The 144,179-nt window shown below is 46.2% G+C and overlaps 2 protein-coding genes across 2 annotated transcripts; both read right to left on the minus strand.

Moving 5' to 3' along the window:
• Positions 1-8,639: 8,639 nt before the first annotated feature.
• Positions 8,640-54,776, minus strand: LOC146339516 (tyrosine 3-monooxygenase-like). Its single transcript, XM_084811881.1, has 14 exons — positions 54,559-54,776; positions 46,705-46,717; positions 45,832-46,311; positions 42,019-42,193; positions 40,284-40,372; positions 36,408-36,475; positions 35,291-35,341; positions 31,664-31,809; positions 27,056-27,191; positions 22,781-22,850; positions 18,790-18,846; positions 17,329-17,424; positions 13,298-13,431; positions 8,640-9,845 (listed from the first exon to the last, which is right to left on the minus strand). Exons 1-14 carry the CDS (start codon positions 54,774-54,776, stop codon positions 9,686-9,688), a joined length of 1,893 nt encoding a protein of 630 aa, XP_084668007.1. The 3' UTR covers positions 8,640-9,685.
• Positions 53,636-115,991, minus strand: PAH (phenylalanine hydroxylase). The gene is made up of 13 exons (XM_084809609.1): positions 115,874-115,991; positions 110,150-110,257; positions 96,297-96,480; positions 87,654-87,742; positions 84,336-84,403; positions 73,549-73,745; positions 72,362-72,497; positions 66,497-66,566; positions 64,673-64,729; positions 62,127-62,222; positions 58,620-58,753; positions 58,012-58,127; positions 53,636-55,990 (listed from the first exon to the last, which is right to left on the minus strand). The coding sequence occupies exons 1-13, from the start codon at positions 115,913-115,915 to the stop codon at positions 55,947-55,949; spliced, it is 1,341 nt and encodes a 446-aa protein (XP_084665735.1). The 5' UTR covers positions 115,916-115,991; the 3' UTR covers positions 53,636-55,946.
• Between the last annotated feature and the right edge of the window lie 28,188 nt (positions 115,992-144,179).

Consider the following 144,179-nt stretch of genomic DNA (forward strand, 5'->3'; position numbering starts at 1 on the left):
TTCACAGTGTGTGGTTAGCACATTTATAAAATTTAGCTCAGCCTTTGTCCAACCTGGCTTCCTCCAGACATGTCTCACTACAACTCTCATCATCCCTGGCCAGCATGATGGGAATTGTAGTCTCCCATTTCAGGACGGTGCCCGGTTGGGCAAGGCTGCTTTCTATTTTCAAGTAATCACAAGTGCCAAAAAGTAGGTAATTTTGTTCTGAACGAACAGTGTTAACTTCTTTAGCCCCAGTGACCCAGTCCTATGGAAGTCCTATGAATTGAGCTCTCTCTCCTCTTTTTATCAAACTCCACCCCAAACCCTGCTGGCTAGCTCTAAATCTCACCTCCGAATGCCTTCTCACCCTGGTTGTTTTCCTCCATAAGACAGTTTGTCTTAGTTTGACCGGCTCTCCTGCTCCTTTCCCTGCTCTCAAGATGAGGGGGGGGGGAGGTGCACAGACCCCTGGCAGTGCCCGCTCCAGGCTCCTGCAGATATTTTTATTGGGATTGCTACAGACCTTGAGGAGCACGAGCTGTTCATTTTGGTCTGTTCCCATTAAACTAAAGAAGACATACCCTGCCAAAGGAATAAGGGTTCCCGTTCTCTGTCACTTGGATCCTGAGCTCGTCAAAAGCCACCCAGGCAGAGCTGGAACAGAAGCAACTGAGGTAATTTGCCACAGGAGAGAATCCAAGATTTCTCATTCTGCAGGTCAGTAACTCCCAAATCTTTCTCTCGAGCCGCTTTCCAAATTCAGTTAGTGTTCAGGATGATCGAGGCTGGAAATTCGGGCAGCCAGAAAAACAGGGCAGGGGCAATGCTACATTGAGGATTTGCAGACAGGAGTCCAGGGTCCCTCTCAGCAGAACAAACAAGACCCCCGCTCCCCAGTGCAACAGGGCTGTTTTACCACATTTGGAAGTAAGTGAAGGAATACACATTGCCATCTGAAGAGCCCCCATGCAGTGGAGGTTGGTGGCTCCGATGTTAGTTGGGCAGTGAATCCGCTCCAGGTTTCAGTCAGAACCAGTCAGAACTCTAAAAGAGCTCTACAAGGTGTTGAAGCCAACCCCCAAATAGGTTCAGCCCCTTTAGAGTTCCTCTAGAGTTAGCTCCTTTAGTGTTCTGACTGGTTCTGACTGAAATCCGGAGTGCATTCACTGCCCCCTGGCACTGGAGCCACCAACCTCCACTGCCCCCATGCCAACCCCTGTAAGAACATTACCTAGTTACTGAATTAGCTAACTGCTTCACTAGAGACGGGAAGAAAAGGCTTCCTGTAGCAATGGGTAGAGCAGCCTTCCCTAACATGGTGCCCAGCAGATGTTTTAAACTACAACTCCCATCATCTCTCACCATTGGCCATACCAGCTCAGACAGATGAATGTTGTAGTCTAAAATATCCACAGGCCACCAGGTTGGGGAAGGCTAGACTAGGGTGACATTTTCCAGTTCATTGTAAGTAGGGATGTCAGAGAAATCTGCCACAGAACCAAATGAATTCGGATTTTTATGAATCCAACCCGCGGATTCCACAGTGGACCAGCTTTTCCCTATTGGGTGGATTCCGTGGACTTGCAGACTGTTTTTTTTTTTTTTTAACTTTCTGGAATTTTATGCAAATTTTGTTGTAGAAAAATATGCACAAATAAAAAAAAAACTGGCCAAAAAATGCACATTTCCCCCACAGGCTAAAGCATGAAAATGCACATGGGAGGATTTGCACATTTGGGGGAATTTGTGCATTTTTGCATGTGCAAATTTGCACGAATTTGGAAACAAACAAACCCCCCCCATTCCATTCACGGGTGGATGACAGAATGAAAGGCTACTGACAATCCATGAAACACCGATGGAATGGATTTTACACAATCCATACATCCCTTGTTGGAAGGCATGGGAAGGGTTATGGTTATAGCAGTTTGTGCAAGGAGTTAGTTCATTTTACTCAATTTCCTCAATGCCTTTCCTGACAGTGTTGCTCTTGGGAGCCCGACACAAACCTGCCATGCTGGATCTTTGACTGCTACTATAGAATCACTACCATAGGTTGAAGTTTTTAAGGGGAACTGCAAAATGTGATGAGTGATGCCTCAATATCATTGGTTCTTGCTGAAGGTGTTCCTTGTGAATCCCCCATTTACGGCATTATTTAAATCAGGGATGGGCAGACCTCAAGCTTATGGGATCTATTTTGTTTTCTCCTGGAACTTGAGATGCACTACCTGGAGTCATGTCGAAAATAGTGGTTCAGAAAAAGGGGTGGACATGGACTTAGAATTAAGGAATATGAAAACCTCTGAGTGCATCTGAGCCCAGGAATTGGTTTTTACTACCAGAACTGAGCTCACAGTCATTTCACACAAGAATCCATTCCTAGATTCAGAGAAGGCGAATTTGGGGTAGAGGGAAACCGCTGTTGCTATAGTTAATGGCTTTGAGAGTCAGAAAACCTTAGGGATCTACTGCAAATCAGCCAGAGATTTTCCAGTAGATCCCAATTGACCTCCTGCCCATCCTTGATTTGGAGAGCCAGTGTGGTGTAGTGGCAAGAGTGTTGGACTAGGAGCTGGGAGATCCGGGTTCTAGTCCCCACTCGGCCATGGAAGCTCACTGGGTGACTTTGGGCCAGTCACAGACTCTCAGCCCAGCCTACCTCACATGGTTGTTGTTGTGAAGATAAAATGGAGAGGAGGAGGATAATGTAAGCCGCCTTGGGTTCCTTGCAAGAGGAAAAAAGGCGGGGTATAAATGCAATAAATAAATAAATAAATAAATAAATAAATAAATAAATAAAATGATAGAAAACCTCCAGGCTTGAATTCTCTTTTCAGTTTTCCCAGCCAGTAATGGCAGATGTTGATTTCTTCAGTTTGTGGGTGGTTGCATTTGAGTTGCCATTTCTTCAGTAGCGTATTACATTGCTCACTTGAATGATGGAGTCTCTGGGTTTTTTTACACCTCTGTGTTTCACAGGGCTGTCCTATCCCTGTCTACTTAGAAGTAAGCACTGTTGAGCTGAATGGAACTTACTCCCAGGTAAGCGTAATCACAATCACACTGGCACAGAGGTTTTGTATTTTAAGAGTATGTTTGTTCTATTGCAGGCATCTGTTGCTCAAAAAGAATGAACTCGGTTTGCCACAAAAAGGTTAAAATACCACAAGAATTCCCAGGCTTGGCATCAGAAGATCAAAATGTTAATTTCCATATGTTCTTCTAAGCCAGGGATGAGCAATAGCTTTGGCTATTGGGTGGTATATAAACTTAATAAATAAATAAATAAATAAACAAATAAACAAATAAACAAACAAACTTATGTCCTCCAGATGTTTTGGCCTACAACTACCATCAGCCCTAGGCAGGTCATAGCCAATGGTGAGGGATCATGGGAGCAGTACACCAAAACATCTGCAGGGTTACAAGTTAGCCACCTCTGTCTTAAACGGATTCATCTAGAGCCTGCCAGATTTTGGAATGGCTACCAGCACGGTCAGATTGGCCACCAGAACTTTATGTAAGAACATTCAACTTAAATTCTTTTAAAAAAATGTTGATGGCAGCAGTTTCTCTCTCTCTCTCTCTCTCTCTCTCTCTCTCTCTCTCTCTCATCTCTCATTTAATTATTATAGTATTCATTTATATTGCTCCCTTTTCCTCTGACCCACCTCTTTCTTACCCTGACCATTAAAAAACACACCCGTGAACATTATCCTGAATATGTCCACTCACATTTATGGTGGAAAAGCCTCAGACAAAACACTCAGTAATATCTTTACCATGTTTTGACATTCCCCCCACCCCTGGGTTTTTATTAGCATGGAACTGCTCTCATATGGGTTAGCTAGCTCCAGGATATTTTTATCTAGTTGAATAATGGATAGTGATGATTAACAACTTGAATGGCTGCAAGCATTGCAAAGTCTTATGGGCAGTTTACCACTTTCCAATATCTATATATCTACATCTATCAACTACCAACTACCAGCTACCAGCTACCATCTGGCAACTATCAACTACCTATCCTACCAAATTATAAGTTCAGAAAAAGCAAGTGGGAAGGTCCTCTCAGGATGCAGGATCTTCAGTGAACCATGTGATTGAATGCTCCCCCATGGCACAACCCTCTGCTGTGAAAACCTAGCATGTCAAGGGGAAGTGGTCTAACCCAGGCTCCCTGATGGGCTATGCTTTCTATGTGAGGGACTGTTAATGTGGAGGAGCATTCCAACATGCAACTCCCTACCTCAGGGGTGGGCAACTGGTGGCCCTCCAAGATGTTGTTGGACACCAACTCCCATCAGCCCCAGACAGCATGGTCCATGGTCAGGAGGAGGACTCCAACAACATATAGAGGGCCACTGGTTGCCCACCCCTGCACCCAATGCAAAACACAAGTCCCCCTTCCTTTCACTGAACTGTCAAGCAGTGGAAGTGGTGGTGGGGAGAGGAGACGAGGAGAACGGAGGCAGGCATGTAACTTTCCTCCCTTTGCTTTTGTCTCCCCAATAGTCTGGGGAATAGCATGCTGGGGCACAACCCAAGGGATCATGGGAGATATAGGGTTGTATCCAATGGTGTCATTCCACTAGCACAAACCACTTTCAGAAACCCCATTTTGCACAAGTGTGAAATCCAGTACTTTGATTCTACTTGTACATGTTGCTTCACAATGCATTCCACAATGCATCATACAAGCTGTTCCTCAAATCGTTGAGGAAGGCATTCCACAAGCACTTTGGCAAAACGTTACACAGGGCATTCCACAAGCTGTTCCTCAAATCGTCGCAGAAGGTGTTGCACAACTCATACAACATTAGACTAGGTGTTGCTTGCAGTTGCCATAGTTCTGATAGCAGTTGTGCAGTCACTGGCAGAACATAACCTATTTGTGTTTTTTCTGCTAGTGTAACACCAGATATAATCCACAGTTCTATCAAGGTCTCCTACAATGGCTCCTATACAGCATCTCAGGGTGACAGACAAGGAGCAAAAGAAGGTAAATCACTCTTTCCTCTCCCTTGTTACTGCTGCTTTCCCCACCACTGGTCCTTGACAGGTAAGTGAAGGGAAGGAGTTGTGTTTGCTCTTCTTCCAGTATTTCCAAAAGGAACCTTTATTGAGACTTGAGTAATATGCAAACATTAATTAAACGTAATAAAATGAAGGCAGATGAATCAACTAGTTTTAAAACCTCCTGCAGTTGTAAAAAGGTCTGTAACAGATATTGGGGTCAAATAGAACCCAAACTAGAGATAATTAAGACAAATGAGGAGTATTTGACAATGGCTTCAATTTAATATATAAATATGATATTGTTTTAGGGATTTTTTTAATATACTACAGGGTATCCACTATAAAAAGATGATAATATTAATTTCTATGGGGCCTAATAAGCCCCTGATGGGTGGCCTCTCACACACTTTCAGTGCAAAAACTCCTGACTGGGAGTTTTAATCATGTTGTGAATCAAGAGTTTTCACCATGTTGGAGTCATTTAGCATATCTAATACCTTGAGTGTGTAGAGTTTAAATCCCTCTTCTCTTTAACTGGGGTTTAACTGACCCCATTGCCATTTTAATGAAAAACCCTCACATTAAAAACAAACAAAAAAAACATTGGTTGGGGAGTGTGGGGCAAAAATCTGTTCCCCAATTTCCCGGAAGTTTGTTTACCTCACAAAAGAGCCTTCCATTTTTCTGCCTCATTGTTAGGACATTTTAGAATTTATTTTAGTGGTGTTCTTGGGCTTACCTAATTGTTGTGAGGTGGCTGAATGGACTGTGTGTGTGTTTTCTGGATTTTTTTTGCTACATAATTCTACATTGCCCTGCAGCCTCCCCTGCTGCATACACTTCTGGATCTGGAAAAGCTTCATGGGAGGAGAAGTTACCTCATGGGTTTTGACTGAAGCATGAGAAACCAGGGAGGCTGCAGAATACTGGAGAGATGATTGTATAGTGAAAGACTCAGGCCCTTTGACCACCTTGTAAATAAAGTAAGCAGAAGAACTTTACACCTCACCTGCAAACTTTTTGGTGAAATTTTCTTCTGCTTGAATTAAAAACAAAACAAAACAAGAAACCAACAATCTCTTTTTCTATCAAATTGAACATGAATGTTCAGAAAAGATGTGGAAGAAATTGTACACCACTTTGGGGGTGGTGTGTGTGTGTGTGTGGCGGGGGCTTATGACCACAGAGCACTGGAGGGTCAAATTTGATGATGAAATTCTCCACGATTTGTGACTCTGTCTCACCAATCAATCTTCTCTAGCTGAAACCAAGTGGATTAATTTTGGTTTCAAGTCACTTCAGACCACACAGCACTTTTCCAGCATGCCATCAATGGGTAGAGTACGGTGGCAGAGTTTATAATGGGGCCAGACTTACAGACAATAATTAGGGAGAACTGTTTTGGCTCTCATTTTTGGAATGATGCAGAAAAGTAAAACAAACAAATGCCCCCCCATACACACACATACACACCTTTCCTTCAATAATTAAAACAGAACTTTTCCTATTTATAACTGGAAAGAAAGAAGGAAAAGAGTATCTTTTTATTCCAGTTTATTTTTTGGACCGTGGAAATGACTAATGTTAATGTTACGCTGCCATCCTGTGGATGAGGCAGAAATATCATGAGGACACTGAAATAATCACACAATTGCAGCATACATTCACTCAGGGGCTGCCTATGCCTGTGGCCAGAATAAGGCATACTCTCACACAAGACAGTGTTGTGAACCTGAAATGCTGTGACCAGAGTGATCTGGGTTTCATAGAAGAAAAAGCCAATAACAAGGTATATTACTCTCCAGGTTTTGAGGGAGGGTGCTGCAAAGAGCCCATCTGATGTGCCTGCTCCAACATCATGGCTTCTCTGGCACCACTGGGCCCTCTTAGTGGGCTTACCTGAAGCAGCAGACAGCAGGTATGAGCAGCAGCTGTAGCACAAATTGCGGAAGGTAGTTGTGAGCCTTTTGCAGTAGTGCAGAAAAGGGCAACCAAAATGATCAAGAAGAGGGTATAATGTTTGGGGCTGTTTAGCTTAGAAAAGAGGTGAGTCAGGGGAGGCATGATAGAGGTGTCTAATATTATGCATGGCGTGGACATAGGGAGATGTTTTTCTCCCTCCCCCATAATACGATAACCCAGGGTTATCCCACGAAGTGGAATGGTGGGAGAGTCCGGACAGATAAAAGGAAGCACTTCTCTGCACAGGGCATAATCAAATGGTGGAATTTGCTACCACGAGATGGAGTGATGGTCACCAACTTGGAGGGCTCTAAAAGGGGATTAGACAAATTCATGGAGGAGAAGGCTATCAATGGCTACTAGTCATGATGGCTGTTTATTGCCTTCAGTATGCCTCTGTATGCCAGTTACATGAGTACATGAGCAGGATGGTGCTGTTGTACTCATGTGCTACTTGTGGGCTTTCTCTTTGCAACATCAGATGTAGGTCCCCCCCCATTTTCATAGTCTTTTGGACTGTGAACCTTTGATGCAACTGAGGGGTTTTTAAAGATTTGCTGTATGTCTTCTGGTGATGTTGTGCAATTTTTTAAATGCTGTTTTATAGGGCTGTGCAGGGAGGCCCCGATCTGCCTTAGAGGCTGCTTCGCGGCTTCTGAAGCAGGCCCAACCTGCATCAGGTCCAACCCAACCGGCTTCAGGCTCTGGGGCTGAAACGGAATTGGGATGACCGAAGTGGGCTCTCCCCCACCCCCTGCTGCATGAGCCCCCTGCCCCTTACCTGGATCCTTGGGACACGTGCCTTTGGCTCTTCAAGTGAGTCACCAGTTTGACGACTTCCTGTTTCCAGAAATTGAATCCTGCACAAATGGAGGCCTTGTGGCCATCATGGACACAACATTACAGGTGTTTACGCCTGTAATGTTGCATACATGATGGCCACAGCACTGCCATTTGCAAAGGATTCAATTTCTGGAAACAGAGGATGTCACCAAAGTGGCAACTTGCTTGAAGAGGCCGACGGCTGCTGGCGTGCTTCTCAAGGGTCCAGGTATAGAGCAGGGGGCTCATGTGACAGGTGACTGCATGGTGGGGGGTGGGCAGCTGGGCGACTGGGCTTCCAGCTGGGCTTCCAGAACACACTGAAGCGCACCGAAATGCTTTGAAATGAGAGGAAGGCCAGGATCTCTTCTCGATCATCCCAGAGTGTAGGACACGGAATAATGGGCTCAAGTTACAGGAAGCCAGATTCCGGATGAACATTAGGAAAAACTTCCTGACTGTTAGAGCAAGACGACAGTGGAACCAATTCCCTAGGGAGGTAGGGGGCAATCTCACACTGGAGGCATTCAAGAGGAGGCTGGACAGCCATCTGTCAGGGAAGCTCTGACTTGAATTCCTGCATTGAGCAGGGGGTTGGACTCAGTAGTCTTCTAGGCCCCTTCTAACCCTGCTATTCTATGATTCTATGAAATGACCCAACCCGCTTTAGGTTGCTTAGGGCTGATCCCAACCTGCTTGAGGTATGGCCTGAAGCACCCCACTTCGGCTCAGAATTTGACTCTGGAGCTAAAGTGGTGCACACCCCTACTGTTTTAGTCTCTGCAGCTAATGTTTTTTTCTACTGAATGTTTATGTTGGAAGCTGAATGCTGTTTTAATTGTTTTATTAGTTAATACAGATTAGTGCTATTGTGCATTAGTTAATGCGGATTAGTGCATTTGTGCATTTGCAAATTGGTGCAAGTAGAATAAAATTCTCCTACAAAAAATCTGATTCCACCGATGAGCAGATGATGGAATGAAAGATGCCCAGCAATCCATGAAACACAGATGGAACAAAATCCATACATCCCTAATCCTCTCCCTCTACAAGCGATGGCAATCTCAAAAACTCAGGTGACTCCCCCCCACACCCTTGCTTGTCACTTTCACAAACTATCTACATTCTTGACTACCAAGAACAGGCAAGCTGGTCAATTTTGTCCTGGATTGAGGAACTCTCAGCACCAACAAATGTAAGATTCGCCACTGCAAATGACATTTCTCTAAACATCATCTAATACTGTTGATAGATTGAGCCAGTGTTCGTCAACCTGATGTTCTCCAGATGTCAGAGTAGAAGTCCCATCATCACCAGCCAGCATGGCCAATGGCTTCAGAGAAACGGACTGGGCAGGTATATCCAGCTGAGCAGAAAGCTGGCATCATGGCATGGGATGTAGGAGAACTTTGTTCTTGGTTGCAAAACATGTGACCATGCCCCATTAGAAGCGCCGACTATGTGTGCAGGTGCAAGCATGTGTCCACCAATAACATTTGTAAATTCTGGAACACAGGCTCACATTTGTCTCATTCCTGATTCCCAGTTCAATTTCTGCAAATTTCCTAATTTGTGAAAATTTCCTCTGTAGGCTGAATCAGCCCAGCTTTAGTCTATGAAGGAAAGTTGTGCAAATTAGGGGAAATTTATGCAAATTTCCCATTTGATGGCTGCCCAATTTGCACAAGTTTCCCATTTGCGCAGAGCGAGTAGAAATCGTGAATGAGAATTGGGTATGAGATGAGTGGCGAGAGGATGTTTGGAAAATCCTGGTGATCTTGAATGTTGCTCATTTGCCCATCCTGAATCATGGCCACAGGGATGATGATGGAAGTTGGAGTCACACACATCTGAAGGGCACCAGGTTGGGGAAGGCTGGATTAGGCCAACCATTTCAAGAGAATTTTTCAAAGGCATGGCAGAGGGTTTTCAGGTCATCTTTCACATCAGTGATTATTTCTTTCACTTTCCGTGGAGAATCAAGGACCTCTATGCTGCAGGTGAAGGGATCGTAATGAAGAGTAAATGGCTTCTTGATCGTAAGAGCATATTTCCTGTTGAGGAAAAGAATAATAAAAAGAAATGGGTTTCCATTTTTTGAAATCTCTCCCATTCATAGAGAAAAGCATGTTCTTTCCCAATCAGTGCTGGCTCCAGAGTTTGGAGGCCCTTGGGTAAGACCCCCTCAATGTGTCCCCTCCCATCTCATTTTTTGATCAAGTCACCTCCCTTGTTGACTGTGGGAATGCTGTGGACATAATATACCTCGACTTCAGCAAAGCTTTCGACAAAGCGCTCCATGATATCCTGATGAGCAAACTAGCTCAAAGTGGGCTAGATGAAACAATGATCCAGTGGATCCACAGTTGGCTACAGAATCGGACTCAAAAGAGTGCTTATCAATGGGACCTTCTCAAACTGGGGAGTGGTAATGAGTGGGGTACCTCAGGGCTCAGTCCTGGGCCCAGTGCTCTTCAACATTTTTATTAATGACTTGGATGAGGAGGGTCAGGGAATGCTGATCAAATTTGCAGATGACACAAAATTGGACGGGATAGCTAATACCTTGGAAGGCAGAAACAAAATTCAAAATGATCTGGATAGACTGGAGCGCTGAGCAGAAAACAACAGAATGGCATTTAATAGGGATAAATGCCAAGTTCTGCACCTAGGAAAAAGAAACCAAATGCACAGTTACAAGATGGGGGATACGTGGCTCAACAACACTACAAGCGAGAAGGATCTTGGAATTGTTGTCGATCACAAGCTGAATATGAGCCAACAATGTGATGTGGCTGCAAAAAAGGCCAATGCTCTTTTGTGCTGCATTAATAGAAGCATAGCTTCCAAATCCCGGGAAGTACTAGTTCCCCTCTACCCAGCACTGGTTAGGCCTCATCTGGAGTACTGTGTCCAGTTCTGGGCACCACACTTTAAGAAGGATGCAGACAAACTGGAGATGGTTCAGAGGAGGGCAACAAAGATGATCGGGGGACTGGAAACAAAGCCCTATGAAGAGAGACTGAAAGAACTGGGCATGTTTAGCCTTGATAAGAGAAGACTGAGGGGAGATATGATAGCACTCTTCAAGTCCTTGAAAGGTTGTCACAGAGAAGAAGGCCAGGGTCTCTTCTCAATCATCCCAGAGTGCAGGACATGGAATAATGGGCTCAAGTTCCAGGAAGCCAGATTCTGGCTGAACATCAGAGAAAACTTGCTGACTGTTAGCGCAATACGACAATGGAACCAATTATCTAGGGAGGTAGTGGGCTGTGCCACACTGGAGGCATTCATGATAAGGCTGGACAGCCATCTATCAGGGATGTCTGACTTGGATTCCTGCATTGAGCAGAGGGTTGGACTCGATGGCCTTGTAGGCCCCTTCCAGTCCTACTATTCTACGATTCTATGATTCTATGATCCCTTGGTGAGTCTCCCTTCTCACCACCATCGTCACCAGCTGCTGTTGCTCCTCATCCTCTTTCTCATCACTGCGGCAGCTTGCTTGCTTGATAAGGCAGGGAGCCAGTGAGCAATGGCACCTACTGCTCCTCCTCACCAGGCCAGAGAGAGACACAGGAGAACAAACAATGGTGAAGGGAGCGGTAAGTTGTTAGAGGCCCCTCTTGGGATGTGAGCCCTTGGAAGATGCCTAACCATGCCTACCTTTGATGCCAGCCATGTTCCCAACGTTATAACACCATAATAGAAAAAGTAAAATGCAGCACTGTTTCAGACACACGGGGTCCTTAACAATTTGCCACATAAAAATTTGTTAAAGGGTTGAATGATCCAGGCAGGGGTAGAATTCTAACTCAAGAAGAAAGTGGTCTCCCACAGTTGAGATGATATAACATTCCTCCAGCACCATCAAACAACATAGGAACACAGGAGCTTAGGAAGCTGCCTTATGTGGAGTCAGACCATTGTTTCATCTAGCCCAGTATTGTCAACATTGACTGGCAGTGACTCTCTAGGGCTTCAGGCAGGAGGTTTTTCTCCAGCCCTACCTGCAGATGCTGGGGATTGAGACTGGGACCTTCTATATGCAAAGCATGTGCTCTACCACTGAGCTACAGCCCCTTCTACTTGAACTCTCAACCTGCAGCAATATAGTCAAAACCATTACCTGTATACCACTAGACTCTTCCACAATACAGGCTGTAATATCTTATTCTAGAAGTAGTTACAGGGTGAGACTTTGATTAGTAATATTTTTGGCTGGTTAAATTGTTAAGCTTTACTATTATAGGTTAACTGAAGGGCAATATATGGTTACTGGAAATGAATTGTAGGCCTGCTCCCTTGCTCTAAGACTGATGATATGTTATTGAAATGTAAGGTTGATTATCTATGCTGTACTGAATTGTAATATTGGCAATGTTATAGGTATAACTTTTAAGTAGAATGATATTTGGAGTTTGTGTGTTGTTGTTTAAATTTAATCCTTTTAAGTAACTTTTTAAATATATTTTCTTTTTCTTTCTTGCTTTCTTCTTTCTTCTTCCTTTTCCTTCTTCTGTTTTCCCCCTTTTTCGTAATTGCTGTGTCCTCCTAAGAATACTGTGATGTTGGAAACTGTAGATATTGACTAGGTTGTTGGTACTGTTTATTTCATTTATAATGATAAAAAATATAATAAAAAGTATTTTTTTTATAAAATATAGAAGTAGTTACAGGGTCACAACCCCCCCCCCCGCATATTTCTGCTGGTGCTCATTTCAGTTGTTGCACTAGACAACTTGCTTGCCCTACTCTTTATTTGAGTGAACTTGACAGCCAGTGCAGAAATGTAACCCAACAAATAAAATCAAATTGATCGGAGTGTGTGTGTGTGTTATCTTTTCATTAATGTAAAATAAAAAATAAACTGAAATTAAATTTTCTAAATATTTGTACTGCAAAAGGTTAAATAAGGAGACCTCAAGCAGTAGTGGCTGGTGACTCTGGTTCCAGAGGGCCAGTGATTCCATTCAGGGTTTTAGTTACAACCATCTAATACTCTAAAAGTGGTATCCAAGGTGATGAACCCATTTTTGGCATAAATTTCAGAACCCTGGATAGAAGCTTTCAAGTTTTGACTGGTGGTAACTAAAACCCAGAATGCAATCATTGCCCCTCCTGAACTGGAGTCACCAGCCGCCACTGAGCACAAGCTAATACTAATTAAGTAGGCTGGGCCCAGAGTTTAAGTATTAAGATAGCCCTGGCCCCCGAAATTCCACCCCTGGCACTTTCTACTGTGGATGCAGAATCTGTGAATCTCCATAGAGCTCAACCTCCCCATAGAGCTCAACAGAGCTCTGCCCTGCATTTTGCCTCCCTCCATTGATGCATATACAGAAGTAAGAACACAGATGGCACACCCAGGAATTATGAGGAATGGGAGCTCTGCTCATACCTCCATGTTCCCATTCAGCTATTTGTAATATTTTTCATTGAAGGCCGGACCATCCTTGTTTGGATGACGTGCCTGCTTGGATGGGTTCCACTTTGTCATACTTACTGGAGCTGAGCCTTGGCATCCTCAAAATGTTCTGCTATGAAATAGACGGGCTGGAAGGTCTGGTCTTGGTAAGGCTGGACCACCATCACGTTTGGGTCAAAAGCTTTGTATTCTGGCTTCTTTGACAAAGCGTACTTTTAATAAAGAACAGGAATGCTGTTTAGAATTGGTTCGCAGAGATGTCAGAGATGTATTCTTAAGCATTGGTTTGTTCTACAGCAAGTTGGTAGACCCTGATGCTGGGAAAGACCGAAGGCAAAAGGAGAAGGGGACAGCAGAGGATGAGATGGCTAGATAGCATCACTGATGCAATGAATATGGACTTGAGCACGCTGCGGGAGAGAGTGCAGGACAGGAAGGCCTGGCGTGCTATGGTCCATGGGGTCACGAAGAGTCGGACATGACTGAATGACTGAACAACAACAATAGTACTGATTCAAATGGATGTGGGAAGGTAGAGGGGAATCTGTGCCCATACAATCTATGGGGCTCCAAAGGGTATCCAATTTTAAATTTAGTAGTGAAGGGAGGCTTCCCCACTCCATCAAATGGGCATTTCTCTCACCTTTAATCACATGAGCTGCAGACATGCATTTATTTCGGCTTTCTCTGAAGTCAGTTCCACTTGACTTGTCTATAGCTTTGCATATTTCTACTGATGGGTGAACGCCCTCTTGCTTGATTTGGAACTGGGTTCAGCAAAACCTATTCCCCCCACCCTCAATTGTAAAATGTGGGGTTTGTCTCTTTGAGCCCACTTCTGAATTTGGAAACTGTGTTGCGCTACCAATGATGTCATAATGAGAGCAGCGGGATCATCTAAACAATTCCTCTCCCCAACCCCTCCATACTCTGCCTCCTTCCCCATAACTTCCCTGGTGGTGGAAGGACACCAGCAGCTGGACTCGGGTGCCCTGGGAAATTACATTTCCGAAGTGCCATGACACCTGGGACACTGTGGTTGCAGTGTTCTTAGGAGCCAGGGAGATAAGGAAGCCTCCAGAGAGAGCTTGCCACAGTTGCTGGCTGCCTTGCTACTGCCATTGCCATGTAAGTATGGAGGACAGGAAAGGGAGGTGGAGCAGGAAGGAGGGCTGCCTGGCAGTGGTGATGAGGGAAAATCCTAACATGAACCAGGAAGCTCTGGGTCAGTGTTGGCTCCAGGGTTTTGGGGGCACTTGGGGAAAACACCCAACAGAGACCAAACTCAACAGCTCCTCCTTCCTTCTCACCACCACCGCTGTCTGGGCCAGAGCAAGAGGCAACTGAACAAGCAGGTTGCAAGGGTGAAGAGGAAGAGGAACTTCAGGGGGCGCTTGTCTGTGGGCTCCTGCTGGGAGGTGGGCCCTTGGCAGAAGCCCAACCATGCCTACCCTAGAAGCTGGACCTGGTTTGAGCTCAGCTCACATTGGGGTGAAGGATTTCGAACTGGGCAGTTTGTATTAAAAAAAAAAATCTCCTTTTTTCCTAATTTGGTCTTATCACTATGGGTAGAATTGAGATTTGGTCATACTTCGAGTAGACCCAGTGAGACCAATGGGACTTAAGTTAGTCATGAATACTCTGAGTTCCATTGATTTCAATGGGTCTACTCTGCAAATGACTAAACCTGGACCCAACTGTATGTATTTCTAAGGTTGTAATTTCTCCTGAAGATTATATAAGAACTCTAGGAGAAAAAGCTGCATCTCCCTCCCTCCCTCCCTCTCTCTCTTTGGCTAAAATGGTACAAAAAGTTAAATTTTAAGCAAACTGAATACTAACTCCTGGGTTAGCAGTATTTGGAACATAGGATATCCCTCTGAGAATACTCTTTAAATCTAAACCAGATGCATTCATAATAATACATAGCTATATTACATTTCAGGCCTTGTGGATGCAAGTCGAAAGGTTTTAGATTCTCAGGGTTTTCAGGCAGAATCTTTCATTTCTCTGCTGTGGGAAGTTATGCTTCAGACTGGTCAGATAACCTGATATAACCTGCAGTAGTTAAGGGAGCCTTGTTTTTCTGCAAGCGAAGCATGCAAAGGAGTGAGGTCTGCCAGTTGTGAAATATGGGCCATTACATTTTACTATATGTAGGCTAGACTCCAGCCTGAGTGTTAACATCAAAGTCATTTTACAGAATGCCAAGCAGCTGACAGTTCAGTAAAAGTACAGTGCAAAATTAAGTGTCTTGGGTACATTGTTCCGACAGTGCAGAAAGCATAAGTTTGGCCAGCAGGCTAACACTGTCATACTAGTGATGGATTCTCAGACATCGTTGTGTAGATCTCCTGCCCTATGGGTGCTGCATGGGATTTTGTTTGGGGGTGAAAACTCAATGGATTTTTCCAGTTCTGCCTTGGCAGATTTCACTCAATTTCCCCCACTGGTATTGACTCGATCTGTAGCGAGTTGATCCAATATGTGGATTCTGATTCTTTTTTCTTTTTTTTTATGGCAGCAATTTTCATGAATTGGATTGGCGGGGGGGGGGATCTTGAATTTTGTGCAAATGGGGATGTAATTTTTTAAAAATCCCCCATGTCTTCTGCAAGTGCACACGAGTGCAGATTCAGTTGTCTGATATGTGTAGTCTTGCCTTGCCAATTTTCTTGTATGTTTCAGCTGTCAGTGGGAGCACCTACTGTAACTGAACAAGGTAACATATAAGGAAATTGACAAGGCAAGACTGCATATTGGCTAACTTGTGCACAGTTGTGAAGGACCAGGGTAAAAATAATAGCAAAACAAAGGAGGAACCCATTTGTGAATTTCTGAGGGACTGAAAACTACAACAACAACATTGGAACAAAGTAAGTGCACCAAGGGGGTGGTGCACCAATATTCCCCACTTGGCAATGTAGTCCTTTTGCTATTAAGTATAAAACTAACACACTTTTCAGTGTCCTCCCCTTTCAACAATTCCCTGAGTCTCCAACTAATCTGGAAAGGGAGGTTATTGGCTCCCTGCCTTTTTGTGGCTCCTTCTTGGAGCATTTACTGCTGTTATGCAAATTTCTCCTCCATTTGCTTCCCAGTCTCTAAATTGGTGCAAATTTCCCCTCCATTTAGTTCCCAACCTCTACATTTGTGCACACACACACACAAACACACACACAAAATCCGCTACAGTCCGCCACTGTTTACTGGAACGGAAACACTGCAGAATACTGTCGGGCTGAACCAGAACGGAATTCCGTGGTGCTAACTGTTGATGGGCAAGTTCAAGGGCCGCTACTGGCTCTCCATTCTGAGGTTCTTTATCTTTAAACTGGATTCAGACTGGAAAGTCCTTCAAATAGGGGATGCCTTCAAAGAGAGGATTATCCTCTATAAAGTCTGTCCATCCTACTGCTGAATCCTGAATCCACCAAATTCTGAAGTGCCCCATCCGCTCTGCTCAAGCTGACGCCTTGCAGTAGCTGTGCAAACATGAACATGAGTGGTGGGGGGAGATGGACAAGTGAGGCCATGGGATAACAGTCTAGGGCTGGCACAGCATCCAACAGTGACCAGTGGTGTATGCATAATAAAGGACCCCCACATTTATTGCAAGGGCTTTCCTTCTCTGTAAAAACCCATTGGGTTGCATTCAGACTTAGTCATACTTTGAGGAGGCCCATTGAAATTAATGGACTGTAAGTTAGCCATGGCTAATTTAGGGCCCATTGCTTTCAAGGGGACTATGTTATGGATTCAACTCATTCTGTTTAAATAACACCCTGGTATTAAGAAATGGAGAGAATGCTCTTTTTGATGCAAACTCTGGCCAGGTTTTACAGATGAAAAGCAGCAAGCAAGGTTTCAAATAGCATGGGGAACTATTATTTCTTTATGCTTTCCTGATGTCTAGGTGTCCTCTTCACCATTAATTAGAAACAGGATGAGCAGTTTGCCTTTAAAACAAAGGGCATGAACATCACGCTGTCCTCTAGCGACTGCAGCAGGTAAGTTTAACTAATGTGAGATGATGCTTGTGCCTCCAAACAGCTGATCTTTCTAAAGAAGTCACAGATCAGACAAAAATCAATGCCTTTTAAACTTACCATCAGCTCCCCATAGGAGGAAAGGAGACCTGCTCCATAGGCTTTGATAGATCCATTTTGTTTGCAGAGACCGAACTCAACAGTAAACCAATAGAGCTGATAAAAACAGGAAAAAAATAATGGACCAGATTATGAAAACTGCTCTGAAGAAAATGTCCCATCCCCCCTGCCCCGCATTCCCAGGTCAGTCAGCCCTTTTTTCGTATGAAGCAGTGGAGGCTGGTGGCTCCAGTTTCGGAGGGGCAGTGACTCTATTCTGGGCTTCAATTACCACCAGCCCAAACTCTAAAGGTGCTATCCAAGGTGCTGAACCATATCCCCCAAATGGGTTCAGCACTTTGGATAGCACCTTTAGAGTTCTGGCTGGTTCTCATTAAAACCCAGAATGGAACACCAGCCCTCCAGAACTGGTGCCACCAGCCTCCAGTGGTATGAAGAATAGTCACTCCAGAAATTGTATTGATTTGATTTGTACCCCACTTTTCTACCAAGAAAAATGGCACTCAAGGCAGCTGTGTTTATTTATATGGAGGTTTGTCTTGAAGGTCTTATAGGCCTCTTCCAACCCTACTATTGTTTGACTATTCTATGATTCTATCCATCTCAGAAGCCATTCTTATGCTTCTGAGAAGCAATCTCCTGTCAGCAGCCTTTTGTTTCTCCCACCATGCATCAATGTGACACAGTATCTGATGCACTGTGGGAAAAACAAAATGGCAACTGCCGGCCCAATTGTGGCCACCAAAGCTCAGTTCTCTGGGGCAGCTGTATGGGTAGAGGTTCAATAGCCACATTTTTTTTTTAATGGAATGACTGGTTGCAAAGCACTTTAATTCAGAAGACCACAGCCTATCTGATTTATCCATTATTGCCGTAGAGATGCCATCTGATCCAAGAACACTGTAAAGAAGAGAAAACTTCTTGATACAGACTTAACACCTTAATACTTCATGGCTTTAACCTGGAAGATAACACCTGACATCACTCATCCACAGCATATGCCACACTTTGGAATATTCCATCCTCAGTTCTATTACTACCACCTTCTCTTCAGGGCACTTTGATTCATATCAGAGCAGCTGAAGAAGGAAGAAACTGAAACATTTTGCTTGAAGATTTAATTTTTCTGGGTTGTTAGTCACTCATATCTATTTGTGTGTGTCTGTGCGTCTGTGTGCGATTAACTGCATCCTTCTGGGATTGAAACTTGTCTGAAATGCTCTTTGATGTTTTAAAAATCACATGTGTGTGCGTGTGTGTGTGTGTGCGTGCACACACACACACACGTTTACCATGAGAGGGTACCATTTGGGTTTTCTAGCTCAAATGCCAAATTGTCCTGGCATTTTGGAAAACATTGAGTAGTTTGCAGGGGAACATTCTATTCATAACAACAACAGCAACTTACATTTTGAGCCTTTGCTATTGTGCGTCCACTACAGAAATGATATGCATACTCACTGTTGACAGTTTTTCTATATCTGCATCAGATGCTCCAAGAGAAGCCAGTCCGATATCCTAAATCAAGCACATTTGTTTATATTAAAATTGATAAACCACTTTAATAAAATGTATATATTGCTTTTTCACCACTAAAAAAGCCACTCGAGGTGTCATGCATGGCACAGGAGGGAGAAAAAGTGGATTAAAAGGAGACAACCAAATGAAAACAACACAGTTACACATACATTATTTGAGCAGCAGAGAAAATGTGCAGGCAACTGCTTAAAATCACACCCAAACCATTCATGGGGGAAGGATTAAGCCAGCCTTTCCCAACCTGGCACCCTCCAGATGTGTTGGACTACAATGCCCATCATCCCACAGCCAGCTAATGTTTTATTCACCAGCCAATGAACGGTTAGTAAGGAAGGGGCCAGAAGATGTGAAGCTGAGCTAATGCAAGTGGATAAGAACAGAAGAGCAGCCCTACTAGTTTAAAGCAAGGGTCCATTTACCCCAGCATACTGTTTCTGGTAGTGCTCAGCCAGATGACTCTGGGAAAACCACAAGCAGGATATTGAGCCTGCCCTGCCCACACAACTGATATTCACAGGTATGGTTTATTGCCGGAAAACATGGGGGGGCTCCCTTCCTAATAGCAGACGATGGAACTGCCCCCTGTGTCTATGGCAGCCTTCCCCAATACGATGCCCTCCAGATGTTTTAGACTACAACTCCCAGACTTCCTAACCATTGGTCATGCTGGCTGGGGCTGATGGGCATTCAAATCCAAAACATTTGGCAGTCATCAGGTTCAAGAAGGCTGGCCTTTGAGAACATATGGTCTCTTTGCATGGTTTTATTCCATTCAAGGTAAGCGCCTTAGCTTAAGGATAAACATCTGTGTAGTTTTGTATGCCTGTAATTTTCTCCCAGTTAAATGTATTATATCATGGAGGGTAATAATAAAAATTAAAAATACAGACCCAATACTTCATATTTGGATTATTGTTTAGCCAAGAAAAGGGGGGTGTATGGTAGCATAACACATAATTTACTAATATGAAATAGTCTTTCCTAGTCCACACCTATGTGATTCGAACATCTGGCAACTTTGATGAAGAACTGGGAAGCAAATTGTTCACCCTTAAAGTGATTTCATGCAGCCTAACATAGAACAGCACTTGCCCTGTTGTTTACCTGTCATGAAACCTACCACCCTGCCCCAGGCAGTATCTGAGAAGGGGATATGGGAGGTGGGGGAGGATCTGTGCATTTATCAGCTTCCATGGCCATTCATGTAGATTGGCCAGGCTCCTGGTACAGGCTGCCAGGGGAACTTGGAGAAGTTGTCATGACTACACCACAAAGATTGGGCCCATTCGGTTAGCAAATCTACAGATTCTGCTCATATAAAGTAGGACTGTAAACAGATAGGATCAATGGGGAACACATTTCCTTGGAAACCCTAGGCATAAATTACAAGTTTACATAAATTACATAAATTATTCAGCCTCCAGATCATCATCATCAATAATAACTATTATTAATATTTTATGTATTCATTTATTTATTACATTTCTAATCTGCCCAATAACTAATGTTCTTTGGGCAGAGTACAAACAGTTAAAAACTGGAATGCCATATAACAGTTAAAATATAAAATACAATATAATGCTTAACACTATGGGTAAAATCCAACCTAAGTCCTACTTGGAGTAAACCCATTGAAATGAATGAGACTACTGTAAGTAGGACTTGGGTTGGATTTTACCTTATATACTCAACATTATACTTAACATTAACAACAACAACAACAGTATTATTATACTTAACATTTGTACAGCATTTTCAGGTGCTTTGCATGCATTATCTAGTTGTAATCCTTAGACAAAAAGGCCATGATGTTTTATTGCTAATGGTGGCTATCACAAAACAGCAGAGGACTTCCCAGCTTCTGCTGCTTGTGAAGGACAGGTGGAAAGTGAACAAGTACAGAAAAGGGCAGGTAAAAGGTTCAAGAGGCTGGAGCATCTCCCCTATGAGAGAAGGTTACAACAGCTGGGATTGTTTAGCTTGGAAAAAAGGAGGGTAACGGGAGACATGACAGAGGTGTACAAAATTAGGCATGGTGTGGAGAATGTGGATAGGGAGACATTTTTCTCCCTCTCTCATAAGACTATAACCCGGGGTCATCCCATGAAGCTGACTGGTGGGAGATTCAGGACAGATAAAAGGAAGGGCTTCTTCACACAGCGCATAGTTACACTATGGAATTCGCTACCACAGGATGTAGTGATGGCCATAAATCTGGATGGCTTTAAAAGGTGGTTAGATAAATTCCTGGAGGAGAAGGCTATCAATGGCTACTAGTCCTGATGGCTATGTGTTACCTCCACTACCAGAGGCAGTGAGCTTATGTACACCAGTTGCTGGGGAACATGGGCAGGAGGGTGCTCTTGCACTCGTGTCCTGCTTGTGGGTTTTTCGTGGGCAGCTGGGTGGCCACTGTGTGAACAGAATGCTGGACTAGATGGACCCTTGGTCTGATCCAGCAGAGCTTGTCTTACTTCTCATGAAGGGATAGTTCACAAACAACTTCCTATTTCAGAAGTCTGCCAACAAAGTCAGAAAGATGGAATTAAGGCTTTGCCTCCATCGTCGCTGAAAGTTATGCCTGAATTGCAAACTGTAGCTGAGTTTTATGTTGAAAAAAATGCAACTGGGAATTGATAGGAGAGAAAGTTAAACGTCACCCAGGATCTCTAAAAAATGTTCGTTTGTTTATTTAAAGCGTTTTCCCCTACTCTTCAACTGAAAGGCTGGCTTACAAAACAAAAACAAAAACAAGCCAGCCCCTGCCCAAAGGCTTGTGATATAAAAGACACAACAGAAAAGGGGGGGGGGAATGGAAGAGGAAAAAAGCAAACTCAGGCACCAATTCTTAAACCTAAAGTGTTCTTATAATGACCAATTGGAATTAAAACAGTTCAGGGAGAGAAGGATGCTGATGGAATTGGCCTTCAGTGGAGCTGATGGAATAGCCCTGCTTCCCATATCTCTCTGCTGCTGCCTGATGGAATGGCTGCTGCCTGTTGACAACTGAGGGAGGGAAGGCCCGACAGAGCTGGTCTTTTAATAGAGCTGGTCCTACTTCCTATCTCTCCTCTGCTTCATCCTGATGGGATGGGATGCTTTGGACACCAACTTCACAAATATTCTCTGCTCCATTTTCTGTTCTGAAGGAAACCTTATTTTTAAACTATCAGAGCAATATGATTAATGGGGTTATTTATGAAAACGTTTCCTGTGATCTTCAAAAGGGTCAAGGTTTGTAGTTTGAGAGTGACTTTGACATTTGCTTTCTGTGACGTTTCCAGTAAGAGGGTCCATATTGAGCTAATCTGCTGCTCTTAGTTTTGTATATGGGTATTGGTTTTATATCTTTGCTGAAGAATTGTTTCAGTTTTATTTGTATGCTTTCTTTGTCGTATTGTATGTGAGCTGCCTTGGGAGGACCTTGCCCTGAAAAGCAGCATAAAAATATTGGAATAAATAAACACATACATACATTATAACAACCCCGAGGCTGAGGGAGGGGCTTGTTTAAGGCTCCCTATAGTGAATTCAAGGCAGAGACAAGATTTGAATCAGGGACTATTAGGGAAAATGTGCAGCGTTTGGGACAAACTGAACTAAAGGCGCAATACTATGCGTGTTTAGACAGAAAAAAAAATCTATGACTCCCAGTATCCTCTTTTTTTCTGTCTAAAGGGATTGCGCCCTTAAAATTGGAAACATGGGAAACTGAAATCAACAGATTTGTCCTTCCCTAGTATTGTCTATTCTGAATGGCTCTCTGGCATTTTCAGGCAGAGATCTTTCCCTGTTTCCTAATCCCTTTAACTGGAGACACCACAGAGTGAACCTGGGACCTCCTGCATACAAAACATGGGATCGATCCCCAGGCCATGTTACCATTCCTCTGTCAAAGCGATAGCAACATTACCTGTGAGAATTGTGCAAATTCCTTGTCAGCTAACATGGGAACGTGGCCCAGCAGTTCGTGACAGCAATCACTGTGGAAAGCAAAGTCATGTTTAAAATAAAATGTGTCTCTTGCTCTTTCCTGACAGCCCTTGGGGGCCACATTACAATGGGGCTCCTTCACTTGCTCATCTCCCAATGTGATCTTTCCTATCTTCTGTCAGCAATGTCCTTCCTGCATTCTACATGGGGCAAACAGGCCAGTCTCTGTGGGAAAAGGGACACAAATCTGAGCTCAGAAATCTGACCTCAAAAACCCGTGGGAGGATAGTTCAGCTTCCCAGGACCCTCTGTCACTGTCCTTAAAGGGGCCAGTGTGGAGCAAAGAAACTTCAAAGGGAGATGACAGCGAGTGGCTGCTGAGTTAGACTTTATCAACAGATTCAATACTTTTGCCAGATAAAAGTTGGTTAAAAAAAATCACACCATATGTGTTAATTGGCTCATCAAGTGTCACAATGTTTGTGATATCAGCAGCAGATGTGCTGTGAATGACCACTGTTAACAACATGACTGTCACTGTCAGCATTTTCGGCATTTCTTTATGACCTCGCTGTTTACAATTCTCGCCCCACGCCCCAACACACACATGTGTTCTGTACATAAACCTGAAACTCTGTAAAACTCCATGCATCTGATGAAATGGGCTATGGTCCACAAAAGCTTATGCCAGAATACAGAATACATTGGTTAGCCTTTACGGTGCCACAAGACTCTCTTGTTGTTGCTGCAATAGACTAACATGGCTGCCTAGTCTAAAATGGCTACCCTTTGGACAGGGCCGGTCCTACCATTATGTGTGGTCATGTGCCCACATCAGGCGGCAGAGTGGAGAGAGCTGTGAATTGCGCCACAAGTGCCCCTGCCCCCACCCCTGCCAGGAAAGCCTGGAGCTGCATCCCTGCTGCCTTGGCCTTAGCTGCTGCCTGACCACCTGCTCGCTTGCTTGGCCTCCCTCACCTGCTCAGTCAGCCAGCAGCCTGGCTGACCTCTTCCTCCTACCTGTCTGGCTGCTCTTGCATTGTGGCCCAGCCGCAGTGCTTCTGTGAGAGATCGCTCCCCCTCCCCCTGCAACAGAAACAGGGTTGCTGCAGAAGCTCCATGACAGGGTAGCCCCGGCTCCAGGCCAGCTCCGTTCTCACCCAGTACACGAGAGAGTGGCTCAATGGAGGTTCCTGCACCAACCACCAAGGCAGGCATGCTTGGGCCAGGCAGGGTGAGGGGAGCCTGGGGGCAGTGGTGGCTGCCAGAGTGGAAGAAGAGAGGAAGCGAGGGAGGGAGGGAGGGAGGGAGGGAGGCCGGCCAAGTGAGTGAGCGCGGGCAGCAGCGCCACCTCACTGGAGGCAGCAGTATAACTTGGGCCTAGCCTGACTCTGGAATATGCTTCTTGTCCTTTCCTCCTCTTGATTGTCCCTTTCCGAGTCCTCTTATCTACTCCCATCCATCACATGTTGTGTGGCACAGCTGAAATCATGATGCCAAGGGAAGATAGAGAGGATGACAAGACTAGGAAAGGAGCAAGTGGGAGAAACCACAATTGCCTTGTCTCCTGCTATGTCGAGGACTTTAAAGGTTTATAGAGTCAAGCTAGCAACTTGATGACCCTAGAACCAGGGCCGGCACTACCATGAGGTAGAGTGAGGTGGTCACTTCAGGCAGCAGATGCTGGATTGTGGGGAGGGGGCAGTGACAGCAGCTGTGTGTTCCAGACAGCCTGCTCCACACCTGCCAAGCTCCCCTACTGCCCTCAGATGTGGCGTAGGATGCTATCCCATCACCAGTGTTAGAGTAAGATTCAGCTGCCAGTCCAGTTGGCTTCTGAAGCTGGAATGGGTAGGCACCATCTTGTGCTTTGTCTCAGGCAGCAAAGTGTCTTGGGCTGGCTTTGCTTATAACAACCTCGTCAGGCGGCCAGAGCCTGTTTACTTCCCTCCTTTTCCCAGTGTTTGCCGAGGGAATGCCCTGAACAGACCCAGTCCTAATTTGAAACAAATGTAGAACCTACAGGTCAGTTCTCCAGATTGTCCAAAAACTACTGTTACCCACTTCAGCCATATAAAGTTGTGTATCAGTTGTCGATCTGGCTAGAGTTCTTCAGTTTAGCTTCCTTCTACATGTCCTCCTGCTGTGACAAGTCTTCCCAACTCTCTCCTGCTATTCACTCCTTTGGGTCCTATTCCTTTTCTGTCTCTCAGATACATTCCCATTCCTAGATGATTAACTCTTTCTTTCCCCATATTTCCATACTTACCTTCCAGCTCAGAAAGAAACACTGTCCCTATTGACAGCACTGGGCCTGAATGCAGGAAATCAAGTTATGTCTTAAAATCTAATCCACAAATGGAATTAGGTTAATTTAAGAAAGATCAGGGAATGCTCAGGAACCCAGATACTCCAGCTACAGGCACATAAAAAGCTAGGCCTATATTTAAAATCTGGGTGTAAATTACATTGTAAATTTTAAGTGCCACATTGCAATGTAAGGTAAGGAGTTGCAATGTGTAACTCACCATTACCCTGTGGATTATTTTCAGGTGGTGCGTAGACATCTTATTCTATTTACATCCTCCCTTTTGAAAATATTTTATTGTTCAGTATGCTTAGGACTAGGGATCAATGGTTCTGACATTCTCAGTCTTGCAGAGATGGTCAGATATTCAGGATTAAGGATCCCATTCCAGGATTCTATCCCATTTCTGCATAAATTGGATTTTTTTTTTTTTAAGTCCATATGGAAATTCACAGGGTGGGTTTTTTTTTGGTGCATTTCTCCAAGAATATGCATTTCGGTGTACAGTTTTGTAATGTCCTCATTTTTTTTCAGTTACTTTTCATTCCTGTACTGCACTTTTGTGCACACTTTTGTCAAATATACGCATTTTGTGCACACTTTTCATTAATATGCACACTTCTCGTGAGGTGCAAATTGCTAAATTAGTATTAAAAACTCAGCAGACCAAATTTCTCACCCATTCCTAGTTCAGACTATGGATCTGACATGCTGATCCTAAATACACCAGAAATAAATTATAATTAGAGCTTATACTCATGTTATGCATTTAAGAGTGATATTTAGCTGTGGCAGTGGATGGCAGTGGTGGTAGGAGGTGGCACAGTTTTGTTTTGTTTTTTTAAGGGCTATTTCACAGAGAGGAAGTGAAAACATGAGAAATTCTGAGTAAGAAGCCGCTCCCCCCCCCCCATTCTTGACTCATGGACTAATTTGGGGAGGAGTGTTAGAAAGTTGATAGGCAGTAGTTTCTATCATGATGACAGCTCTTATCAGCAAAGGCCAGGGCCGGCCCATGACATTTTGCTGCCTGAGCCCTGAGGCAAAGGACAAGGAGACTCCCCACCTCCCATTCCATGCACATAAGCTAACCAGACTGGCAGTTGAATCTTACTCAGCACTGGGAAGGGACGGCACCTTCTACTGTGGTCAATGACAGGGTGGCTTTTGGGGGAAACTAGTAGAGAAGAAAGCAATGGAGGCTGGTGGCTCTGACTTTGGTGGGGCTGTGATCTGTTCTGGGTTTCAGTCAGAACCAGCCAGAACTCTAAAGGACCTATCCAAGGGGCTGAACTCTATCCCCAAGCTAGATTCAGCATGACTGAATCTAAAAGTGACTGACTGAAACCCAGAATGGAATCACAGCTCCACTGACACCAGAGCCACCAACCTCTACTGGAAGAAAGGGTTCTGATGTCCTTCCCCTCCACACTGGACCTCTGTCAGTGATGGCAGCCTGGGTGGAGAAAAAAGGAAAGAAAATAAATGTTGTGTGGTGCGGGGTTACATGTGATTGATGCCCTGTACTGTTTGAACCTCATAGAAATTTATACAACTTTTGTTTGGTATGGAATTTGGCAGTTTGAATGCTGATGTTGGATTCTAATGTCAAGATTTGAAAATAAGCAGAATGTAATAAAATCTGGACTGAAAAAGGGATGGAGCAGAGAAGTTACTGTGTGGCCAGAGAAGGGCGTTGCGTGTGAACATTTCATAAATGATTGATGCTGACAGGCAAAACTAAGCTGGTGCCAGACCTTGTGAGAATCTTGAAGACTTCGTATTACCTTTTCCTGCTCCAAGCTACTAAATGGGAAATACATTCCTCACGCCTTAGTCTTGGCAAAACTGAAATACTGTATTATATGAAGCACGGATCCAGCATACAGAGCATGACTGACCTTGCCAGCCATGGCCTGAGAACTATTACATTCGCATCCTACTCACGGTTCTGGGGAATGCATTGGGGACGATGAGTGCCGTATGTATTGTGTGCTCTGAAAGACACGGAATGCCAGACCAGCAAGGAAATCGCGAGCAGACAGAAGCCCTGCGGCTGGTCTCAACTTAAAGCCTGTTCTTTCTGCAAGAGCAAGTAACAGAAGAACAGTAAACAATTGAGGGTGTGGGAAATAGACATGATGCTAACGTAGTCTTAAATGATCTACAAGTCAAGAATAATCTTGATGCTGTTCTTGTAAGGCAGTCTCCCCCAACTTGATGTCCTCCAGATGTTTTGGGTTTCAACTCTCATCAGCCCCAGACAGCATGGCCAATGGTCAGGAATGGTGGAAGTTGTAATCCAGAACATCTGGAAGGCACCAGGTTGGGGAAAGCTGACACAAGAAGTATGCCTACAGTTAAAATAGCAAGTGCAAGAGCTAAGAAAAGAGGTTGGTTGAGGGCAGTGCCCAGAGACATCATTGTGTGAATTGGTGGTCTCCTTTTTGCCCATGGGAGGGTGAGGTGCCTCCTGTTCCATTCAGATCTACTCAGCTACAACCCTTACATATTTCCATGCCATTCCAAAGGATTCTTCAACCCTTAGGATGGCTTCTCGGGAGCCACCAGGGGTTGCAATGGGAAGGAGGTGGCATGAAAGTTCTACTGTGATCTCCATTCACAATTCTCTGGATCCCACCCAGGCATCATAGGGCAGACAATCTGCTGACTAGCAGAAGGCTGTCAATATTGGTGACAGATGACTTTATTCATGGTTGTTCATGGATATTTCCGTTTGCTGTGCTTTTACAATGTTAACAGTCTAAAACATACAACATTAAAATAATAAAACAAAGCATCAAAATGAGAAAAAATGTAGCCATGACCCAGGACAATTAAAATCAAATGCCAACTACTGGAATTAAACACCTGCAAAGGCCTGAGAGTTTCCAAGAGATGTCGAAATATCAACTGTGTTGCTGTTGCCTAGTTGAGTTCCAGGGGAAGGCCATTCGATAGGAAAGGTGCTGCCATGGAGAAGGGCCAGTTCCTGTTTAATGCCAAATGCACCTCTCCAAATTGTGGCACAACCAGGAAGGCCTCCCCAGCCGATCCAAGTGATTTAGCCAGTGGAGGCTGGTGGCTCCAATTTCAGTGGGGCTGTGCCTCCATTCTGGTTTTCAGTCAGAACCAGCTGAAACTCTAAAGGAGCTATAAAAGGTGCTGAAACTAAAGTTGGGATATATTTCAGCACCCTGGATAGCTCCTTTGGAGTTCTGGCTGGTTCTGATTGAAAACCAGAATGGAGTCACAGCCCCACCGAAATTGGAGCCACCAGCCTCTACTGGGTTTAGCTGGACATAGATTATGAACTTTGATTACATTAAATAACAACAGCTTGCACATTGCCACCTGGGACCCTTTGCTCCTGGCTGCCTGTAAGTCTCTTGCTTAAACAACTTCCCAGAACAATGTCAATGCTTCAGACAAGGTGCCAGGGCGATGCTACATGCCACCGTAGCTTGGTGCTTCTCAGTAACATGGGAAACTGCAGTTTTACAAACCCCAACCTTTTTCTATTACAGCATATGAGAAGAGGGAGTGCATGGCCAGAATGCTTGTTCTTGGTTATATCTGACCCAGGCCTGAAAGTCACCCTAAGGAAGAATGGGGTATCAGTCAACAAGTCAGGCACTATTGATAAACAAATTACTGAATGCAATCTACCAGGCACTGTTGCCTCATTCTATTCTCTCTGACTTGGATTCCTGCACTGAGCAGGGGGTTGGACTCGATGGCCTTGTAGGCCCCTTCCAACCCTACTATTCTATGATTCATGCTCATTGCTATGCCATGAAAACATCTCTCACACATGTATGCCTCTCCTTCCCTTCCAGTTGTCTCTGGGCCCTTCCATGGAGTTGTCTGTTCCCACTTATGTGCACTTTTTGCTAAATGATTCTATAACCATCTCAGGTTAACAACTCTTTACACAACAGCATGCAAAATCATATAACGCTAAAACTAAACAAACCCCCAAACCCCAAGCTCACATACTTAAACATGGATACCCCAAGGGCTTTGGATAGGGGCAGGGGTGGGAATGCTGAACAGGGTTTTGTAACGACAAGTAACCTGGAAAAATCTACTTGTGATTTATTGCTCTCCAATAAAAACAGAGCTGCAGTGAAGAACTGGAGGTGAGAAAGGGCCCACTCAGACCGAATGCTTAATGCCTTCTGGAAACCCAAAGGGAGTTGAAAGCAAAGTCATGACCAGTTACCCTAAAAGAACCTATAGGAATAAATTTCTACTCTTGGCCTCCAAATACTGTTGCTACATAAAATTGTTTTTATTCATTGGCTATATTTTTTCCTGCCTTGGAATAAAATCACTTTGGTATACAAATATATGTATTCCAGAAAACGTGATTCACTCTCTCTTTTGCTATTTAATTACTTGGGAAACCATGCTGTATTATTTTTTACCTAGGTAGTAAGTATACACTGCAACTTTCTTCATGGAAATTGGTCGACATATGTTCATGATGATGGTGATGTGATGTGTGAATTCCCCATTGCATGATTTGGAACTGGGCTTTGAAATAGCCCCTGAGCCATTTCTGAACTTTGCTTCTGTCATTTGCTGGTTGTCCCATGATGTGCAGATTGCTGTCTTGTAGCAACCCAGAAGATGGACTTCATGGTGGCCTCCTCTCCCCTGGTATTTGGAAGGCACCAACTGTGGCATGCTTTAGGCATCAATTTAAAACCCATCTCTTTACTCAAGCCTTCCCTGACTGATTGTGCTGACCAGTTTGTCTACTGATTATAGTGCTGTGTGTATTTGGAGTTAATGTTTTTACAGATGTCTTATATAAAAGTTTTTGCATTTATTATTTCATTTCCTTTATGACATTTATATACTGTCCAATAGCAAAAGGTGTCTGGACAGTTTACAAAGTTTAAAAACCATTAAAATACATTATGCATAATATAAAAACCTATTTACATCCAAACATATAAACAGACAAAACACACACACACACACACACACACACACACACACCCTAAACAATCAATAAGGAAGAACCAGAACTTGATTAAAGACTCATCATATGCTGCCAAATGCTTAAGAGAAGAGGATGGTCTTAACCTAGCACTGAAAAGATAACAATGTTGGTGCCAGGCGGGCCTCATCAGGGAGATCGTTTCATAATTGGAGGGCCACCACTGAGAAGGCCCTCTCCCTCGTTGCACATTTAAAGCACTTGCACTTTTAGAACAGGATGGCTTAATTTTTCTGCTATCATTTATATTGGACTTGCACCTTAACAGCTTGAATATTGAATTTTGGGAGTAAATTTTTGGGAGCTATGATGTATTTTGATAAATTTTAATGAATATTACGATCTATTTAATGTATTTTATTCTCACTGCGAACCACTTAGAGATACTTTTGAAATATGGTAAGTGCTATATAAAACTATTAAATAAATAAATAGAGAAGAAGAATGATAAGAGTCATGTAGCATTTTAGCCCCCAAGCTGTATCTTTAAAGAGAACTTGCTTCACAAATTCTGCCCTGCTGATGTCTGCCATTAGGGTAAATCACAGGCAGTAAAACACTATGTGCATGGTGAGTTCTACTAATCAAAATAGCCAGGGAGTGCTAAACTGGCCTTAGAGATGAATGTTACCTCTAGATGGGCACTCAGCAGGTTGCTAGTGCAATGTACACTTCAGCCATAAACTCACAAGTGTGCAATCCTATGCATGATCAGACAGAAAAAAGACCTATATGTCATATGACTTCTTTCTGTATAAATATGCATAGGATTGTACCCTAACTGGCTTCTAGCTAGGAATGGAGGAGAAATTATTTTGGATTTTGCATTTTAATATGAACCAACCTAATCTGCACTTGCAAAATAACAGAACACAGTAATATGCAAATTATCCTTTGTTATTTGAACTGTGGTGCTGGAGAAGACTCTTACGAGTCCCCTGGACTGCAAGGAGGTCAAATCAGTCCATCCTAAAGGAAATCAACCCTGAGTGCTCATTGGAAGGACAGATACTGAAGCTGAAGCTCAAATATTTTGGCCACCTAATGCGAAGGGAAAACTCCCTGGAAAGACCCTGATGCTGGGAAAGACTGAAGGCAAAAGGAGAAGGGGACGACAGAGGATGAGACGGCTAGATAGCATCACCGATGCAATGAATATGAACTTGAGCACACTCCGGGACAGGAAGGCCTGGCGTGCTGTGGTCCATGGGGTCACGAAGAGTCGGACATGAACAACAATTCATACTTCTCTGAATCTTGTGATGCAGTTCTCCAATTAAAAAAAATGCATAGATTAGTACATACATTAGGGGAAGGTTCATACAAAAGTACATTAGGGAGAATAGGGTACAAAAAGGCATATATTAGGGGAAAACCCCTGCTCTCCCTTCTTAAGATTATCTTTAAAAGAGCCTTGGCCTGGACAGCCCTTCAAATAGAGGACACCTCCAAAGAGAGGACTGTCCTCTGTAAAGTAGGACGGATGGGTACCCTACGCCTGGTGCTGATGCCAGCCGTGCAGTCACAGTGCCACGTGATCTTACCTGTTAAAAATGCAGAGACATCTTGCAGTTGAGGGATACAGTCTGCTTGGTATCTGCAGTGTTTTTCTAGCTGGTGGAAGGCATCCAGATACTGCTTACAGGCATGGGTGGGGTACAGACTGCTCAACTTCTGATAAATTTCTTTCCTGAAAACAACAATTGTTAGCTGGCAGCATCTTTTTCTAATTTCCAGAGGGGCGTGGCTGGCTGGGGAATGCTGGGAGTTGTAGGACTTTTTTCTGTCTACACGTGCCTAGGATTGCAGCCTTAGCCTGTTGCAGAACAAATAACAAAGAGTCTTATGGTGTCCACCTTAAAGACGAACACGTTTATTCTGGCAAATACTTTTATGGACAGTGTCCACTGCAGATTTCCTTCTCCCAAAGGCTACCTCCCCCCATAATATCGGGGCTGTTCTTTTCATTGGGGGAAGTCCCCCCCACCCCCAGCAGATTTAGTGATGTGCGTGTGCTTTTGTGTTTAAAGTGCTACACTTTAAACACACAGAGAGTCAGCTGCACTCCTTTTATAGACTGTTTAATGAGTGGATATGAAAATCTGAAACGTCGAGGAGGAGGAAGAGGGAGAATTGGAAAGATGCCTTTAAGAATTTCTGATAGGTGGTGGTATAAAATCGGGAGGGGGAAGGGATGCATTTGTGGGGGGGGGGAAGGAGTAGGATTGCAGGCTAAATATCACAAAATGGGAATGTTGCTGTTTGGATGTACTGAGTGTTTATATTTTGTATTTTAACATTATTCGATTTGAGGATCGTTCTCTCTTTAAACACACACACACACACACACAGAGCTGTTGAAAAGGAGCAAGTAATCATGTGATGGCAGGGAGAAAATAGGCTGCTTTTTAAATTACTATTCTGCTCTGGGGTTCTAACACATCTGTAAACATTGTTTTATGACATCTGAGATCATTCTTGGAAATGCTGACTAAGGCAAATGGCCTTTCCCGGTCTGGAGACTGCAGTTCTTCTTTCTTTTGCTGCCGAAGTGTTGCTATGACGGGTGATAGCCAGCATCCCACAATAGCTGTTTCTGTTTTCAATAAATATCAAGAGGATTCACATGGGCGTAGCTTACAAGGTTAAAGAATGAGAAACAAATATATCCGCATCCAGCAGTGGCTGTTCTAGTCCACGTGGGCTTTGGACCACTTCTATGATGTGGTCATGAAACGTGGAGGAGAAGAAGGAGTCAGACTTGTGATCATGCCATGATCTAAGAAGCATCCTATGTAGTGCTGTGGAAATCAGCAAGGATGTTAAAAGGTGCAAGGTATTTGGTCCAAAAGTCAATTTCTTCCAGTTCAGTTCAGCTGGGCAGGTAGCGTGATCCCCACACCTACCCACTCCCAGGTTTCAGAGTTCCACGAGGTGTTTTCTGGCTAACCTATTGGGAGCTTAGAAGCTATTCCATGTCCTCCAGATCGGCATGTGCTTTACTTTCCCCGGGGGAGCACCACACAGATACGTGCATGGATTTATACAGCACATAATCATCACAGCTTTGGCAGGTAGAAAGTACTGCTGCCTTGGGTTCCTTGCGAGAGGAAAAAGGGTGGGATATAAATGTAAAGGTAAAATAAAATAAAAATAAAGATTAAGGCTCAGAACAAACCAAGTTTGATATGCTGGTAATTGGGTGCACAAGGAGTGCATCGGGACTGGGGACCATCCAGCTGATTTTGAGCAACTGTGGGAAATGGGAACTATGCTGAGCCCAGCTGAAACTCCACATAGGGCTTTTGCCAGAGTAGAAGGCTCAGGCCTGAGCCCACTGTCTGAAGAATTAAAACATGGCATGGACAGCCAGGCCTGCTCCTTGGACACACTCAAGTGGTAGGAAGAATGGCCTTCTGCCCTCCCTTCTATGTTTTACTTCATTCATCATACTTACACCTTTAAACAAATAAAGCTGTGACCAAGCTATCCAAGGTGCTGAACCCTACCCCCAAAATAAGTTCAGCACCTTCAGTAGCTCCATTCAGGTTCTGCCTGAAGCCCAGAATGCATTTACAGCCGAACCACAGTCAGAGCCACCAGCCTCCACTGCTCTTTAGTCTGAAATGATACAGAGGTTATTACCCCTCTCAGAACTCTACCGCCTCATTTTGCTGAATGCATTGAGCAGGTAACGGATTGCTTACAGAAAGGACACAGATTTGCATATGCTAATTTGTATGTATAGATGCAAAGTTAGAAATAATTGCTGTAATTTAAATAGATATATAGTCCTTTTCACCATAGTGGGAAGGACTGTGACCAGGGGAGCTGTGTGCCTGCCTGCTCAGTCTGCTTTCCCAGTGCTGCTGGCTAGGGATGAGTCTAGATATGTACGAATCATACCTACAGATTCCACTGTGGACCAACATTTTCCAAGTCTTGCACACCAGTTTTTCACTTTTAGGTGGGATTTCCACTCACTCACATTAGCGCAAATGCACATTAGCACAATTGCAGAAGTGTGGATTCATGCCAATTTGCATTAACTAGTGCACATTAGTGCTAATGTGAATTAGCGCAAGTAGCATGAAATTCTGGGGGAAAATAATCGGATTCCATCAATGAGCAGATGCTGGAATGAAAGACGCCTGACAATCTGCAAAACACAGATGGAATGGATCTAACAAAATCCATACATCCCTACTGTTGACTCTCTCTTTTTATGGTTCTTTATCTTTAAAGTGGACTTGGATTTGCCATCCCTTCAAATAGAAAATCAGTCAGAAGACTGTCTCTTACAGCCCTTCAAATAGAGGACACGTGGTCACCTGAAGAGCCTCACTGCAGAAGGAAGACACCTGAGGCAGAAGAAAGGGGGCAGCAAAGCCCTAGAGACTTGCAAAGATGTTTCTGAGCCAAGTAGAGAAACATTGTTGTCCTTTTCTCTTTTGTGCCTCATACAAATTAGATCAATATTTTCCACACATGACAGTCACTAACCGTGTGTGTGTGTGTGTGTGTGTGTGTGTGTTTGTAAAGAAAGGGATTTGTGGTTTTGGCATGCATATCTAGAACACAGACGCATTGAATGATTTAGAACAATAGTCACCCAGTGTGTTGAACTACTGAGCTGGATAGAGATGATGATGCTCCAGAACAAATCCCATGGGGTTTGAGTTGGAATATGGGGTGAGGGAAGGATGATGCCCTCTCTAAATGATACCCATGGACAAAAGCCTTATTTTTTTAGTCCACATGTTTTGGCAGGCCTCCTACTGGAGTCAACAGTCCCCAATCTAGTGCCTCCAGATGTGCTGGATTCAGCTCTTAACAGCCCCATCCAGCATAGCCAATCATCCAGTCAGTGATGATGGGAGTTGTAGTCCAAAACATCTGGAGAGCACCAGCTGTTTAATGTGTTTTCTAAAACCCACTAGTTTGCTTTACACTGGATGCATACATTGCACAACCAGTGCATTGGACCTGCCATGTCATATGCCATTTTGAAATCAGATGTGCACTATTGTGTATTAGTAGAAATATAGGTATTATCTGAGTATAGGAATGGAAAAGTGAGAAGGAAACATTTCATGTCCCCATCTTCCTCTTGTGTTTAGGAACTAGTTGGCCATCATGATGCTATGCAAAAAAAAAAATCATGCGCTTACCATGTAGCAGTTTCTTGGGCAGTGTATTCAACTCTTGGTAATGGGTCACCGCTGTCAAAAGAATAAGTGAGTACATTTGATTAGAATTCATGTACATGCCTCCAATAAGATGGATACCAAGGAACGATCTTTGGGCTGTTATTGTCAGGACTAGAAATGAAGCAAACACTGACCTTTAAGATTTTTGGGCTACAATTCTTATGCTCCTTGATCATTGGCAATGCTGGCTGGGGCTTGTGGGAGTTGTAGTACAAAACATCTGGAGGGCACCAGGTTGCCTATCCCTGTCTAAAAGGGAGGGCAAGTGCTAGGGGACTGATGCTGTGTGTTGTGTGATGGCTACTTTAAACGTTACTGTAGATGGCTCTCAGCTTATAGGAACCTAGGAAGCTGCCTTACGCTGAGTCAGACCCTTGGTCCATCTAGCCCAGTATTGTTGACACTGACTGGCAGATGCCAGGGATTGAACCTGGGGCCTTCTGCATGCAAAACAGGTGTTCTGCCACAGAGCCATGGCCCCTCTCCTGCATGGCAAGCTGATTGTGAGAAGTGGCCATTTCATGGATGTAAGCTATCACAAGCCAACGTTCAGGTGGATCGGTGATGTAACACTAATCACCAATGGCTCATGGTGAGCTGGAAGTTGCCATGCAATCCAGTTTAAAGGGGCATCCAGGGTTCATGTGCATTACCCTTGAATGTCACACTTTCAACATGAAAGAGCCTTATGAAGCCAAAACATGCATCAAATTACATATAGACATTGAAGATCTTTCAGAACAGCGGTGTTGTGGCCCTCCCGATGTTGATGGACTACAGCCGCAGTCGCCCTTGACCATTGGACATGCTGTCTGGGGATAATGGGAGTTGGAATCCAATGCCATCTGGAGGACCACAGGTTCCCCACACCAGTTTTTGAAGTCCCCCTTTCCTTTGATGATTGTTCCAGTTTTCCAACAAAGGGTGACATGGATGCCTCAATCAAGGATGTGACTTCCATCAGTCTCACAACTACTTGTGCGCACAGAAAACCAGGCTACATACTGCAATAGTATGCAAAAAGTAAAACCTCTAGGTTTTTTGTTTTTGTTTGGTTTTGCAATGTTGCTGCACTTACTGTCTGAAGTTAAAGGCCAGGTCAGCAACAAATGCCCTCCGCTTTTTGTATTCTGGATCTGTGTATCCCTAAAAGGGGAAGGAAGGAAATGCTTCTTCAATACAGTTTATGGCAAAGCCAAAAACAAACAAACAAACAAACCCAAATCCAAAATCTCACTGTTTGAATGTAGTTGTGAAAACAAGAGGTGAGTTTTGAAATTCAAAACTGCACAGTGAAATTTTAATTTAAAATTTGGGATTTTTTTTTTAAGGTTTTGTGAATGGCTGTTATGATGCTCTTTGCAAAATGAGTTCAATGAAGACATGGTACATGATTTAAGGCACAATCCCATGTACATTGCATTGAGTCCGAAAAAATGCCAACAACTCCGAGCATAGCCCAGCCAGCCAAGCTGGCTGGGGCATGCTGTGAGCTGTAGGCATTTTTTTCTGACTAAACATGGATAGGATTGTGCCCTTATTTGTATGCATGCATGCATGCATGTATGTGTGTATGTATTTATTTGTATTTATTTATGTATCTGTGTTATTTTTATTAGCCTTTTAACATTAGAAGTCCTCAAGGAAGATTACAAAACAAAAATCACATGAACTGTGGATTGCTGCTGCTTTCTTCAACCATCAACAGGGATGGAAGGGGCAAACAAAAAGTGGAGTGGGCCTTGCTGACATCTCTCCCTCTAATAGGGATAAATGCCAAGTTCTGCACCTAGGAAAAAGAAACCAAATGCACAGTTACAAGATGGGGGATACGTGGCTCAACAATAATACAAGTGAGAAGGATCTTGGAACTGATGTAGATCACAAGCTGAATATGAGCCAACAATGTGATGTGGCTGCAAAAAAGGGAAATGCTATTTTGGGGTGCATTAATAGAAGCATAGCTTCCAAATCCCGGGAAGTACTAGTTCCCCTCTACTCAGCACTAGGGATGTACGAAAATCACTTACCTGTTCGCGGATTATGCTGATGGTGGGGGGGGGGAGGCGCTCCGTCCCTCCCCCTGGAATCCTGGACAGGGGGAAGGTGCTCCATCCCTCCCCCCAGAATCCGCTCCATTCCTGCCCCGCCCTGGAATCCTCCTTGGCCGGCTCAGCAGCCGGCCAGGCCCAGCCAGGACAGAGCTGTCTGCAGCCGGATTTCCGGCCGCGGAGGGCTCTGGGGGAAAAAACCCCAAAACCCGCCTACGCAAATGGCGGCGGCTATGGCCGCCGCCATTTGCGTTCCTTATTTTTGACGTCTTCATCTACGTAAATATTTTCGTAGACTAAGACAGCGAAAATGAGGGGAACGCAAATAGCGTAGTGGACGCTATTTGCGTTCCCCTTATTTTCGCCGTCTTAGTCTACGTGATTATTTACGTAGATGAAGACATCAAAAATAAGGAACACAAATGGCGGCGGCTGTAGCCGCCGCCATTTGCGTACGCCTTTTTTTTTTTACCCAGACGTTTTAGGCTACGTAAAAACTTACATAGCCTATCACGTGGGTGTAAAACCCCCCAAACAAACCTGCAAATGGTGGCAGTGGCAGCCGGTCGGAAGAAGCCACCTGCCGAAGCCACCACCGGAGCCACCACCGCCCGGAAGATCCGCCCCAGGTAAGTCTCATCCCGAGGGGATCTGTGGGGGGGGCAGGCGTTCCGCCACAGATTTTGGGGGAACCGTGGCGGAATTCTCTGCCATCCCTACTCAGCACTGGTTCAGCCTCATCTTGAGTCCAGTTCTGGGCACCACACTTTAAGAAGGATGCAGACAAACTGGAGAGGGTTCAGAGGAGGGCAACAGAGATGATCAGGGGTCTGGAAACAAAGCCCTATGAAGAGAGACTGAAAGAACTGGGCATGTTTAGCCTTGAGAAGAGAAGACTGAGGGGAGATATGATAATGCTCTTCAAGTCCTTGAAAGGTTGTCACAGAGAGGAAGGCCAGCATCTCTTCTCGATCATCCTAGAATGCAGGACACGGAATAATGGGCTCAAGTGACAGGAAGCCAGATTCCTGTCAGGAAAAATGTCTTGACTGTTAGAGCAATATGACAATGGAGCCAATTACCTAGGGAGGTGGTGGGCTCTCCCACACTGGAGGCATTCAAGATGAGGCTGGACAGCCATCTGTCAGGGATGCTCTGACTTGGATTCCTGCACTGAGCAGGGGGTTGAACTCGATGGTCTTATCAGCCCCTTCCAACCTTACTGTGTTCTATGATTCTATGATGAAGTCAGGCAGAATGGCTGTAGGAGCCAAATGGCAGCTTGTCATCTTGCTTTTCCATCTGATCATTCCATCTGGGATTCCAACAAGAGCCAGTGTGGTGTCATGGTTAGAGTGTTGGACTGGGACTTGGGAGATCTGGGTTCTAGCCCCCACTTGTCCACGAAGCTCATTGGGTGACTTTGGGTTAGTCACTAACTCTCATCCTAATCTACCTCACAGGGTTGTTGTGAGGATGAAACGGAGAGGAAGACCATGCAAGCTGCCTTGGGTTCCTTGCAAGAGGGGAAAAGGTGGGATATAAATGTAATAATAAAGAATTAATAAAAAACAACATGAAACCCAGGCTTCCATCTTGACTCTGCCTTCTGTTCATTTTTTTTCGACAGCTACAACTTACAAGCCTCTTCCTCCTCCTTTTGGCATCCACCTTCCTTGTAAGAAGAGGCTCGACCTGGGGAGAGTCCTTATCTTACCTACTGTGGAATTATTCATAAGACCAGCTGGAACCGCTAAAAGCACTGAACAAGTGCATATGTTTCTGTGTCACGTCATCGTTGTTGTTTTTATCATCATCACCATCGTCATCATTGTCAAGGATAATGGCCTGCTTTCTGCCATAAGGTTGGGTCAGGCTGTCACATTGGATGTAACCACCTGGAAATGTTTGTAGTTTAGATGCTCCTTCGCCCTTTGCCCAAGGCCAGGTGCAGTCCCTGCTAACTAGAATGTGTGCCAACAGCTGGAGTTGGTGGGGAGTTCCAGCCTGTTGGAGGTAACGGCGGTCCACCCAAGGACTGAGCCAGTGATTGGCTGAAGCAAAATCTGCCCTGGGTTGCCAGGGATGGACTTTAAAAGGGGGCTGAGGTCAAGGCATGGGGTCTCCCTTCATCCTGGTGGTCCTGGACCTGGAGATGGCTGGTTGCTATCCAGGGAGATCCATACTTAGGTATGCAAGGATCGGACAGGTAGATTTATTATTTGGCTTGGGTGTGCATTCATGAAGCTCTCTGTATATAGTTAAGTGATTTGGCTTTGTACTGTCTTGTATAACTGGTTACTTCCATTCTTCCCTTTCTCTCTACCCCTTTATTTTGATCTTTATCCAACCTTTAGTTGATGTGATCTCTCTGCATAACCTCAGTGCTAATTTCAGTGCTTCTTGGCTTAAGAGGGTGGTTACTGGGTATTTGGGGGGACTGAAAGGCCAGGTTTGGCCAGTCCTGTTTTGGGGAAGGGGACCCCAGGATCAGGTCCTGGGTGATCCTCCCTTGCAGAGAGGTTGGGACTGGTCCCGGAGGCTGGGATCCTCCTTCCCTCCTTCCTTGACAACCATCGTCATCACCATCTGCTTGATAACTGCATACAGCACCATTACCATACATGGCTTTTCCAGAGTAATACGAGCAAAAAACCAAAACAAAACTCGTATGTGCCCGCCCCAAGGAACTTCCAGGTTTACATTTTGAACCATGGGTGAGTTGATATCAGAGGAAGGAAAGCTTTATAGAAGAGGAGAAATGAAATTAGCAAATGTCTTTCACTGGACTACTAAATCACAGGGGGGAAAGCATTTATTAAAGTTGCTTATTCGTATGGTGTTTTTTAGAGGCTTAACTACCTTTAAGCCTAAATAATTTGGGAGGTGCATTCATAACTCACCGGGTGGTCAGGATCCAAATCAGGGTCATACTTGGTGATCAGGTGATGGCATTTGTCGAGGTCTCGTATTTTCTTTGGGAACCATGGGGCTGTTGGCAAGGGTATAAATGGTAGACTGTGAGCGGCACATAGATGTTCAGTGGGCACTGCAGGGGTGGATGCTGCTCAGTGTTATTGTATTGATGGACACAGGGCTATGCACTTCTTGAAAAGGTGTTGAAGGATTAGACATCTAACAGAGCAGTGCCACAGTTATGCCAGCTACGGGGTTTTAGGATGTGGCAGAGGCCTTGCTACTCTAGCAGAACATCAGAGATGCTTCCAGCACAACAGATATACTGGAGGAGCAGCTTAAATATATGGATGGAGCTGTTCTCCTGCTGAAGATGCACCAGTGGAATAGCCAAAACTGGGTGGGGTCATGGGTGGCTTCAATTACTTCAGTGAAATAGGGGTTTTGTTGCTGTTTCAAGCTGCCTTGTATGAAAGACCACCACGATCACATTGCCACAACAGAGCATAGGACATGGTGTATAACTCAGCGCTAGGGCGGCCACTTACAAACAGCACCAAAAAAAAAAAAAATGATAAAGGGGACACATATTTGCATAAAAGTTGCATACGCTAATATATATATATATATATATATATATATATATATATATATATGGAGAGAGAGAGAGAGAGAGAGAGAGAGAGAGAGAAGTAGAAATAATGAGTAGAGTTTAAATAGGAATGCTGTACATCTCACAGCATAGAGGGGAAGATTGTGACCAGGTGATCTGTGTGTACCTTGCTCAGTCTGCTGTCCAAGTGCTCACTGTGGATGGGCTACTTCAAGGGCCCACTAGAAGGACCTTCTTAGGGTCCTTTGTCCTTAAATGCAACTTGGACTGGGCAGCCCTTCAAATAGGGGACACGTTCGAAACAGAGAATGGTCCTCAGGCAGCCCTTCAAATAGAGAGCTGTCCTCTGTAAAATAGGACACATGGCCAACCTACTCAGCACCCAATCATGGCACACCACCACTGGTACATGAACTGGAATGGGGTGTGGTTGCTACTTTCAGTGTGTGATTGTGGCTGCCCTTGCCAGAGGAGCTATGTGGCTGCTATGTTATGTGTCAACAGTGTGGAAACTCAGGCCTGGTGGCCCATCTGGCCCTCCAGGGATCCCCAGATGGCCCAGCCCCCTTCCCCCCAACCACTAATCATTTGGTGGTTCCCGAGGTTTTGTGCAGTTTCCCCCTTGCCCCCCAATCTAAAAAGTTGAAATGTAGTGGAGGCTGGGGGCTCCTATATCAGTGGGGTGGTAAATCCATTCTGAGACTCAATCAGAACCAGTCAGAACTCTAAAGGAGCTACCCAAAATGCTGAAGCATATCCCCCAAATGGGTCAGCACCTTGGATAGCTCCTTTAGAGCACTGACTGGTTCTGACTGAAACCCGGAATGGATTTACCTCCACGCTGACATTGGAGCTGCCAGCCTCCGCTGCTGCAGGTGGACCAGATTTCATCTGGCACATCACCCCTGTCCTAAAGAAAGCGCTGTACAGACAAAGACTGCCCCTTTAGATCCTGGCCAATGAGATCATTAAACCAGCTTACAACCAGATCTTCTGGCTAAATCATTTTGTGTATCTCCGTTCAGTAATCCCTAATTAACATTTGACTACTGATTAAAGACTTTTGTGTGTGCATCCAGATAGGAAGGTGCTGCGGCGGCTCTACGTACCTTTTTCTTCCCTATTAGCTTTCACATCCTCTGCCACCCTCTTTAAGGAATTGATGAGGCTGCTGACCTCACAGTTCAGAACTTCACATCTCACAAAAAAATCAAGGTCATCGGCAGTGTTTTTTGGTATTCTAGCTGGTCTAGTTTCAAGGTGATTGATTTTAGCTTCAAATATCTGAAAAAGGCAATCACATATATACCATTTCCCCGAGTGCAGTGCCCAAGGCTGTTTGCAAAAGTAACAAGCAAAAGTGAAACAATAAACTGGGAGAACAGCTTCCCCTCTTCCCCAAGTTCATTAACTGTCACAAGCAATCTGGAGACAGATGGTTTTTAGCCAAGAAATGTGCAGTGCAATCCTATGGATGTTTTATTCAGATGTAAGTCCCACACTGTTCAATGGGATTTACTTCCATGTAAGTTTTCATAGGACTACAGCCTTAGACATATACTCAGAGCTGTTTATCAGTGCCAGCTCCAGGTTTTTGATGGCCCTTGGGCAAGACACCCTCAATAGGTCTGTCCTGCAGTGAGTCTCCCTTCTCACCACCATTGTCATCAGCTGCTATTGCTCCTCACCCTCTTTCTCATCATTGCTACTACTTGCTTGCTTGACAGGGAGGGAGCCAGTGAGCGAGTTGGCAGTGGCATCTTCTGCTCTTCCTTCTCACCACCGCCATTGTCTGGAGGCAGGTGAGCAAGCGGCAGGTGTGCAAGCAGGTTGCAAGGGTGAAGAGGAAGGAGGAGCAACCTGATGAGTAAAAATGCAAATGTTTTTTGCAGCATGGAGGTAAACATTATCAGCTGCAAAAGTCTATGCATGAAGCTGCTGTTATAGACACCATTACAGTGTCCAGCTGGAACACTGACAACCCTACACAGGGGTAGGCAAAAAGTAGGCCTCCAGATGTTTCAGATTTCAACTCCCAGAATTTCTGACCATTGACCATGCTGGCAGGAGCTTCTGGGAGTTGATGTCCAAAACATCTGGAGATCTACTTTCTTCCCACCCCTACCCTACACTATGGCTGAATCTACACATAGCAGTTTTACCGTTATCATACTGCAGTGATAACTATTGGTGCCCATCAGTGTCATGTACACCAATAGTTATCGTTGCAGTATGATAACAGTAAAACTGCTATGTGTAGATTCAGCCTATAGCTATTTAGTCTTTTACAAGTGGGACCTTGCACCAAAATGTTTCAGTGTGGTGTGCTGCTGTTTAGGATTCTAGGTACTCCGTTCTGCCCCTCCATTTGTCAGAATAGTCAATCAGCATTCTGTGACCACTGAGTATGCCTGCCCAGTCCTCATTGGGCTGTTTTGGGGTTTTCCCCTCCCTTACATTTTTTTTTCTGGAGACTTTTGTACTTCTGCAAACCTTGTGATTCCCCCAAGCATGTGGCTACCTCCTGCTTGCCTGTGGATGGTGCTGTTTCAGTAACATACGCAATGAAACTCACAGCCTGAACATCAGAAATAGAGGGGATGATTATAAACACTTTCCCAAATGTTGAGAAATTCCCCAGATACACAGTTCCTCATATTTACTAGATTTTGTTTGCTTGCAAGGAGCATCAAAGATGTGGCAAAGAAGGTGCCCGAGATATATAAAATCCTCTAGGAGAATGATGGTTCTTCAAAATAAATATTTCCCTTCTGTTCTGAGTTGAGATCATTATTTTCTCAACCAGGGGAACTGCTTCATTCTTAGTGGGACAGCAGTCATGCTCAAGTGCTGAACTGGGATTCACATGTAGGTCATTATTACAGTTGTGAGAGTAGATGACCAGACTTCCAAGTATGAAAATGGAGAACACTGGAATAGGTCAGCAACAGTGGATGAACAGGCTGTGTGGGCTGTGGTCAACAGACACTGATTTCTTGGTTAAAGAGTATGTGACAGACATTCATTCTGGCATGAAGATGTAGCAATGGGAAAGGCTCTGCTTCACCCTCAACTGAATTTCTGCTGGTTCAAGGCACAGGGACCCTGCACAGATACGTCCTCTCCAAGAGAAGTGAGTGGTTGGATACAAAGCTACTGGACAAAATGAAACTTGATCTAAGGCAGTAAGGTGAAACGGCAGGGAGAGGCAAGTTAGAAGAACCACCACAAAAAATGCATTTTTAGGTGTACCCTAAGATATTTCAAGCACACACCTAAGCAGTGGAGGGTGGTCAGTTTTGAAGCACAGGAGCTCAAACCAACCACTAATAAAATCTCACTGTTAAATTTATGGGGCATGAGTGCAGTCCTACCCATAGTTACCTGGGAGTAAGCTCCATTGAACTCAATGGTGCTCCCTTCTGACTGCATAGGTTCAGTTTGCAAAAGACACTGATCTTTAACAAAAGAGTTTCAGCCAGCTGAAATGCAGCCTTTAGCTTTTAATTAGAAATGCAAACGATCTTGCAAAGAAGCACAAGTATTTAAGATGCTAGCATGAGGTATGAACTCCATCACAGAATGGGAAAGGAGTTTCCAGCCTCTGCTTGGTTGTTTTCCTCATCCTCTGACTTCCTCTGTGCTCATCTCTCACAAACAATAATAAAAACTTGAAAGCCTTGTTATTACCTCATCCACTTTCCAGAGCTAGGAGAATCCATCAATTACCCTGGTGCTCTGGCAGATGACATCATCCCTTCTATTCTGAAAAAAGTCCTGGAGCTGTGCTCCTCCACTACTCCACTGTTACCTCAATGTAAAATGTGAATTTGACCTCCAAAGAGCCCTGCTGGATCAGACCAAAGGCATTTAGTGTCCAGCATCCTGTTTCCCATAGTGGCCAGCCAAATGCTTCCAATGGGCCACACTGGGATTTAGTTACCATGGCTAATAGCCATTGACAGAAATCCATGAATGTATATAATTCCCTTTTGATACTGTCTGTGCCAGGCGTGGGCAGAAAGTAGATCTCCAGATGTTGTGGACTTCAACTCCCAGCATTACTGGCCACTGGATATGCTGGCAGGGGCTTCTGAAAGTTGAAGCCCAAAATATCTGGACATCTACCTTCTGGCCACCCCTGGTCTGTGCCCATGGCCATCACCAGCCTTCCCTAACCTAAAGCCCCCCAGATTTTTTGGACTTCAGCACCCATCAGTCCGAGCTAGCATGGCCCATCGGTCAAGAATGCTGGAAGTTGTTGTTCAAAACATCTGGAGGGTACAATGTTGGGGAAGGCTATCTTGTGGCCACAAATTCCACTTTCTTTGTGTGTGTACCTGTCCTCAGTCTACTCTCAATTTATGTTGTTGGATGGCCCAGAGCTCTAGTATTAAGGGAGATGGAAGAAGTTATTTCTATCCACTTTCCCATGCCACTGGGGCTTAGGGGAGGTGTAGTCAAAATAATCTGGAGGGCACCAGGTTGCCTCTACCTTCAAGAGTCATCTCCTTTTCTTTTCTCTCCCCTACCCAGCTAAGGAGCCCCAAATGTAGGGCTTGTTCGCAGCTGCCTGTTGAGTGTACCCAAACAGTGTGGCAAACTCCAGATTTGCTAGACCGAAAAGCAGTGGAGGCTGGTGGCTCCTATGTCATAGGGCTGTGCATACACTCTGGGTTTCAGTCAGAACCAGCCAGAACCCTAAAGGAACTTTCCAAGGTGCTGAACCCCACCCCCAAATGGGTGCAGCACCTTGGATAGCTCCTTAGAGTTCTGACTGATCCTGAGGAAAACCCAGAGCATATTCAACACGCCATTGACATTGCAGCCACCAGTCTGCACTGGGGAAACATCAGAACCAGGCAGCCCCGGTAAGGCGGCAGGCAGGCAGGCTGGCTCAGGGCAGTGGCAACCAGTCCTACCTCGAAGACTTCGGCTGTCCTGGCGATGCCGGCTCTCCTGCCATTGCGGAGGGCGAAGGTCAGGCTCAGCGTGTCTCGGGCAGGCTCTGTTCCCTGGGCCGGATCCTGGTGGTCTTGTTCGTTCGACGGCTCCATCCCTGCTGGCCAGTTCCTCCTCCGGCCCGGCCCGTGGGTCTGCAAGCAACCTGTGGGGCGGTGGCGGCCTTTCACAGGCAGGCAAGGCAGTCCTGGCATCGCAGGATCCCCCTCAAAAGAGGCGGAGATTCCCCTGACGAAATACCCCCCCCCCCCGCGACGCGCCCTCGAGGAAGGCAGCGACGGGCTGCGCCGCGGCGTCAGCCTAGCGAAGAATCCCGGGGCCGGGCTGTTCGCGCAGGGGCTGGTGGTGAAGCGGAACCGCCCCGAGGGCAGGGAGTCTGGGAGTCCGGAGAGCGGGACAATGTCATCGTGAGGGGGATCACAGCTCCCATCACCCACTGACTGGGGATAATGGGAGCTGTAGTCCAAGTCACACACGCACGACATGCACACACGACGTGACTTTAGATGGCAACAAAGTTTCATGGCCTTCTGAGGAAGAAATCTGACTTGAAGATGCACACACACACACACGCACACTTTTGATTTGTGACATGTCTTGCAGCATCTATTGCCCGTGTTGGCTGGGGAGGGTGGGAGTCGTAGTCGAAGACATCTGGACTCTGGTTTATTGCATTGGTCGCTCACCCCAGCATGGAAGGTTGATCATTCCTGTGTAAAGGGTGGAGAAAGATTTGCTCCAGGGGTATCAGTTAATCAGTTAACATGGCAGAGGGAGGGAGGCAGAATTTTCCAGGGTTTCTCCTAGCACGGAATCCGACATGACAGGCTTACCTGCTGGATCACACTGGTGGCAATGCAAACGGCTTGATAGTGGTTGTACAAAAAATCCCCCTTCCCTTGGGTATCCGTGTTTGAGGAGGCTGGACGGAGTTAATGATGCGCGCTTGCTGAAGTCGACCTCGGTCTTTATTTTAAACACATTTACAGTATGCGTTTCTAAACAGAAGTAAGTCCCATTGAGTCCAATGCAGCTTACTCCCTGGTAAGCAGGTATAGGATTCAGCCTCGTGTGAAAGTCAGCCTCAAAGGAAGATTTGCAGGGCAAAATGGTCTGAAATAAATTACTTGATTTTAACTCAATGTAGGTTTGGTCAGATTGAAAAAGCAGCAGCAGCAGCAGCAGCAGCACCCTCCCTTCTTGCAGAGAGGGCTGTGTTTCTATTCTTTACTTATTTTATTTAAAAGGTATCCATCCTGTTGTTGTTTTTTCTTTTCACTTCAGTCCCCAAGGCAGGCTTACAATATAAAGAAATGGACCAAAAAACCATGTGTGTGTGTATATATGGTTTATTTAACAGCACAGCTACTGATGAGGGCAGAAACCAAAACGTTTAGCTTAAATATATTTTTTGAATACTCTGTTGTTAGTCTTTCTATCTTTCTTATATATTTTACCTTAAGACAGATGGCATCCACAGCGGATCCGGAGCCTCCTGGTTGCCTCGCTGCTGTGCCACTTTAGACCCCCACCCCGCCCCCTTCTATATCCATTTCTTTATATTGTAAGCCTGCCTTGGGGACTGAAGTGAAAAAAAACCCAAAACCCTCCAAGTGTAAAAATGGTTAACGGTAGCTACTTGTCAGCTGAATCAGAAGCTTACCTACAAATATGTCTATGTAGTTTGCTACTCTCCGGAACTCTGCTTTGTGCCCTCGGTAGTGTACTCATTCTGAACTACTCCTGGCTTTCCGATTTTAAACCATTTATATAGAAGCGGAAATGTCAACATGAAAGATGTTGTATCCCTCGAAATTTTCCTGGCAATTACATTTAAAACACACACAACCCAAACCAAACAAAGAAAAAAAAAGTTTAACACAAAAGTATCACAATTATTAAGTAGAAGTCTTGCTTACATAACTAACAGACAAACCCATAAATACAGATGGTGCATTTGGGCAATGGACTACGATCTTTGCAAAGTGTACTCACCTAGAACTTTGCGGCGCTTACTAAAGCCCTTTCCGGTTACATTTTTGTCCCACTGGGTTATTTATTGCTGGTATTATTTTACTTTTGGAATGGAGAGTGGGGCAGAAGGAATTAATCATCTAAATAATGAATGTTTATTTTATTTTATTTTATTTTAAAATACGGTTTGGAATCTCCTAGTTTGGGGCGTGTGGGAGAGATAAGGATACAAATAGACCTGTAAGGGAACGTCAACCAAATTCACATCGTTTCCAAGAAGAAATGAGAGCAATGCATTGCCCAAAGGCGCTTGTTTCACCTGAAGTCTAAACATGTTCCTTCTGATAACACTCAGCAATGTGGCTCACGACTCGAGTGTAGGCTCCATCAAAAGTCATTCGTCATTGTTTTGGTGACAGCAATTTGTCAGTGCATCCCGAAGAAAGAAGGTAGTACAAGGTAGTTATTAATATTTTCATACTAATTTTTTTAATTGATTTGACTAATTTGTTCATGTTACTGTCCTGCATTGCTTTTATAGTGGTGTGCAGTACAATCCTATACATGTTTACTTACTGGTCCCTCTATGCTTAATGGGACTTACTCCCAGGTAAAGATGTAATGAAAGTCGCGTTGTATTTTAATTTGTTAGGATGCATGGATGCATCTCTCTCTCTCTCTCTCTCTCTCTCTCTCTCTCTCTCTCTCTCTCTCAAGCTAGAAGATAGGGCATCCCAAGAAATCCAACAAACATTATTGTTGTTTTTTCCTAGTAGTAACTGTTCAGAATTACTATGATGTCTGTCCTGGAAATATATGGTGCAAAGCAGAAAGGGTGCATGTGTGCGCGCGCACACGTGTATCTTGAAAAGACTGAATGAGTGGGAAGCCATGAACCTGGTACCCTCCAGATGTTTTGGACTACAACTCCTATGATCTCTGACTATTGGTTACGCTGGCTGGGTCTGATGGAGTTGTGGTCCAAAACATCTGGAGGGCACCTGGCTGGGGAAGAATGGTAGACGTATCCTAGCAGTTGCTGTATGTTTGGGGTAGGTGGGGAGCTGTTTAGTATACTTGTGCCTCTGTCTATCTGTCTTTCTCTATCAGTGCAATCCTATGCATGTCTATTCAGATGTAAGTCCCACTAAGGTCTCTGATAGGCATGTAGAAGACTGCAGCCTAAGACATTTGTGCTTCCCCTTTCTTCCGAAAATGGTGCTCAAGCTGGCTACCATTAAATCATTAGCAGTGCATGTCTACTCAGAAGTTGTTCATTGTTGATCAGTCGTTAAGTCATGTCTGACTCTTCGTGACCCCATGGACCATAGCACACCAGGCCTTCCTGTCCTCCACTCTCTCCTGGAGCATGCTCAAGTTCATATTCATTGCATCGGTGATGCTATCTAGCCATCTCATCCTCTGCCGTCCCCTTCTCCTTTTGCCTTCAGTCTTTCCCAGTATCAGGGTCTTTTCCAGTGACTTTTCTCTTCGCATTAGGTGGCCAAAATATTTGAGCTTCAGCTTCAGTATCTGTCCTTCCAATGAGCACTCAGGGTTGATTTCCTTTAGGATGGACTGATTTGACCTCCTTGCAGTCCAGGGGACTCGTAAGAGTCTTCTCCAGCAATTGCAATGGGCCTTAGTACTCCCACATAAGTGGGTGTAAGGTTTGCAGACTAAAACAAAAGGAAAATGGAGACCAAAGTCCTCGTCTCCAGGGTCCAATAGGGATGCTCCAAAGCCAACTCCAAGTGGTGGACTGCTTTTTAACTCACTTCGTAGCTGTATAGGCCGGTGCTGTCCGAGGTGCTGAAACGTCGTCATTTTATCTGACTCCTAAACCTAGATATAGATTCAGGTCAGATTGGTGGGATCAAGCGTGACTCACTGCTTCCCCCATTAGGTCTGATTTGTGGAGAAAGAGGTTTTCCAGTCAAATTTCTTCCAGATGGACGGCTACCTTCTTAAAGCAGACCGCCAGAGACTTTCTTTGAGAAGTGCATTCTGAAGACGCTGCTAGTCTTTCTTCTTTGGCTTAATCCACCAGGATTAAGCAAGTTGAAGGCATTTGCAAACATTTTAAACACATTTTATTATATTTTAATTTGTTGTGTTTTAAAATTCTTGACACCTCTCATCAGCCCTAGCTGTGGACACACTTTACTGGGGACGTCTATGCGGGGTTTCAATCCAACACATAGACTGGAACACTTTTTGGTGTTGTCTGTTATGCTGCTAAAAAATGACCCAACTAAATACCATACATTAGAGTTAGTGATCAGTTCCTTTTTTAGTCCTTTTGAACTGGAAGACAAGAGAAATCCAAACCTGTGTTAAAAATACTTGAAAATGTTAGTTCACACCTATGGATAATGTCGGTAATAAAAGCAGATATTTAATTTAGAAATCACACACAGTTTTCCTGCTCATTTTCAAAACACACAAATGCATTAAAAGTTGAAGAGAGAATTGGTGACATTTTGCCATTTTTTTAAAAAAAAATCTGGAACCAGAGTATATCAAGAAAGAGAGCTGGAGACTGTGTGTGGGGTGGTGGTGGTGGTGGGAGATAGAGACATATCTTATTTCAGGAGTCGTGAGTTCCAAAGTATACATAAAATATATTGCTTGTTTTTTATTGCTCATTGTAATAGTTGTTTATTTTTTGTTTATATTATTAGCTGCTTTGGTGTTCCTTGACAGAAAGGTGGAATATTACTTAAATGTTTCAAGTACAAAAATGAAAATAAAATATAAACAAATCTATTAGATCTCTCCCAATATCATTTCAGTTGCTTGCAGTCTAGTAACTGAGGAATACAAACTTCATAAGAATGTTAGAGAAATAACATGTGTGTGTGTGTGTGTGTGGTTATTCTGAACTCTTACACGACTGCATTTGGAATTAAGACATGTGATTAGGTAGGCTGCAGTTTCATGGGGAAAGTTGTTCCAGACAACCTCATAATCTGGAATATCTCCACAATGAAAATGACACAGATCTTATTGGTCAAAAGCGTGGAGCAGTATCTTCTAACACAAGGTTTTAAGGTCTATGCCAATAAGCATCACTCCTGACGTCTGCTCTGCAGTGGGTTTTTTTAGGAGGTGGACAGTTTCACAAGGGACAAGAACTACATCCGGAAATCCAAGTAATAACCCCAGCTGAGCATTCTAAAGTGTAAATTAGCCAGTGTCTAATCTGTATACTGATCTAAATTCTTATTTATGTTGCTGCACTCATTCCTAGGTTAGCTAAATACTACTGCAGCAAGTTTCCCAGTTATGTCTGGTCTTTTGGGATAGCCTTGAGCTTTCACTGCAAACAACTGATGTAATTAAGGATACCTGTCTCCCTTAAAGTGCAATCCTGTGCATGTTCAGATAGAAAAAAAGTCCTTTCCCATCTAAAATGCATAAGACTGCACCCTTAATGTAATTTTGTCTTTCTTTTTTCTGTACCATTGCATGCCATGGGCATTATCCAGCCCCTGTTAAGCACCTGTCTAATGTCTAATGCATTTCCAGGAAGAGACTGAAGCACATATTTAACAGTGGGCTTACTTCCTAGTAAGTGGGTTTAGGATTGCAGCCTGACAGTGCAATCTTAAACAGGAATAGTCAGATATACAGTCAGAGCCAGAAATATTGGAACAAGGATAACTGTTTTGGCAGTTGGCCTCTGTACACCACCACACTGAAGTTGAAAGGAAACACACCCAGATGGGAGCGAAGTCAGGACTGTCAGCTGTAATTCAAGGGGTGTGACAAAAGTGGGGCACTAACCATTCAGGAAGGACAGCCAGTGGCATGCACGCACACCCATCATTGGTGGCTCATAAGTAATGGAACAAACCAACATCATTTCAAACTTAAGGATCACCTTTAATACCTGGATGAAAATCCCTTGCAGTCAATGACTGCCTGAAGTCTGGAACCCATGGACATGACCCAGTGCTGAGTTTCCTCCCTCGAGATGCTTTGCCAGGCCTTGACCACAGCTGCCTTCGCTGCTGCTTGTTTGTGGGTCTTTCTGCCTTCAGTCCTGTCTTCAGCAAGTGAAAAGCATGCTCTATTGGGTGACTGACTTGGCCATTGAAGAACATCCCACTTCTTTGCCTTCAGAAACTCTGGGGTAGCTTTTGCTGTATGTTTTGGGTCAGTATCCATCTGCAATATGAAGCGGCGTCCTCTCAGTTTGGCAGCATTCAGCTGAATCTGAGCAGAAAGTAGAGCCCTACACACTTCAGAATTCATCCTGCTGCTTTTATCAGCAGTCAGGTCATCAATAAACACCAGTGACCTGGTTCCATTGGCAGCCATACATGCCCATGCCATAACACTGCCTCCACCATGTTTGACAGATGATGTGGTATGCTTTGGATCATGAGCTGTTCCTTTCCTTCTCCATACTTTTTTCTTCCCATCATTCTGGTACAAGTGAATCTTGGTTTCATCAGTCCAAAGAATCTTATTCCAGAACTGGGCAGGCTTTTTTAGGTGTTTGCTGGCAAAGGCTAATCTGGCCTGTCTGTTCTTGAGCATTACCAGTGGTTTGCACCTTGTTGTGAAGCCTCTGTATTTACATTCATAAAGCTGTCTCTTGACTGTAGATGTTGACAATGACATGCCTACCTCCTCAAGAGTGTTCTTGAACTGGCTAGATGTTGTGAAAGGGTTCCTCTTCACCATGAGCAGAATTCTGCAGTCATCTACTTCAGTTGTCTTCTGTGGTCTTCCAGGCCTTTTGCTGTTGCTGAGCTTGCCAGTTAATTCCTTCTTTTTCAGGATGTTCCAAACTGTTATGTTGGCCACTCCCACTGTTTTTGCTATCTCTCTGATGGGTTTCGTTTGCTTCCTCAGCCTAATGGGTTTCGTTTGTTTCCTCAGCTTCCTTCACTCGCATGGACACCTCTTTGGACCTCATGTTGGGAGTTCCAGTGAACAGCTACCAAATGCAAATGTCACACTCAGAACCACCTCCAGGCCTTTTATCTGCTTGATTGGTCATGGGGTACCCAGGAAACAGGCCATACCTGGCCATGCAGCTGCTTGTCAGCCATTCGTTCCATTACTTATGAGCCTCCAACGATGGGGGTGAGGGTGTATGCCACTGGCTGTACTTCCTGAATGGCTAGTGCCCCACTTTTGTCACACCCCTTGAATTACAGCTGAAAGTCCTGACTTCACTCCCATCTGGGTGTATTTCCTTTCAACTTCAATGTGGTGGTGTACAGAGGCCAACTGCCAAAACAGTTATCCTTGTTCCAATATTTCTGGCCCTAAGTCCCCTTGGGTTCAATAGGGCTTATTATCAGGTAAATAGGTATAGGATTGCATCCTAAATCTCTTTAAAGGGCTTAAATTTGGCTGGATCATACCAAATATGATCTGAGTCATCCCCCAGTGGCTTTGTTTGACTCATCTCCATAATCAGGATTATTCATTTCAAATGTATTACGCAAATGGGAAATCATATTTTTCAACAACATCAATATGGTATTTACACTTCAAAGTGTTGTCTCCCACTCAGTTGTTGAATTGCCATATTATACTACATAGCACAGTTTTTGACTCTCAAGTGATCATTTTATACAACCTCTGGATATATGTAAGGAAGGGACTTTACCATAAGAGGTTCTTCTTCCTCACTCCACCCTTGATGGGGGAAAAATAATCTTAAAACAAGGCTTCAGAATTTCATCTTAAATGAATTCCAAGTTTAAGTCAATGGGTGTGTGTGGATTGTCTTACAGCATAACATGGATTAAAAAAAACAAAACAGGTTCCATGAAAGAATGTATTTTATTTACATAAAATGTATAAAATCATTATACACTTTTAATTTTGCTTTTTTAAAAGTGCAATGTTCAGTTTTTAAAAATTCTGTAAATTAACCTGCAATTTTTATGAAAGATATAAATGTAGGTGCATTTGCTCAAAATATTTAGCTTTACAAGTGTCCCTTTAACTTTAATGGAACTTGCTTCCAATTTAGGGCATAATCCTGTACCGAAGTACTGCTGGCTGAGGGGCTAAAGGATTGGGCAGAAGCCCTGCTATGCTGATAAAACTTGGTATATGTTGCTGGCATGATTGATGCACCAGTAAAACTGCTCAGATTCTGCCAGTGGAACTGTTCCCCCACAGAAGATACAACAGCTGAACAAGGAAAACAAGGCAGAGGAAGAGTGTGGCGTGGAAAGAAAGGAAAGAACATGGATGCCGTTCCTTACACCTCTAACACAGACTGACACTCAGGCCTAGAGATGGGCTCCTTCAAGGGACCGAGGCAGGTCTCATATAATTTTCCTTCAAGAGAGAGTTGAAATCCTCCAGAGTGATGTGCAGGTTGAGTCAGGTATTGCAAAGCCACAGGCATGTTCCTGTTTACCACATATGGGCAGTTACGTCCCTGGTGGTGGGGCTTCAACAGGCTTGGAGCTTATGGTCATATGAAGCTGCCTTATCCTGAGTCAGTCCCAGTGGAGGCTGGTGGTTCCAAGCTCGGCAGGGCTGTGATTCCACTCTGGGTTTCAGTCAGAACCAGCCAGAATTCTAACAGAGCTATCTAAGGTGCTGAATCCTATCCTCAAAATAAGAATAGGGCCCACCAAAATTGGAGCCACCAGCCTCCAATGGTCAGACCGATGGGAACTGACCTCTGCAGCATTTCAAGAAGAGGTCTTTGCCATCACTTGCTACCTCACCCTTTGACTGGAGATGCCAAGTACTGGACCTTCTTCAAGAAAAGCGTATGTTCTGCTACTGAGCCATGGTACCTTAAAGGCTCTTTCTCCTTGTTAGATGGGTTTTGCTTCCCCAGTGGACCTGTGTATTCTCTACACCAATTAATATGGATGTAAACTAGCTGAATTCGGATGCAAATTGGATGTAAAATAGCTGAAGTATATGGCACCTCCTCCATGCTGACATTGACCACCCCTTTTCTTAAACAATGCCAGCAATTGTTATTCCCACTTCCATCCCAGACAGAAATTCCATAACTTTGGTTAATACTTTTTCTTTGTGATTTTGCCTGGATTTCAAACTTCTTTATGACCTATCATTAAAAAAACTGTGGGAAAGAGAATCTACAGCATCAGGATGGTGCCATGCACTGCACTCTTTTCATGAGTAGTGCACAAACATGATAATTGGAATAGCTGCGATATACACACATGCACACGATACACACAAGGCAGAGCTAAGATAACTAATCAAACATAATTTCTCAGTGAACTTGGTCGTTCTTCCATTCCACACCCTCTCTTCCTTGTACAAAAAATTCTGGGAAGAATTCCTTATAGAAGATTCAGATCCATCTCACTGCTAATCCTTTCCCCTAACTTGCCTCCAGGACCTAGGTTGAGCCTAGAGGGAGAACTCCTACTCCTAGTGCTACCAGTCAAAATACATTGTGCAGCTATTTTATCTTTTCCTCCTTAAATGGTATGTTTTATAAAAAGAAAAAAGACAGAAGAAGTGGTGGGAAAACATGGGAAGTTACAAGTGGGAGACAATGTCTGGATCACTTGTCAGTTACTGTGAACGAGGCATGATGATTGCACAATAAAAGCGTCATCTGGAAACAGCCCTGCTGCCAACGCCACCAGTAGTAGCAATGCAGGAGTCATGGATCAGATTTATTACCTTTGTTTCACTATTGTATTTATAATAAAACATTTATATGTCAATATAATAAAATACACACACGGTTAAATCCAACGTTATGTGAGTGGACTTTCACTCATGCATTGGGAGTTTCCCTTCCCCTCCTCCCCTCTGAAACCCCCAGTATGGCCCCCAAAGCTACTCCAGGGGGTACTTTAACCCTCTGGAACAGATGGGGGGACTCACAGGAGGCTACAGGGGTGTGTTTGTGGAATTTGATCTGCCAGTGGTGTCCAGTCCACAGATGAAAATACACCATTGGATACAACCCATAATAAGCATATGAAATATCTGCTATATTCCTACATTATGTTAATTATTGGCACACTGATTTTTTTTCTTTAAAAGTCTGATATTTGTTTCATTGCATCCTTTTTGCCACGTGGCTCTCAGAACCAACGAAATGAATCTGAGAGCATCTTCCTCACTTTATCTTCTGTAGAGCATTGCAAAGAAGTCCCATTTCATCTACAAAGAAATCAAGAAAGTCAGTCCTTTGCTTTGCTCCTTGTTTATTCCATTTCTTCCCCACCCTTCCTCCAAGGAGTGCAAGGCAGTGTATATGAGGTCATTCCCATCTAATCTTCACCACAGTCCTAGGTAGGCAAGGTTTAGAACTAGTGACCCAGAGACGCTTGTGCAGGGATCTGAAACCATGGCTCACCAGTTCAAGTCCAGCACTCTCCCAGCTCACCTCTAATAAACAGAAGTGAGTCAGATGGCACAGCTGTATTGCCATGGACTGAGTGCCTGACACCCACGCGGTCTTGAAATGGGAAATGTTGACAATAGGATTGATATTGGATGAGGAACATTGCATGGCTTACTAGGAAGGAGAACAGTAAGTAAGAAGGCCAAGGATACCATGACTGTAGCCTTCTTGTCTGTAGATTCCCTAGATTAGGGCTGGGGATCCTGTGGCCGTCAAGCTGTTGTTGGACTCCAACTCCCATCAGCCCCACCCAGCTTGGCCAATGGTGAGCGGTGAGGGGGGTAGTAGTTCCTCAACATCTGGAGGGCCGCAGGTTCCCACCCCTGCCCTAGGTGATCAGGTGAAGGGGAACCAGAACGGGCTGTCTCATTGCACAGCATGTATGGATGTTGTTAAATCCATTCTGGCTGTGTTTCGCAGATTTTCAGGAGTCTTTCATTCTGTTGCCTGCTCAATGATAGAATCAGATTTTTGTATGAGAAGCTCATTCATTTGCAAATGTGCATTTGCACAAGTGTGCATTAGCACTAGTGCACCTTAGTGTGCATTACTGAATGTGCACTTGTGCAAATGACTGAAACTGCGGAAATTCCCCATCCAAAAGTTAAAAACACATACAACCAGTCTGGAAAGCTGCATGACTAGGGAAAAAAAAGACAGGTCCACTGCAGAATGCACGGGTGGGATTGATAGAAATCCAAACTCATGTGATTCCACTGTGGATTTCTCTGTTATCCTTATTCATTGCTGAAGACAAATTGGCTAGGAGCCAATCCTCAATGGAGGAATCATAGGTAGGTGGAAAGAGTGCTGCATTTGGATGCAATCCTTCCAAAGTTCACACCTCTGTATAGCCATAATGAATGGCCTTGGACTGGTCACTATCCCTCAACCTCAGAGTACTGTTGTGAGGACCATCAAGGCTGCCTGGAAAAATTAACGCTTGCAGAATATGAGAGACACCAGTGACATTTAGAGACTTTTTAGACTAACTGTTGTCCTTTCAAAATAGATTTGCATATAATTTCTCTCTCTCTTTATACAGAGAATATATTTGAATCTATTGTATTCTGTATGATGCTGGGCTTCCTTTTGGAGGGAAAAGTGGGACATATATGGACAGTGGTGGTGATGATGATGAATGGAGCTATTAAAATGTATGGAGTTATTGAAGCAAGCACATTCACTGCTCTGAACTTGGATACGGGAAGGGGAAAATCAATGTATATGTACGTATATTACATAGTTATTTCTGTCAAGAAATCAGCTGTGTTTATATTACGCCTATTTTATGAAAAATGCCAGGCTGATCAAATGAATTTTATCTTTCCAGTCTCCTTTCTGATCAGGATAAGGTGGCCAGGTTCTGTGCAGCTGCTAGTCTTTGTCATAGACTTTTGATAAAATAGTACCATTCCAACTGGGTAACTTACTTCCTGGTTTTATGTTAGTCTTTTGGAGTTTTTGTATAATTATCTACACGGAGTATGAATATTGTACATTTTATGTGCTGATCTAATAAAATCTATCTATCTCAGTGGAGACCGGTGGCTCCAATGTCATCAGAGCGATGAATCCACTCCAGGTTTCAGTCAGAACCAGTCAGAACTCTGAAGAAGCTATCCAAAGTTGGATAACTCCTTTAGAGTTCTGACTGGTTCTGACAAACCCAGAGCAGATTCACCACCCCACTGACATTGGAGCCACTAGCTCCCACGGATCTGTCTGTCTGTCTGTCTGTCTGTCTATCTAATGTATATCAAGTGCAATTACTTACTGCTGATGGCATCAGCTAAATTCTTCAGCTGCTTTATGTTGTCCAGAACCTCAATCCTTTCAGTGTATGGATTGTAACGGACTGAGAATGGACGGGAAATTGTTGAGGCATATTTCCTGAAGGACAACACAGAAACATGAATGCTTTCCAATATTTGTGCTTTTGATGAACGAGCATCCTTCACAGATGGCAAATGTAGATGTTACAACTCATGTGAAATGGAAAGGTGAAAGATAAAGCAAAGGTCTTGTGCAATAAATGACAGGGAGCAATCATGCATGTCTTGGCGATGGGCGGGGCAAAGTCCCTCCCTTGATTTGGATGGGAGATGACATTTGGGGGGGAGAGGGCTGTTCTTAGCCTTCTCTCAGTGTTCTCCCTCCCCCTTTGTGGCATTTTCTATTTAAACTTCAGCTTAGGTGAGTTTTCCTGTATTTATTTGTTAATACATTGATCTCTTCACCCTTCAAATAAACATTTCCAGGGCCAGTTGACAGGTGAGTCTCAGAAGCAGCACTGAGAAGCAGTGTGTGCCCTTCATGTATTATGGGCACACAGAAGAACCCCCCAATAATTCAACCAAACTGGAATAGAGGTTAAATTATTACCTTAACTTTTGCTTTGCATCTTTAAAACTTTCAGCAACGTAGTAAATAGGCTGGAATTCAGTAACAGGATATTTCTGAACTGCTGTCTTTTCTAAGTTGAGAGGTTCAGTGATAGGTTTACTGGATAAGCAATACTGAAAGAGAAAGGCAGAAAGGTTTTGATTTTAAACAGAAATTATTATTATTATTATTATTATTATTATTATTGCCATACCACAACATAATCTCGTCTAACTCTAAGGGCATGGTGGGTGCCAGCAGGACTGTAGCCAAAACAGGACTACTGAGAAACAGAACATATCAGCATGTTTGAGGAAACCCGAAGGTTTGTAGAAGCTGCCTTGAGTGTAATTTATACCCTGCCTTTTTTGGTAGAAAGGCAGGGTATAAATCAAATAAATAAGTAAGTAAGTAAGTAAATACATACATACATATATATATAAAATCCAATGTAAACAACAACAAATGAAGGGGCCAAAAACCAAACACAAAACAAGACAAAAAGCTGAATGAGGATTGAGCATGCCCAGTAGCCACAGAATCTAGAGTGATGGTTGGAAAAGAAAACACAAAACAAGACAAAAAGCTGAATGAGGATTGAGCATGCTCAGTAGCCACAGAATCTAGAGTGATGGCTGGAAAAGAAAACATAGCGTGGGGGCTTGGATTGAATGGCTGGCAACTAGAAACAACCCTGAACAGGAGCATTCCTTTCAGGAGGGAGGACGTGCTGCAAGACCCCCTTGTTCTTCCTATTAACAAGGATTATATTCTGGTTGTACTGATGTCCCTTTGTGATGGGAGAAGGGCTGGATCCTTATACTAGCCTTCCTCCACCTGGTGGCTTCCAGATGTGTTGGACTACAACTCCCATCATCCACAGTGAGCATGAGGCTGGGAGCTGTAGCCCAACACTTCTTTAGTCAGATTGGGGGCTGCTGACTAAAACCCAGAAATAATAATCTGGCCCCAGTCATATGCAACTAATCTTGTACAACAAGTAGTACGTTAAAAGATGCATCCATTCAGTTCAAAGGAGTCCAGAAGAGAACCACGATAGGAATGTAAATCCATATACAAGTGAACAGAGGTATTGGCTATATCTGCACAAGTCTGCTTCCGTCACACAGGGATCAATCTTGCTGGGATAGGTGACAATGTATGGAGGCAGACAACATATCCTTACCTCATTGATCTTTCCATCTAAGGAAAAGGAAATGTAAAGATGGTGACACAGTCAAAGTTACTCAGAGAAGTACAGATGGAGATGTGATTTGAAGATCAATGGGATCTTCTCAAACTGGGGAGAGGTAACGAGTGAGGTACCGCAGGGCTCAGTCCTGGGCCCAGTGCTCTTCAACATTTTTATTAATGACTTGGAGGAGGAGGTGCAGGGATTACTTATCAAATTTGCAGATGACACAAAATTGGGCAGGACAGCTAATACCTTAGAAGACAGAAACAAAATTCAAAGTGATCTTGATAGACTGGAGCACTGGGCAGAAAACAACAGAATGACATTTAATAGGGATAAATGCCAAGTGCTGTCCCTAGGAAAAAGAAACCAAATGCACAGTTACAAGATGGGGGATACATAGCTCAACAACACTGCAAGTGAGAAGGATCTTGGAACTGTTGTAGATCACAAGCTGAATATGAGTCAACAATGTGATGTGGCTGCAAAAAAGGCAAATGCTATTTTGGGCTGCATTCATAGAAATATAGCTTCCAAATCATGCAAAGTACTAGTTCCCCTCTACTCAGCACTGGTTAGGCCTCATCTGGAGTACTGTGTCCAGTTCTGGGTGCCGCACTCAAAGAAGGATGCAGACAAGCTGGGGAGGGTTCAGAGGAGGGCAACAAAGATGATCAGGGGACTGGAAACAAAGCCCTATGAAGAGAGACTGAAAGAACTGGGCATGTTTAGCCTTGAGAAGAGAAGACTGAGGGGAGATATGATAGCGCTCTTCAAGTACTTGAAAAGTTGTCACAGAGAGGAAAGCCAGCATCTCTTCTCGATCATCCCAGAATGCAGGACATGGAAGAGTGGGCTCAAGTTACAGGAAGCCAGATTCCAGCTGAACATCAGGAAAAACTTCCTGACTGTTAGAGCAATACGACAATGGAAGCAGTTACCTAGGGAGGTAGTGGGCTCTCCCACACTGGAGGCATTCAAGATGAGGCTGGACATCCACCTGCCAGGGATGGTCCAACTTGGATTCCTGCACTGAGCAGGGGGTTGGACTCGATGGCCTTGTAGGCCCCTTCCAACCCTACTATTCTATGATTCTATTACTCTATAACCCACCCAGGATTCCTTCAAGGCATATTCTAGGACACCACATCACTCTGACCCCAACATGTTTTTTTCCATGACATGAACACAGCCTCCCCTTGCTCCAGTCTTCACCCCATCTTGGGTCCAAGCTTCATTCGATGGGGTCTCAATGTTTTTTCTCAAGGTGGGAATACAGCCCACGGAATATGGTGACTTTAGGCCAGACCCACAGTGCAAGGACTTTTGAAGAAGTGCAGCCAGTGATGATAGTCAGTTCCTCCTCATGAGGAAACTCCCAGAGAACTACATTGTATCTTGCAGGACCCTACTTGGCAACGTATAATCCAGCCTGATCTCTGAGGATGAAATGCAACACAACCGCTATGGGCCAGTAACACCACCAATACCAAGTACCTCTGCTCACAGCTCTTCACATGCATTATTGCAACCATTCTTCCAACAGCCTTGAAAAGATGGCCAGTGTTATTTACCTTTTCCCCGTTGCAGATGAGGAATAGCTGAGAGAAAGTGGCTTGGTTATGGCCTCCAGAAAAGTTCATCTCATATCTCATGCTCTCACCCATTTGCAAGGCATTTGTGATCTCTTTACAGGCACACATCTTACAGAGGTGTCACAAGAATTTGAATAGAGTTGCTTGACCATGCAAACCCGCCTGCTCAAATTCTTCTGAGCAGAATCGAGGGGGCCATGTAGCCTCGATCCTGCTCACACCCCTACTCTCTGCCGCCTCCTCCTTCTCCCCCCTGTGTGTAAAATGCAGCCAGTGGCTTTTTCAGCTCATGAGGGATGAACTACAATCCCCATGATCGCCAATGTAAAATGCCAGGATCCTGGCCCCCAAGGTGAGTCCCCCCCCCCCCGACTTGGGGATAGGAATATGTGCAGCAGAGAGAATGAGCATTCCAATAGAACTCTCAAAGGGCCCCATTATTTTTCAGGGCAACCACAGGGCTGTTTGTCCAGCTCTAAAATGTTATCAGCTATAAGACTTGATGCATACAAAACAGAGCAATTTAGGGCACAACCCTATGCATGTTTAGGCAGAAATAAGTCCGACAACTCCCAGCATTCTCCAGCCAGCATGGCTGGCTGGGGCATGCTGGGAATTGTAGGACTTTTTTCTGTATAAACATGCATAGGGTTGCACTCTTAGACATCATTATTTCACTTGTTTAGTAGAAACAGGAAAACGGTCCTATATCTATACCTGCAGTTCACCAAATGACGACAGCAGTCCAGCACCATAAGCCTTAATCGCATGGCCTTCTTTACACAGCCCAAATTCCACTGTAAACCAGTAAACCTGGTATAAAGTAAGACACAAAGATTATTTGTATCAGTTGTGACTGTGAGCAAAGTCCCAGATGATGCTATGCCTGTGGTGATAAACCAAATAAAAGAGATGCATGATAGGACAGTGTAGAAATGCCCAGTGTTAGGGCTCAAGTACCTTTAACATTTTAAAGATGAAGGTGGTGTGCTTTTTTTGGCCAGGTGTTGCTTTCCAAACCTTCAACTTCCGACAACATATGAAATGCAGGTCATAATCATATTTATTTATTATTATTTCTAGGCTATCTTGTAAATAAGCCCACAAATTACCTAGGGAGGTGGTGGGCTTTCCCACACTGGAGGCCTTCAAGAGGAGGCTGGACAGCCATCTGTCAGGGATGCTCTGACTTGGATTCCTGCATTCAGCAGGGGGTTGGACTCGATGGTCTTATAGGCCCCTTCCAACCCTACTATTCTATGATGCTATGAAATTCTCCTTCTACACACTTCAGTCCTACTTTGCATACAGCCAAATGTACAAGTATCATCATCAGCTGCATACAGCACAAGCGCTAAGCCCACAAACACTGCTAGCATGGTTTAAAAACAAAACAAAAACCCTAGCCTGCTATGTGGCACATAGCCTGCATATCCATGCTGGCCATGAAAGAGAGGGAAGCCCTATCTTCTGTGGCTCACATTTAGATGTAGGGCCTTCTCTGCTGTGGCACCCCAGCTGTGTAATGCCCTCCCCTTAGAGGCCTGATTGGCTCAGACATTGGTTTCATTTCAGCACAAGTTAAAATATGGCTTTTTATCAAAGCCTTTAAGGGCTCAATACACTCCCTAAAGTGTTGTTGTTGTTGTTCAGTTGTTCAGTCGTGTCCGACTCTTCGTGACCCCATGGACCATAGCATGCCAGGCCTTCCTGTCCTGCGCTCTCTCCCGGAGCGCGCTCAAGTTCATATTCAGTAGCACACTGTTTTAACTGTTTTATTGTTTTAGATTTTAAATTGGTGTTAGCTTGCATAATGGTTTAATATGTTTCTAGCTGTTTAAATTATGTATTGTTTTATACCATCTAAATTGATTTTATCTGTATGCTGCCCTGAGATTCTAATGATATAGGTGAGAGCTGGACTGTAAGGAAGGCTGAGCGCCAAAGAATTGATGCTTTTGAACTGTGGTGCTGGAGAAGACTCTTACGAGTCCCCTGGACTACAAGGAGGTCAAATCAGTCCATCCAAAAGGAAATCAACCCTGACTGCTTATTGGAAGCTGAAGCTCAAATATTTTGGCCACCTAGTGCGAAGAGAAAACTCCCTGGAACAGACCCTGATGCTGGGAAAGATTGAAGGCAAAAGGAGAAGGGGACCGCAGAGGATGAGATGGCTCGATAGCATCACCGATGCAATGAATATGGACTTGAGCACGCTCCAGGAGAGAGCGCAGGACAGGAAGGCCTGGCGTGCTATGGTCCATGGGGTCACGAAGAGTTGGACACGACTGAATGACTAACAACAACAACAAATGTTTTAAATAAATAAATAAATTTATTTCTACATGAGGCTTTTATCTCACACCTTTACCGAGGCTTCTGCTTCCAGAGTCTTTGTGGGATTAAGCTCGGCTCCTTCACATGTGTTTTTTTCTGTGGGTTTTCTTTCTCTGCTTTTCTATATGTTTCATTATACAACCACTAGATGGTGCTGTGGTATAGCAGAATTACACAATTACCAGGCTTCATAATGTGTTTTTGAAATAATAGCAGATTTTCCTTGTTAGGAAAAAGTATGTTGCAAGGAGCGGGATAGGCCTTGGAGGAGGAGGATGTTGTATAAAGGGCCCACAAACTACTGTGAGTGAGCAATCACGAGTGCACAATAAAAGCTTTGTGCAGAAAAGCTCGTAGACTTATAGCCTCTTGGTGGGCTAGTAAAAAAAACAAACCTTCTACTAAGGGAAGGAAAGACAGTGCGCTGTGCATTTCCTTCCACCACAGCTAGTATAGAAACCAAGTGGACAGTTGGAGAAAGGAGAGGGCAACCCCTCCACCAGTCCTCTGCACAAAATTCTTGGTCATCTATAGCTACCAGACAACTTGACAAATGCCAGGCCGCCATGCGCAAAGGAGGACAGGTTCCCTGTGCCTTTAATGGAGAAGAGAATTGGGCAGAAAAGTGGCACCTCTTAATCTCTTTCTTCTACATGTTTATTAAAGCTCCTGTAGCCCTGTATGGGGCTAAATTTACAAGTGTTATCTTTAGATGCATGTTGCTATGCATGCTGCCCCAATGGTCATGATCTATTAGTGAATGGCTTAATTGTATTAACACTGTGATAGGTAATGGAATTAAATACATTACTCCCATTAACAGTATAATATACCATATCTTGCATGTAAACATGGAATTTAATCCAATGAGACCTGAATTTGGTGCTAGACCATACTGAAACTGACACCCAAAATTCTAGAGTTACCGTAGCAAGTTTCTCAATGTATTCATCTGGAGCTCCCAGGGAAGCCAATCCAATTTCCTGTAAAAATGAAAGTTTATTATTCTCTGTTTTAAAAAACATGCATCTTTTTTTGTAACTAGAGCTGAAATAATTTGAGGGAAAATTCTCATTGTTGTTGTTGCAAAATTTCAGTTTATATTCTCCTAAATGATTTCCCTGCAACATCCTTGATTATGGATGATGTTAGATATGTGGATTTTATTTTTTAAAAAATGAAGTGGAAAAGTACAGAGTTTTTAAAGTTGATAGCAGCATTATTGCCTTAAAAATTAATAATCAGGACAGTTTTTTTTTAAAAAAAGTACTGAGAAATGTGACATTTCAAAAAACCCCCTAAACATTCAAGTGTAAATTCTGCAATGCTGTTGAGTCTTAAAATCATCCAAACATTTTATTTTAGATCTAAGTGGCACCATCTAAGACGGCCTTCTCCAACCTGATGACCTCCAGATGTGCTGGACTGCAACTCCCATCATTCCCAGCCATCAGTCCAACACATCTGGAGGGCACTGGGGTCAGGAAGGCTGATCTAAGAGGACAGCTTTAAACAGCCAGGAGAAATTAGCACTTCCTAAGTACTTATTTAATAACTTGCTACCAACCTAGAGTGCAATCCTATGAATGCTTAGACAGAAAAAAGTCCTACAACTTACAGCCTACAACTTAGTACTCACTAAGTACTTATTTGGTAACTCGCTACCAACTTAGGGCATGACCCTATGAATGTTAAGACAGAAAAAGGTCCTAAAGCTCCCAGCAATCCCCAGCCATCATGCTTGGCTGGGGAATGCTGGGAGTTGTAGGACTTTTTTCTGTCTAAACATGCATAGGATTGCACCTTTAGTGAGATAACTTGTCTCCACCAAGGAACATACCAGCCACAAAAACCAGTTGTGGATGTTTTGTGGACATTCGTAAAGGCACAGAGCGCCAAAACAGCATTCCGGTGCTTGTGAAGAGGTGTCCTTAGGGATCCTAAAATCTTTAGTTATTCTTTTGTATACCATCCCCATAACTATACCCCCCCACGCACTGTGTCTCAAAGCGGAGTGCTCTCCCTTTTGCTCAAGCACCTTGCCTGAAGAAAACCCTGTATGACTCTTCCAGGACTCCGGAACATGCAGAGAAGCGAGCCCCCTTCATGCCTGACTCACACAAAGGGGCAAAGCATGGAAAGACTGAAAGAACTGGGCATGTTTAGCCTTGAGAAGAGAAGACTGAGGGGAGAGATGATAGCGCTCTTCAAGTCCTTGAAAGGTTGTCACAGAGAGGAAGGCCAGGATCTCTTCTCGATCATCCCAGAGTGCAGGACACGGAATAATGGGCTCAAGTTACAGGAAGCCGGATTCCGGCTGAACATCAGGAGAAACCTCCTGACTGTTAGAGCAATACAACAATGGAACCAATTCCCTAGGGAGGTGGTGGGTACTCCCATGCTGGAGGCATTCAAGATGAGGCTGGACAGCCATCTGTCACGTGACTTGGATTCCAGCACTGAGCAGGGGGTTGGGCTCAATGGCCTTGTAGGCCCCTTCCAGCCCTACTATTCTATGATTCTGTGATTCTATGAGAGAGGGGCTGTGGAGCCTCCGCACTTCTGGCACACGGGGCTCCTCCTGCCCTGCCTGCAGTTCCCACGTTGGTTGGGAAGTTCTCGATTGCTTGGGAAGCCTACCGCCATAGAGCTATTGGGGCTTACATAGACCCCCTGAAGGAGACTCTCCCATTGGTTCCTGCATGATCCTGCCAGTCCATTGTCATCATTAAAATATAGGCTTTACTTACTTGGGAAAACTGAGCAAAACTGGGATCAGCAAACAGGGGGACATGTCCTAGGAGTTCATGGCAAACATCACTGAAAGAGAAACAATATGAATTAATTCTGCGACGGGGGTGGAGGTGGGGAAGCCCAGAAATAAAACAAGTCGCATCACACTAAATACGGGCACAATCCTATGCAATTCTAGACAAAAAAAGTCCTACAACTCCCATGCATGGCTGGCTGGGGAGTGCTGGGAGTTGTAGGACATTGTCCCATCTAAATATGGATAGGACTGCAGTCTAACTAACTAAATAGAGATCTAGACCTGACTTGCTACATATTAAACTCTCCAAATCAAATCTGTATTGTGCTTACAGAGCCTGGGAGATGAGAGAGTTTTTTTTAAAGCCCCCTTATTTTGTAATTTTTATCACTGTTATTATATTGTATTTGCCTTTTTAATGTTATGTACACAGCCCTGGGATCCCTTGTGGACGAAGGGTGGCTCATAAATGCTGAAAAAGAATGAATAAATAAATGTGGAACAACAGAGCTAGCTCAGAGCTAGCTCAGAGCTAGCAAGACCTGGCGGCCCTGACGCAGATCACCAAGTACCGTGTAATGACAGCTCTTACTTCCTGAAAAATCCCAGCACACAACTTTCACTCCTCCAGCTATATACCGCTGTTTCAAGGGGTCCTGCTCCCACTGCTGATTTTGCCTTCTCTTTCCTGCCCTTTTTGCTTGAAACTGCCTCTCAGAATGAGGGATGGTGTGGGTGCCCATCTCGGTCTGGGATTCTGATGGGCTGGCCGCACCCGCACCCTCCAAGCCACTCCCGCCAAGCCCTCGCCCCCGCTCAGCCCCCTCCCATGCTCACCAAGCTGCCCGCAACTTACCCAGGCCCTGTCCCCCTCCATCGCGATCACCATGTTTTGAAAAATATGGTGATCGCAATACTGTACCCATTGACTTATATGCAAGCTGGCGCTATAAATCGTGTGTATATGGGCGATTCATGGTGCCATTTTACATATATGTCTGTGTGCACATGATTTTTCGCACATAAACTCATACGCAAAATGGTACTGCGAATCACCCATATACACAAGATTCATGGTGCCATTTTGCATATAAGTCTATGGTACAGTATTGCGATCACCATGTTTTTTCAAAACATGGAGATCGTGGCGGAGGTGGACGGGGCCTGGGTAAGTATGGGCAGCTCAGCGAGTGGGTGTGGGGCTTGAGCATGGGTCTGGGGACAGTGGCTGGAGGGGTGCCTGGAGAACCCGGACAGGGTGGGGGTGGGGGGTGCCCATCCATCCCTGCTCAAAACACCCTTTTCATGCCACCTCTCTCTGTCACGCTCTTCCTTCATGCCTGTATACCGGGGTGGGCAACATGTGGCTTGCAGAGTGCATGTGGCCCTCCCCAGAGGTTTTTGCGGCCCTGCCAGGTCACACAACCACTGTGGCCACTGCCACCGCTGCACAAATGGTGGCTCAGTGGTATAGCACACACTTTGCATGCAGAAGGTCTCAGGCTCAATCCCTGGCATCTCCAGGTAGGGTTGGAGAAACTCCTTCCTGAAACCCTGGAGAGCCTCGGCCAGTCAGTGTCGACAATTCTGGGCTATGATCTGTCCCAGTGTAAGGCAGCTTCCTATGTTCCTATGGAATCCCAGTGGTCCTGCTGGGAAACAAAGCATGTGCTACCTGAGCACCCTGTTTCTTAGCAGAATTGCTGTTTTGGCAGTGCTCATCGCAGCACACTAAACAGCTGTTTTGCTGGGCTGGAGGGGAGCACAATTCTACCAGGAAACAAGGCATGCACTACCCATGCACCTTGTTTCCCAGCAGAATTGCTGGGATTCCACAACCACCTTGGCCACTTTGGGCAGCTGTGGCAGGGGAGGGATGCAGCCCACAGAGGCTTCCAGGGGAGGCATTGTGGCCCCCAAACCTCCAAATTTGCCCACCTCAAGTCCTGTACCCTACTGTAACTAGGCATCAGTATCTGTAACTGGAGAGCCAGGGCCTGCAGGAGAAGCCACCACCACCACCACCACCACCGGGGAAGAGGCGTGCTCGCCGCTGCTGGGCCTGCTGCTGCCGCCGCTGCCACCACCACCAGGCCTTCCCTGTGGACTTCTGCCTGGCAGACCGCCAGTCCCTGCAGGACCAGGCCCCCAGGTACCGAGCCAGCTGTGCTGCTCCACCTGCCCCTCCCTGGAGGGGCTACATAAGCTGGCTGGCTGAGGTGGCCTGGGAGAGCCAGGGCCTGCAGGAGAAGCCACCACCACCACCACCGGGGAAGAGGCGTGCTTGCTGCTGCTGGGCCTGCCGCCGCCGCCACCACCAGGCCTTCCCTGTGGACTCCTGCCTGGCATTTTTAAGGGGATTTTAATTGTTTTGTTTGTTTGTTTTATTTTGTTGGGGGGGGATTTTGTTGTGTTTTTAGAGGTGGGTAGCCTGCCTGATAGGCGGGAGCGAGGGGGCATGTGTCCACCTGATGGAGGCAGTGGGGGGAGTGTTGGGGGCCAGAACATACCGAGGCTGGGCGGCAGGCGCTGGCGGAGCGCTAGGGGCAGGCCATGCCAGGTAAGGGGAACAAGGGAGAGATGTGTAGTATCTGTCCCCTGCTCTGGGCCTGTCCAGAGCCAAAGGATGGCTGGGGGAGGCGTGACCCCATCTTCTGGCCTTCGTTTGCTGCTCTGCAATGCCAGGTCTGTTACCCAGAAAACCTCCCTCATCCATGACATGATCCTGGATGAGGGTGCAGACCTGGCATGTATTACGGAGACCTGGCTGGCCGAGGCTGCTGCTCCAACCCTTGCAGCCATGTGTCCAGCTGGATTTTCGTATGCACAGCAGCCGAGGGCTGGGGATCGGGGAGGGGGAGTGGCTGTTATCTACTGAGAGTCCTTGGTCTTCACCAGACCCCCTCTCCGGGAGACCAAGGTTGCTGAGTGCATGTACTGGAGGTTGGGCCCGAAGGGCAGTCTGGGGATTCTGCTCATGTACCGTCCACCCCGCTGCACGACTGACTCCCTGGCCGAGGTGCTTGAGGTGGTCTCTGATGTGCGTGTACAGTCCCCTAACTTACTGGTGTTGGGGGACTTCAACGTACATTCGGAGGCCATCCTCACAGGAGCACCTCGGGACTTCATGGAGACCATGGCCTCCTGGGAGCTGCACCATATTCTAACTGGGCCCACCCATGTAGCCGGTCATGCACTAGACCTTGTGTTTGTTTCTGGAGAAGCGGGGAGTGATCTGGAAGTCGGGGGTATATCCACCACCCCCTTGTCATGGTCAGATCACTATCTGGTGATGTTGGACTTCCGCAGGGATGGAGGACCCATTAAAATGGTCCGCCCCAGGCGTCTTATGGATCCAAATGGATTCCTGAACGCGCTTGGGGATTCTCTGGGGCATGCCAACGGCCACTCGGTCGAGACCCTGGTGGGTGGCTGGAATGCTGCAATCATTGGGGCATTAGATCGGGTGGCTCCAAAACGCCCTCTCCCCCTGAACAGGGCTCGGACTGCACCATGGTTCAATCCGCGGTTACGAGCTCTGAAACAGGAGGTGAGACGGCTAGAGTGCCGGTGGCGGAAGTCTCGCTCCAAAGACGATCAGACACGGGCTAGAGCTGTATCTTCAGCCTATCACGTGGCGGTGAAGGCAGCAAAAAAGGAATATTATGCTGCCTCCATCGCGTCTGCAGAGTGCTGCCCCAGGAGGCTGTTCTAAGTGGTCCGGAGCCTGGTCGGTCCTGTGGCTCCGGAACCACTGGAGCATTCTAAGGCCTCCTGTGAGGCTTTGGCAAGGCCCTTTGCAGATAAAATTGATCAGATTAGGTGTGTTACTCTGCATGCTGTGGATACAGTTAGTGAGCAAGAGGCGGCCTGTGGCAAACCGGTTTTGTGGGATCGGTTCCAGCTTCTTCCTCCTGATGAAGTGGACAAGGCGCTTTCATCGGTAGGGCCGACCACCTGCTTACTTGATCCTTGCCCATCTTGGCTCATTATGAGCTGCAGAGAGAGACTGGGTGAGGGGATCAAGGCGGTGGTGAACGCCTCCCTTGAGGAGGAAGTGATGCCATCAGCCCTCAAGGAGGCAGTTATAAGACCGCTCTTAAAGAAGCCCTCCTTGGATCCTCAAGTTCTGAACAACTTTCGCCCAGTCTCAAATCTGCCATTTTGGGGCAAGGTGATTGAGCGGGTGGTGGCGGTGCAGTTGAAGGCACACTTGGAAGAAACTGATTATCTAGACCCATTTCAGTTGGGCTTCAGGCCTGGGCATGGGACAGAAACGGCCTTGGTCGCCTTGGTGGATGATATGAGGAGGGCTCTGGATAGGGGTGAATGCTCCTTCCTTGTTCTCCTCGACCTCTCAGCGGCTTTTGATACCGTTGGCCACGGTATCCTCCTGGACCGCCTGGAGGGGTTGGGCATTGGAGACACTGTATTGCAGTGGTTCCGGTCCTTCCTCTCCAGCAGGTACCAGAGGGTAGCACTGGAAGAGGAGGTTTCGGACCCGTGGCCACTTACTTGTGGGGTGCCACAGGGTTCCATCCTCTCCCCGATGCTATTTAACATCTATGTGAAGCCACTGGGGGCTATCATCAGGAGGTTTGGGGTGCAGTGTCATCAATAGGCGGATGACACGCAGCTCTACCTCTCATTCAAATCTTCACCAAGGTTGGCCGTAGAATCCCTGTCCAAATGTCTGGAGATGGTGAGTGGCTGGATGGGGAGGAATAAGCTGAAGCTGAACCATGACAAGACCGAGGAACTTTTGGTGGGAGACAAGAGGAGGCTGGGGGATGTTGACCTGGTGTTGAATGGGGTACGGCTACCCTTGAAAGACCAGGTCCGCAGCCTGGGGGTCATTTTGGACTCCCAGCTGTCCATGGAGGCTCAGGTGTCAGCTGTGAGCCGGACAGCACTGTATCAACTCCATCTGATACGGCAGCTGCGCCCCTTCCTTCCCGACCATCTGCTCCCATCGGTAGTACATGCCCTGGTCTCCTCTCGTTTAGACTACTGTAATGCGCTCTACGTGGGGTTACCCTTGAAGACGGTTCGGAAGCTGCAGCTGGTACAGAACGCGGCGGCTCGCCTGATTAAAGGCAGCCGCCGGCGAGATCACATCACTCCAGTGCTGAAGGAGTTGCACTGGTTACCAGTTGTTTTCCGGGCCAAATTCAAGGTGTTGGTTTTGACCTTTAAAACCCTATATGGTTCCGGCCCAGCCTATCTTAAGGAGCGCCTCCAGCAACACCAGACAGGCCGCTTAACAAGATCAGCCTCAGATGGCCTTCTCTCTGTCCCATCAGCCAGGACAGCTAGACTGGTGGGGACGAGGGAGAGGGCCTTCTCTGTGGTGGCCCCCACTCTGTACAACTCCCTCCCTAGGGAACTCCGTCATGCCCCCTCTTTAATGAGCTTCCGTCGTGCATTAAAAACGTAGTTCTTCAGGCAGGCATTTGGGGTGGGTTAGGGTATTTAAAAAAAAAAATATGGTAAAATTTTATTGTTTTAAATTGTTTTATGGTGGGTTGTACATAGCCCAGAGTGGCTGGGTGACCAGTCAGATGGGCGGTTAATAAATTAAATAAATAAATAACTGAAATGAATGCATATGTTTTCACAATTTACTGCTACCCCCACTTAAAATTCCCACCTCTTCCTCTGCTGTCTCTCTGGTGTGAAACAACTGGTTGCAGCCCTCTGGGTAGGGAACTGTCTTGTATTCTGTAAAGTGCGACTCAGATGCCTCAGGCACCAAAATGCCTCCATCCTTCTCTCTGTTGACCACATAATGTTCTGTGCTTCTGGAAGTAATACAACTACACACCTTCCAAGAACAAATACTTACGGTTCTGGTGTGTACATTGGTCTAGACGAGTGGCGAATGTACTGGGTAGAGTGAAATACTCTGAAAGCCAAGCCACCCAAAAAATCCCGAGATGACAGGAGACCAGCCACAGGACGTAGACGAAAGCCTGTGCAGCCTTTAAGGAACAGCAAAGCTCAAGGTTACAATCTGACTGAAACCTTGTTCTGATAGATTTATGTTGATCTATGGGCCATTGATGGACCGCAATCATATGCATGTCTACTCAGAAGCAGAGGTGTACAGCTTTTTAAAAAATCTGTTCCATCAGTGTTTCGCAGACAGTCAGACATCTTTCATTTCATCATTTCGAGAGAGGGCCTTCTCAGTGGTGGCCCCCCAACTGTGGAATGATTTCCCCAACGAGGTTCACCTTGGGCCAACATTGTTATCTTTTTGGCACCAGATTAAGACCTATCTCTTTTCTCAGTCATTTGGCAGCATATGATGAGTTCTTAATCAGTCCTGGATTTGTCTTTTATGGCTGATTATTCAATGTTATTTTTAGATATTTGTCTTCATGTATACTGTTTGTGTGTTTTATGTAATTTCTTTTTAACTTTTACATGGTATTGAAATGTTTTTACTGTAATTTAATGTTTAATGCTTTTAATCTTTGGAAGGTTTCTATTTTGTCAGGGATGCTCTGACTTGGATTCCTGCACTGAGCAGGGGGTTGGACTTGATGGCTTTGTAGGCCCCTTCCAACCCTACTATTCTATGATTCTATTCTGTGATTCTATGAAACTGCCCAGGGAGCCTTGGCTATGGGGCGGTATAGAAATGTTGTTGTTGTTATTGTTGATAATCTGCTCATTGTTGAAATTGGATTTCTTTTGTATGACTAGTGCTAATGCACTCTTTCGCTAATGTGCAGTTGCATTTGTGCAAATCCCCCACCAAAAGTATAAGACTGGTTTGCAAGTCTGTGGAATCTCTGTGACTTGGGAAAAGCCGGTCCGCTGTGGAATCCACAGGTTGGATTCATAGAAATCCAAACGAATTTGAATCCATTGCAGACTTCTCCAGCAGCCCTACTCAGAAGTAAGTCCCAATGAGTTCAACTGGACTTACTCACAGGGACTCAGTACTTCAGATACCAGGATCCTATTTCGAGTATTGTGCCAATGATGTCAGGCCCTGGACCTCTCTTTGCAACTTTGACTTACTTTTCAAGAAGTTGGAGACGTCTTCCAGCTGTGGAATATTGTCTTCTTGGTAGCCGCAGTATTTCTCCAGGAGAGGGAAGACATGGTTGTGTTCATAGCAAGCATGGGTGGGATACAGAGTCTTCAGCTCCCTGAAGACTGTCCCCCATGTTTGCTTCTCTTCCTCAGTGTACGGCACCCTGGGGATGGGCTGCCCGCTAGAAAGGAAAGGACAGCTTGAAGCTAGAGTGAAACAGTGATGCCCCCTCCTGCTCCCATCCCTGCCAACACCGTCACCACAAAAGCAAACTCATTCAGTTTGTTTTGACATGCAGTGGTGGAGGGATTTAAGGTCCTGGACTTAATGGTCTAAAACAGCCGTCCCCAACCTGGTGCCTTCCAGATGTTTTGGACCACAGCTCCCAACGTTCCTGACCATTGGCCTTGCTGGCTGAGGCTGATGGGAGTTGAAGTCCACAACATCTGGGGGGCACCAGGTTGGGAAAGCTTGGCGGCCTAAGGATGGATGAAAGTCCCTTACCTGGTCCCGCAGCTTGCTTCGCGGTGGGGGGGAGGCGCTTCGGTTCTCCCCCCGAAGTTCTTGGTGGGGGGGAGGCATCCCGCCCCGCCCAGCCGAAATTCAGGCTGGGGGGGAGGCGTCCCATCCCTCGCCGCCGAAATTCAGGCCGGGGGGGAGCGCCCCGTCTCCCCGGCCGCGAAATAAAAAAAGTAAAGTAAAAACAAACAAACACGTGATAGGCTACGTAACGATTTACGTAGCCTATCACGGCTAGATTTTCAAAGTCATCCGTGATAGGCTATGTAAAGATTTACGTAGCCTATCACGGGTGACTTTGAAAATCTAGCCGTGATAGGCTACGTAAATCGTTACGTAGCCTATCACGTGTTTTTTTTTTACTTTACTTTGTAATGGCGGCGGCAGCCGGTTGGAAGACCGGACGCCCCCCTGCCCCCGCCGAAACGCCGCTGGGACCCGCCGCCGAGAGGGACATTCGAAGGAGGTAAGTCCCATCCCGGGGGGGGGGTGGCAGAGAATTTCACCACCAATTTCGGGGGGCCAAATGCGTTGGCATTCGGCCTCCCGGAGATTCGTGGAGAAATTCTCCGCCATCAAATTACCTCTTTTGATAGTCAAGTGCATTATTTCACTTACTTCAAAATGTGTTTCAGCTGTGGCACCCCACTGACTCAGTGCCCTCCCCTCCAAAACTTTGCTGCTGCCGATATTGGCTTTATTTCGGCACCAATTTAAGTCCTGGCTGTTGACTCAAGCTTTGTGGTCTTATTGTTGTAGCTTGCTTTTTAAAAAATGGTTTGCATGTACTGTTCATTAATATTATAGATCAGTTTCAGGTTGAATGGTTTTTATTGTTATACCCTGGCCTGAGATCAATTGATTTAGGGTAGAGCTGTCTGCAGCTGGCCTCTTGAAATTCTCCACCTAACTAGGGGGCAGAGAAATTTGGGAGACCATTTCACCAAATTTCTCCAGGGGGAGGGGAAATTCTCAACCGTTTCTCCCTGGTAGGGCACCTCACTAGCAGGGCTTGTCCCACAGCTTCTTTCTTTTTTGGTAAGGGTTTTGGGGGTCTTCGTGCTGCAACAGCATCAACTGTCTTAGCAGGTTGGCCCCCAGTTTGCATCCACTGCAATGCAGGTGGGAGCACTGTTGTGTCTAGCTCCAGGGATGTTAGTGCTCTGCCAAAATCTGACCTCAAGTTCCTGGAAGTTTTCTTCCCCCATGAAAGAGGCTTCCATTGTCCTGCCTCATTCAGGATGTTTCATAGTTTATTTTTTTGGGTTTTTTTTTGACTGTGCTGAATCTAGGGATGGGTGGATTCCCTACCTTCCGGTCTGTGGGGGAATCCGCCCAAGGGGGAGGTGATCCATTCCTCCCTGCCGAATCCTCCAGAGCTAGCCTATCACGGGGAAAAACACAGCCACAAATGGCATAGTGGATGCCACTTGCGGCCGTAAAGCATTTAGTTTAACCTAATTGCAGCCATAAATGGCTGCATTTAGGTTAAACTAAATGCTTTACGGCCGCAAGTGGCATCCACTACGTTATTTGCAGCTGTATTCTTCAGAATGATACAGTAATGGTGGCCGCCATTACCATATCGCCAGCAGTCCGGAGCCAGAGTGCCGTTCCAGCCAGAATCCTCCTGGAGCAGAGGTAAGTGGAGCTGTCCCACCATGGACTCCAGAGGCCGTATTCCAAAGAATCTGGCCTCATTTGAGTCCGTGGCAGATTTCTCTAACATCCCTAGCTGAATCACAGCTAGCCTCCCGGGCTGCCTGCATGTCCTGATCTGAAAAAGCCCCATGGGAGGAATTACCACATGGTGCCTTAAACTGGGCTTTAATTGAAGTGTAGGAAGACGAGATATGCAATCTCAAATATGCAGATGATACCACTTTGATGGCTGAAAGTGAGGAGGAGCTGAGGAACCTTATGACGAAGGTGAAAGAAGAAAGTGCAAAAGCTGGGTTGCAGTTAAACCTCAAAAAAACCAAGTTTATGGCAACCAGCTTGATTGATAACTGGCAAATAGAGGGAGAAAACGTGGAGGCAGTGACAGACTTTGTCTTTCTAGGCGCAAAGATTACTGCAGATGCTGACTGCAGCCAGGAAATCAGAAGATGTTTACTTCTTGGGAGGACAGCAATGACCAATCTTGATAAAATAGTGAAGAGCAGAGACATCACACTGACAACAAAGGTCCGCATAGTTAAAGCAATGGTATTCCCCATAGTAACCTACGGCTGTGAGAGCTGGACCATAAGGAAGGCTGAGCGAAGGAAGATAGATGCTTTTGAACTGTGGTGCTGGAGGAAAATTCTGAGAGTGCCTTGGACTGCAAGAAGATCAAACCAGTCCATACTCCAGGAAATAAAGCCAGACTGCTCACTTGAGGGAATGACATGAAAGGCAAAACTGAAGTACTTTGGCCACATAATGAGAAGACAGGATACCCTGGAGAAGATGCTGATGCTAGGGAAAGTGGAAGGCAAAAGGAAGAGGGGCCGACCAAGGGCAAGATGGATGGATGATATTCTGGAGGTGACGGACTTGACCTTGGGGGAGCTGGGGGTGGTGATGGCTGACAGTAAGCTCTGGTGTGGGCTGGTCCATGAAGTCACGAAGACTCGGAAGCGACTGAACCAATAAACAACAACAAGAAGCCGAGGGGGCCACAGGTGGCCAGGGAGATGATTGTACAATGAAAAACAGGACACTTGTGCTCACTCCTCAGTCGCCTCCTAAGTAAGGTAAGCCCAAGAAACCCAAACCCAACCCATGAGAATTTCTCCGAAATTTCTTCACTGTTAAATTTCTTTTCGAAAGCAATTTCTCTTATATTGATTTGAATGAGAATGGTCCAAAAATGTTGGAGAAATGTTTGGTACAGCACTAATTTAGGGTGGGTTAGGGTTTGCAACCAAAAATTGGATGCCTGAGGTGGCCACCATATAGTCTGACTAATAATACAGTCAGCCTTGGATCACTGGGACAAGTTGAGCCATGAGTCAAACCTACATTTCCCAGGTGAAGGCCAACAGCAGCCATGGGATTTCTCAACATTTTCTGCGTAGCAGGTTGTCTTACTGGCAACCCTGTGAGGTCACCCTCCCTTGTAGAAAATATAGCTTACCATGAACACTGTCACTAAGGTGTTTTGCTTAGTTATTTATTAGATGTTTATACTGTCCAACTGGCAAATGCTCTCAGAGCGTTTTACAATCATAAAACAAAACAACACTGTAACAAAAATACAACAATAAAAGTATCAAATAATACAATATTAAACATTAAAAACATGTTTAAAAATTTAAAAACATCAAGGAGCCAGCAGTAAAATTGCAACAGGTTGAAGATGTGAAGGCTGCTTAAACAGGACGGTCAACCTGCAGATCTCCCTGGGAAGGGCATTCCGCAGACTGGAGCAGCACTGATCTGATATATATGATATAGATACAGAGAAGCTGACCATAGGAGAAAAGAGTTGCCTTAGATAGATAACCCCTTAGAACTCTCCTGGCCCTAAATTTCAGTGGCCCTATAAGTCATAAGAACATAAGAAGAGCCATGCTGGATCAGATCAGGAGTCCAGCATTCTGTTCACACAGTGGCCAACCAGCTGTTGATGAGGAACCCACAAGCAGGACACATGTGCAACAGCACCCTCCCATCCATGTTCCCCAGAAACTGGTGTACATAGGCTCACTGTCTCTGGTACAGGAGGTAGCACATAGCCATCAGGACTAGTAGCTATTGATAGCCTTTTCCTTGAGGGATTTGTCTAACCCCCTTGTCTAACCCCTGACCTCAATTTCCTTGAAGGATTTGTCTAAAGTCATCCAAATTGGTGGCCATCACTACGTCTTGTATCGTTTAACTATGTGCTGTGTGAAGAAGTCCTTCCTTTTGTGTGTCCTGAATCTCCCACCAATCAGCTTCATGGGATGACCCCGGGTTCTAGTATTATGAAAGATGGAGAAAAATGTCTCCCTAGCCACTAGGTAATGGCTCAGCAGGAAAAGAAAACCGGCCTCTACCCTAAATACAGTTACAGCACTGTCAGTCTGCCTTGTCCTCGAACCAGAAGGGAGTCCTTTGACCTGTTCTGCTTTGTTGCCTTGACATTAAAACTGAGGGAGGTTGTTTCCTCAGAAAATAATTCAAAAAATGGACAGGCGACTCCCCTAGGCTTTCCCTCCCCCCCGCCCCCAAATCAAAGAGTCTTTTCCAGCAATTTAATAGGGTTTGTGGCACTGCTGGGATAATACGAGGGATTTCCAAAGTGGCAGGCTCTTTGTCGAAAATACGAGCGATACCCCCCCGCATTCCCCACCCCTTTCGTTTTCACCAGAGCTCCCCAATAATTGTGCAATTTTCTGTGTCTCTGCGCCGGCTCCTCCTTGATCTCTGGAGCTTTAAACGTGATTTTGAATTAGAGGGAGGGGGAAACCTGGACTGCTGTGGTTTCTATAGCATTGACCTTTTCTAATTAATCCTTAGGCCACCTTCGTAGGCCTGGAGAAAAGAGCAGAGGCTTAAGGCACCGTCAGACACCAATTTGAAAGCAGCCGAGATCAATAGACCAGTGCTCAGGGTGGCAGGTGAGAGAGGAGAGAGGAAAATGGGGGTGCAAGTGGGGTGGGGAAGATAAAGGGTTTTAAAAAGTGGAGCTCATGGAGTGCCATCTGAAATTCTCCATCCTTTTTCTATGGATTGACCTCAAGAACGCTATAAACTCCTGTAATACGGTGATTTATTTTAACATTGTTGTTTTCTAATCTGCTGCATCTTTGTGGTTCAGGTTGATAATGGCGGGATGAAAACGTATCTAAAATATGCCGCTTAAAAACAAACCATTCATTAGCAAGGAGTACTAAACTATTATTGATTGATTGCTTATCCCACCCCTTCTCTTTCAAGGAACTCAGGATAGCATAAACAGCCCAGCCCATTCAATCCCCCCAACAACCCCATGAGAAAAGGGGGCTTTCACCAGGGTCACCCAGTAAGCTTCATTGCTGAATAGGTGTCTCCCTATTCTGTTACAATTCCAATGCCCTGGTATAATTCCCACGCCCTAACCACTACACCACACTGGCTGTGTTGCAGGGATTTGTACTGTAGGCCAACCAACCAACGAAACCCATCAGTGCGGAGCAGACCCTGATCACCTGGGACACTGATGTATTGTGTTACCTGGCTGGTACTCAGTAACATGCTTCTGGGATACAGGGAAAGCTACTTCCCTGTAGTTACTGTGGGAAGCAATAGCAATAAAAGATTTGGGAACAGAGCTTTATACATCACTGGGAGAGTTCAGATAATCTTATCTCAGTTTAATAAATCAAGGTATAGATGAGTTTTTCTCTGCACACACAGTCCCTTCACTCCTCCCTTTATGTGAATCATGATTAAACCAGAAGCCTCTGATTTTGTCCAAACCAGGAGATGAGGTTACTAGCTTCAGAACAAGTGGCTTTATATCCTGGCTTGTTCCAAAACTCATAACCCTAGTTTCCTGGTTCAGGTGAAACAAGAAACTACATTTAATTGAAGACTTCCTAGTTTCCTCACACTGTGAAGTGAGGAGAAAGGGGCTTGCTTTCATGGGCAAAGGATTGTTTGTATCTTGGCTTATTGAGATTTGAGGCTCTGAATGTGGTCACTGTTCCTCAAGCAATTCCGACAACCTCTTCCATCAAGAGTTCCAACAGAACGGAAGCTGCTGATACCATCTGCTCCCTGAGGCCTACGGAGTCAAATCAAGGTTGTTTTAGATGTTTTCACAGTTGCTCTATTTTATGTGAACTACTCTGCAAAGTTTTTGTTAAACACAGCATATTAATATTCTAGAGCAGAGGTGGGCAACATGTAGCCCTCCAGATGTTTTGTCCTACAACTCCAATCATGCCTCACCATTGGCTATATCCTGGCTATAGCTAATGGGAGTTGTAGGCTGAAACATCTGGAGGGCCACAAGTTGCCCACCCCTGTTCTGGAAATATAAATGGAAAAAAATAAAACCAGTGAGTCCTCCTAAATACTGAGGAACACAGAAGATAGACAGGGGAAGAATCACAGGAGAACTTTAACACACCCTTCCTCCAGGTTGTGGCCACTTACACATTGCCCACAAAGGGGAAATGGATTACCAAAAAGATGTCAAAAGAGGGCACAGATTTGCCTAAAATGTACATATGCTAATTTTAGGCAGTGAACAACAGGAATAGGTACATCAGCAATGGCAATAGTAAGGAAAGAGAAGGGGGAAAGGAGAGACATAAGGCAGGGCCACTTAGAGAAACAGTCCATTGAGTTGGTTACTTAACCATGGACAATGGTTCGCAGGTGAATCTGAGACTGAGCAGGGTTTTGGATGGTCACTTCTAAATTGTGAAAAAAATGAAATGTATCCCCAAAAATGGGGACGAAAGAGGTGAGTGATAGATACACATTTAGAAATAATTATTATCATTTAATCAGAAATACAATAAATCTTACCATACTGCAGAAGACTGTGATGGGGTGACCTCCTGTGTGCCTCATGATTATCTTGGAAATATGTTTTCTGGCAGCCCTTCAAACAGAGGACTGTCCTCTGTAAAAGAGGACACATGGCTGCCCTAGCAGGGCTGGCCCAAGATATTTTGCGGCCTGAGGCAAAGGGCAAGGTGGTGTACCCTCCTGTTTCCACAGACAGAAGTTGCCCAGATAGGCAGTTGAATCTCTCTTCAATGCTGGCAATGGGACAGCATCTTCTACTGCCCCCAGGGCAGCAGACAGGTCACCCTGTCCTCCTGCTCCTCACTGCCACTCTCTGCCCCCCAATATCTCCTGCATGAGATGGCCGCCTCACTCTCCCTAATGATAGAGCTGGCTATCAACAGTGGTTAACTGGTTAACAGTGCATAGTGAAACTATGGAATTCCCTACCATAAGATGTAGTGATGGCCACCCATCTGGATGGCTTTAAAAGGGAGTTGGGCAAATTCCTGGAGGAGAAGGCTATCAGTGGCTACTAGTCCTGATGGCTATATGCTACCTCCAGTATCAGAGGCAGTATGTCTATGTACACAAGTTGCTGGGGAACATGGGCAGGAGGATGCTGTTGTATTCATGTCCTGCTTGTGGGTTTCCCAGGGGCAGCTGGCTGGCCACTGTGTGAACAGAATACTGGACTAGATGGACCCTCGGTCTGATCCAGCACGGCTCTTCTTAAGGTGAGTCTTAACTATTATGAAACTTGAAAAATGGACAGTCTGGAGATGTGTAGATCAGTCTGTGGTTTCCGTAACTTGTCGACTGAGTTTCATTTCAAGTCCATTTTATGTACTTCATAGTACATAAAATCGATTCTAAATTAATGTGTCCATTCTATTCCCCCCTCCCCATGCAAAGTATTGTGTGTGTGGTGGGGTGAAAGAAACAACCCACTTACACGCACGCACATGCACAATGCAGTTGGGCCAGAAATGATAGATACAGAATATTAGATCAAGACCATAAGCGAGGCGTGATTTCAACCCTGTTTACAGCTCTTCCTTTAATGTAAATTGTGCATGCACCCCCCTCCTCTCCCCATTTAATGTGAAGCATACGAGGCACTACTTTATTTGGTGCTCGGGGCTTTGTAGTCGCCTCTGATACTGCGGCGCAATTAAATAACAAAGCTTTGTGGCGCCAAAGCGTGGTCCTCATCTGAATGTAATTTATTTCCAGTAAGCTGTAATTTTAGGATAAATGCAGTCAAAAGAGGATTTAAGCACAGAGCAGAAAGAAAGCCAGCAAGGGAAAATAAACACTTTAGCGAAGAATTGGTGGGATGAAAAGGGTGCTGGCCGGTCTCACCCACTGTCCATGAGTTCAGATTTGGTGCTATGTGAATGCTTGCACTATTCCTCTTCCTCTCCTATGCTCTAATTTGCCCTCTTGCTTCTAATTTAACAGCAAATCCTTCCTTCCTTCCTTCCTTCCTTCCTTCCTCAACTGTTTATTTAAAAATGTATAAGCTGCCTTTCTGTCCAAAGGCCTCCATGTCAGCTACCAGATAATGCTACAGATCAAACCAAGCCTTTTATCCATCAATATCCTTCATGTGATGACAGTTCACAGTGAACATGAGGGACCCCCAACCTTTTTGGACCTGGCTGTGGGCACATTTGGGAATTTGAGAAACTGCTGTGGACACCACCACAAAATGGATCCCACGGAGGATGTGGCTAGTTACATAATGACTGCTGTGGGGACCTGGCTAGTCAAGAGATGGTGGGGGAGGGGGGAAAGAAATAGCGAAGCTAGAGGCTGGGGGGGAGGGGCGTATGGAAGAGTTGCTTCCTGGCCCACCCAGTCTTCTTCCATCCACACAGACCTTTCCCCTTTCCCCTTTCCCCTTTGCGCGCTCTCTCTCTCTCTCTCCACTCCCAGTCTAGCCTCACTATTGCTTTCCCCCTACCCCTTTCCACACTATTTCCTCTGCCTTCCCCATCTCTACCATTCTTCCTTCTCTCCCTTCCTTGCCCCTAGCCTTGCTCTTTCTCCCCCATTCACCCCTTTATCTTGCTGTTTCTCTCCACTCCCACCCTCTAGCCTTGCTATTTCTTTCTCCTCAGCTCTTTACAGCACTGTTTCCCCCTCTCCTAGCCTCTAGCCTTGCTGTTCCACTCCCCTCTACCCCTTTGCCTTGCTTTCTCTTCCTGCCCACTGAACAGCTGATCAGCTGCAGGTTCACAAACAGGAAGGAGAATCTGGCACTCTAGTATTTTCAATTTTTTATTGAATTCCTTTTTGAAGGCAGCAGGGAGTGAAGAGCTTTGGGGGGCATTGGGGTACATGATGTAAACTAATAGTTATGAAACACACTTATCCAAGAGTTAAAGGACTCCAGTCCACAGATCTAGTGGGCTTTAGTTATAAGGGGATAGGTGCCAACTGAAGATTAGGAAAAATGTCTGGAAGGTAAGATCAGTTTGACAATTGGAACCAATGACTGAGAAGGGGGGTGGGCTCTCCCTCACTGGAGGCCTTCAAGTAGAGGCTGGATAACCATCTGGGGTGTAAGCTGTCACTGTGCACTTCTGCCAAGGGTGTGTGTGCAGGTTCCCTCTGCCTCTTCCTCCCTTCCATCTTCCCCTCAATACCTTGCTCTGAGGGTCCTTTTTCAGAGCGAGGCATTGTCTGGAGGTAGCCCTGGAAAGTGCCTGTGTTGCAGCAGTACAGGCCATCTCCAGGGACACCTCCCTGCCCATGCCTTGTTCTGAAAAAGGACACTTCAGAGTGAGGCATTTGGATGGGCTGGCTCTGTGGGAGCCACGCAAGGCATGTTCTTGCTGTGGCCTTTCCTGGGACAGGGGAGCAGCTGGCGTGGCTGTGCACAGTGGCCGCCCACCTATGCCTTACTCAGAGTGAGGCATAGGGTGGGTGATGGCAGTGGTGGTAGCTTCTCCAGAGAGCCACAACAGTTGCAGCCTTTGCCACAGTGGAAGAGTGGTCAGCAGGGCTCTCTGGAGCACCTGCCCACCCGCCCTCTGCCATGCCTCAGTTTGAGAGGCACAGCGTGGTGGTGGCAACACTAGGACTCCCTGTGGCGGGCATGCGGGATCCACTGCCCTTACTGATGTGCCACCTGAGGCGGGGGATTCACCCTGCCTCATGAGAGGGCTGGCCCTGCCTCCACATGTGCATGACGCTTTGCTTTTCAATTGGATGTGAGATGGGAAGCCTTAAAAATGAAAAAGATGGGAGGAGGGAGGGAGCATAAGCACATGAGCTCATTCCTGTAGTGCAAATGTAGAGCTCATTCATGTTTGGTGTTCACCTCCATCTTCTTCCCCTTCCTCTAGGTCCATATCTTGCTTCAGCCCTTTAACTTACCTTGTGGTCAGTGTCAGATGCTTGCCCTCCCCAGCCCCAGTGTAACGTCTGTACTGGTCCCAGGAGGAAGAACAGAGAAAGAACTAGCAGTGGCTTAAGAGCAACCTAGCACACTAAATAATCATTGCTATTTAAGCTAGAAGGGATTTCTACTTTACATGCCCAGGTCCTGCAATACGTCTGCTTAGGGACTGCTGTGTGGCTGAGATAGAGACCCATTGACAGCACTAGTTAAGTAGAGGCATCTGGCTTCTTGAGGCCACCTAGACAAATATCTGCATTTTCCAAAGAGTGAGCATACCCCACACACATACATACACACCCAATTTCATGACAGAGAAAGGAGTTTTTTTTTAGGATACATTTTATTCCTTACTGTCTTTTGCACACTTACTGTCTGTAGTTGTATGCTATGTCTGCAAATTCTTTTCTTCTGGCCCGGTAAATAGGATCTTTGAAACCCTGGAGAAATATAATGAAAAGTATTGCTTTACTCTGTGAGCATTTCAGAACACAAATCTGGCTTTAAGAAAAATGCAGTGTTACAAGTTCACTAAGCATGCAATCCTATGCATGTTTAGACAGAGAAAAGGGGCATACTTGGAGTTATTGGCCATTTCTGTCTAAACATGCATAAGATTGTGTCTTTAAGGATGTTCAGACATGCCATTTCAGGTTCCAGGGAGCAGTAGGAGGGCAAGAAACACAATAAGGATCAAAGCCTGCACCTAGGCATATTCAACAGATATGTATCCTTCAACAGATGTGTTGTGGCATAACCTTGAGCCAGAACCTGACAGTGTCACTTAACTCTATGGGCAGACAACTTGTCTAGTGTGAAGCTAGGAGGACCTAATCTTAGCAGACCCAAACCAAATAGAGGCATTGGGTAAGTTTCAGGTGCCCAGTTAGACAGATGAAAAGGGTCTGCTTTGGCCCACAAACCTAATGTTCTTCACTGCTGTAGTCAACAACAAAAATTATGTGTTCCTGGATGAGCTTCTTTCTCCACATCCTACATTTTATTACAAGCTCTGGTTAATTGTACTTTGGTTCCCCCTCAAAAAAAAAAAAAAAAATCCAGAGGAAAAGGACAATTATCTAATTAATACTAGCCATCGGATCTGGCGTATGTACATCTTTCATTTCAGAGCACTGAGGTTTTGTTTTGTGTTGTTGATGGTTTTGTCTTGCTTTCAACGACTGAGCCCTTTTATCCTGACAGAAGCTCTGAGAGGACTCTTTGATTCGCTCATTCTTCAGAGCAATTGGGTCTCCATTTATCCAGCTTTCTTCTAGGACTCTGCCAAATACTGTGTGCCAAATAATTGTGCAGGATACATAGTTCATTTTAGATTCAGCTAGTGAGCTAGTGAAAGGCTAATCACTCTGCCTCAATTAGTGTAATAGCAGTCTCTGTGTGTGTGTGTGTGTGTGTGTGTGTATATATATATATATATATATATATAGCTGCACTGCATGTAATTTTCTTACAAGTACTCAGCCTCAGTTAAATTAATAGCAGTAATTTCTGGCTACATTGACTGACATTAAAATGAAATAGTATTGTTTTCTTGTCCTGTGAGTGTTAAGGGATGATGTGCTCAGTGTCATACAAAAACTTTACTTGCTTCCGCACCTTGGATAGCTCCTTTAGAGTTCTGACTGGTTCTGACTGAAACCCAGAGTGGATTCACCGCCCCACTGACATCGGAGCCACCAGCCTTCACTGTCATAGGATGGATCTGCAAGCAGGGGCAGGATGACTTTTGCTACTGGCAGACCCCTATTTAGTAAGGGTCCCCCCCCCCCATGAATTACTGTTAGCCTCCAACACAGACTGAACTTTGCCTAAACACTCTAGGCTGTCCAGCTGTGTGAGGAGGAGATTCTATTATGAAGGAGCCCTCCCTTTTCCCTCTGCCTCTAGAGAAATATGAAAATTAAAGGAAGGCACTTCAGATTTTCTTGCCGAAAGCCCAGAGACACAGAATTTATCAAAGCTCTGTGAAATATCCTAAGAACACAAGGGGTAGCTTAGCAACCATGCTGTCTTTCACATGGGGAAGGTTTTAGTTAGAAATGTAGTTAGTTTTAAAACAATGTAGCCACATGTCAAGGTATAAAAAACAATTTACTTGGGAAATTGAGTTAAAAAGGAAGAAAATACTTGGGGGGGGGGAGGAAGGGACCCAATCTCTCACACACACACACGACATTTCAAATAAAAATCAATTAAACTAATCTAACTTCAGTACTTTCATGTTGCCTACTTGAGTAGAATCTTGAGTTTTCAGTGCATATGCAGAGAGGAAGGTCTGAGAGGAAGCATCTTGGCTTCCTGGCTATGTGTTTTCAGGAAGACTAAGGAGATAGAGCAAATTCTCACATATTTATGGGAATCTGAGATCAGAAAAAGCTGTTCCCTTAGTGGAGAAGGACTACTGTTTTCTCCATCGGCAGAAGAAGCTCCATTTTTGAAATCAGTGGTCTAGCTAGCCAATCAAAAAACCATATAGAGGCTAGATCCATCTCCCTAATGACTCTGAACTTACATGCCCAAGGAGTTTGCTGGTTCCAACTCGAAGCACCATGATGAAAAACAGCTCAAAATCTGGATGTTTTTCAGAGACAAAGCCCAAGATGGAGGCTTCATGGTGGGGTTCCAAAATCCACGTGCCACTCCAGATGGCACTGTTGAGCTACATCAGAATATGGGGGTTCTTCACATCTCCATTTGTTTAGAAGTCATACTTTTTGTGCAGCCTTCGAGCCCCCCCATAAACCCTTTGGGGCTGCACCATTTCAGAAGGCAAGGAGGAGATCACATTTGTATGTTCCCCAAAGGTTAAAAATAATAGGGATGTTAGAGAATACCGCCATGGATCCCAGGGAGGCCGAATTCCAGTGAATTCGGCCCCCCAGAATCCATGGCAGAACAGAGCAACCCGCCCCACCACCCTGCAAAAATCTCGTGAAACAGAGCCTACCTGGCTGCGGCTCTGGTGGCGGCAGCTACGGCGGAGGCTCCAGCGGTTCCAGCTGTTGCCGGGCTGCGGCCACAAATGGCAGCCACCATTTGCGTCCCTGGCAAGCCGTGATAGGCTACGTAAGTATCTATGTAGCCTATCACGGCTCAGGGAAGAGATGCAAATGGCGTAGCCGCCATTTGCGTCCGTGTCTTTAGCCATGATAGGCTACATATATATTTACGTAGCCTATCATGGCTAAAGACACGGACGCAAATGGTGGCGGCTATGGGGGCCACCATTTGTGTCCCTGTGCAGCCCAGCAGCCAGATGTCCGGCTGCGGGCGGCCCCGGCCAGCAGCTCCGCGGAGTCACCGCAGAGTGGAGCCAGCCGGGGAGAATTCCAGGGGGAGGGACAGAGCACCTCCCCACCACCGCAGATTGCCCGGTGCGGAGCCAGGTAAGAGTTTCGTACATCCCTAAAAAATAATAATCTCTGCATTACCTCCTATCTTTTGAAGGTAGCAATTTCAAACATATGGCCCATACACCAGTTAATCATGGGACACATCTTGAAAATCTTTCTTCAGAGCTTTTATCATCTACATTTACATTTTCAAGTTGTTCTCTGTGCCCATGAGCCTACAAACATTATTTTTAAAATTTGGAAACTGAAAGTCTAATTTGAGATAGGATGGGGTTAAAAGAGAGATGGGGGGTTGAAAGGTTTTTCTTCTTCTTACAGGGTGATCAGCATCCAGTTCTGCTCCATAGCTGAGAATCTGGTTGGCAAATCTATCCAGATCTTGAATAGTTCTTGGGAACCACGGTACTACAGGTCACAAAAGAAATAGGAATTATGTTTAGCTCTTGTTACTTCATACAAGGTAAGCAGTATGGGGTGGTATCCAATATCAGTCCTACTTACAGCAGACCCATTGAAATGAACAGGACCTAAGTTAGATTAACATTGGATACAACCCATGGAGTCCAGTTCCCACCCATTTGCTCACCAGTTGCTTAACATTTACGGTTCACCATGAAACAAAAATGGATAAGAAGACAGGGCAGAAAATAGTGTGAGAGTGACCTAAATGGTTATCTTCAAGATTTGGTCAAGGAATCTTGCCCTGGTGGCTATCAAGAGACAGGGGCTTTGCTATGCCAGGTCCTCAGTGAGGAATGTATTCTACCTACAAGTGGAGGCTGGTGACTCCAATTTTCAGGGGGCTGTCAATCCCTTCTGGGTTTTAGTCAGAACCAGCCAGAACTCTAAAGAAGCTATCCAAAGTTCTGAACCCTATCCCCAAAATAGGTTTAGCATCTTGGATAGCTCCTTTAGAGCTCTGGCTGGTTCTGACTGAAACCCCAAATGGATACACAGCCCCACTGAAATCAGAGTCACCAGCCTCCACCAATTCCACTCACATAATTGTCTCTGCGTTCACCTTTCACAAAAATCACATGTAGATCATTTTTTTAAAAATCTGCAAAACTAGAGCCACATGCCAACATAGGGGCACACTTAAATCCATCAAAGTAAATGAGTTTAAATGCACATCACTCTATACAGGATTATGGCCCAGTGGTTTTAGAGGATGCAGCGTTGATCCCCCTTCTGTTTTCCTTTAAAAAGAGAAGAAGGATAAAATAAGTTTTTTTTATGTGATTCTATAGTATCATTGCCATCTGAAATGTTCTACGGCATCAAACAACAACGTACTTTAAAAAATAAGCAACCATCTATGCAGATTAACAACACAATCCTTTACATGTCTACTCAAAAGTAAGTCTCACTGAGTTAAATTGGGCTTACTCCCAGGCAAGTGGGTATAGGACTCCAGCCTATAAGTATACATTTACCTGGAAGTAGGTTAATTGAGCTTATTGGGACTTCTGAGGAAACATGATTAAAACTGAGCTGCACAGGACATAGGCACGCTGCACTGAACTATAATCTAAGGCTTCACATTACTAATCCATAAATAGGGTTGCCACCTTTGTTCTTAATATCTCTCTGCTGTTATCAGCAACATAACAGGCAAAAAATCAACTATCAAAGCTTGACCCCTCATTCAGTCTTAATCCTGGAAAATAATAATACTGAGCATGTTTATATCTATAACAAAAAGGAGCCTTAATTCACAATCCTATGTATGTTTAGACAGGAAAAAAGTCCTACAACTCCCAGCATTCCCCAGCCTGCATTGCTGGCTGGGGAACGCTGGGAACTTGTAGAGCTTTCTTCTTGTCTAAACATGTATAGGATTGCACCCTTAAGGTGCATTAGTGTTTGTGAAGTCACAAGTTTTTGTTTCTGCTGTAACGGACTAATTCAGCCAACTTTCCCCAACCTGACTGCCTCCAGATGTGTTGGACTACAACTTCCATCATCCCCAGAAGCACAGCCATGCTGGCTGAGAATCTGGGAATTGTAGTCTAACATATCTGGAGGGCACCAGGTTGGGGAATATTGTAAGTCACTGGTGACATTTAGGTGACATTTCAGCACACGTTCAAAACACTTGGCATATATTATCTTGGCTTGGTGTGTTGAATTTCTGCCTCTTACACAGCTGTTAAGTGCCTCTGTCCATAAAAGGGTGACAGCTCATATGGCCAAAAGAACCTCTCAGATTGTACTGAATATGTGTATTTCCCCTAAAAATCTAGGAAATATCCTGAATTTCATCACTAGAGGGCAGCAGTACCAAAATATTACAGACCTGTGGCCATAAATTGTTAGGGATGTCGGAGGAATCCATTTGGGGGGTGGAGTTCAATGAGTTTTTGTCAGCTTGGCCGCCTTGATTCCATTCTGTCTTCTGCCAGCTGGCCCAACTCAGTGTGCAGTGAGTAGGGCCAGCTGGAGGAAATTCCGTAAATTATTATATTTTTTGCATTAAAACAAGTTTGCGCAAATTACTGCTGCAAATTGCAACTGCAATGTGCAGAAATGTCACTTGTGGGCACCATGCTGGGGATCCTGGGGAAATGGCGATTAAAAAAAAAAAAACCTGATGAAGTTCCTGGATTTCAGGAAAAAGCCTGTGCAATCCAAGCCAGGGGCTCCAGGGAAATTCGACAAGCCCTAAAAGGGCTGGATTTCACTGCAATGGCTATCCCTAATATTTGTGCATCTACAGCACTGTTGATTTTAGGGATATCCCCCTTGGAAGGAGAGGGGTGCATTCTTGGAAGGAGCAGCTGTGTCCTGAAGACCCATTACAACATAACAAGTAAAAGCCACCCAAAATTTCACCCATGATCCTGTTGAAATCAGAGCTGGCGAGAAACAGCAATTCAATCCCAATTTTGTGAAATAGACACAGAAATTCAAGGCGAAATGTTTTCATGAATAGGAACATAGGAAGGTGCCTTATACTGAGTTGAAACCACTGGTCCATCTAGCCCAGTATTGTCGACACTGACTGGCAGCAGCTTTTGAGGGTTTCAGGCAGGAATTTTTCCAGTCGTCTTTGAAGATGCTGAAGATTGAACTTGCGACCTTCTGCAGTCAAAGCATGTGCTCCACCACTGAGCCATGGCTCTTCCCTTAAGAACCCCATCTCTGCCATCTTGAACTCCATGATGGAAGAAAGTCGGGATATCAATTCACTAAATAAAGAGGCCCCTACTTGCATAGGCATGAACCATGGGACCAGTATACCTGTTTTTTCCAGGGTAGTCCTTGTGTGATATTTTTGTCCACATACATAAGCCACTTTGCATACATTCTAACAAACACATGGAGGCTTGATGTGCAGAGAGGGCAGGACCTGTTGCTGTTATCATAATCCCTCCCCTCCACACATAGAGTGAGTCTCGGCACGGGGCTAATGTTAGGACAGGAGGCTTGTGTACTACACAAAACTCTTCTTCAAACAAGAACACTCTGTGAAATTTGAAGACTGCTACTTTCTCCACCACCACCCTTTACCCAATGCAAGGGGTCATCTGGACTCATTTGGATCCCATCTGTCTTTTTTGGGACTAACAAAGCGATTGCCTGGTATCTTTTTTCAAGATGCCTCCCCAAAATGTGCGTACTTCCTTCATACTGTGCATGAGTGAGGGGCACCCTTTCAAAGTTGCAGACAGAAGCTGGTTTCCAAAAGGAGCATGTGGGTGTTTGAAACAACTTCAGTGTACAGTGGATCTTTTTTCCCCCTTCACCTTTCATTTCTTCATTACATCAAATGCTGCTCCCCAAATTTCCAGAGTAGGGGGACTGTATTCAGAAGAAGGAGCCTCCAAAGTTCTGCTATGGATGCTGAAGTTCCCTGCATGGCCCTCTAAATAAGAACATAGGAAAAGCGCTGCTGGAGCAACTGAAAGGCCTCTCTAATTCAGCATTCTGCTTCCCACAATAACCAACAGATGCTTCTGGGAAGCCCACAAGCAGGACATGTGTGCAATAGTACCCATCCAGCTGTGTTCCCAGCAACTGGTATTGTTAATGGAACCAACTGCCTAGGGAGGTGGTGGGCTCCTCATTGCTGGAGGTATTAAAGCCATCTGTCAGGGATGCTTTAAACCAGATTCCTGAACTGAACAGGGGGTTGGACTTGATGACCTAAATGGCCCCTTCCAACTCTATGATTCTATGATCTTTTAATAGTGGAGACAGACACTGGATGAACCTGGCGGGGACCTTCTATGCACAAAGCATGTGCTCTCCCACTCAAGCAATGACACTTCCCTGGATCTGAGTTAAGAACGGATTGAATGCATCATTCACTGTAGAATTCACCACCGCAAGGCATGATGGTGGCCAGGACACTAGCATAGGGCTTTGGGGTTTTTCAAAGTTTGGGGAAATTCATTTATAGACAACAATTCTGTGATACTATCAGTGGCTATTAGCTAAACATATATTCCTGGATGGTGTGTGTATATGTGTAAGTCTGTGTAGGAGATAGATAGATAGATAGATAGATAGATAGATAGATAGATAGATAGAATATCAGCCTTAGTCAACCTGATGACCTCCAGATGTTTCAGACCACAGCTCCCAGCATTCCTGGCAACTGGCCATGCTGGCTGGGGCTGATGGGACTTGAAGCCTGAAACATCTGGAGGGCACCAGGTTGGTGAAGGCTGGTAATTGTGTGTGTGTGTGTGTGTGTGTGTGTGTGTACACACACATATATGCACACACAATATGCACACACACATATTTATACACATATGCACACACATATTTATACACATATGCACACACACATATACTCATACATATGCACACACACATATACTCATACATATGCACACACACCATACACACACAGAGTTATATATATATATATATGTGTGTGTGTGTGTGTATATATATATACACACACACACAGATATACACACACAACATGATTCTGTACACGTCTTTTCAGATATAGAGTTCAACAGTATTTATTCCCATGTAAGTCAGAACAGGAATGTAGTCTACACAATGGAACCTCCATGTTCAGAGAGAGCTGGCCACTGGTGAGGACCAGCTACCAGGAACACGTGGGGAGGAGAGGCTGGCTGACACCTTCATGCCTCCCTTGTGAAGTTCCAGGACCATCCAGATGGCTGCTGTCAGAAACAGCATGTTGGACTAGATGGACCTTGGCCGGATGCAGCAAGGGAATCCTTACAAAGGCTCAAGTGGAGTGCATTGACCACCTTAACCCTGATCCAGTGGCAATGCCATCCGGAGCAAACATCAACAGCACTCCAGGCAAACCTTTAGAAATATGCATATATATATATATATATATATATATATATATATATATATATATATTCTAATTACCCCTTCCCTAAAATGCTGAGATACTTGGGCCCTCCAACATGCTTCCTCTTGCCCCTGTTAGCCAGACATGCTGTCTCTTCCTGATGCTGTTAATGAATGGCCAGAGCAAGCTGTCGCAACACTGACCCTCTGTGAAGCTCTGCAGGGCACATGCGGGCTGATCAGTAATAAATATTGATTTGTCAGCAGGAGGAACAGCGGCATTTTATGGCCCTGCTGGGGACACCCAAGTGGTGACCAATTCAAAATGGGGTCAGATGCTTAATAGGATGCTAATCAGCTATTTATACAAGGGGGCAACAAAACCAAAGGGCTTCCAAAGTTCTGCAGAACTCTGACCAAGTCAAAGACGGGACTTGAAAATTTATTGTCATTTCTAGGCACAGGTTGGTGCCTTTTTAAACATAGCCAACTGCTCTTGTCCGCCCCAGGGTCCCCGCAAACAAGGCTTCTACAGACCCTCAGCCTCCAGCTTGTCTCCAAATGGCAATAAATTGTCTCTATTTCCCTGCTGAAGCAGAATCATATTTAATTCTTTTATTTAGGGCTCCAGGAGGTCTCATTCTAAACTTGCTGGCCACATTTTTTAAGAAGCCTCATGAAAGAAGCGCACTGTGTTTTCATGACATATGAAAAGCCATGCCGGATCGCACCAAAGGCCTATCTAGTCCAACACCCGTGACTTTTTAGAGACAATAGCAAGATATCCCATCCATCACCGTTAATTTGTCACCACATTAAGACATTCCGGTCTATACATATATATTGCCATATGTCCTTCTATGGCCAATGCATGCAGCCAGTTGTTAACATATGACAGATCTTGGACCAGAGTTGTATTCTATAGCAAAATCATCAGGAAATTTGTGGTCAAAGTGAATAGTTTAATCCACTTTGTGGGTAGTGAATAGTTAAATTCACTTTAAATTTTGTGGGCCCAAAGTGAATAATTAAAATGATGCTCCCCTCTGGACTGGAACTCAGTTTTTTTAAAAATGCTACACACAGAGATTGAAGACAGGAAAATGGCATCCCTTCTGGAATCTGTCACCCAACTCAGTGTTTCCATACTGTTTTATGATAAGGTTGGCTCTGTTTGTAGGCACTTCACAACATACTGAATGGTTGTATAAATCAACCCCCACCCCACCCCAATATCCTTGCCCTAACCACATTTCTCTAAAAATAAGAGCTGCTGGTCTCAATGGGCCTTATGGCCAAATCAACACACATAAGGTGCTCAAAAGCGAACGGGAAGAGGAACTCTTTCTTTTTTGGTGGTGGGGGAAAAGAAATTATAACTAAGAACGAGAGATCGAGACATCCCCCTCACCCAAGAAGCAATTAAACCTTCAATTGTAGGCGGCTGTGATTCCCTGCCAAGCCATCCGATTTTGCCTGTCATGCCCCCTTTCCTGAACGAAGGAGGGGTCTGCTTCCTCCAAATATTTCCCTTTTCCCCACTGCAACGTCATGGCTAGGGCACAAAGGAGAGGGTAAGGAGATTATCAGGATTCACTTCAGGAAGATATTATTGCCCTTTCACGTTGCTCCCAGGAAGGAAGAAGAGACAGCAGACCTAAAGCATTTAAAGCCAACCTCAACTGAAATCCTATTAGGGTCACATCTGCTCTCTAAAGAGCCATGAAGGTATTCATAAGACTTGGATGGGTATACGTCTGTTTCTGAAACAGAGATGGGTGTGTGCTGAGTGTTAAACGTTGGAGCTCATGGAAGATTGCACTGGGAAGAGATAAGCTCTCCCCATAGGACTGCCCTTCCTTTGTGTGGGGTTCGCATATTTATTCTATATCATGCATAAGGAATTCATAAGCGATGAATTCTGAGCATGAAGCGATGGCCTGATGTAGCCATGCTCTGATTTAGGCCCTTCTCGGAAGTTTCTGAGTGGCCCCTCTTTGGAACAGGAAGCTGGGTTACACAGATCTTTGGTCTGGCCTTATGTTATGTTCTGATGAAATGGCACAGTCTTCATACTGTTTGGTACAGTGACGGGGGATGGCGGGGGGACTGTTGCTACCAACTGGGCCAATGGAGAAGAAAATTACTTCAATTTTGCCTCAAGCCAGGGGTGGGGAACCTCAGGCTCAGGGGCCAAATCTAGCCCTCCTGGAGTCCCAATCTGGTCCACTGGAGTGTGGCTCCCCAGAGGGCCACACCCACTTCCCCTGGTCCCACCTCCTTTCCCCCAACCACCAATCATTTGGTGACTTCCTAGCTTCTGTGCAGTTCCTGCCCCCACATTCTAAAAGGCATCAGCAAATAAAGAAGCTGGTAATGGGAGTTCACCTTACCTATTTTTGAACATATTTTTTCATTAATACACATTTTTGTATGGACTATGGAGTTTATCCTAAAATATGCATTTTTTATATATTTACCCTTAAATACAGACTTTTTTGGCATTTTAAGCTAAAATACACATTTTATTTTTTATACATGTTTTGGTACATTTATGGAGCTGAGAAGTGTATTGCAAATGACAGAGAACTGTGAAAATTGAAGGATAACTACATTCTAATCTGTGTATTAGTCTAGGAAATGCAAATCAGGTTGGCTGGCTCACTTAAAAATGAAGACCAAATGAAACCCTTGAACATCTCTGTGTGGCACAAGTGGTTTCACCTAAACAGTAACCATAGCATTAGGGATGGCAGAGAATTCCGCCACGGATCTCAGTGAGGCCGAATGCCAGTGCATTCGGACCCTGAACTCCGTGGCAGAACGGCCTGCCACCCCCCCACCCCCCCGCAGATCCCCCCGTCCCCCGCAGATTCCCCCGCCCCCCCCCACAGATCCCCCCCCCCAGGATGAGACTTACCTGGGGCGGATGTTCCAGGCGGCAGCGGCTGCGGTGGTGGCTGCGGCGGCTGGTCTTCCGACCGGCCGCCGCTGCCGCCATTTGCAGTCTTGTCTTGTAAAAAACAAAACAAAACAACGTGATAGGCTATGTAAAGGTTTACGTAACCTATCATGACTGGGTTTAAAAAAACAAACAAACCGCGTACGCAAATGACGGCGGCTATGGCCACCGCCATTTGCGTTCCTTATTTTTGGCCTTCTTAGTCTACGTAAATATTTACGTAGGCTAAAACGGTGAATCAAAAAGGGACACAAATAGCGCCCGCTATGCTATTTGCGTTCCCCTTTATTTTGGCCGACATAGTCTAAGTAAATATTTACATAGATTAAGACGGCTAAAAATAAGGAACGCAAATGGCAGCGGCCATAGCTGCCGCCATTTGCGTATGCGGTTTTTGTTTTTGTTTTTCCCAGAGCCCTCCGTGGCCGGAAATCCGGCTGCGGACAGCTCTGGCCTGGGCTGGGCCTGGCTGGCTGCTCCGTGGAGCTGCAGCGGAGCACAGCTGGCCATGGAGGATTCCGGGGGGGAGGAACGGATCACCTCCCCCCCCGTCGAGGATTCTAGGGGGAGGAACGGAACGCCTCCCCCCCACCATCAACATAATCTGCAGAAAGGTAAGTGACTTTCGTACATCCCTACATGGCACAAACTCCCTATGGTGGTGCTTGATGGGAATGTTGTTATTCTGAACAATATATGTCTTACCAGCATCCTTCCTCTTTTCACGTGAAAGCTCGTGAACATTTGCTCCAATGTCATCTCTCAAGATCCTGATGATTTCTTCAAGAGCAGGAATGTTCTTGCTTTCCAGATTGATGAAAAATTCATACTCATCTTTGTTCAGCCGGGAAGGTCTGGACTCAATGTGGGTCAAGTTTATCCCTTTTTCCTAGAAGAAAAAGTAGCGTGGCAAATATGACACTATTTTTGTGGTGGCCTAAAAAGTGGCTGAAAATTTGTAAGCTGTGTGTCATACTCTGTATTCAAATTTTCAAACCTTGAGGACAAGAACCTTTGTTTATTAAAATATATATATATTCTTGCTGTTTATCCAAAAACCTTTATATTTAAGGATATCAGAGGCATGTAAAAGAAACTGTCAGTAGATTTACAAGAAACTGTAGCCCTACACATGTCTTTCTACAAAGGGCAGAACCGACACCTATCCATTTTGGATACCCTACCTTTCCTTCCAACCTGCATCTCCGTCAGAGATTCATGACTTCTGGCTATATCTTACCTCAGAGCTTTTCTACATGAGGCATTTATTGCGTGCTTGTCATTCCTCACTCACAGTTATTTACAGCATATTTAGATGATATTGCGAGTGACCCTCCAGTTTCACTTCTGCTTTTTAAGAACACTTTCCCAGGTGGGGGTGTTAGTTCAGGGGAAATGGCATATTATTTGTGAAAGTGAAAGAAATGTTTTTCCTACTTGTGTAATAGTGATATTCCACAATCACACAGTGCCACCTAGTGGTTATATAGTGGAAAAGCAGGAAAGGAAAAGCTCTGACCCAGCAGGGCTCTTCTTATGTTATATTACTGAAGATAATTTATTCATACATTTATTTACATTTTGTATCCTACCCTTTTCCTAAGGAACTCTGCGCAGCTTTTTAGCATCAGAGACCCAGATGAGCATTTCCCCAAACAAATGTCATATCTAAATGGGTGGGTCGAGCCTCACTTTTCTTGTATCCAAATCCTCATACAACCCATTCCAGATATGAGGGTGGAAGGCCCAAGTAGCTCCGTAGCATGCCCTCGGTGGCCAAACAACCACAGTATCTTTCCTCACCTACCCAGACAGTGGTGAGATGACTTTCTGGGTTGCAAGGGGGAAGGTGCTAAGGACCAAGGGAAGGAATGGAATGGGTGGGCAGCATGGACATGGGATAGAGCTCCCTGACAGGTGCATCTGTCTGAAAACCTTGCAATGAGTTGGGCCATTTAGGAAGCAGCCTCCGGTCCTCCATGTTTCACATCACATACAATTGTTCCTCTGGAGCCTTGTCATTGGCTCTGTAGCAGCCTTCCCCAACTTGGTGCCATCCAGATGTGTTGGCCTGCAACTCTCAGAATGGGGCATGCTGAGAATTGTAGTCCAACCCATCTGGAGAGCACCAGGTTGGGGAAGCCCACTCTGTCCACCAAATCACTGTTGCTGTGAACCACTTTCAGGCTGAGGGCTGAATTCCATTTCAGAGAAGCTCGCAAAGGCCACATTCCAGGGGTGGAATGTGGGGTGGGCAGGGCCAAAGATAAAAGGGGCAGGGCCAAAACTACCAGCATATTTTAGTTTAAAGCTCTTACTGTCAGGAACTAAGTCTTAAAAGGAGGCATTTCAACCTTTTAGAATGGGGAAAAAACTGCACAAAAGCTGGGAAACCACCAAATGATTGGCTGTTGGGGTAAAGAAGGCACACACCCTGGGACCCCAGGCAGGCTGGATTTGGCCCATTGGCCTGAGGACCTGCACCCCTTCTGTAAAGAATTAAATGGGCCTAGGGATGTACGAAAATCACTTACCTTTCGGGGATTATGCTGATGGTGCAGGGGGAGGCGTTCCGTCCCTCCCCCCGGAATCCTCGCCGGTGGGGGAGGCGATCCGTTTCTCCCCCCCTGGAATCCTGGCCAGCCGGCTGTGCTCCGCAGCGATTCTGCTGAGCCGCCGGCCGGCTCCGCCAGCAGCCGGACATCCAGCCGCTGGCTAGCAGGGACGCAAATGGCAGTGGCCGTAGCCGCCGCCATTTGCGTCCCTGCAGTCAGCCGTGATAGGCTATGTAAATCTTTACGTAGCCTATCACGGCTGATTAAAAAAAAAACAAAAAAAGCGCGTACGGAAATGGCGGCGCCCATGGGCGCCACAATTTGCATTCCTTATTTTGGCACGTCTTAGTCTACGTAAACATTTACGTAGACTAAGACGGCGAAAATAAGGGGAACGCAAATAGCGTAGCATCTACGCTATTTGCGTTCCCCTTATTTTCGCCGTCTTAGTCTACGTAAATGTTTACGTAGACTAAGACGTGCCAAAATAAGGAATGCAAATGGCTGCGGCCATGGCCGCCACCATTTGCGTATGAGTGTTGTTGTTGTTGTTTTTAATCAGCCGTGATAGGCTACGTAAAGATTTACGTAGCCTATCACGGTGTTTTTTTAAAATCTAGCCATGATAGGCTATGTAAATCTTTACGTAGCCTATCACGTTTTTTTGTTTTTTTGTTTTTTTAAACCTGGAAATGGCGGCGGCGGCGGCCGGTCGGAAGACCGGCTGCGGCAGCCACCGCCACTGAACCGCCGCCGGAACCGCCGCCGGAGCCGCCACCGCCACCGCCAGGAAGATCCCTCCAGGTAAGTCCCGTCCCAGGGGGATGGTGGGGGGGTGGCGGGCCTTTCCGCCACCGGTTTCGGGGGGCCGAATGCGCTGGCATTCCGCCTCCCCAAGATCCATGGCGGAACTTTCGTACATCCCTAAATGGGCCTATGTACTTGGTTTGCATGCCAAAGGCACATATTCCACTGTTGTATTTTTAAAGGGGGTGCCAGGGTGGTCATGATGAAAAGTAGCTACCTCTAAGAGCAGCCACAGCAAATGCTGCTTTTTTGCCATTGAACCTTGAATATATTCAAGAGCAGGTTACTGAGAATCTACCCATTACACACACAGAAAGCTGAGATGATTCCCTGCCAATAAGCAATGAACATTGCTGGATGTGCAACGTTCCTACGTTCTTCACCATGGACACTATGGATGAACGTTAATTGTTTGGCCAGATACCAACACAATAAGTTGAAAAGGTCAGAAGTGCATTCAAATCCTGTGGTTCAGGAAAGATGTTCTCCTAATTGAGGCAGCCTCCATGCAAAGAATGCATTTAACTAGGCTGAGCCCCAAGGTCAAGTTGTTTTAGTTCTCTAAAGGTCTGCATCGCACACAGACAATGCTTTGTATGTGCTATTTAATTAGGTGCACACAAATCACTGGAGGACTCCAGAGTTAGGAGAAGTTAAAAATTACTCCAAACAAGATTTATTATGATGGAGACCAGAGCCAGCCAGTCACAGTCTGCTCCCAGGGAGGGGTCCTCCATGGGATCACGACTGGGATTGAGGCTTTCAATTTATATGGGAGATATATTTGCCTTCATTGCAAGAGCTATCTCAAGTATTCCATTTGGTCAGTCAGTTGAATTGCACCTTAGAACAACAGACAGAAACTTGTACAGCCCCGTTCTCATCTCCAGCAGTCTACCATTGCCATTAAGATTAGGTTGGATACAAAGAACTCTGTGCTAGTGTGATGCTGCAGTAACCTCCACCAGTAATGCCACAGCAAGGAGAGGATGTGAAATTTTCAATAACCCATTTCAGAGCATTGCAGAGGGGAATCAATGATTTGGGGACCCCAGAAAAGGACAGATGGCAGACACGTCTGTGACCATAGAGCAGGGCGTCCCCAACCTTTCTCAGTCAGTGGGCAGATTTGGGATTATGAGAGTGTTGTGGGTGCTCTCACAAAATGACTGCCACAGGAAGGCTTGCCCATTCATAAAATGGCTTCTATAGTGGGTACGGCTAGTCCCAGAGATTTGCATATGGGCATTTTATGAAAATCTCTGTCCGTTTTTGTTCTCTTTTTTGATGATGCATTTCCTCTTTTTTGGCAAGATATAGGCAGCCACAGTAAATTCTATTGAACACAGCAGGTAGACATACATAGGACTGGACTGTAAAAACTGCCTTTGGTGCTTCTTTCCTTTATTGGCCTCTTCCAAGCCAAAATTGCATTATATCTCCTGCTTATATGCATCCAAGTCTCTTTATTACTATGAAGCACATCAATCAAAAATATTTATAGGGGTTTAGAAGAACTAGAAAAGTTTGCGAATCCTAATTTCAGTACTCATCTTCCACCTGGTGTCTAATGCTAAAATTGCAACTAATTGGAAATAGAAATTAAAATATCTCTCAGTTCTTGAAATAAACTCATTCTTGTTAAAGCTGGGCAGAATCTCTAGGAAACAACAGCTCCCCAGTTTCTCATTTATTATTGCCAGTAGATTTGCTGTGTGCCTAGCTTTTGTTTATTCTCCCCCCAGTGCTGGGATAATTCCAACAAACTAACATGAACCGCCCAGAGAGCTTCGGCTATTGGGCGGTATAGAAATGAAATAAATAAATAAATAAATAAATGCAAATAAGAAATGTAAACACACCCTCAGTTCAACAGACCAGTAAAATGTGAACAACGGAGACTTGCCTCGGAGAGTTGCTGTTAAAGGACAAGTGCAAAACAAACAAACACGAAACAACACAATAAACTGTAGGTTAAATTTGTACATGTTAGGGTGCAAGGCTGGCCCTGTCATTAGGCAAGATGTATCCCTTGCTCAGGCAGCAGACTGCGGGTGGGGGCAATTGCGGGCCCCCCACCCCACTGCCTCATCCAACTGCATGCTGCTGATGCCAGCCATTGGTTGGTGCTGGCAGTTGGAGCAGCAGCTGGCCCTCCCGTCGTGCACCCCCTGCTTTCCCATACTGCAGTCACGGGTAGGGATGTACGAAATTTCCCTTACTGCAGTCACGGGTAGGGATGTACGAAACTGTCTCCACCGGGTTCCGCTGGGGGGGGAGGCGCTCCCTCCCTCCCCCCAGAATCCTGGCCGGCTGGCTCCGCTCCACAGGGATTCCACAGACCCGCCGGCCGGCTCCGCCAGCAGCCAGACATCCGGTCGCTGGCTAGCAGGGATGCAAATGGCAGCGGCCATAGCCGCCGCCGTTTGTGTCCCTGTAGTCAGCCGTGATAGGCCACATAAATCTTTACGTAGCCTATCACGGCTGATTAAAAAAACAAACAAAAAACCACGTGTACGCAAATGGCGGCGCCCATGGGTGCCACAATTTGCATTCCTTATTTTGGCCCGTCTTAGTCTACGTAAATATTTACATAGATTAAGACGGCAAAAATAAGGGGAACGCAAATAGCATCCGCTACGCTATTTGCGTTGCCCTTATTTTCGCCGTCTTAGTCTACATAAATATTTACGTAGACTAAGATGGGCCAAAATAAGGAACGCAAATGGCGGCGGCGGCCATAGCCGCCGCCATTTGCGTACACGCGGTGTTTTTTTTTAAAAAGTCAGACGTGATAGGCTACATAAAGATTTACGTAGCCTATCACGTTTTTTTTTTTTAACCTAGCCATGATAGGCTACGTAAATCTTTATGTAGCCTATCACGTCTTTTTTTTTTTTTTTTAACACTGGAAATGGCGGCAGTGGCAGCCGGTTGGAAGACCGGCCGCCGCTGCCCCGCCGCCGGAGCTGCCACTGGAGCTGCTGCCGCCCGGAAGATCCGCCCCAGGTAAGTCTCATCCCGGGGGGGATCCGCGGGGGGGGGGGGAGGCCGTTCCGACACGCAGTTCGGGGGGCCGAATGCACTGGCATTCGGCCTCACCGAGATCCGTGGCGGAATTCTCTGCCATCCCTAGTTACGGGACTGGTGAGATCATGGTTGATCCTGCAAGAGCTCAGTCGAACTCTCCTGCAAAGTGCTTGACCTCTCGCAAGACCCATCAAAGCTCTCGTGAGAGTTCAGGTGAGCTTGTGTGTGAACCCTGCAACCAGGAGGGGGCATAAGGTGGGGCATGCATGGTGGTGGGTGCCAGGCAGTGAGATACTTTGGGCTGGGGCTGTTAGGGTGGTTGTGTGTCCTACTTTACATAGGACAGCCCTCTATTTAAAGATGTCCTCTGTTTGAAGATAAAGAAGTATCAGAAGAGGCAGCAAGGGCCTTGAAGTTAACAACAACAACAACTGGTGATTGGCATTCATCATCATCATCATCATCATCTCTATACTGTCCAATAAGTTCTCTGGGCAGTTTACAAAGACTAAAAATATTAAAGAATACAGTATACAGAGGTTAAAAGCCACACGAACAGACAATATACACAAGACGACATATCTAAAAGAACTTCAAGCAAGCAACTCAAGCAAGCAAGCCTAACCATGAGACAAATCTCATGAAAAACATGGTTGTTCAGGCAGGCATTTGGGGTGGGCTAGGGTAATTTTAGAAATGTGATGTTTTTAATGTTGAATTTTATTGTGTAAACTGGTTTTATTGTTTTACATTGCCCAGAGTGGCTGGGTGACTGGCCAGATAGGCAATTAATAAATTTAATAAGTAAGTAAGTGAGCACCTGAACAGCAGGCTGAGTAGGTACACAGGTCACTTGGTCAATGTTTTCTCCATTCTGGAGAACCAAATTTCGTTTTAAATTATAGTAATTATCTCTAAATGTGCATCTACACATAAAAATGAGCCTAGGCACATTTCAAGCAGATCTGCGCCCTCTTTTCTCCTCCTTTTCATGGTGCATTTCCTCTGTTTTTTGGCAGTGCATCAGTGGCCACCTTAGTGCAACTTCGACATATAAATCAGCAGCCACATGGGCTGTGTGTGATTCTCTAACTCCCAGATTTCCACCCACACAAGCAGCATCTCAGTGCTTGGGGCTGGGCTGTAGCTCAGGGGCAGAGCAGCTGCTTTGCATGCAAAAGGCCCCAGGTTCGCTCTCTGATGCCTCCGGGAAGGGCTGGGGAAGTCCTCTATCTGAAACCCTGGAAAGCTGCCAATCCATGTAGAGAAGGCTGAGATAGGTAGATGAATTCCCTGACTCTGTACAAGGTGGCTTTCTATGTCCTGTGACTACAGTTCTGTCTATTCTATGCTATTTTTGAACATTAAAGCTGTGATCCTATACCCACTTACTTGGGAGTAAGCCCCATTGACCTCGATGGCACTTACTTCTGAGTAGACATATTATAGGATTGCATTCTTAATCAGGTTTCGCAATTGTGGTATGAACCAAGCTTGGAGCTGGGATTTCCTTCTTTATGTGCTCTGTCCAATAACTTGTCAACAAATAAAGTTCATTTTTCGCCACATTTCATTAACACCAAAATCTGTTTCCAGCAGGTTCCAAGATGCTTTGGCATGTGGGACGTTTGGGTTTCTTGAATCAACGGCTCTGTAGTTTCTCTCGTCTTGAATTTCCAGATATTGGAATAGAAGAGGCTGTTACAACACCCCCACCCTCACCCCCGCTGCCCTACTGTAGCTTATTTGCATGAACTTTGCTATTAAAAGGGCTTCTTCTGCATCTGGATATACTGTTTCATAGCTTTTTCAGGGAGTGGCAACTGAGTGCAATACAGATTGGACTGAGCAGAGCATCAACATCTTCACGTTCTTAAGGATGTTTCCATAGCGGCTGTGTTTGGATATAGGGGTGTACGAGAATTTCAGTTCATTTTCCCAGTTATCCAGACTTGCCCTGTTTGCAATCCCAAATGCAAATATGCAAATGGAAATGCGTGTTTTGAAAAATGACTGCACATTCCTGAACTTGTGATAGCATTAGAAAAATGTGCAATTTGAGGGGAAATGTGCACTTTGAAATGCAATTTAAACACACACGCACAGACACATTTTCACGCTTTAGTCCATGGGGGGTGGGGAGAGTGTACTTTTGAAAAATGTGCACAGAAATGTGCACTTTTCCCATTCAAAATGTGTATTTTTCCTGTTCTAATGAACCAAAAAATGTTGGAAATGAAAACAGGAGTGAGGTGAAGGAACTTCAAAGTGAAGTTCGGAGAATTTCAGCAAGCTCGAACATTCCTGGTTCTCCCATCCCTATTCGGATGATCATATTCCAGCTTAATAACAACATGCCTCTTGGGCATGCACACAGCTCCTATGCTCCTACCTTCACATAAGTGAGCAAACCAAGCAGGAAGTCTTCCATTAACTATAGCTTCTCATTTCCCACAAACTGCAAAGCCATGGTTAACCACTTCAGAACTGACTTGGATGCCTGCATGGAGAAGGTGGTTGGACTCGATGGTCTTGTAGGCCCCTTCCAACCCTACTATTCGATGATTCTATGAACAAGCCTGGATATTAAACCATGGCTTGAAATTGCTTTAGTGTCCAACTGCATGGAAGATGGTTTAGTATCCAAACTGCATGTTTTTTTGGTTCCCACCATGAAGGGAGGGGTGAAGGGGCTGTATGCTCATTCATATCTTCTACAGCAGGGGTGTTGAACCTCTTTCAGCCTGAAGACTGAATTCCATTTCAAAGAAGCTCTTGGGGGCTGCATTCCAGTGGTGAGTGGGGTCAAAGGCAAAAGGGGTGGGGCTAAATATACCAGCATATTTGAGCTTAAAGCTCTGACTGCCAGCAATGAAACTTTAGGAGAGGTATTTCACCCTTTTAGAATGGGGGAAAAGCTGCACAAAGACCAGCAAACCATCAAAAGATTGGTGGTCAGTGTAAAGGGGTGAAAGCCAGGGGAAAAGGGCATGGCTATCTGGGGAACCATGGAAGACCAGATTGGGACCCCAGAATCACTGGATTTTGCCCCAGGCCTGAGGTTCTGCACACGTGTTCTATAGGCCTTTGCTTGTGTCCCAATGATGGTGGAGTCATGTCTGATGAGGACAAGAAATGGGTCCTTCCCTGTGACCATAACTATGTTCTGAGAGACAAAACCATTCCATTGTTTTCTTATCAAACTGTGATGACCCATTTCATAATATAGGGGCATGTTCAGAAGAAAGTTTTGCTATGTAAAAAAAATAAAAGAAATAAAATTTACTTTATGGAATGTAAGTGCTCTTATGAAAAGGGGGGTGGGAAGCACAGTAGTTGAGCCCTTACTCCATCCAAATATATATTCCTGCTTAAAATGCCAAATCCCCATTTAAAATGTGAATGTGAGAGTATCTATCTATCTGTCTGTCTATCTATCCATCCATCCATCTGGATGGGAGATTCAGGACAGATAAAAAGAAGACCTTCTTTACACAGCACATAGGTAAACTATGGAATTTGCTACCACAGGATGTAGTGATGGCCACCAATTTGGATGGCTTTAAAGGCCTTGGGGAAAAGGCTATCAGTGGCTATTAATCCTGGTGGCTCTGTGCTACCTCCAATACCAGAGGCAGAGAGCCTATGTATGCCAGTTCCTGGGGAACATGGGCAGGAGGGTGCTGTTGCACTCATGTCCTGCTTGTGGTGGGCATCTGGTTGGCCACTGTGTGAACACAATGCTGGACCAGATGGACTCTTGGTCTGATCCAGCATGCCTATTCTTATGTTCTTATGAGGCTGGTGGCTCCAATTTCTGTGGGGCTGTAAATCCATTCGGGGTTTCAGTCAGAACCAACCAGAACTCTAAAGTAGCTACGCAAGGTGTCAAACTCTATCCTCAAAATAGTTGCAGCATCTTGGATAGCTCCTTTAGAGTTCTGGCTGGTTCTGACAGAAACCCAGAATCGATCTACAGCCTCACCAAAATTGGAGCCACCAGCCTCCATGGATAGATATGCATTTCTTACATCAGAATGGTTGATGGTTAATTTTTAGCTGGTCCAAATAGATATCCAGCAGCAAATGATTATGCCCATTGCATCAATATTCAAACACCACTCCCCTCTGGAAAGGAACAGATGTTACCACCTACTAGAAGGCTTTCACTGACTAAAGCAAACAGTGCTTGGGTAAGTGCATCCATATTACTGAAAGAGATAGTGACTGCTTTGAAGTTTGCTTAAGAGGTTTGAGGAGCAGAAGAATCTTTGTTAAAAGTCCTCTGACTTACTACAAGGCTCTATAAAAAAGAGGGGGTGGGAGAACTCTTTTTGGTGGCCTGGGCTGCATTCCTCAGGGGATAATCTATTGGAGACTGCATGCCATGTGAGTGGGGTCAAAGCCAGTGGTGTGCAGAACCAAAAGTAGGTGGGGCCAGCCCCCGGTCTTTTTCTGTCTCTCTCTGCCACCCCCTTTTCCCTCTCCCTCTTTGCCCAACAGCCTGCCAGTGGAGCGACAAATTGCTCTTGCCGGAGATATCAACTGATTGCTTACAGAGGGCTTTTGAAATTAGGCCAAGGGCTGCTACTGGAGATCTTTTACCCTAAGTGAACTGAACCAGGAAGCTTTTGCATGCAAATCCCAAGCTGTACCACTGAGCCATTGCCCTCTACACTGGACAAATTCTATTGCCTCGCTAATAGCACCACTGTGTTCTGTTGACACCTCCCCACCTTTATTCATAACTAATGGAGGGAACAATCCTATGGCCACTAGTCAGTGGCTAGACAGCCATAGGATATCTGGTTTTCCAGGAACCGACCTCAGAGCCCGTGCTCCAAGGTCGGTTCCCGGAGAACCAACCTTCCCCCACTTCCGCGCTGCCTCGCAGGCAGCATGGAAAAGCCCCGTGCTCCGCACTCGCAAGAGGAGCATGGAGTGGCCAAAATGGGGTGTTCCTGGGGGGCATTCCGGGGCGGGGAGGGTGGAAATGCTTGTACAACACATCCAATATATTATATGGCAGCCTCTACCCCCGCTCAGCCCTCCTGGTGCTAGACAGCCACATCGGCTGTATAGCTGAAAATGCAGGGCAGGAGGAGTGCAGAGCGAACGATCCTTCAGAGGCGGCCACGTATCTGCACAGGATTGTGCCCTTAGTCTGCAATCCTAGATCTGCTTGTCTGGAAGTAAGCCTCATTGAACTCAACAGCACTTACATCTGAGTAGACATGTAGAGGATTGTGCTCTAAGGGGCCATTAGGTGGAAAACAAGTCCATGCTGAAAGGTTGAAGGAACTGAGTAGGTTTAGCCTGGAAAAGAGAAGACTGCAAGAGGGAACATGATACTTCCAGCAAATCCCAGAAGGGCTGTCACACAGAAGAGGTCAAATACATGTTCTGTGCTAAGCCTGGATGAGATCGAATAGGCTTCAGTTACAACAGGCTTGGGCAACTTCCAGGAGTCAGGAGCAGCATTGCCCCCCAGGTCCCACTAGGAGCTGCACCCTTTCTCCCACGTCCCCTGCTGCCAGACCAGCAATGGGGGCAGTACAAAGAGGCTATCTTGCTTTAAAACAGCGCCCTTTTGCTGCAACATCCGCACCACCAAAACGTGGCACCAAACCACTGATTTCTTTCCTTTCAAAGGAGCTTTTCCCCCCTGCCTTGGTGCCACTGAATTTCAGTGGTGGGGCAAGTGGGGGCTTCACAAAAGGCCAGGAAGGCTGCATGTGACCTGAAGGCCATGTGTTGCCAAACCTGAGTTACAGGAAGGTAGATTTTGGTTGAACATTAAAAGAAACATCTTGATGGTAAGATAAGTTTGATAATAGAAGCAATTACCTGAAAGGGCAGGGGTTGGATTCTCCCTTACTAGAAGTCTTCAGGCTCAGACTGGACAGGCACCTGCTGGAGATACTCTAGCTCTGGATTTTGAGCTCAAAACTGGACTAGATGGGGGTAAGTAGATCTACAGGCAGGTCTCTGAGAGATTCACAGTAGATTGGTCGGGATTTCTGACTCCCAGTTGTTTTAGCAATAGCATCACTAAAATGATTCTCCTGCTATCCTAAATTATACTGCTGAAATGAAGAGAACTTGGGGTAATGAGGAATGGATTTTTGTGTGGAAGGACTGTGAACTCCATTCAGTTCGGTACTCAAAACAAGTTCTTGGGCTGGAAATTCTTTCATTATAAATGCATGTGTTTTGCACAAGACTCTGTTTGGTGGATCTCTAGGTTCTAGAAAAAAAAAAGCTAAGTAGATCCCACACTCTTGAAGTCTGCCCACCACTGGACTGGATAGCTTCCAAGGCCCCTCAGGTTCAATGAGCTGATGACTCTAAGCCACATCCGTGACTTCCCAGACCTCCACAGTGAGAACAGAACAGTGTCCACCATGGGATGCCTAGAACTCTGCAGCAGCCAATCAATATATAGATTGAGTCTAGGCTGGCAGCTCAGATCTTGGTTTGATGATACACAGTTACATTTTCTACATCTTTTCTAAGTGGTAGCAGCAGTGTGGTGGTTTTGCTGCTGCACAGAGGACCCATGATAGGAAATATAGTAAAAGCTTTGAAGAAAGGAAGGAAGGGATGCTATCAATGCATGTCATTCAAAGTAAAGTATCATGAAGTATGGATGTTGGAGAAATCCATTTGGGACACGGGTTCAATGGGTTTTCTCAGGCTCGCCCCCTGGACTTTGTTTTGGTTTCTGCTGCTGCACCTGACTTGATCTGCAGTGAGTTGGGCAAGTTTGCAGATTTTCCAGGAATTTTGTGCATGGGGGGGAGGTTCTGCAATTTGCACAGATTTCTCAGCAATTTGTGCAAATTACAGCCAAATTCGCATGAATTATGGCTGAATGTGTGTGATTTCCACAAATTCAGCTGTAATTTGTGCAAATTCAGCTGTCATTTGCACAAATTGTAGAACCTTCCCTTGCAAAATGCACAAAAAAGTTCCTGAAGTTTGTGGAACAACCCACAGCTCAGCTCACAAGTGCAAAGCAGGTCGTACATGCCGCAGAACTCAACTGAGCCAAAAAATAAGTTGATTTCCCAGTGGCGGACATCCCTATCATGAAGAGAACCCCATCCCCACCCCAACCTGAAATGTCAAGTGAATACTACAAAGGTGATAAGATAGAGATAGTGAATCTTCATGGTAGATGACCACCTAAATGACATCTGAGAACTCCAAGAGAGGCATTTTGCAAGGTTAAGTCACAAGGCAGCTCTAACTCCCATACCCAAATACACCCTATTGTGATGCTTAATGTACAGAATTAGTTTGGAGTTTGATGCATCAACTGAAAATCCAGTTCTGGAATTGTTCCATGCGTACACACACTTGTTTTTCTGGAAAGGGACTTTACCATTCTCATTCTTCTGGCTAATCATTAACTTTTCCCTGAGTTAACAAAGAGATGTCTTGGGACATACAACTTTTTCCTACCCCACCCCCCATATTTCATTTGCTAGCTAATTTAAATCCCCCCCATACAAAATATTTGGGGCACAGTTTATTACACATTTTGTTTTGTTTATAACTTTTCCTCTCTATTGTGTTGCTTTTAAGAACAGATGTTCTTAAGGGAAACAAATAAAACCACAGAGCCTGGTATTTCAAAATGAGACACTTTGCCTCAGACAAGCAGGGGCATGAGTAATTCTATTGTCATCTTCATGGCTCTTAAACAAACATATACACACACAGTATCAATGACACTTAGTGGTCCAGTGTACGTGGAATGAGGTCTCAGAGGGAAACAGTTCCTTTCTTCCCAAAGAAATATGGCTGGAACCATGCTCCAAGCAGTACATGCATGGCTGATACCAAAAATAGCACATCTCATTCCAGCCTCTGCCATCTGTAGTAGAACTTGTGACAATCCACATTTCCCCACCTCCTTCACCATTAGCAGCCAATGATATGGGGCAAGAGTGGGGAAAAGGAGAATGTTGCGATATCATAACAGAAGAGCCTTTTCCAGACACTTTTAATGTGTGCATAATGAACACACATGGGGGGGAGGCTGGGGGGGGCATGCATGGCAGTGGTATCAAAATCAACGGCCAAACATCATGAGTGACAATCCTTTTGACAGCTGGACTCCAATTCTGAAATGTCTGTGGGATTCTACATAACAAATACCTCAAATATGCGTAGGACCTTAGCCAATGCTCCAACTTCTTCTTTGAGAGAAAAAATCAAGGAGATTGCATTGCTCTGGGCAATGCTTTCTTCAATGTATCTGGATTCCTATAAAATAAATATGCAGTGAATTGTGTGTCTTCCATTCCTGGAAATTAACAGCACTGAAAGCAAGAGTTCAAATAGGGTATGAGTGGCCCAAGTCTAATAGACACTTTTTCTAAAGAAACACATCAATGACAGTTTTTGTATATATCTATTGGTTCCAAATTTCAGCATAGTAGATCTGGCCTTGGGATGGGAGAAAAAAATGGTTTACTTTGCAGTTTAGTACAAGTGTACGTAATTTGGCTCTTTCAAACCAATACGCAAACCAAAACTCAGTCATCTTTCAAAATTCAAAATTCCCCAAATTCTGCAATGGAGTCCTTCAATTAAAAATAAAATGGATGCAAGAATTCATATATTAGGGTACACACAACAGTGCATATACTCATGAAAATCATATGAAAATGCGTTAAATTAGGAAAATTGCTTGCAAATATTTTTGCATGTTAGGCAATTGTGTACAATAATGTTTATTTTTTTCTGATATGGATTTCCCAGAGAAGGATATTGCTGGTGCCAACTAAAGTAAGAAGTATTTTATAGAAGCCAAGCTTCCTAGATTCACAAAGCATGCTGCAATACCCAGGCTCTCTTACAAGGTGATTCTAATACATCTAATACATCTTTCTATAGATTTCAAAACTATTAAAAGAAAGAAGAGCTCTTGAAAGTTTTTGCCTCCTCTACAATAACCTTCACAAAATTTAAGCTGCAAAGACTTGTGGGTGGGTGGGTGGGTGGAAGAGGAGGAGAGGAGTTTGTTATAAAGCTGTAAGTGAAGCTACTCTATCTGTAAAATGTGGCACATCTTTTACATTTGACTATTTTATAGCAATGAGGACTAGCACCTTACTTTTTAAATAGTAAATATACTATTTAAAAGCACCTTACTTTTTAAATATACACATACAGTATATACACATACAAAAAGTAAATCTGGCATCTTTGAGTCTATTAAAAACACAGTCAATATTCCTGGCTGCTGATTGTTCAGTCTTCAACAATGAATGGAGCGGTACGTGTTGAGCCAGAGACAAAAAGAGACTCTTAATAAATGGCCAACATTGCTTCTAGCAAGTATCAGTTGTGTTCTGGTATTTGTGCAATTCAACCATTGTCTTGGACCATATCAGTGAAGCTGGTGAGGAGGCCTTACCAAATGTCAGGCTAACCCTTTGCCAGAACTCTTTTCCCATTAATGCTTGTTGCAAAAATAAAAAATAAAAATGGGACAAACTCAAAACATCTGGGCCAAACTCAACATTCTGACAAGTCTATTGCATGGTCACAAGATCTTAGGGTGAGGATTGGGAAATGTCTTGGCATGAGAAGCTAATAAAAACCATTCACTACAAGTAGGATGTCTGAGAATTCCGCCACGGATTTCAGTGAAGCTGAATGCCAGTGCATTCAGCCCCCGCGAAATCCGTGGCGGAACGAAGCCCCACACCCCACACCACCCCTCAAGGCGTGCAAAACGGAGCACTTACATTTCGCTTCCCTGTTTAGGCTGCGATAGGTTATGTAAATACTTACATAGCCTATCACGGCTAACGCAGGGACACCATTTGTGTCCCTGCGGAGGCCATGATAGGCCATGTAAGTATTTACGTAGCTTATCATGGCAAAAAAAGGGAACGCAAATGGTAGCCGCAGTAGCTGCCGCCATTTGCGTTCCTGGTTTTTTTTGCCATGATAGGCTATGTAAATATTTACGTAGCCTATCACGGTAAAAAAACAGGGGCGCAAATGGTGTAGCGGCCGCCATTTGCGACCCTGTCTTTCGCCGTGATAGGCTATGTAAATATTTACGTAGCCTATCATGGCCAAAAACATGAACGCAAATGGCGGCCGCTGTAGCGGCCGCCATTTGGGTCCTCAGGCTCCAGACGCCTGCGAATGCACCCGGCTGGTGGCTCCACGGAGTTGCCGCGAAGCGGAGCTGGCCAGGTTAGGATTTCGGGGGGAGGTGCGGAGCGCCTCCCCCCCACTGCGAATCACCCCTGCAAAAAGGTAAGTGACTTTCGTACATCCCTAACTACAAGTGATCTTGCTAAAGAAGAAGTTGGCTACAGAATCGGACTCAAAGAGTGCTTATCAATGGGACCTTCTCAAACTGGGGAGAGGTAACGAGTGGGGTACCGCAGGGCTCAGTCCTGGGCCCAGTGCTCTTCAACATTTGTATTAATGACTTGGAGGAGGAGGTGCAGGGAATGCTGATCAGATTTGCAGATGACACAAAATTGGGCGGGATAGCTAATACTTTGGAAGACAGAAACAAAATTCAAAGTGATCTGGATAGACTGGAGAGCTGGGCAGAAAACAACAGAATGAAATTGAATAGGGATAAATGCCAAGTTCTGCACCTAGGAAAAAGAAACCAAATACACAGTTACAAGATGGGGGATACGTGGCTCAACCACACTACAAGCGAGAAGGATCTTGGAATTGTTGTCGATCACAAGCTGAATATGAGTCAACAATGTGATGTGGCTGCAAAAAAGGCAAATGCTCTTTTGGGCTGCATTCATAGAAGCATAGCTTCCAAATCCTGGGAAGTACTAGTTCCCCTGTACTCAGCACTGGTTAGGCCTCATCTGGAGTACTGTGTCCAGTTCTGGGCACCACACTTTAAGAAGGATGCAGACAAACTGGAGAGGGTTCAGAGGATGGCAACAAAGATGATCAGGGGACTGGAAACAAAGCCCTATGAAGAGAGACTGAAAGAACGGGGCATGTTTAGCCTTGATAAGAGAAGACTGAGGGGAGATATGATAGCACTCTTCAAGTACTTGAAAGGTTGTCACAGAGAAGAAGGCCAGGATCTCTTCTTGACCATCCCAGAGTGCAGGACACGGAAGAATGGGCTCAAGTTACAGGAAGCCAGATTCTGCCTGAACATCGGGAAAAACGTCCTGACTGTAAGAGCAATATGACAATGGAACCAATTACCTGGGGAGGTGGTGGGCTCTCCCACACTGGAGGCCTTCAAGATGAGGCTGGACAGCCACCTGCCAGGGATGGTCCAACTTGGATTCCTGCACTGAGCAGGGGGTTGGACTCGATGGCCTTGTAGGCCCCTTCCAACCCTACTATTCTATGATTCTATAAGTGGCAAAGACATTGGAAACACCTGAAGACTGGTGAGAGGTTGCACAATGTTTTGAGGAACAAATCTTGAACAAGTTTGTTTGGAAATCCAGCTGTGGAGGGGATATTTTTTACACCATTCCATTCCCCCCCCCCAATGAAAGTCAGGACTCCATTATTCAGATGCCACTGTGGTAGTCTAGGGTCTTTTAACTTCAAACACATCAGTTTAGTCTACAGGAAAAAGCTGATCTTTAAAACAGGCTGTAGCCAAACAAGAGAGAAGCACACAGAAGCTGAAACAAACATTGACACTGACCTGGTTCGCACGACAGGACAACTCACCATGGCTGATCACCCGTGGTGGGTTGTTCTGTTCTGTGAGCCTTGTGTGGCTTTCCTCAGGGTACCTTATTTTTCTTGAATAAGCCACCCTGGGAACCCATGGCTCATTGCAGGGTTGTTCATACCCATGGTGGCTTCTCATGACGTCCAAGCCCAGCAGGGCGACTTTATCCTGGGTTGTTGGGAATGGCTAGAGAGCCACCCGGCAAGAGAGGCAAAAACTAATGCTGTGCAGGGACCACCCAATCAGACTTAGAAGCTGCTTCATGGCTTCAGAGGTGAGCCCAATTTGGCTCGGGCTGATTCAGGGGCCCCCCAACCCAACCCTGACCCCGAAGTGGGATTCGGCCATCTGAATCCCGCTTCAGGGGCCCCCTGACACCCCTGTGCAAATGATGACTCCCTGCAACAAGAGCTAGTGTGTGCCCAGGGCTCAGGAGCTGGGGGAGGGGCAGTGGCAATAGCAGCAGCGGTGATGGTGGCAACAGCGACTCCTGTGAGTCACCTCAAGTAAGGAGCTGGAGGCACTGGTGTGGCTGAGCTGGGCTGCCGGAGCGCCAAAGCCCACCAAGTGCTTCAGAGAGCGCTGACCTGCTCCAGGTCGCTTTGTGCCCCCTCTGCTTTGCCTCGGAAGGGGCTCCAAATGGCCCAAAGTGGCCCGCTTCTACTCAGGGTTCAGGATCAGGCCTGAGGCCGAAGCAGTGCACAGCCCTAGCAAAAACCCCTGCCGCTCCTCATGATCTCACTAGTGTCACCACCATCATTCCTCATCCCTTCTCAATGACCTACACCCTGTGCTCCTAAAAATTGAGAAGGACACCAGAGAGTGTCCCAAACACATTCACATTTTTTTTCCAGTCCTATGCAAGTGTACAGGAATGAATGGCTGCTGCTAGGAAATTTGTGTAATTTTCCCTTCAGTTTTACTGCTCTGCCATGACAGATGTTTACGTTTAGCGATTCCATGCACTGCCCATATGTATTGTGGCAGTTAGCAAAAGAGACCAATGGAGGGAAGTGACAAGCACGAAGGGGTGGGAAGCCAAAAGTGGCTGATGGGTGCAGGAGAGAAGGAGATTTAAGGGTAGTATGCTTACTGCAGTAGAACAAAGGTGTTCCTTAGCAAAGGAAGTGCCAAAATGGAGGATGAAATTGACAAGGACATTGACAAGAGGGAGATACTGGTATGCTTTGCTACATAGTGGAGAGGTGGTCTTGCACTCTTGTGCAAGAGCACAAGATCCTGAAAAGAATAAAAATAAAAAGGTTGTAAATATGTTACTGTGTTCATAAGGGCTCAGAAAATTAATTTCATTTGGCGATCTGATGGGGAGGGGGAATTCCCCTTGGGAGCTGGCAGCCCAGTGGACCAATTGCAGAAAGGGTGCACTGCTGATGTAGGGACTGAGGAAATTAGAAGTTCCGCTGCTCATGTCCTTCAGTCACATGAGAAAGACCCGAAAGGTGTCTTTCATCAGCACCACAAGAATGGGTGTATGGTATGGACTCAGGTCAGCTCCACGCATTAAGACTGCAGCAGGAAATCTTGGTATTGTACCTGTGTTTCCCAAAGCAAATATGCAACATGTGGATGTCACACACAAGTAAACAGGCATCCTTAAAAAAGTGTGTAAGCATTCCTTGAGGCAGATTTCATATATACATTTATACTTGTGTATGGGATCTACACATTACACTCTCATTGTCAGAAACAGCAGTATAATACCTGTGTTTCACTGCAATGGTCCTATCTGTGTATATTTGCTCTACCAATTCAAACCACTTATGCAAAAATCTTTGTCATTATGTATTACATGTGAAAAAGTGCTATGACCATTAGCTCTGCTCACCTTTCTCCAGAATGATCTTGGTAAAATTATTATGACTGTGATGGGTTGGCAACTTTTCAACCAGCTCCTGTTAAGTGTGCATTTAACAGCAACTTCACTTGCAGGAATTAGCAGGTAAATCTTTTCATAGGATTGAGAAAAATGCTATCGCATACAAATTGCTATGGATCACGCCACCATTAAAGGCACAGGTACAGAAGCTGGTTGAAAAGTTGGCAGTTCTAAAACTAGTAACCGTAGTAAAATGCTTCTTTGCATACCTTACTATTTATTCATTACCAATATTTAGATGCTGCCCAATAGCAAAGTTCTCTTAGTATAAGGGACTTACCTGAAGCGTATCTCCATTCATGTTGCTGACCTCTTTATCCATTTTCCCCCAAAGCAATAACGATCTGGAGTTTTGTAACAGGAAGGAGAGATTTGGTGACCTTACCGTGTTTGCAGGGACTTTTGTGTACAATGTACACAGTATTTAAAGTTGAGTTTACAACTGTAGGGTCAGCCCCTTTCTTTGATCTCTCCCCTTCTTTGGTAGGGTTTGGGTAGAGGTGGGGCTTTCTTGACACACCCCACTGCACCACCCCCTTCAGGCTCATGAGGCACAAATTGCTTACCCATGTGCAATGAAAGCCACAAAATTGGAGCACCTTTTAGCTTCAACATATGGTTTCTGTTTGGATGGGCAGCATGAATTAATTTTCTTCCCTTGTGGTTTGTACTCTGCGGCATTTTAATTTCAGGTCTTTGAAAACTGTGGTCTTTTCCCACCCATGTGAACAAACAATAACAGGATGTCGCCTTCCAGCTTGTAGTATTTCCATCTATGCTTAAATTCCAGGCTTGTGTATGTAAAGAAGCCAGTCTAGGGTTTTTTTTAAGTGGCCCAGAAATACAACTGTTTTACATAGAAAAATCAATCAAATTGTAACCCTTCCATACTATTATTATTATTATTATTATTATTACTACTGTGGATTAGGGATGCTGGAGAAATTTGAGAGGGATTAAAATGAGCTTGGATTTCTAAGAATCCGACCTGTGGAATCCACTGTGGAGTGAACCCCTCAGGCTGTGTGGAGTCTATGGACTTTCAGATAATTATTTTACTTTCCAGAAATGTACGCATATAAATCTGTAGAAAAATACATAAGTTTCTGCTGAGGAAACATTGAATGGAATGGGGGACATACATTACACTAAATATTACACACTGAGGTAAATACTGACGTAAATACTGACGTAATTATTTCTGTATTTTTCCACGACAAAATTTTTTTTTTGCATCCATCTGTGGGCAGATGACGGAATGAAAGGTGCCTGACAATCCGCAAAACATAGATGGAGTGGATTTTACACAGTCCGTACATCCCTACTGAGGATAGAGTTTACACATGTATTTTGTGAAGGCAGAATGTGGTGGCAAAAATCAAGTGTCAGTTGGCTGTGTCATATTAAAAAAAATGTTTAAGAACGGGTTGCTCATTGAGGCAGCAAAGAGCAACAGCTCTTCATGCTTTAAACAACAATAAAATACAATAAAATTTAAAAACTACTAACGGTAAGGGTCACAATCCTACCAGGATAGGTGGCTGCCTCCAAACTCAGAGGCAACCACCTATCCAATGCAGGGCAGGAGCAGCATGGAGGGGATCATCCCCCCGCCCCCACATTTCAGCCACCCTGAATTCAAGGCTAGAGAGCTGATTTCAGCTGTCTAGCCACAGGAAGTGGGGGGAACAGATGCCCAACAATGCATAGGAAGCATCAGAATGGCACTTCCGCCCTCCCTGCCCTGGGACCCCACCAGGACCCCATTTTCGCTGCTCCACGCTCCTCTTATGAATGTGGAGCATGGGGCTGGTCCGTGCTGCCTATGGGAGGGGGTGGAGGTCGGTTCCTGGGAACCAACCTATTCTATGGCCGTCTAGTCCCTGACTAGTGGCCATAGGATTGCGCCCTAAGTTGTTTTGTAGAAATAAAATTGATAAGCAAATTAAGCAATCCTTCAGGTACCCTGGACTTATACTGCTTAGGACTAGAGCACCTGAAGGACTTTTGCCTTCTTCTAGATGAACCTACCTAGTATTTAAGATCTCTTTCAGGTAGGGATGGCGGAGAATTTCTCCCCGAAACTTCAGGGGGCCGAGTGCCAATGTGTTCGGCCCCCCGAAGAAGTTTCGGGGAGAAATTCTCCGCCCCCCCCCCGGGACGGGACTTACCTTTCCCGAATGTCCCTCCCGGCGGTGGGTCCGGCCGGCAGTTCATCGGGTCTTTGTCAGGGGCGGGAGCGGCAGCCGGTCTTTTGACCAGCTGCCGCCGCCGCCATTGCAATAAAAGAAAAAACAAACAAAACCCCCCCGTGATAGGCTACGTGACGATTAATGTAGCCTATCACGGCTACATCTGCAAAGTCAGCCATGATAGGCTACATAAATCGTCACGTAGCCTATCATGGGTGACTTAAAAAAAAAAAAAAGCGCGTACGGCTAATGGCGGCCCCCATAGGGAGCCGCCATTCACGTTCCTTATTTGGTTGCTGTAGTCTACGTAAAGATTTACGTAGACTACAGCGACCAAATAAGGAACGCGAATGGCGGCTCCCTATGGGGGCCGCCATTTGCGTACGCGCTTTTTTTTTTTTAAGTCACCCGTGATAGGCTACGTGACAATTTACATAGCCTATCACAGCTGACTTTGCAGATCTAGCCATGATAGGCTACGTTAATCGTCACGTAGCCTATCACGGGGGCGTTTTTTTTAAAAAAAACTTTTTATTTTGCGGCCGGCCGAGGCGAGGCGCCTCCTCCCCGGCCTGAATTTCGGCCGGGCGAGGCGGGAAGCCTCCCCCCTGGCCTGAATTTCGGCCAGGCGAGGCAGGAAGCCTCCCCCCCGTCCTGAACTTCACAGGGAGAGCAGCGAAGCGCCTCCCCCCCACCGCGAAAAGCTGCGAGACCAGATAAGTGACTTTCGTGCACCCCTACTTTCAGGACCCCTCTCCAGGTATCTCCATCTTCAGAGGGCAGGAGAGTAGCGATCTTGCGCACAGTGTCCTATCTTTGGCCTTTTCTTCCATTGGTGGGCCTTGGATGGACTTCCCTGACTGCAGTGGGCAGCAGCAGCAGTGCTAGGGAGGCCATGTGTCCTCTTTTACAAAGAATGGTCCTCTGTTTGAAAGGCTGCCAGAGGACCGTCCTCTATTTGAAAGGCTGTCCTGTCCAAATCCAGTTGGAAGATAAAGAACCCTAAAGATGTGTAGTTTTGTTGCCCATCAACCATTAGCACCTGGACCACAGACTGAACAGGCAGGCACACAAGTCACCTGGTCTCCGTCTCCCATGCTATGCTGAGACTTACTATGTTTCTATTTAAATTTTAATACTTTCTAAATCTGCATCTTTACACATAAATTTGCACATGCACATTTTATGCAAATCACTGTCCTCTTTTGTTCTCATTTTTGGTGATGCATTTTCTCTTTTTCTCAGTACTTTTACTGGGCCAAGCCAAAGGTTGCAAAATAGTGTGTAAGCTTTCAGGTTCTCCAGAACTCTTCATCTGGACAGATGGCAAACAAAGCAAGAGGAGGAAAAGGGCTGGCGCTGAAGCCACAGAGTCTGCATGTAGGATGGGGTTGCAGACATTCAACTTAGACTCTGCAAGACGCAGTGATGGTTTCAGGTTGCACCCATGACTGTCCCTAGGGCTGCTGGGATGAAGAAACAATGGGTGATTCCCTCCCACTTTTGAAAATATGAAATCCAGCTGCTACCCAGACCTGTCACCATCCTTGGGTGAAACACACAGGTTTCTTGGTAGGGGGAAAACAGAAGTAGAGGGAAAATTAGACAGTTCTTATGTTGACTATGCTGGAGATAGCTGCAAAACAAAGCGACCTCAGGGCCAAACTGCATGTCACAACAAACGTCTTTCAAAAGTGGCTGAAACTGGCCACTTTTATTTTGAAGAAAAAGCAGTCAGTGCCTCCCCCTGACCCAATCTGGGACATGTTTCCAATCTGGATTGGACCCAGCACCAGTTTTCTGATGAACCACCTCCCCTGTCCAGCTGCTATTTGCCAACAAAGGTGCTGTTCATTATTTATTTAATTTATATCCCACCTTCCTGCCAAAGAATGGCACTCACAGTGGCTAACATTAAAAACTGAATTAAAACAAAATCATAATTAAAACATCATCTGAAAACAAATACATTAAAAGCACCTTGGATAGCTCCTTTAGAGTTCTGACTGAAACCTGGAGTGGATTCACTGCCCCACTGACATCAGAGCCACCAGCCTCCACTGCAACCTAACCTCACTCAGCAGGGAGTTCCACAGCCTGGGAGAGCCACCACCAAAAAGGCCTTTGAATGTGCTGTTTGTTTACTGCTAAGAGCACATTCAGGAGCAAACAGCAGGGGGAATTTGGGGCAAAAAACAAAGCAAGTTCCTGCTGTGAAGTATGTTTTGGATTGGGTTGCTGCATGTCCTGGATCAGGGCCCCGCAGCTGCTTCCCCCCACCCCCCAAATAGAAATGGCCAGTTTAAGCAGGGTTTTTTTTAAACTGTCTTCATTGTGATACGTAGTTTGGCCCTGAAGCGAAAGCTGTGACACTTTTCTGGTAGAGGAGCAATTCCTAATCCCAGCCTGCAACATGAGACCTGTATAAAAATGATCACATCCTGCCAGTGCTTCAAATCTCCACTGCCTGTCCACAGGGTAGGCATAGTCGGGCACCTGCCAAGTGCCCACACCCCAGTGGGGGCCACTGTCAAGAGCCCCCTGGCCATGCTCCTCCTTTTCACCATTACAACCTGCTTGTTTACCTGCCTCTCACTCTGGCCCAGACAATGGTGGTGGTGTGAAGGAAGAGGAGCAGTAGATGCCACGGCACACTTGCGCACTGGCTCTGCCTGTCAAATGGAAGCAAGCAAATGGAAGCGATGATGAGAAAGAGGGTGAGGAGCAATAGCAGCTGGTGACCATGGTGGTGAGAAGGTAGATTCACCGGGGGAGGGGCCCTATTGAGGGCACCTTGCCCAAGGGCATCCAAAAACCTGGAGCTGGCACTGCTTGACTTTCTGTTTCTGGGCGTAATTCTAAGCACCAATTTTTACCTTTAAAGCCCTAAACCAGCTAGGTCCAAAGCAGCTTAAGGACCAGCTGCTCCCCTGTGAACATGGCCATACACTGAGATATCCAGTACAGACCTTACACCAGGAGACTTGTTGTCAAATCCCAGGTAGGGAAAGATGCTCCATGTATTGATGGATGCACCCACTGTCTCCTGTCTGTCTCCCAAAGGGAGGCATTCTGCCTTGGGAGAGGACAAAGAGGACACAGAGCATCCCACTCTGGCTGGTTCAGGCTCCAGCAGCCTTCCCTGCCTAGGACTGAAGCTTATAAACTGGAGCTTCCAGAACCTCACCCAGGACTCAGCTGCAGCACATCAGAGGCATCTAACAGAAGTCATCCTCATGAGTAGGGCCCTACTCAAATTTATGTACTTATGTATGTATGTATTTATTTCATTTCTATACCACCCAATAGCTGAAGCTCTCTGGGCAGTTCACAAAAATTAAAACCAAAGAGCACACAGTAAATCAATATAAAATATAAAAGCATTACAACCACAATATAACAATACAACCAGAATGAAACAAGAATGAAACCTAGCAGCAATGCAGAGATTTAAAATACATATTTAAAACACAAAAGCTAAAAAACCTAGAAAGCTAAAATGCTAAAATGCCTAGGAAAATAGAAAGGTCTTCCCCTGGCGCCAGAAGGAATGCAACGTAGGTGCCAGGCAAACCTCACTAGGGAGCTCATTCCACAGCTGGGGTGCCACAGCAAAAAAGGCCCTCTTCCTAGTAGCCACCCACCTCACTTCCTTTGGCAGGGGCTTGTGGGAAGGACCACTGAGAATGCTTTTAAGGTCTGGGCAGGCACATATGGGAGGAGGCGATCCTTCAGATAACCTGGCCCCAAGCTGTTAAGGGCTTTGAATGCTAATACCAGCACTTTGAATCGGGCCTGGAAATGGACTGGCAGCCAGTGCAGCTGGAAAAGTACCGGTGTAATATGAGCTCGTTGGCCAGTCCTTGTTAACAATCTTGCTGCCCTATTTTGGACTAGCTAAAGTTACTGGACCGTTTCAAAGGCAGCCCCATGTATAACGCATTGCAGTAATCCAGATGAGAAGTTATCAGAGCATGAATAACTGTAGCTAGGCTATCTCCTTATAGATATCTGTATAAGGGCATGGTTGGTATACCAGCCTAAGCTACTCAAATGGAGTCCTTTAGTCACAAGGAGCCTGCTTTCCCAATTAAGCCCTCCTTCTCACAGAGGTTGTTCTTGCCTGCCCCTTGAGACACTGATGCTCCCCAGGGCCAAGCCTCTGTCTGCGAGGCAGAGTTTCTCTCCTCTTCTGGGGATGGACCCATGGCCATCTCCCCCAAGGGGCCAGGCTCCTCCTGGTCTTCTGGCATGGGCTATGCTTTGCTGTTCTTTGTCTCTGGGAGCTCTAGCTCCTCCTCTGGAGAGGATCCCACCAGCAGGGGCATCGCGGAGAGGGGGATGCTCTGGGAGGCTCTTGGAGTGGTTGACTGGGACCCTCAAAAAGGCCCAGAGGGTAGGGATGTCAGAGAATTCCGCCACGGATCTCGGTGAGGCTGAATGCCAGTGCATTCGGCCCACCGAAATCTGGTGGAACGGCCTGCCCCCCCGCAGATCCCCCCCCCGGGACGAGACTTACCTGGGGCGGATCTTCCGGGCGGCACCGGCTCCGGCGGCGGCGGGCAGTCTTCCAACCAACTGCCGCTGCCGCCATTTCCAGGCTTGTGAAAAAAAAGAAAAAAAGACATGATAGGCTACGTAAAGATTTACGTAGCCTATCATGGCTAGGTTTAAAAAAAAAGATAAAAAGACGTGATAGGCTACGTAAATCTTTACGTAGCCTATCATGGTTGGGGGTGGGTTTTAAAAAAAACAAAATGCGTATGCAAATGGCGGCGGCTACGGCCGCCGCCATTTGCATTCCTTCTTTTTACCATCTTAATCTACATAAATATTTACGTAGACTATGATGGCGAAAATCAAGGGCAATGCAAATAGCGTAGCGGGCGCTATTTGCGTCCCCTTTTGATTCGCCGTTTTAGCCTACGTAAAGATTTACGTAGGCTAAAACGGTGAATGAAAAAGGGACGCAAATAGAGCCCGCTACGCTATTTGTGTTCCCCTTGATTTTCACTGTCATAGTCTACGTAAATATTTACATAGATTAAGATGGCCAAAAAGAAGGAATGCAAATGGCGGCGGCCATAGCCGCCGCCATTTGTGTACACGGTTGTTTTTTTGGTTTTTGTTTTTGTTTTTTACCCAGAGCCCTCCGCGGCCGGAAATCCGGCTGCGGATGGCTCTGGCCTGGCCGGGCCTGGCCGGCTGCTCTGCAGAGCTGCCACGGAGCACAGCCGTTCATTCGAGGATTCTGGGGGAACGGAGCGCCTCCCCCCCGGCCAGGATTCCGGGGGGAGGGACGGAACGTCTCCCCCCCCCCCACCATCAACATAATCCGTGAAAGGTAAGACACTTTCGTACATCCCTACCAGAGGGCGATCTCCCATCTCAAGTTGCTTTTGCTTCCCATCACAGAAAACAAAGGGGGATGGGATGGGCTTAGTTTGGGTCAGGGAGAAACAGTGGGGAATAAAGTTTCTCCTGCAGCACTACTGTTCCAAACCAGGAGTCCCCATGGGCTGAATTTCAGTGAAAATCCAAACACTGAGGGTTCCGATTACAAATCTCCCGTGTAACATGCAGTTTGATCTTCAGACAGAGGGCTTAAATCTTGGAACAGGCGTTTGTTCTTCTTTGTGATATGACCACTAGTCAGTAGATGGCGCTCTGTCCACATGAGTTTATGGATAAGTTCCGGCCTCTGGGTCCTCTCCTAATACATCACAGAGAGAGGGAGCAGGGTGGCTGCAAATGAAGCAACCTAAGGCAGGCCGTTTCCTCAAGGGACTCCATCTCCTCTGCACTTGGATGAGCACCCGCTCCTCTCCTCACTCTAGTCAACTAAGTCAATAACAGTGGAGGCTGGTGGCTCCAACGTCAGAGGGGTGGTGAATCTGCTCCGGGTTTCAGTCAAAACTGGTAAGGACTCTAAAGGAGCTATCCAACGTGCTCCACACCTTGGATAGCTTTAGAGTTCTGACAGAAACCTGGAGCGGATTCACCGCCCCACTGACATCAAAGCCATCAGACTCCACTGGTTAATAAGGAGCAAAATTGGTTCATATGCTGCCACACCCCCCCCCCCCCCAGGTACTTTGGTCAATGCACAAATGATTCTTCACCAGTGAAGAGGGCTTTTTTTGTTCAAAGAGATAAACTCACCCTAAAGGATGTTGAGCCCCAAACCAGCAGCCCTTTTCACAAATGCTTCCACTTCTGCAAAAGCGCACGAAACCCTGTCTGGCCATTGTTTGCCCTCCTGTGCACAAGGGTAAGAAATACACTAGGGCTGTGCGCCACTTCAGCCCAGACCCTGAGTTGAAGCGGGCTGCTTTGGGTCACTTTGAGCCCCTTCCGAGGTGAAGCAGAGAAGGCACGCAGCGGCAGGTCGGGGGCTCTCCGAAGTGCTCGGTGTGCTTCGGAGCTTCGGCACCCCTAGACCAGCTGTGCCAGTGCCTCCAGGTCCTTACCTGAGCTGCCCACCTCCTTCTCTGCCACCTCCACCACTTGTTGCTGCCACCTTCTCTGCCACCGCCAGCTCCTGAGGCCTGGATGCGTGCCGACTCTTATTGCAGGGAGTCACCATTTTTATTTGGCGACTCCCTGCAATAACAGTTGGTGCACGTCCAGGCCTCAGGAGCTGGCGGCGGTGGAGAAGGCGGCGATGAAGAGAAGGCGGTGGCGGCAGAGGCATTTGCGCTGAAGGAGGAGGAGGAGGTGGTGGCAACAGGGGAGGGAGGGATGGCAGCCCTAAAGTGGCTTCGGAGTCAGATCGGGGGGCCCCTGCGCAGCCCTAAAATGCACACAGTGGGGTAAGCACTGGGGAGAAGAGGATACATACATCCAAACATAGATGGCATTCACTTCATGCCCCATTACTTTCAATGAGATGCACATTTTGGATGCCATTCCTCATGGACATTCTGCCACAACTAGTTATGCATAAATGTGAACGTAGGAAGCTCCCATGTAGTGGGCTTTTCTACACAAGGCTGTTAATCCACTGCATCTACTTTCGGTTTTGTCATAGAATTGTGATCTGAGTAGGGTTGGCGGAGAATTTCTCCCCGAAACTTCGGGGGGCCGAGCGCCAACGTGTTTGGCCCCCCAAAGAAGTTTCGGGGAGAAATTCTCCTCACCCCCCCACCCCCTGCACCCCCCCCCCCCGGGACGGGACCTACCTTTCCCGAATGTCCCTCCCGGCGGCGGGTCCCGGCGGCGGTTCGTCGGGTCTTCGTCAGGGGCGGGGGCGGCAGCCGATCTTTCGACCGGCTGCCGCCGCCGCCATTCCAATAAAACTAAAAAAAAAAAAAACGCCCCCGTGATAGGCTACGTGACGATTAACGTAGCCTATCATGGCTAGATCTGCAAAGTCAGCCGTGATAGGCTACGTAAATCGTCACGTAGCCTATTACGGGTGACTTTAAAAAAAAAAAAGCGCGTACGGCTAATAGCGGCCCCCATAGGGAGCCGCCATTCGCGTCCCTTATTTGGTCGCTGTAGTCTATGTAAAGATTACATAGACTACAGCGAAAATAAGGGCAATGCTATTTGCGTTGCCCTTATTTTCGCCGTAGTCTACGTAAAGATTTACGTAGACTACAGCGACCAAATAAGGAACGCAAATGGCGGCTCCCTATTGGGGCTGCCATTTGTGTACGCGCTTTTTTTTTTTTAAAGTCACCCGTGATAGGCTACGTGACGATTTACGTAGCCTATCACGGCTGACTTTGCAGATCTAGCCGTGATAGGCTACGTTAATCGCCACGTAGCCTATCACGGGGGCATTTTTTTTTTAACTTTTTATTTCGCGGCCGGGCGAGGCGAGGCGCCTCCTCCCCGGCCTGAATTTCGGCCGGGCGAGGCAGGAAGCCTCCCCCCCGGCCTGAATTTCGGCTGGGCGAGGCGGGAAGCTTCCACCCCCAGCCTGAACTTCGGGGGGAGAGCAGCCAAGCGCCTCCCCCCCACCGCGAAAAGCTGCGAGACCAGGTAAGTGACTTTCGTGCACCCCTAGATCTGAGCACTACACCAGAAGCGTGTCCCTTCCTGCTTTTCCACCACATAACCTCTAGGTGGCACTGTGGTGTAGCAGAATAGCATAAATACACAAAAGGAAAAAGCGCTTTCTTTCACCATCAGAAATAATACCCAATTTTTTATTACTCAAAACAACAACAAAACAAACCTCATGGAAAGTGCAGTTTATGAACAGAAGCGAAACTGGAGGTCATTATGTTGTCTAAAGAACCCATAAACAACCATGAGTAAGGGATGATGAGCACACAGCAAAATGCCTTATGTAGAAAAGCTCAGTGAGTCAGACCATTGGTCCACAGAGCTCAGTATTGTCTTCATCGACCGGCAGCCACTCTTAAGGGTTTCAGACAGCAGTCTTTCCCAGCCCTATCTGGAGATGCCGGGGATTGCTGCATGCACCTGCTGCATGCCAAGTGTGTGCTCTTCCCCTGAGCCATGCCCCCGCTCCAAACTATGCATGACTGGGGCTGGATCAGGAAGAAAAACTTGTATGCAGTGCTGGTGGCGTGGCGAGCCAGGCGCATCAACTCCTGTGTTCCCTCCACTCGCCTCATTTAAAAGTGAAGGGGACCTGATAACTTCCTTTGCCCTCACTGATTTTGTCAGTTAGCCAAGTCTGATTGGCTGTGTGGTGCTAGGCCATCATCCTTGATTGGTTGGGAATGGATCACTGCAGTGAAACCAAAGACGCTCTGGAAAGACTGACAAAATGGCCACACATTATGGCTCCAGCAGATGGGTGTGAAAAAGCTGTGTGGGCAACTAAGAGTGGTGATTCATGGGCTTCAGAAATCTACCTTTTGCCTCAAACATGGTTGACTGTGAAGATTCAGTGCAGCACTAATTTTAAACAAGCTTGGTGAGAGAGGATTCATGCGATACTGAGGATTTCCGGCCGCGGACAGCCTGGTGTGGACGCAAATGGCGGCCGCTACATTTGTGTCCAGCTAGACAGCCGTGATAGGCTACGTAAGAATTTACGTAGCCTATCACGGCTATCGTCACCCCCCAAAAAAAACACGCAACGTACACAAATGGCGGTGGCTACGGCAGCCGCTATTTGCGTTCCCTATTTTTTGCTGACTTGTCTTATGTAAATGGCGAAAAATAGGGAATGCAAATGGCAGCTGCCGTAGCTGCCGCCATTTGCGTACGCTGCGTGGTTTTGGAGTTTTTTTTGACGTTAGCCATGATAGGCTACATAAATTCTTACGTAGCCTATCACGGTCCAAGGATGGCAATGGCGGTGGCGGCAGCCCTGCCGTGGTTGGCCAGGAGACCAGCCGCTGCTGCCAGAGCCGCCACTGAATCCGCCCCAGGTAAGTGCCATCCCAGGGGGATTCTGCGGGGGGGGGGGCAGGAGGCCGTTCCGCCACGGATTCCAGGGGGCCGGATTCTAAAGAATCCAGCCTCACTGGAATCAGTGGCAGAATTCTCCGCCATCCCTAGTATATATAGTTTGGTGAAAGGCTGAATTTGTTCATTGTGTGAGGTGGTTGGCTGGGAGAGGGCTGTGTTCATTTTGTTAGATCTGGGGGGTGTGCATGCACTCATTGCAGCTTCTTATATTCCTTCCTTCTCCATTCTAGGGATGGCGGAGAATTTCTCCACGAATCTCAGGGAGGCCGAATGCCAATGCATTCGGCCCCCCGAAATTGTTGTGAAATTCTCCGCCCCCCTGCCCCCCCCGGGATGGGACTTACCTCCCTCGAATGTCCCTCTCGGCGGTGGGTCCCTGCGGGAGTTCAGCGGCGTTTCGTTGGGGGCGGGGGCGGCAGCCGGTCTTCCACTGAGGAGTGGAACCGGCCGTTGAGGATTCCAGGGGGGAGGACCGGATCGCCTCCCCCCTGTAGAGGATTCCGCAGGGAGGGACGGAGCAAAGGTGAGTTTCGTACATCCCTAAGTATACCCCCCTCCTCCACCACTGTCTCTGATTGGAGACTGCTGGCTTAGGTTCAGCCCTAGGGTTCCCATTTGCCAAAGCACACTCCCTCCTCTTCCTACCTCGCTCGCCTTCCCCCCTTCCTCCTCCTCCTCCTGCCCCTCTGCATGACCTTTCAGAAGTTGATACATTTTGGAGACATCATGTCTGGGCTGTTCAGAAGGCATAAGAAGTGTTCCGAATCTCCGAGGTGGATGAGGTGCCATGTGGAGGAGTCGCTTAGCTTCGGGGTGCCTCGGTGCTGGTCTGATCTAGTTAGTATCACGACAAGTCACCTCCAAATCAGCCCACTTTGTCTCATTATTCAGGCTCATACCGAAGTGGTGCACAGCCCTATAAAATAACAATAAACAATCTAATTAGGTTAAGGGCACAATCCTATGCATGTTTAGACAGAAAAAGTCCTACAACAAGTCCTACATGCTGGCTAGGGAATGATGGGAGTTGTAGGGCTTTTTTTCTGTCTAAACACGCATAGGATTGCACCTTAAATGAAGGAGGTAGGGAAAATGAAATGTTAAAATGGATAGGATCAAGACCTCCTCTTTTATATTGGTTCATGCCTCCTGTGGTCTTTCAGAAGATCAGTTCCCAAGTGCAACAATGCTGCAATCATTGCTCATTGGTGTTGCAGACTCCAGCATGCCTTTTCCTTGAAGAATGATTTTTGTTTGTGAGGGAGATCACATTTTCCCAACACTCAAATGGCAATAGATGTTGATGGGAAAATGGGATTCTTTTCCCCAGCTAACAAGGCCACTGTGATTGGAAACACTGTCTGGTCAGTGGTTGTGTGAACATCATAGTCACCTATCGGATGACATCAGGGTTGGTGAGCAACAACAGATGAACGATGCGAGTTGTGTCACAGATCAGCAGTGGTGTCACAGGCCCTAATTCACACTACATGCATGCACATGCACACGCGGACACACACACACCATGCTGTGACCTGAATACCAGTATTCATTCCGCAAAAGAGGGAATCAGCACAGGAGCTGAAACTGACCAACATCTAGGCAAAATGTACAGATGTCCTGTGTCAATATCAATCCTGGCAGCTAATCCTCAGATTTTGGCTGCTACAGGTTGGCTAGGGAGCTTCTCCAGGCTCTCTTGATTTAGCCAGTTTCAGCTGCTGTGCAAGTCCCCTCTTTGCAGGGATAGTGGGCCCCCTCCTGATACTGAAGCATCCTAGATTTTAAAAATTGTGTGCGTGTGTGTGCGGGGTGGGAAGTCAGCACAGTAGCACAGCCAATGGCAGCTGGTGACTCTAGTTCCAGAGGTGCGGTAATTCTGTTCTGGGTTTTAGTTACCACCAGCCAAAACTCTAAAGGTGCTATCCAAGTTCCTGAACCTTATCTCCAAAACAGGTTCAGCATCTTGGATAGCACATTTATAGTTTGGGCTGGTGGTAACTAAAACCCTGAATGGAATCACTGCCCCTCTGGAACTGGAGACACTGGCCACCACTGTGTACAGCTATTGCTATTACCATAACCGTTAACATGGAGAGAGGAGAATAACTGTACAACTGTCCCCTGTTCCATAGCAAAGCTACCTGTTTCCCAGCTATCAGATACTGAATTAGGAACCACAGCATTGCCTTTGAACCAGAAATGGCAGGGCTATTCTGCAAAGGCTAAACTATAGTAGAGATTAGGGAATACTTGGAACTCATCACCTGAATAATCCCTTCTTTCTCTATTCTTCCCCACAAAGCTGAGAAGTTCATTTGTGTCCATTTTCTCTTTCAAGAGAAACTGATTTTTTTAAAAACAACAATAGCACACAGCTCAAGTCCCTTAAGCATAATGAGAATCAAGTGTTTTGTGGTGAGTTATTCAAGACTTAGTGTTGTGTTGAAAATTTCTTCCACATGTTTTTGACCATTCTCATAATTTGACAGAAAAGAAATTGCTTTTGAAAAGAAATTCAAAGGAGAAGAAAATTTCAGAGGAATTCCCATGGGTTAGTTTCGGGGTTCTTATGTTTACCTTACTTATGAAGTTGCCAGGGAGTGTGCATGAGTAGGAATGCCGGAGAAATTTGAGACGGACTAAAATGTAGGGATGTATGAATCCCTTACCTTGTTCCGGTGGCGGCGTCCGCTGGAGGGGGAGAGGCGCTCCGTCCCTCCCCCCGGAATCGACAGGGGGAGGAGGCGATCCAGCCCTCCCCCCTGGAATCCTCGATGGCCAGCTCTGCTCCGTGGCGGCTCCACGGAGCAGCCGGCCAGGCCAGGGCCGTCCGCAGCCGGATTTCCGGCCGCAGACTGGCTTGTGCTGGGTAAAAAAACAACACGCGTACACAAATGGCGGCAGGTACGGCAGCCGTCATCTGCATTTCTTATTTTTTGCTGTTTTAGTCTACGTAAATATTTACGTAGACTAATAACAGCGGGGGAAAAAAGGGGAACGCAAATAGCGTAGTGGTGGGCACTATTTGTGTTCCTTTTTGATTCACCGTTTTAGCCTACATAAATATTTACGTAGGCTAAAACGTTGAATCAAAAAGGAACGCAAATAGTGCCCACTACGCTATTTGCATTCCCCCTTTTTTTGCCGTAATAGTCTATGTAAATATTTACGTAGACTAAAATGGCGAAAAATAAGGAATGCAAATGGCGGCGGCCATAGCCGCCACCATTTGCGTACGCCGTTGTTGTTTTTTTTTAACCAGATGTGATAGGCTACGCAAGTCTTTACGTAGCCTATTACGTCTGGGTAAAAAAGAAAAGAAAAAAAGACCAGACTGCAAATGGCGGCCGCAGCAACCGGTCGAAAGACCAGCTGCCACCGCCAAAGCCGCTGCTGGAGCTGCTGCTGTCCAGAACATCCGCCCCAGGTAAGTCTCATCCCGGGGGGGATCCACTGGGGAGCGGGGGGGGTGGCAGGCCATTCTACCATGGAGTTTGGGGGGGCAAATGCCAGTGCATTTGGCCTAGCGGTGCACGAAAGTCACTTACCTGGTCTCGCAGCTTGCTTCGCGGTGGGGGGGAGGCGCTTCGCTGCTCCCCCCGAAGTTCAGGCCGGGGGGGGAGGCTTCCCTCCTAGCCCGGCCAAAATTCAGGCCGGGGGGGAGGCTTCCCGCCTCGCCCAGCCGAAATTCAGGCCGGGGAGGAGGCGCCTCGCCTCGCCCGGCCGCGAAATAAAAAGTTAAAAAACAAAACAAAACGCCCCCGTGATAGGCTACGTGACGATTTACGTAGCCTATCACGGCTAGATTTGCAAAGTCAGCTGCGATAGGCTACGTAAATCGTCACGTAGCCTATCACAGGTGACTTAAAAAAAAAAAAGCGCGTACGCAAATGGCGGCCCCCATAGGGAGCCGCCATTCGCGTTCCTTATTTGGTCGCTGTAGTCTACGTAAATCTTTATGTAGACTACGACAAAAATAATTATTTTCGCCGTAGTCTATGTAACCTTTACATAGACTACAGTGACCAAATAAGGAACGTGAATGGCGGCTCCCTATGGGGGCCGCCATTAGCCGTACGCGCTTTTTTTTTTTTTAAGTCACCTGTGATAGGCTACGTGACGATTTACGTAGCCTATCGCAGCTGACTTTGCAAATCTAGCTGTGATAGGCTACGTTAATCGTCACATAGCCTATCATGGGGGCATTTGTTTTTGTTTTTACTTTTCTTGGAATGGCGGCAGCGGCAGCCGGTCAAAAGACCGGCTGCCGCCCCCGCCCCTGACGAAGACCTGCCGAACCGCCGCCGGGACCTGTCGCCGGGAGGGACATTCGGGAAAGGTAAGTCCCATCCCGGGGGGTGGGGCGGGGGGGGCAGAGAATTTCTCCCCGAAACTACTTCGGGGGCCCGAATACGTTGGCACTCGGCCCCCCGAAGTTTCGGGGAGAAATTCTCCCCCATCCCTAATTTGGCCTCACTGAAATCCATGGTGGAATTCTCTGCCATCCCTACTAAAATGAGCTCAGATTTCTAAGAATCCAACCTGCGGAATCCGCTGCAGACTGGTCTCTTCAGGCTGCATGGAGTCTGTGGATTTCAGATTTTTAAAAAATCTTTCCTGAAATTTACACAAAGTTATTTGTAGGAAAATATGCAAGTTTCTCCTGAGACTGGTAAATATATGCGGGGAAAGTTGAATGGAATGGGGGACAATACGCTAAATGTTACATACTAACATACATTATGTATATTGTTGAGAAATGTCTTACGTAGGGACGGCGGAGAATTCTGCCACAGATTCTAGTGAGGCCGAATGCACTGGCATTCGGCCCCCTGGAATCCATGGCGGAACAGCCTCCTGCCCCTCCGCACGCCCTGCGGAACCCCCCAGGATGGCACTTACTGGGGCGGATGCGGCGGCAGGTGCGGCAGCGGCGGCGGGTGTGGCAGTGGCGGTGCGGCAGCGCAGCAGCAGCAGTGGAAGGTGCGGCGGGGGCGGAAGGTTTGGTGGGGGCGGGGGTGGGGGCGGTGGCATGGCGGTGGCGGAAGAGGAGGCAGGTGCAGTGGCGGCGGCAGGTGTGGCAGAGGCGGTGGAAAATGTGGCAGCAGCGGGGGCGGCAGTTGCGGCGGCAGTTGTGGTGGCGGCGGGTGAGGGGGCGGCGGCGGGGCGGAAGCAGTAGTGCTGCAGCGGCAGCACGGCAGCAGCGGCGGAAGGTGCGGCGGGGGGGCAGGTGCGGTGGGGGCGGTGGCATGGCGGCGGCGGAAGGGGCGGCAGGTGCGGTGGCAGCGGCAGGTGTGGCAGCGGCGGTGGAAAATGTGGCGGCAGCGGGGGCAGCAGTGGGGGTGGCAGTTGCGGCGGCGGGGGCGGCAGTTGTGGTGGCGGTGGGTGAGGGGGCGGCGGCGGGGCGGCAGCGGGGGTGCTGCAGCGGCAGCGCGGCAGCAGCGGCGGAAGGTGCGGCGGGGGCGGCAGGTGTGGGGGGGCGGGGGTGGGGGCGGCGGAAGGGGCAGCAGGTGCGGTGGTGGCGGCAGGTGTGGCGGTGGTGGCGGACGATGTGGCAGCAGTGGGGGCAGCAGGTGCGGCGGCGGGGGTGGCAGTTGTGGTGGTGGCGGGTGAGGGGGCGGGGGCGGCTGGTCTGGCTGGGCGCAGCGCACGCAAATGGTGGCGGCTACGGCGGCTGCCATTTGCATTCGCTATTTTTAGCCGTTCTAGCCTACGTAAATATTTACGTAGGCTAGAACGGCTAAAAATAGCAAACGCAAATGGTGGCTGCCGTAGCTGCCGCCATTTGCGTACACGTTTTTTTTTACTTTGCTGTGATAGGCTACGTAAATATTTACGTCGCCTATCACGGTTAAGTACAGGGTTAAGTACAGGGACGCAAATGGCGGCGGCTACGGACGCTGCCGTTTGTGTCCCTGCTGCCCAGTGGCCGGATGTATGGCTGCGGGCGGAGCCGGCCGGCGGCTCCATGGAATCCCTGCGGAGCGGAGCAGGCCGGGCAGGATTCTGGGGGGGGGACGGAGCGCCTCCCCCCTGAGGATTCCGGGGGGAGGGACAGAGCGCCTCCCCCCCCACCGCGAAGCAGATCCGCAAAACGGTAAGTGGCTTTCGTACATCCCTAGTCTTACGGAATTATTTGTGTATTTTTCTGCATAATGATTTTTTAAAATCCATCTGTGAATGGATGCCAGAACAAATGGCACCACACAATCCATGAAACACACCAGATGGATTTCACAAAATCTGGACATCCCTGTGCATGAGTGTTTTCATTGTACAATCATCTCTCCAGTAGTCTTCGCCTCCTCAGTTTCCTGAGTGTCAATTAAAGCCCCGGGAAGACATTAATTCCTCCCATAGAGATTTTCAGAGCAGGAAGCACAGACAGCCATGGAGGCTGCCGAACAACAGGGAGTTGTGTAATGTAAAGGTAAAACATGCACGCACACACGCCTCGACCACCTTGCAGTGATTAGGTAAGCTCAAAAATATTACCAAAATAAATTCAGAATAAATTATAAAATGCCCTGAGGATGAAGCAGAATAATGGAAACCGCTTTCATGGGGGAAGAAAACTTTCAGGAAATTGGAGGACAGATTTTCACACAGCAGTAGTTCCACCTAGGGATGTTGGAGAATTCCGCCATGGACTCCAGTGAGGCCAGATTCTTTAGAATCCGCCCCCCCCCGGAGTCCGTGGTGGAACAGACTACCCTGCCGCGGCCCTCCGAAATCCCCCCCGGAACTGACCTACCTGGTGGCGGCGGCTCCAGGTCATCTTCCAGCCGCTGCCGGGCTGCTGCAGCCGCAAATGGTGGCCGTCGTAGCGGCCGCCATTTGCGTCCCTGCGTTAGGCCGTGATAGGCTATGTAAATACTTACGTAGCCTATCATGGCAAAGAGCAGGGGCACAAATGGTGGCCGCTACACCATTTGTGCCCTTGCTCTTTGCCATAATAGGTTACATAAGTATTTACGTAGCCTATCATGGCAAAAGGCAGGAACGCAAATGGCGCAGTGGCCGCCATTTGCATCCCTGCCTTTTGCCGTGATACGCTACGTAAATACTTATGTAGCCTATCACAGCCTAATGCAAGGATGCAAATGATGGCTGCAGCAGCCCAGCAGTGGCTGGAAGTCCGGCTGCGCCCAGATCTGGTCGGCGGCTCCGCAGCATTGCCGCAGAGTGGAACCAGCTCGGGACGATTCCAGGGGGGAGGGACAGAGCGCTTCCCCCCCCCCCAGTGGACCCAGGCAGCAGACTGGTAAGTGGGATTCGTACATCCCTAGTTCCACCTCTCCCCTGAAGCTAGACATAACACTGCCCCCCTCGCACCTGAATTGTGGAAGCTGCAAAATGGGGGCCAGGCTGCCAACACAGTTGCTCCTGTTTCCATTTGCAGTGGTTGCACACACACACACAAACACACACACATTCTTACGAAAAAAGAAAGAAGCTATGCTACAACCCCTGCCAGTGGTAAGCCCTACCCTTGAGAAATTTCTGGAGAATTTATTCACCCCCTGGAGAAATTCACTGAAATTGTTCCTCCAATTTCTCTGCCCAAAAATGGGGTAGGGAATTCTGAGAGGCCGTTTTTACGCAAGAAAAGGTCCTGAATGCAGTCCCCTTCCCCTACAAGAACAGGGAAGTGGCTGTAGCTCAGTGGCAGAGCACCAGCTTTGCAAGCAGAAGGTCTCAGGTTCAATCCCCAGCATCTCCAGGTAGGTCTGGAAAAACTTATGCCTGAAACCCTGGAGACTTGCTGCCAGTCAGTGTCAATAATACCGGGGTAGGTGGACCAATGAACAGCTTCCGCTACGATTGCCATGTGACCACAACAAAAACAACAGTCTGTACCTTTTACTATGAAGAAATCAGTAGCTGAAGGTTCTCATGGTGAGGAACTGCAGCATGTTCATCAGCTCCAGATCAAATTGCTGTTCAAAGCACAGGGACAGATCAAAGGTGGTCTGCCCTAGTTTTGGCTAGGGATGTACGAATCCCTTACCTGGCTCCATTCAGGGGCATCTGCGGTGGGGGGGAGGCAATCCATCCCTCCCCCCGGAATCCTCCCCGGCTGGATCCGCTCTGCCGCAAGTCTGCGGAGCTGCCAGCCGGGGCTACCTGCAGCTGGACCGCCATCTAGGGATGTCAGAGAATTCCACTACGGATCTTGGGGAGGCCAAATGCCAGTGCATTCAGCCCCCCGAAATTGGTGGCGGAATGGTCTGCCCCGCCACCCCCCCCGGGACGAGACTTACCTGGGGCGGATCTTCCTGGCTGCCGCCGCCATTTCCAGTTAAAAAAAAAAAAAAAGACGTAATAGGCTATGTAAAGATTTACGTAGCCTATCACAGCTAGGTTTAAAAAAACCGTGATAGGCTACGTAAATGTTTACGTAGCCTATCACGGCTGACTTAAAAAAAAAACGACGTGCATATGCAAATGGCGGCGGCCATGGCCGCCGCCATTTGCATTCCTTATTTTGGCACGTCTTAAGTCTACGTCAAGATTTACGTAGACTAAGACGGCGAAAATAAGGGGAACGCAAATAGCGTAGCGTCCGCTACGCTATTTGCATTCCCCTTATTTTCGCCGTCTTAGTCTACGTAAAACTTGACGTAGACTAAGACGTGCCAAAATAAGGAACACAAATGACGGCGGCTGTGGCCGCCGCCGTTTGCGTATGCGCGTTGTTTTTTTTTTTAAGTCAGCCGTGATAGGCTACGTAAACATTTACGTAGCCTATCACAGCTGACTGCAGGGATGCAAACAGTGGTGGCTATGGCTGCCGCCATTTGCGTCCCTGCTAGCCAGTGGCCGGATGTCCGGCTGCTGGCGGAGCTGGCTGGCGGCTCCGCAGAATCCCTGCAGAGCACAGCTGGCCGGGATTCTGGGGGGGGGAACGGAGCGCCTCCCCCCCATCCAGGATTCCGGGGGGAGGGACGGAGCACCTCCCCCCCCACTATCAACATAATCTGCGAAAGGTAAGTGACTTTCGTACATCCCTACCTCCATCTGCTGCTGGGCTGCGGCCGCAAATGGCGGCTGCCATAGCGGCCGCCATTTGCGTCCCTGCATTGCCGTGATAGGTTACGTATATATTTACGTAGCCTATCATGGCAAAGAGTAGGGACACAAATGGCGGCCGCTATGCCATTTGCATCCCTGCATTAGCCATGATAGGCTACGTAAATATATATCACGAAAAAAGCAGCGACGCAAATGGTGTAGTGATTGCCATTTGTGTCCCTGCTCTTTGCCGTGATAGGCTACATAAATGCTTATGTAGCCTATCACAGCTAACGTAGTGAGGGAAATGGTGGCCGCAGACCGGGGCCGCCATTCGCACCCGCAGACGAGGGCAGCAGACAGCCGACAAAAGTAGGGTCCATCCTGGGGAGGTTTCGTGGGGGGGCGGGGGGGATTGCTCCATTCTGCCATGGACTCCGGGGGGCTGGATTCTAAAGAATCCAGCCTCACTGGAGTCCATGGCGGAATTCTCTAATGTCCCTAGTTTTGGCCAATTCACAAGTTTGAATGTTTTACTGTAACACTATGATGTCGCAACTGCAGTCTGTGCTAAGGCCTTCAGTAACGAAGGGAGATTATGATCTGCTGTGATGGAGAGTTGGGTTTCCTAAGTGGACTTTCCATTTTCCATCCTTGTCTCACTTTGGCTAATAAATAGGATCACACCGCCCATTTAAATCACACTGAGTAGTCGGACCATGTACAGGATGACAGCCTAGGGGAATACAAATGTTTCTTCACCCATGCCACCTGGCAAGACCAAGTTGACACGAACAGTTTGTCATTTGTAGGTAAGCTATTTCCCAACATAACCCTTTGCTCTATGATACTTTATAAGAGCCTGCTGGAGAGCTCGATTCCTTATCTAGTCTAGTATCCTGTTTCCGGCCCCAGTGGCCATCCAGATGCCTGTGACAAGCCCACAGGCAGGACATAAAGGGCAACAGCCCTCTCTCGTGGTTGTTCCCTCTGATCCTGGAGATAGCATATAGACCTCATGGCTAGGAGCCTCCTTTCTAGACACCAAGTTCTGTAACTTGCTTCAGAACAAGTTCTCCTTTCTTGTAGGGATGGCGGAGAAATCTGCCACGGACTCCAATGAGGCCAGATTCTTTGGAATCCGCCCCCCAGAGTCTGTGGTGGAATGGTCTACCCCCCCACCACCCCCCAAAATCCCCCTGGGACAGAACCTACCTGGTGGCAGCTGGTCCAGGTCGCCATCTTCATTCTGCAGCCATCTGCTGCTGGGCTGTGGAACAAAATGGTGTCTGGCGTAGGGGACACCATTTGCATCATAGAATCATAGAATAGTAGTAGGGTTGGAAGGGGCCTACAAGGCCATCGAGTCCAACCCCCTGCTCAATGCAGGAATCCAAGTCAGAGTATCCCTGACAAATGGCTGTCCAGCCTCGTCTTGAAGGCCTCCAGTGTGGGAGAGCCCACCACCTCCCCAGGTAATTGGTTCCATTGCCGTATTGCTCTGACACTCAGGAAGTTTTTCCTGATGTTCAGTCGGAATCTGGCTTCCTGTAACTTGAGCCCATTATTCCGTGTCCTGCACTCTGGGATGATCAAGAAGAGATCCTGGCCTTCTTCTCTGTGACAACCTTTCAAGTACTTGAAGAGTGCTATCATATCTCCCCTCAGTCTTCTCTTCTCAAGGCTAAACATGCCCAGTTCTTTCAGTCTCTCTTCATAGGGCTTTGTTTCCAGTCCCCTGATCATCTTTGTTGCCCTCCTTTGAACCCTCTCCAGCTTGTCTGCATCCTTCTTAAAGTGTGGTGCCCAGAACTGGACACAGTACTCCAGATGAGGCCTAACCAGTGCTGAGTAGAGGGGAACTAGTACTTCCCGGGATTTGGAAGCGATGCTTCTATGAATGCAGCCCAAAATAGCATTGGCCTTTTTTGCAGCCACATCACATTGTTGGCTCATATTCAGCTTGTGATCGACAACAATTCCAAGATCCTTCTCGCTCGTAGTGTGGTTGAGCCACGTATCCCCCATCTTGCATCCCCACGCATCCCTGCCATTGGCTGTGATTGGCTATGTAAATATTTACGTAGCCTATCATGGCAAAAAGCAGGGACGCAAATGTCGTAGGGGACGCCATTTGCGTCCCTGCCGTTGGCCGTGATTGGCTACGTAAATATTTACATAGCCAATCGTGGCCAATGGCAGGGACGCAAATGGCATCCCCTATGCCAGACGCCATTTGCATCCGCAGACCGGCCGTGGACGGAAGTCCGGCAGCGGCTGGAGTCGGCTGGTGGCTCTGTGGACTCCTCGCAGAGCGGAGCTGGCTGGGGAGGATTCCGGGGGGAGGACTGGATTGCCTCCCCCCGCCTGCGGACCCCCCCCCACGGACCCCAGGTAAGGGGATCCGTACATCCCTACTTTCTTGACACCAAGTTCTGAAATTCATTGGAAATCTGGAGGGTCCTACCCAAGTGTTAAGTCAAGGGTGCTTAACAGGATTCCAGTGAGATTTATGACAAGTTCAGGTGGCTTTTAAACATCTGATACCTGATAATGCCCCTTCATGGATCACTGCCTTGTTGTGGCGAAGGGGCTTGCGTAACTCAGTGAAGCCATAAGCTATGCCGTGCAGGGCCACCCAAGATGGACAGGTCATGGCAGAGAGTTCTGACAAAATGTGGTCCACTGGAGAAGGAAATGGCAACCCACTCCAGTATCCTTGCCAAGAAAACCCCATGGAACGTGTCACAAGGCTAAAAGATATGACGCCGGAAGATGAGCCCCTCAGGTCGGAAGGTGTCCAATATACTACTGGGGAAGAGCAGAGGATATTTCCAAGTAGCGCCAGAAAGAGTGAAGCGGCTGGGCCAAAGCCGAAAGGACACTCAGCTGTGGATGTGTCTGGTGGTGAAAAGAAAATCCGATGCTGTAAAGAACAATATTGTTTAGGAACCTGGAATGTCAGATCAATGAATCAAGGTAAGCTGGAGGTGGTCAAACATGAGATGGCAAGATTGAACATCGACATCTTGGGAATCAGCGAACTAAAATGGACAGGCATGGGCAAATTTAATTCAGGTGACCATCATATCTACTATTGTGGCCAAGAATCCCTTAGAAGAAATGGAGTAGCACTCATAGTCAACAAAAGGGTGGGAAAAGCAGTACTGGGGTACAATCTTAAAAATGATAGAATGATCTCAGTACGAATCCAAGGCAAACCATTCAACATCACAGTAATTCAAGTCTATGCCCCAACCACTGATGCCGAAGAAGCTGAGGTTGATCGGTTCTATGAAGACCTCCAACACCTTCTAGAACTAACACCAAAAAAAGATGTCCTCTTCATCATAGGGGACTGGAATGCTAAAGTAGGAAGTCAAGAAATCACCGGGATAACAGGCAGGCATGACCTTGGTGTACAAAATGAAGCAGGACAAAAGCTAATAGAGTTTTGCCAAGAGAACACGCTGATCATAGCAAACACTCTTTTCCAACAGCACAAGAGACGACTCTACACATGGACATCACCAGATGGTCAATATCGAAATCAGATTGATTATGTCCTTTGCAGCCAAAGATGGAGAAGCTCCATACAGTCAGTCAAAACAAGACCTGGAGCTGACTGTGGCTCAGATCATGAGCTGCTTCTTGCAAAATTTTGGCTTAAATTGAAGAACGTAGGGAAAACCACTAAACCATTCAGGTATTACCTAAATCATATCCCTTATGAATATACAGTGGAGGTGAGGAATAGATTTCAGGGATTAGACCTGATAGACAGAGTGCCTGAGGAACTATGGACGGAGGTCCGTAACATTGTTCAGGAGGCAGCAACGAAATCCATCCCAAAGAAAAAGAAATGCAAGAAAGCCAAGTGGCTGTCTGATGAGGCTTTACAAGTAGCTGAGGAAAGAAGGGAAGCGAAAAGCAAGGGAGAAAGGGGAAGATATATCCAACTGAATGCAGAGTTCCAGAGAATAGCAAGGAGAGACAAGAAGGCCTTCTTAGATGAACAATGCAAGGAAATCGAGGAAAACAACAGAATGGGAAAGACTAGAGATCTCTTCAAGAAAATTGGAGATCTCAAGGGAACGTTTTGTGCAAAGATGGGCATGATAAAGGACAAAGAAGGCAGGGACCTCACAGAAGCAGATGAGATTAAGAAGAGGTGGAAAGAATACACAGAAGAACTATACAGGAAAGATCTTAATGTCCTTGATAGCCATGATAGTAATGTCCTTGATAGCCATGATAGTGCGGTCACTGAACTTGAGCCGGACATCCTCGAGAGTGAAGTCAAGTGGGCCTTAGGAAGCATTAGTAACAACAAAGCTAGCGGAGATGACAGTATTCCAGCTGAGCTATTTAAAATCCTAAAAGATGATGCTGTTAAAGTGCTGCATTCAATATGCCAACAAATTTGGAACACTCAGCAATGGCCGCAAGACTGGAAAAGGTCAGTTTACATTCCAATTCCAAAGAAGGGCAACGCCAAAGAGTGTTCAAACTACCGCACAATTGCGCTCATTTCACATGCCAGCAAGGTGATGCTCAAAATCCTACAAGCTAGGCTTCAGCAGTATGCGAACCGAGAACTACCGGAAGTACAAGCTGGGTTTAGAAGAGGCAGAGGAACTAGAGATCAAATCGCTAACATTCGCTGCATCATGGAGAAAGCAAGAGAATTCCAGAAAAATGTCTATTTCTGTTTCATTGACTACGCTAAAGCCTTTGATTGTGTGGATCACAACAAACTGTGGCAAATTCTTAAAGTGATGGGAGTACCAGACCACCCTACCTGTCTCCTGAGAAACCTGTACGAGGGTCAAGAAGCAACAGTAAGAACCAGACATGGAACAACCGCGTGGTTCAAAATTGGGAAAGGAGTACGACAAGGCTGCATATTGTCACCCTGCTTATTTAACTTATATGCAGAGTACATCATGAGAAATGCCGGGTTGGATGAATCAGAGGTCGGAATTAAGATTGCCGGGAGAATTATCAACAACCTCCGATATGCAGACGATACCACCCTAATGGCAGAAAGTGAAGAGGATCTCAAGATCCTCTTGTTGAGGGTGAAAGAGGAGAGTGCAAAAGCTGGTTTGAAACTCAACATTAAAAAAACGAAGATCATGGCATCTGGCCCCATCACTTCCTGGCATATAGAAGGGGAAGAAATGGAAGCAGTGACAGATTTTACTTTCTTGGGCTCCAAGATCACCGCAGACGGTGACTGTAGCCATGAAATTAAAAGACGCTTCCTCCTGGGGAGGAAAGCTATGGCAAACCTAGACAGTATAGTAAGAAGCAGAGACATCACCTTGCCAACAAAGGTCCGTCTAACCAAAGCTATGGTTTTCCCAGTAGTAATGTATGGCTGTGAGAGCTGGACTATAAGGAAGGCTGAGCGCCGAAGAATTGATGCTTTCGAACTGTGGTGCTGGAGAAGACTCTTACGAGTCCCCTGGACTGCAAGGAGGTCAAATCAGTCCATCCTAAAGGAAATCAACCCTGAGTGCTCATTGGAAGGACAGATACTGAAGCTGAAGCTCAAATATTTTGGCCACCTAATGCGAAGAGAAAACTCTCTGGAAAAGACCCTGATGCTGGGAAAGACTGAAGGCAAAAGGAGAAGGGGACAGCAGAGGATGAGATGGCTAGATAGCATCACCGATGCAATGAATATGAACCTGAGCACACTCCGGGAGAGTGCTCAGGACAGGAAGGCCTGGCGTGCTATGGTCCATGGGGTCACGAAGAGTCGGACACGACTGAACGACTGAACAACAACAACCTGATAATGCAGTTAGAAAGGAGTTAGAAAGGCATTCCCTGAACAGCCCAGTCTGCTGAATGCTTAGCAAGGAGCAAGTCTTGCTTAACTCAATGGGATCTACTCCCAAGTGTCCATAGGACTGACGCCTAGCTATCCAATCATATCTAAATATGATTATTGTTCACCAAGACACAGGTCTTACTAAAGACTTGTTCCAAGGCCACTGTGCATAGGATAGCAGCCTTAGGCACATCTGAGCCTATGGAAATCAATGTGCTCATGCATGCCTACCTCTGCATAGGACTGGGCTGCAAGGCTGCAATCCTAGGCATGCTACTCTGGAAGCCAGACTTGTTAAACTAACATGCATTTGGGCTGCACTTCACATTGATGTATCACCTTGAAAGGTTTCTAAAGAAACAGATTGACTTTAAATCTGATCCTGTACATTGATGAGTATCTGGTTCTGAGTGTATGAGAGGGAGCTCAATGCTTCATCTATAAAGTCAGTGATGAAGGGCTCCAGTCTGCCTGATAGTGATACTCATGCCCTGATTTGTTGTTCAGTCATTAAGTCGTGTCCGACTCTTCGTGACCCCATGGACCATAGCACGCCAGGCCTTCCTATCCTCCGCTCTCTCCCGGAGTGTGCTTAAGTCCATATTCATTGCATCGGTGATGCTATCTGGCCATCTCATCCTCTGCCGTCCCCTTCTCCTTTTGCCTTCAGTCTTTCCCAGCATCAGGGTCTTTTCCAGGGAGTTTTCTCTTCGCATTAGGTGGCCAAAATATTTGAGCTTCAGCTTCAGTATCTGTCCTTCCAATGAGCAGTCAAGGTTGATTTCCTTTAGGATGGACTGATTTGACCTCCTTGCAGTCCAGGGGACCCGTAAGAGTCTTCTCCAGCACCACAGTTCGAAGGCAACAATTCTTCAGTGCTCAGCCTTCAAACTGTGGTTCGATCAATTCTTCGGCGCTTAGTCCAGCTCTCACAGCCATACGTTGCTAAGGGGAAAACCATAGCTTTGATTACACGGACCTTTGTCAGCAAGGTGATGTCTCTGATTCTTACTATGCTGTCTAGGTTTGCCATAGCTTTCCTCCCAAGGAGCAAATGTCTTTTAATTTCATGGCTGCAGTCACCGTCTGCTGTGATCTTGGAGCCCAAGAAAATAAAATCTGTCACTGCTTCCATTTCTTCCCCTTCTATATGCCAGGAAGTGATGGAGCCAGATGCCATGATCTTCATTTTTTTAATGTTGAGTTTCAAACCAGCTTTTACACTCTCCACTTTCACCCTCAACAAGAGGCTCTTCAGATCCTCTTCGCTTTCTGCCATTAGGGTGGTATTGTCTGTGTATCTGAGGTTGTTGATAATTCTCCCGGCAATCTTAATTCCGACCTGTGATTCATCCAACCTGGCGTTTCTCATGATGTACTCTGCATATAAATTAAATAAGCAGGGCGACAATATACAGCCTTGTCATACTCATTTCTAGGGGTGAACGAAAGTCACTTACCTTTTCTCGCAGCTTTTTCGCGGTGGGGGGAAGCGCTTCGCTGCTCCCCCCGCGAAATTCAGGCCGGGGGGGGAGGCTTCCCGCCTCGCCCGGCCGCGAACACGAAAGTAAAAAAAAAAAAAAACGTCCCCTGATAGGCTACGTGACGATTCACGTAGCCTATCACGGCTAGATCTGGAAAGTCAGCCGTGATAGGCTACGTGAATCGTCACGTAGCCTATCACGGGTGACTTTAAAAAAAAAAAAAAAAGCGCGTACGCGAATGGCGGCCCCCCTAGGGAGCCGCCATTCGCGTTCCTTATTTAGTTGCTGTAGTCTACGTCAATGTTTACGTAGACTACGGCGAAAATAAGGGCAACGCAAATAGCATTGCCCTTATTTTCGCCGTAGTCTACGTAAACATTGACGTAGACTACAGCAACTAAATAAGGAACGCGAATGGCGGCTCCCTAGGGGGGCCGCCATTCGCGTACGCGCTTTTTTTTTTTTTTTAAAGTCACCCGTGATAGGCTACGTGACGATTCACGTAGCCTATCACGGCTGACTTTGCAAATCTTGCCGTGATAGGCTACGTGAATCGTCACGTAGCCTATCAGGGGACGTGTTTTTTTTTTCTTTCATTGCAATGGCGGGGGCGGCAGCCGGTCGAAAGACCGGCTGCCGCTCCCGCCCCGCTCG

This window comes from Heloderma suspectum, chromosome 7 (genome assembly GCF_057233095.1).
Source record: "Heloderma suspectum isolate Gila_16-S chromosome 7, 16-S_ref, whole genome shotgun sequence".
Taxonomy (NCBI): domain Eukaryota; kingdom Metazoa; phylum Chordata; class Lepidosauria; order Squamata; family Helodermatidae; genus Heloderma; species Heloderma suspectum.

Bases quoted from the DNA above. Each gene is read 5' to 3' on its own strand.
- LOC146339516 (XM_084811881.1), bottom strand. From the start codon at position 54,776: ATGGAGGAGGTGCCATATACTTCAGCTATTTTACATCCAATTTGCATC. The intron at 31,810-35,290 runs GTAAGCGCATGA...TGTTGTTTTCAG, and splicing joins GCCCAAGAAACTGCTACATG to GAAAGAAATTTATCAGAAGT. The intron at 9,846-13,297 runs GTAAGTATGACA...TTTCCTCAACAG, and splicing joins GATGCCAAGGCTCAGCTCCA to GAAATATGCTCTTACGATCA.
- PAH (XM_084809609.1), bottom strand. From the start codon at position 115,915: ATGGATAAAGAGGTCAGCAACATGAATGGAGATACGCTTCAG. The intron at 87,743-96,296 runs GTAAGACATATA...TGTGACCTGTAG, and splicing joins TGAAAAGAGGAAGGATGCTG to TACCGTGGTTCCCAAGAACT. The intron at 62,223-64,672 runs GTAACTCTAGAA...ACTTTATACCAG, and splicing joins ACATTGAGAAACTTGCTACG to GTTTACTGGTTTACAGTGGA.